Below are 130,616 nucleotides of genomic sequence, written 5' to 3'. Positions count from 1 at the left end.
GGTGGAGACCCCAAGCAATTCACTGGCCCTCGCACCTGTATTTAATTTTCTCTATTCCTGGCTGGTTAGTGTCTGACCTACTTTTAAGAGTCTCATCCCTTCAGTCATGATTTGCACCACTTTTGTCATCATGGATTGTGGAGATTCAATATATTAACAGTGCTGCAGTCGATTTAGCCAAAGTCGGCCACATCAAAATCCCCTCCCTGAGATTTGGCCAAACTCTGAGTCACATTGTCCTGTACAAAAATAAGGCACTTTGAAGGGGACAATGTCCAGCTGTTCAGCTTTGACTTTTGGCTTTAACCTTGGAGAAGGTGAGAAGACAGGACGTTAATTGAATTAAAACGGCGCAGACGTTAGCTCTTCAAGTGCTGAAGCGCCCTCACAGGCATGACATCAATGTATCCTGGTGACAATTCTCCGAGGTAGGTCCTGGGAGCATGCTTCTTTTTGAGATCACTTATTTGTGTACACTTTATAATTTTCAAACTGCAATTTAAATTCTCTGGGCAAATTAGTAATTTTGCTGTTGTCATCACAATTCTTAGTTCCCCGACCAGGGATTGAACCTGGGGCCTCGGCAGTGAAAGCGCGGTGTCCTCACCACTGGACCGCCAGGGAATTCCCTTTCATCACTATTTTAAAATGAGCAAATTATGATGTGATGTCTCAGTGGCTTTCCTAAGTCTGCTGTTGCTCAGCACCTGTCCCCCATGAACCCAGCTCTCAGTCTCAGCTTGTGGGACAACACCAAGGTGTTCTGATTCCACACAGGTCGAGGTCAACTCCAGATCGGCCCCTGAGTCTCAGAACCTCAATTTCACTCGCTACTGTCAATCTGATGCCCTTATCAAAGTGCTTCCTTTATAATATCTTAATTGCTGGCCTGCCAGTCTCTACTCTGTTGGTGAATTTAGGGCAGGAAGTGTCTCTGTTTCTCTGATGCCCAGAATAGTGTCTGACGTATATGGGAACTCGATACATGTCTATCAAGAGACAAACGGAAAATTCCCTGGCGGGCCAGTGGTTAGGACTCTGCGCTCTCACTGCGGAGGGCCCGGGTTCGATTCCTGGTCGGGGAACTAAGATCCCACAAGCGGAGTGCCATGGCCAGGAAAAAAAAAAAAAGGAAACGAATAAACAGCTGAATTCACCTCACTAGGCAGATTTTTTAAACCTTATAAAATATTTTATAGATACCACAATTTTTACTTTTAAATATTTTAGTGTAAATTAGAATTTTGATCACTCCTGATAAGGAGAATTAAGAGGTTTTGTATAGCAAATCATTCAGTTTTCCTTAGACAAATGTTGTCCATTCACTCCAATCTGAGTCTTGGAATCTTATCAATCAACAAATATTTGAGTATCTACCATGTACCAGACACTGTGCTAGGCGCTGTAGGGGATCAAAGAAATACAAGAGACCAGCCCTTCTTGCAAGGAATTTATAACTTTGTGGAAGGATTGGCTTTTCTTTGTCCACTCAAAGGTCTTCCCATGGAGTTTATAGTACAGATAATAGTCATAGGGGTGGGAAGAACCGTGACAGAGTGAACGTGGAGACCTTTCTTCAGAAAGTCATCCAATTGTCGTTTTAGGGTCTTATATATCAAGGCCCTCAGCTATGGCTGGTTAGGGAGATGAGCATATCCTTTAGAAGTTAGTTCTCCAGATAAATAAGAGGGACACTGCAGAAGCCTAACATCCCACAAAATGCAGGAGATGGCGAAGCGTAGAGAATAGTAGTAACCCTTTCATCTTCAAGGCAGGAAAAAATATTGCATGGGTCCAGGACAAACAAGCCATAAATCTCAGGCTTGAGCCCCACCAGAGCTGCCTCCTAAATACGGCCCAAATCAAGGCTGCCAGGACTGAGTCACTCTGGAGCCATACGACATGAAAGAGAAGCTCTTCTCCACGGCTCTCAAGCTCTCAAGCTCTCAAGAGCTGATCCTCGTCTCTTCTGAATCCAGCTTAGACGCTCAAGGGCTCCAGCATCCGAAAGTGACAAAGAAGCAGAAAATCAATGGCGACGGCCAAGAACGTCTTATACACTGGGGGGAACAGGGTCCCCCTGGAGCCAGAACTTGTTAGTTGCAAACCCCTCAGAGCCAGACCGAGAGAAAGAAACAGATTTCTTTGGGGTTCTGTTGTTTATGGCTGTGTTTGGTCTTAGAAGCCCAAAATGGGCCTGTAAAGCTCTGACCCTTAGAGATTACAGAGAGAATTGCTTTGGTGTAGCCAGACACATCATCTGTTTCTCTTCATTTTCTTTTTAACTTCCCACCTTTTCTATGCTGACAGTATCAGAAGTTATGTAAATGGATTTGTAGGTTCAGATCCTACATGTGTGTTTTTTTTTTTTTTCCTACATGTGTTTTAAACAATGAGGGCCAACACTTATTAGGTGCTTTCTCCTGACAAGCACTGTTCTAAATCTGGGTGGTGGGTACTATTATCATTGCTATGCCCATTTCACAGATGAGAAAAATGAGACACAGGAGTTGAGTATAGATGGTAAGTAGTCAAATTGGAATCTGAACTGAGGTTGTGTGTTTCCAGAATCTGCCCACATGACTATTAAGTTGTAGTGATTTTTAACAGTATATAGGCCAGGTTCACATGCATAAGAAAGGAAAAAAATCAAACCACGCAGTAGAAAATTCTTTCTGAAAGTGTCCTTGGAGACTAGAATCTGAGTGCACAAAGCCAAAAGGGATTGACAGATCCCTTCTTATGCTGTCTGTCACAGTCCAAGATGTCAGAGGGTAGAGGGCAGACTGCTCCCCCAGCCTCACATCTCCAGGTGCAACCTGCTAGACGCGTTCATGGAAAAATGGAGCCTGCCTCCAATGGGATTGAAAGTGTGCTGGTGTATTGTGTGTCGTGGTGGGGAGTAGAGGCAACTGAGGTGTTGGGGACAAGGTAAGTCTACACTGCTGGATATAAACTATGGAATTCTGTCCAGCACTGGGAAGTAAGGAATTTGATATCAATACACCAGCATGTATTTAAAAAGCACACTGTTGGTTGAAACAGTAAGATACAGAACAAAGTCTCTAATCCCTCCATAATTAAAATAGATTAAAAATATGTACACAAAACACCACAATGTATTTTTACAAAGACATGTATTCTTAGAGGTTTAAGACAGGGAAAGGATTGGGAATGAGAATCTAAAAAAATAATAATAGGGTATTCCCTGGTGGTCCAGTGGTTATGGTTCCGTGCTCTTACTGTCGAGGCCCGGGGTTCGATCCCTGGTCAGGGAACTAAGCTCCCACAAGCCACAGAACGGGGCCAAAAATTAAAATTAAAATAAATAAATAAACTAAAAAGAGGAGAAAAACACAATTTGGAAGTGACATGGTCCACGCTGGGACTGTGGACGGTAAGTTGTTAAACGTCCTATCGTTCATTCCTTCATTCATTCACTCGATCACCTAACAAACACACTATTCACAGCCAAGGAGATAAGAGGCAGGTGGTGTGGGGAAAGTGCAAAGGCTCTGGGGTCCGGGGGGCTGGGGTGCAAGTCCTGCTTCCATACATATTTGCTGGGTGGCCTTGGTTAACCCCCCTAAGGACTAAATTTCCTAATTTGCAAATTGGAAGTGACATCTAAATAATTTATAGGGTTGGTGTGAATAATGTGTGCAAAGCTCCTTACACGAGCTACTTGGCCCAGAGTGTATACAGCCAGCCCGTAGTAAACAGTAACTTCTAACTCTGCTGTACCTGTGATGGAGACAGAGAAAGTCCCTGCGGTCCAATGGAAGAGAAACCTTAGACAAATCTGTGTACAAAAAAGTTTACTTATCAAAATTAGTGCAACGAAGGTATAGGGTGCTATGAGATCATTTAAAAAGTTCTGGACTTATCCTGGGGGCTCACTGTTAGGACTTTAGAGATTTTTAAGATATTGAATAACTTAGAAGTCAAATTGAGGAGAACGACCATGAACACCTACATAGCAGTGTCCAACACCTGCATGGCCCGTGGAAGTGATGACACCAGGAGCAAGTGAATGTTGAGGGCTGGGCGGGGCAGCCAATGAGGGGTTCAGAGGAGGGTAGGGGCCTCAGAGAGTAGCCTGTGGGCTGGTAGAATGGCTGGAGGGCTGGAGGGAAGCATGGACCGAATAAACGGAACACACACTGGAGGGACGAGAAAGCAGGATCTGACCAGCTCTGGGAATAGACCCCATGGCCAGAGAAAGTGGTCTTGTTCAACCCTGCCCCCTTTGGATAAACAGAAGAATCTCATACCCTCCTCACCTCCCCCACACAACCCCTGAAGGTGCTCATTAACTCGAAATTAGGCTGGTTCCCAGTTATCTTCTGTGGCTCTCCATTAGCCAAGATTTTATCGAGCTTTTCTTTCTGTAAGTATTATTGGGACAGCATAGGCATTTGTTTTCATTCCCCCAGACCCCACCCCTACATAAAATTATCATACAAACTATGCTTTTCAAGTTTCACCCACCCCTCCCTACCACTGTCTACCCCTAGACCATTGATTGCAAAATAAGTAATGTAGGTGGGAGAGAGATAATCTCCCCAGGAAAGTAGGTTAGGGCCAGATAAGAGGGCCTTAGATGTTGCTAATGTCCCTGCTACTGTAACCACTCCCACCGGAGGCACAAATTCTTCCTACAAGAGGTGGGCAAAGGAAGGCCATTTAAGGGCATACAGGAATGGAAGGAGCCCACCTCTGTGGGACCCCCTTCAGCTCTCAGTCCTTGTTGGAATTGGCAGCGGCGGGGGGGGGGGGGGGGGGGAGGGAGCCAGACATATAAAAGAATTTGGCTTGGTCAACCCAGAGGCTGCGGAGTTGGGTAGCTGTTTTCCACAAGATCTGTCTCAGCTCACTAGCTTTTCTTATTCCAGAAAACCAGAAGAATTCTTCCCATTCTGCAAGCTCCAAAAACCTCACTCCTTAAAGAGAACCTCAACTTAATGTCTTCAGTTCTAACTTGGGAACTCTAAATAGTACTGGGTGGGTGGGTATGGGGGGAGAGGGCATTCTCAATTATTTTAATATTACAAATGGCAGAATATAAAAATATAAAGTTATAGAAATTATGCATTACAACATTTGCATAAAAATTAATGCACTGACCCAGGATAAGATGCGTATGACAAACAGGCTCAAGTGCTTTTTGCTTTGGGCTAGACTTCTGTCTACCCAATGTGGTGACATTGGTCAGCTATCCTGATTGCAAAGAAGCATTTCTTAACAAATGCAGTTTGTTTGGTAGACCGGATCTTCAGTACGTGGAGTCCGAGCTGTGACGAAGAGAGAGAGAGGCATGGACATATATACACTACCAAACGTAAGGTAGATAGCTAGTGGGAAGCAGCCGCATAGCACAGGGAGATCAGCTCGGTGCTTTGTGACCCCCTGGAGGGGTGGGATAGGGAGGGTGGGAGGGAGGAAGATGCAAGAGGGAAGAGATATGGGGACATATGTATATGTATAACTGATTCATTTTGTTATAAAGCAGAAACTAACACACCATTGTAAAGCAATTATACCCCAATAAAGATGTTTAAAAAAAAATAGAATCTGAAAAAAAAAACAACAGCAACAACAACAATAATAATAATAATAATAAAGGGCAGTGGGTGAACAAAGATTGGTGAGTAATTGAAAGAGAAGCAAGTTCTGCTAAGCAAGGGGGAATAAGGACATGGGAGAGTGGCATAAGCCCGGCAGAGCACCTTCTAGCCAGGAAAGACCGTGGCACCTGGGAGAGAAGAAAGCAAGGCAGAGGTGTCCTGCAGCTCATTTCTGATTGTCTTTGAGTGGAGGTCACCATTTGTAACCAACCTTAGGAAGAGTTCTGTCTCTATCACGCTTCCTATCCAAATCTGGTGTCAGTTGGTATCTGCCCATCGATGCACGTGTTTGCAAGGACAAGCTAAGCACCCTGGAAACCCCTCGCCGTCCTGTCCCCACCCCGCTCTCAGCCTAGAGCAGCCCCATGCAGGTTAGCTCTGTCCAAGACTTGATATTTATTCTCATTCAATTTTCATGATGAGAAAGACTCTTCATCCACCCGTTTTCTCATCCAGTCATTCAACAAGTGTCTTTGTGCAAGGTATTACGGCGCCTGGGGGCCTCCATCTCTGAGCCCAAGGTCTATGAAGTTGATGATGCCCTAAACATTGCACTCCCAGCTCAATGGCAGGGACAGGGATGATGATTCTGACACCAGGACAACTGCAATGAGGAACTGTAATTAGCCAGAGTGTGGCCCGGTGGCTGGGAGCCTCCTAAGCCTGACTGGCTAGGAGAGGAGGCTGGCTGGGGAGGGCAGGAGCTCTGAGGGGTGACTGTGGGGGGTGGCGGGATAGCTAGCTTTAAGGAAGCGATCTGGGCAAACTCAGCCTGAGCCAGTGGTCTCTCCCAGAGGTGCACCTCCCTACAGCTTCTGCCTACATACCTGGATTTGGGCTCCCTCCCATCCTATTTCAGGAAGTGGACCGAGTATCAGTTGGCAGTGGGTCTTGAGTGCAAACTTCGTGCACGTAATGCTTTTCTGAGCTGTGGGCATCCTAGGGGGTAGTACTCAGGAGCCCAGAGATCCAAGGGTCCTTTGACATCTTGCCTTTGTCCCCTAAAATCCCCCAAGTCTAGGAAATTGAGCTTCTGACAGGTGTTGCCTGCCAACGGAGCAGTTGCCTGTACTGCCGGGAGGGTCAGAGCAGGCTTCCTGGTGTCAGCTGACCCCAGTGCTTCCTGAAGGGCAGTGAGTGAACATCGGTGCACTTGACGGAGGACAAATCCCTGTCTGCTCCCTGTCCAATGAGCCAATGGGCCTGCCGACCGGAGGCTTCCTCATGGGTGAGGAGGAAGGAAAACAGGGGCCCCATTGAGGACCTACCAAGCTAGCTCCCACTTTGGCACCTAAAATGGTCAATTTTAGCTGATCGGTTTCATTTCGCAACTCGGTTATGTGATGCCCGAGCATTACCTCTTATCTCTAAAGAGAGGTGTGAAAACAGAACCGACTTGGCACAGGCTGGCTGCCTACAGGAGGGTCTTTGTGTGAGGCTCAAGGCTGCTAGGGTGGAAAGGGACCCAGGTGGCCACCCCGTATGCTCCCTGCCTCGGCTCTTCCCTTTTTGCTTCCTTTCTTTCAAATCAGATCGGACACAGGTTCGCTTGCATAAAAAAAGTCGACCCTGCAAGTAGGAGAGAGAACGCTCGGGCCACAATGTGGGGCTTTGGCCTCTGCCTGGGGTGAACCTGCAGCCCCAGTGGAACTACTCGAATAGCTCGTGGATACCTCCCAAATGTGCAGCGAGGCTTACGCGCAGATGTGCAGCCCGCGCTGCTCGCCGCCTCTCGGGAGTGCGACGCGGCATGGCGCCGCGCCAGCAGCTTCACAAAGCAGCCTTGTTAACGCTCCTTTACACGCTCCTGTGTGGCTTCGCCGGAGCAGAGGAGGATCTGTTTACGACGCTGGCTCCTACCGATTCTCCTGGGGGATGGGAACGACAATGCTGGCCTCTGTTAGTCTCTGGGGTGTGTTGAGAGCACTTGGCCAAGGCTTGAGGGCGTCCTGTGATCCTTCTTGGTTGGGGTGATACTGAATTACACCCCTGGAGGGTGAGCTCATTCCTGGGTCTCTGAGAACAAGTTTCTGACTAGGTTTGGGGCAGAGGGAAAACTTCAGGCATCGGGTTCATGGAGAAGTCGACCGTCTCCTTGGGATGAGTTGAGGGCAGTGTTCCTCAGAGTTGGGTCCCTGGAAAGCTGGGACTGCAGGAGTTCATCCAGAATATCCCTGACAGCGAGATCTGTGCGGCTGAAACATCTCTCTGCACAGTCACTTTAATCGTAGCAATGGTCTCATGTTGAAAAACTCCAGCAGCTGTTTTGCTGTAGTTTTAGTTTTCCCCCTCCAGAAACGCTGTGGGCATTTCAGGCCCTTTGTCCTGCTAAAGGGATTATAAGCTGAGTAAAAAGAAGCTAGATCAGGAGGTAGAGCCGCAGGTCAGAGAGGACCCCAGGTCAACCTCCTCGAAGGGCTCGACAGCCGAGTCAGTCTTGGATCTCCTCCCACATTCTTCCAGGGACTGTGCTCACCCTGGTCTCTGCCCTAAGGCGTACTCCCTGCGCATTCTTATAGGACTTGCTTTCAGCAGACTGAGGGGTCTAACACAGCTCTCCCCTGATCTTCTGCATCAAGGGCAATTCGCAACATTAGTGAAGTCAGTGTCTTCCGGGGTGACCGAAAAGGTACCCTTTCAAGAAACTCCCATCTTTCCCCCTTGGCCCCTACCCCCCAGCCCAGTGAGGCCCAGCACCACGCTTCCACTTTGCAAGCTCTCCAGTTTGGCCGGGGGTCCCTCACTGGGTCCCTCTGTGCAGAGCTCTGGGACCTCTTAGCCCACCTCCTCATCTCCTGTCAGGTCTCCCTTCACCCAGGCTCCACCCCACGGCCAGAGTGAGTTTCCCCGCAGCGAAAAGCTGCATGTCATTCCCCAGCTTAGAAAGTTCTAATAGTTTCCTATAGTTTTTGCAAAAAGCCCTCACAAGACATTCAGGGTCCTTAAGGATATGGCATTCCCTCCCTCTCTCTTTTCTTACCCCGTGCCACTCACAGGTTGAATTTCTCCAGGTTATTTCTGCTGCACGTCTCTGGCTGTCTTATGTGACTCTGCAGCCCTGCATGACTGTTCCACTGAGACCAGATCTACCTTTTCTCCCAGTTTGAATAAATGAGGACAGGCATGGCTCTTATTTGTCTTTCTTTTAAAAAAATTATTATTACTACTATTACTATTATTATTATTATATTTGTTCTTTTATCCCAGCACCTTACAGAGGTAGCAAAATACAGGTGCTCAGTAATTGTTTTCTCAGTCATTTTAAATAGAAATCTTCCCAATAAGCATTAGATACGCCTTCTTAAAGCATTCTTGACAACATGTAACTATTTTTGGTTGGCTCAGTGGTTTTCCTGAAAAGACTGTGCTGGGTATGGTGGAGAGGGCTCTGGGCCTGGAGTCCTCGTGCTCCAAACCTGCAAAAAGAAAGGATTTTCAGAGAGCATGCTTGTATTAACAGCTTTAAACAACGAGTTTGATCGAAGAATTCTACTTCTAGGGTCCTATCTTAAGTGCGGTTCTCGAGAGCAATGTATCGGAGCTCAGCAATGGTCCAAAGAGCCAGGGAAATTGACAGCACAGAAAATGATGTAACTATTTGTAAGAAGGGTGTACACTTGTATTGCTGACATGGCGGGATGTCCTTGGTGTCGGATGAGAAAGTGAGTTGAAAAACTTGAACAGGATCATCCTCAAATACCTGCAGTTTTCATGCCTATAGGAAGAGGTCTGGAAGGATACACATCAAGTGGAAGACTAGGTTCATTCCTGGGAATGGGATACAGAAAATAGTGGGAGGAATTGTCATTTTTATATGCTATTTCTTGGAGTGGCTTGAGTGCTGAATTACCCCAGCCCAGTGGGGGCAGTGTAGGGTTAGAGTACATGACCTTAAAGCCCTGACGTTATTCGCACTGACACGATGGAGTTTTCTCTGCCTCCTGTCTACTTTGTCTGTCAGCTGTCACTGTCCTGCCTGTATCGTGTTTTAATAGGGAATTCTGGAAAATGGGGAGGGTTTTCCAAGAAGCAAGGTCAGAGCCCGCCAGTGGGCAAGGTGATGGCGGAAGGAGACCCTTGTGGTCAGAGACTTCCCTGACATGAGCCTGAGATAGCTGGTGCGGGTCTGAGGCTCGACAGCTCATGTTTGAAGTGTGGCGGGCTGTTCAGCAGAAGCGCGTTGTTCCTGGCCGTCGTGCTGTCGGGGAGAAAGTCTGGGTTTGGGCTCACGTGCGGCTTGTGCTGAGGGAGGAACCATAGAAACACCAGTCACTGCCGTTCCCAAGCTCTTACTGTGTCAGCACTGGGCAAAGGGCTTTCTATACATGCGGCCACCTAAGCCCGCGATTAATTCTCTCCATGAAGCTAATAGATTAAAAAAAAATCTCTCTCTTTTCTTTCCTCATGACATGAAAGTTCGAGTTTACAGGGGACTTCCCTGGTGGTCCAGTGGTTAAGACTCCATGCTCCCAAGACTCCATGCTCGATCCCTGGTCGGGAAACGAACATCCTGCGTGCCACATGGCATAACCAAAAAGAAAAAAGGAAAAAAAGAAAAGAGAGTTAAAGCTCACAGATAGTAGGGGATAAAAGCAGGTCTGACTGTATCCAAATTTCCTGCACATTACCGCGCCATGGCCTAATCTCACAAACCTCGGGGGGCAGACAGTGAGTGAACAGAGCCAGTTACTGTAGCCACAATCACATGGGAATTCAGGGTTTTGGGGGAGACGTGTGTGTGAAGATGCTGCCATAACCCAAAGAGACAGTGCGGCATGGCCAGTGCGATAGGGCGGAAAGAGCGCAGGCCTCGCAGGCAGACAGACCTGGGTCGAATCCTGTCTCTAACTTGATAACATGCGGGCAAGAGCCTCTCTGAGCCTCGATGTTGTCATCTATAAAGTGGAACAACAGCCCCTATCTCACAGGCTGGTCTACTTACAGCACTCGGCCCTACCTGGCTTGCAGGAAGAGCGCGATTGGCGATGTGGATTTGGACCCCGCTTCGTGATCTAATAATAATAATGAACTACAGAGCAGCAGAGCTACTCGGCCCTTTCACATACATTATCCCATTTGACCCTCTCAAGGAGTCATTAAGCTATCTCTCTCATCGCTCTGCTTCGGGCAAGAGTTTTTTACATTCAAGTCTTTGTGTCCTCACCTCCATTTACACCTCAAACCTCTGGAATCTGGTTTGAACCCACCGTTCACTTAGAACTGCTCCAGTCAGGGTCACCTGAGACCTGCTTGGGGCAACATCGAGCAGATGCCTTTCTGTTGCTGTCTTACCTGACTCCACAGTGACGCTCTACCCTTATGGGTTGGCGCTCTCCCCGGTTTTCTTCCTGCCTCTCTGGCCGCTGCCTCACTGCCCCCTTCACAGGCTTCTCTTCCCCACGGTTCTTTCCATGTGGTTGTTTCTCGGGGTCTGTCCTAGACCCTACCCTGATCACTCCAAGTTCCTTACTAGCTCCAGAACCCGCTGGTTTCTCTTCACCCAGCAGCTGGAGCTCCCTCCAGATCTGACTGGGTCATTCTCTCCTCCATCAAACCCCGCCTTGGCTCTTAGGATACAGACCACAGTCTTCCACTCAACACGGCTACCAGGCTCTTGACTACCTTGCAGGTCTCATCTTGCCTCAAACCAACTTCTAGTCTTAGCTAATGGTCACTCCCTCAGGAAGCCTTTTCTGATACCCCAGGCTGGGTCCTCCTGGTTGTATGTTTTTCTCCACACACCGTACCTCTCCTTCCCAGCATTCATCATAATTGTAGTTAATTACTTGTGTAATCATTTATTTAACATTTTAAAATAATTCCCTCTAAAATGTAGGCTCACTGAAAGTAGTCCCCATGGGTCTTATTCACCTTCCATCCCGCTGAACCGTCACTCGACCCCTGCGGGTCACATGAACGGCTCTGTACCTCATTCTCTTCCCCAACTGTCTGCTTCGTCCCTCCCTCTGGTCCCCATCCCTCCTCCAAACTGCAGTTATCTTTCCAAACACAAACATTGATCGTATCATTTCCCTACTTAAAAACCTCCTCTGGCCTCCCACTGCCCCAGATAAAGTTGAGTCCATTGCGCTTCTCTCTCCAGTCTCATCTTTAAAAAATAAGCTCATCCTTGGAATTCTAAGTTCTGTTGACTTTAACTGAACTCCTAGTTCCTGTAATTGGTCATGCGCTCTGTCTTCTGTCAGGTTTCATATGCCTTAGCTCTTGCTGTCTCCTCTGCCGAGAATGAAGACACACCCACACAGCCATTGCTCTGGCTTCTGAAAAATCCTTCCAGCCAGCACTCATAGATAGTAAGGAGAGAAGTCTCCCTGGCCTGGCTGTGGTGTGTCTCCCTCCCGAGTGCCCCAGTGGAATCCTGTGCTCCCCCAACCATAGGAGCAGCTCAGTGTCTGGGACGCGTCTGTCTCCTCTGCTGGATGGCAAGCTCCCTGGGGGCAGGGCCAAGACTTGCTCAGTACTCTGTTCTCAAGCCCCTAAAACACAGAGCCTGGCACGCAGAGCAGATGCTCAGTAAAGTCTGCTGAATGAAGACTTCCCTGATTTATACAGTCTGTGGCTCACAAGTTAGGCCTGACAGCATTAGAATCGTTCGGGTCCTGTCCCCCCAAATCTGATAAACACGTTGTTTTCTCTAGAATATGGAGGAACAGCCACTTGAAAGAGAGGACACCTGCTCTGTTATGCACTATTTGGTGGTGTCGGGGGTTGGAGGTGGTAAGAGAGGAAAGAGGATGCTGACTCTCTAGCTCTCCTTTAAATGCATGCTATTCCTCCCTTTGCTAACATAAAATGAAGTATCTTTCCGCGTTCTCTCTCTGCTCTCCTTACTATCTATGAGCGCCGGTTGGAAGGATTTGTTAGGAAAAGTGGTGAGACCTGCCACTCAGTTACCAGCTTAGGACTCTCTCTAGGTTTGAGATGTGTAAAACAGCTGCTTCTGTTTTCTGTCCTAGATGACAGGGAAAGGATGTGTCCAAGGAGAAGAATGCTTTCAATACTTGGGAACTGGATCACCACGTCTTGGTCAGTGTGTCCCTGATTCTGCAGGTTCTCCTCCGGCCCACCCCGCTCACCTCCTAAGCTCAACTTCAAACAGTGCAGCTCACGCCTCCCCCCAAAGTTGCGTGCAGCCCCTGCTCTGCAGAAGTAGTTCTCAGCCCAGGCTGTGCCTCAGAAAAACCAGGTGTTTAAGAAATACAGATGCCCGGGGCATTCCCTACATCATTTGAATGAGAATTTCTGGGCTGGGCTTGGGTGTAAATTTTTTTTTAATATTCACTTATTTATTTTGGCTGCACCGGGTCTTAGTTGTGGTATGTGGGATCTTCGTGGCGGCAGGATTAGCTGTGGCATGATTAGTTGCGGCATTGCGTGCAGTATCTTTTAGTTGTGGCATGCGGGATTTAGCTCCCCGACCAGGGATCGAACCCGGGCCCTCTGCATTGGGAGCACAGGGTCTTACCCACTGGAACACAGGAGAAGTCCCCGGGTGTGAGTAATTTTAAGAGCTTCTCAGCTGCTTCTAATGTGCAGCCAGTGCTGAGAACTACCACCAAGGCCTTTGCTGCTCCTCCCGACAGAAGATCCTCTCTGCCGGACCCAGGCTCTTGCCTAAAAGAGGCTACTTACTTCGTAACTTCTTTCCCGAGGCACCCAAATCCAAATGGTCCTTTTGTGTGATCATGGGTGATGCTCCGTTTGGACCACTCTTATGATAGCTCACTATGGTTATTTGGGATGGATGTCTCCTCCAGAATACCAGCTTCTGGACTACCTTTGGTAGCATAGATCAGAATGCTCAGAGTATTGTAGAGTTTTAATAACTTGATTAGGGCTTCCCTGGTGGCGCAGTGGTTGAGAGTCCGCCCGCCGATGTAGGGGACACGGGTTCGTGCCCCGGTCCGGGAAGATCCCACATGCTGCGGGGCGGCTGGGCCCGTGCACCATGGCCGCTGAGCCTGCGCGTCCGGAGCCTGTGCTCCGCAATGGGAGAGGCCACAACAGTGAGAGGCCCGCGTACCGCAAAAAAAAAAAAACTTGATTAGATTGAATGCATTGGAAACCTCAGCTGCTTCTGGTGGGTTGTCAGAGAGTTAGATTCCTTTCTTCATCCATCCTGGGCCGAGAGGCTGCACCATCTTCTCTCTTGCCCTGATAGTTTACGCGTCATGACATGGGCCACACTGACTGCAGGAAGTCCAGGTGGGCACAAACATTAATTAGAGGATTGGTCTGAGGGCCTTAGAATGCACTTGGAATGGTTCAGGCCAACAAATATGAAGATACGAAAGCAGTGAACTGAACACTGGCTTGCAGATAGATTGATCAGTTGATGAACCTCATAGACTTTATCCTAAGAAAAGAAGTCCCCCTAGCCTCAATTACTTTGGCACCTGAAGTTTCCTTTTTCAAACTCAGAGCTGCCTGTCATGCTCCTAACCAGCTTCCACTTTAAATACTCTATCTCAACAGACCTCTAGCCACTCTGTTAGGACCGTGCACATTCTTCCCTGACCTGGGATGGATTTCGAGCCGTCACTGAGAAAATCCTACCTACCATTCAAGGTCAAATTCAAATGTCAGCTCCTGGATGTCCCCCACCAGAAATAATCTCCTTCTCATCTGTGCTTCTAAAGTACTTTCTTACCATCTAATCACCCGTCCATTCTGTAAATATTCATTAAGCACAAAATATGTGTCAGCTTCGCTTATCTGTGGTCTCATTCTATATTATAATTATTTTTGCTTTATCCTCTTGAGGGCAGTGGCTGAATCTTGTCCCTTTTCCTCTCTCTCCTCTGCCCTCCACTCTAAGAACAGGGCTTTTCATAAGGTCACGTGCAATAAGAATGCAGTTGACTGAGTTGGGTCTTGTTAACATTATTCTTAGTGATGTGAACTGGCCATGGGTTTTCTTCTGGATAAAGGTATCTGTTTTGACCAATCAAGGCTCTGGAAGTCACGACATCTATGGAAGGTTGGGGAGCGACTTTAGAATGAAAGGAAGCCCCTGGTTAGGGCTCGTCACATGGCGCCCCTCCAAATTCTTCCAACTGCTTTTGTAATGGGTGGAAAATGACTACTCCGGAGTCTCTTCCTCGGCAGCTAGGACCTGAGTAGTTTGGCAAGTGAGCTGTGATGACTTCGCCGCCATCCAGCTTCCACCGTTTCCACTCACTTCATGTGATCCGCACCCGGCTGTTTCCTGCCACGTGGACGCTCTGCATGGACACTCGTCTGCAGACGTTCTGATCTAAGCGGCTGCTGGGGTTCTCCCTCTCCAAGCAAGTGTACAGTGGAGTGTAAGTGCAGACCTTCACGAACCGAAATTCACCCGAGCGCTCTGACCCAACATCTCCCTTGGATTTCCTCTGCTAGTCTTTCACTTCACCTTTCGCTGGCCATCAAAGGCTTCTCTGGCAAGGTGTTTGCCTTCCTGGTGACCAGGTGAGATCTGCTATTGGGTTTCTTGATAACTAGACTGGGATTTTTCTAATTCTTATGAAGGACTCCCAAACCCATTTTCCTAAAAGAGTAGAAGTAAACCCCACGCTACTGACTGCAGATTTAGAACGTAACAAACCCAAGCCCTGCATCCCTTACAAGGTCTGTCCCAAGTTTACAAGGTCAGGTTCTGCCTTTCTCCTTCCCAGCCTGGAGAGTGCTTTCAGCTCTCAGGGACTTCTCAAGGACAAGAGAAGGAACGAGACAGACACATAGCAAAACTATGACAAAAGCTGGGAGAAATGAAGGTTGCTGTATGGAAGGGTGGCCTTCATGTGACTTTATGCAAAACGTAATTTCTGTGGGAAACAGTTTTTACAAAGTCAAGATGAATTGGTGTGTTAGTACAAAGATTTTTTTCTTCCTTCTACAAATAATCAAGGAAAATGGATTTTTAAAATGTAAACATTCTCTTGTAGTATTTACAGCTTCTCTAATGTTGGGGGACAAAGGTCTCAGAGTTTAAAGTAAAAAGCAGGCACAAGGAGATAAGAGTTCTTTTACAGTTTGATTGTAATCTAAATATAACAGGAAAATCACTCTCTACATAAAGCACCGTGATGGATAAATATCTGGGTGAGATTATTGCGTCTTTTTCTCTTTTTCCTTCCTTTTTTCTTTCCTGTAAGTTTTCTTTGTCTTTGAGAAAGGCCTTTCGTGATGAAGACAAATAGCCGTTGAATGAAAAGCCAGTGTTGGGCTTTGCTGATAGAGGGTTTGGGGAAACGCTTCGTTTGGGCAGAGAAGGTAATAGATTAAATGTGAGACCTCAGAGATCACGCAGTCGAATCCTTCATCTTACACATAAGGCACTGAGTGCAAAACCTCATCTCATGACCTTTCAGAACTCACCTGCGTCAGGAGACATAAGGAATGCACTTATTTTTCCAGCAACCTGGTACTCTAATGAAAATCCCCTTAGGAAAGAAATCCTTCAGTTACCTCATAAGGACCTCTGCTGTCTGCGTTGTCTTTGGTAGCAAAGTCACTTGCGGATGGAAAGCTCGTTGTTGGGGGGAGGTGTTATTTCCCCTAGGCGTCTAGTTTAACATCTAGTGAATTGGGGCTGTGCCGAGTCTCACTCTGGTTGATCCTTCAGAGGTGTCGTATTTTTAGGTTTTGTCGCTGCTCCCTCATCACCCAAAGTCTCACCCCATAGGAAAGCGTTTGGTGAGCCTCGTGGGGGCAGTGCTGAGGCTGCTGTTTCCCCGGGGGCTCAGGGCAGGAGGCTGTGGGCTCACACGCTCAGCGTGACACGCAGACTTCTGCTCCACTTGGCTCTGGGGCTGCTGACAGCACTTGGCTCTGTCCACTGGCCCCAGCTCCCAACCTCAGCCTCTGTTAACCCTGTCTGTCAGGGGTCAGCATTGCGGGGCGGGGAGGATCTTTTGTGAGAAGGGTGAGCCCCCTTCAGCCCAGGAGCACAGTGGTGAGTTTGGCCATGTTTTCCCTCCAGGGAGCGGGGCCCAGCCATCCTCCTGACTCCTTGCCTGGACTTCCTATAGCAATTCTTCCATAGCTGCTTCCCAATCTGCCTGTCCCCATGGAGCCTGGGATGACAGTCACCACGTCTCATTTATCTCGGCATCCCCATGTTTAACCTGGGGTGAGGATTTAAGAGATATCTGTTGCAAGAAGAGATGCTAACTGGCCATTCGAGTCTGTGAAAAATAAAACCAAGCCAAACTATAGCTTTCATTTCGATCACTTATTAGTAAGCAGTATTGAGCCCATCCTCCTGGCGTGCCAAGTAGCGCTGGAAATGCAGTTTCCAGTTAACTAATATGACAAACAGAATGGAGTCACTCAATCCAGATGCTTTCACCAGTGGCCTCGCGGTGGGGACTAGACACTCCTCTTTGCCAGAAAGGCATTGGGAGAAAGTCAATGACCTCAGAGTCATCTTGGATATCGTTGTTGCCGTTGGTAATGTCCAGCTGGCGTTAGGTGATGTGTAGGTGAAAAGCAATGGCTGGTCTAGTCATTCTTGGTTTAACCACCCGTTTGTGTGTACACTCTGTGTATCTCAAAGAATTTCTCCCTGCAGGGGAGAGAAAGACTCCAAGTTTCCAATCAAATCGCCCGGTGTCTCAGATGCTCTTTTCCAAAGTCTTTTCTTGGTTATGAAGACACTGACTTGTCTCCTGTGTCCTTCTCTATTATAAATCTTCAAGCAATTGTCTGGACGAAAGTGTACGTTCTCCTGGAGAAACTACTCTTTACAAGAGATATTGTGTGACACCAGCAACCTAACCCACAAAATGTGTTCGGAGCCCCAAATGTATAACGTTTTACTTAAGAAAATAAGCATCGGATGTAAAATATGTTTTAGAAAATGCACCCTCCTGCCCCTGCCAAATGGTACTGGGTGGAGAGCAAATTCCACCCTTGCCCTCAGGCTTTCAGGCAGGGAGACTCGGGCTGGTGGGAGGGAGGTTTATTTGCTCAGCATCCAACGCCAGACCATGCTTGTGACGGTCCAAAACGCGCCGTGAATAGCAAGTGTATCACAAGGGTTCTCAAATATGAAAGTGGAGTTGGAACAAAGAGCAGGCACCAGACAGACTTCCTCTGTTAAAGATTATCCAACGTGTCCCCTGGGTGCCAACATTCCCATAAATCCCAGCAGCTCTATCTCACCTAGGGTAACTTAACGGCTTTGAAACCCTGCCCGGGACCTAGTAGCATTCCATCCAACGACCTCATCACAGGGGAATGAACTTTATCTCTGAGACTGTAAGTGTGTTTGCTTGAAAGATGATTTACCAGGCTCAACAATTACCAAATTTCCTAAACTGAACCTGATCTCTTGCTATAATTATATATCTCACAGTTTCATCTAGAGGAATAGATCAACTCTGGGAGTGGAAATCCCTCTGGGTTGGCTTTTAAATGAGTCTGCAGGCTGATTCCCAGTTCAGGAGAAGCAAAGAGGGGAAGGTTTTTCATTTGGGAAAGGTGGAAACCAGAACTGGTGCCCGGTCGGAAAGGCAGGTTGGAAGAACCTCCCTCCCAACTACTGTCCCGTCTTCCTCCTTCCAGATCCCAATTCCTCGTCTCTTTTGCTTTTGGAAAGTGAGGATTTCGAGGTCCGTGATTTATGACAGAGAACACTAGTTTCTCTTTTTCCTTTCCTAGGCCAGTTGGAGAAGCCGGTCACTGGCAGAGACTCCTCTGAACTCTTGGGAGGGCCAGACCCCTCACCAGTCACCCTCTTGATTGTTCTGTCCCTTTACTGACAACTCCAATGGCTGCAACCGCATAGCCTGGTTCTGGGAAGAGAATAGCCCATATGCCTTGCTCAACTGTGTTCCCTTTGCTGCACTTGCTGTAAGGCACTTACAATCCTGTGAAAGGATAGGGGCTAATCCGTGAAAATCATTAGAGAACAAATATAAGACAGTAGAATTCGAAATGAGAGTGGGTAGTCCATGGGTGTGGAAATGGCCTGAAAGGCTTTGCGGCGGGAGTTGATCCCTGAGCTGGGCCTTGGAGAGTAAGTAAGGTTTAGACTGACGAGGAGTGGGCGTTCTAGAAGAGGGAAATGGCACGCCGTCAGTAAGTGGCAGGCACACGCTCATTTTATAGACGTAGGTCTTCTGTAGAAACATGACAGAGTTGGGTGTTTTCAAAAGTAAAACCGGGGCTTCCCTGGTGGCGCAATGGTTGCGAGTCCGCCTGCCGACGCAGGCGACGCGGGTTCGTGCCCCGGTCCGGGAAGATCCCACATGCCGCGGAGCGGCTGGGCCCGTGAGCCATGGCCGCTGAGCCTGCGCGTCCGGAGCCTGTGCTCCGCAACGGGAGAGGCCACAACAGTGAGAGGCCCGTGTACCGAGAAAAAAAAAAAAAAGTAAAACCGATATGCTGTGCTTCTGGAATTGGGCAGTGGGTCTTGGGTGAGAGCTGGATTAGAGAACTGTGGAGCTGCTTCCCGGCTCTAAAACATGGTCGCTTCCAGATGCATAGATACGAGTGGGCCCTGGATGTCCGACGGGCATTGTGCCGACCTGAGGTCACGTCTCCTTCTTTAGCTGAGGCCACTTATTACAGGTGGCAGCAAGGACTGCGGGGTCAGACACAGCCAGGAAGCGATTCTGAGTCTATGCTTAAGAGCTTGGATTCATGACTTACGCTCTTTATAGAAGGGGAATAATGATGTCCTCTTTCCAGAGTTAATCTGCAGGAAAATATGAGGTAATGTACAAAGGGCCAGGGGCTCCGTAAATGCTCGTTTCCTTTTCTCCTTCCGGTTTCGCTCCTCTGGTGGGCTCTCTCTCCTCCCGTCTTTTATTTTGCCTGGCTGGAACTTCCTTTCTCACCTCCCCCCACCCACCCCGAATTATCCCTGGGCTCCGTTTGAAGGACCCAAGTGTGTGTACGGAAAGATTAAGCTGTCCTTCTCATAAAGGAGAAACACATTCAAAATGGGGCACATCAAAAGTGAATGTAGGTGACAAATGTTTATATTTGGAAAGTGCTTCTGCTTTGATCCTCGTTTCTATTTTTTGAGAGCTTGACAAATGTGCCCTCTGGGCCTTGGCTTCAAACATCTTCAGTCAGCAGAGCACTTTGGAGGAGGTGAACTCATTTGATCCTCCACTCTCTGTTCCTCCCAGGCCAGGGGATCCGCCGCCACAGAGGAGGCCTCCTCCTGTCTCCCCGGAGCACCAGCCAGAGCCAGTGTGGCCGAGGGGCCGCCTGCTTTCCTCAGGTCTGGCTTTTAGGCCTGCAAAGGCCAGAGGCCTTGGGGGCCCAGCTCCCTTCTCCGGAAGCTCTGGAGGGTTCCTGCCATGGGGAAGGGTTCCCTGACCCTCGGCCTTCCTTCCTCTTCCACGAGGTCACCCCGAACCCTTGCCGAACACCCTCTGACCCATCACTTGGGAAGGTGATTCCCCAAGGGGGGAATTCCTCAAGGGTGGCTGCCCGAGGAACTGAATTCGGGGAGAAGTCTCCCTAGAACCAGCCACAGGACTGACTGTGCCAGGGTTTCCTAGACATCTTGGATGAAAAGTCTCGACAGGACGTAAGGAACATGTTTAGCTGCCGCGTCTCGCCCAGTTCTTGCAGGCAGGTTATGAAACCACTCCACGTGTAAGGTGACGCAGCACAACGGAGGTGCTCGCTGCTGTGCTGGTTTTCAGTGCCCCAGTCCTGCGGAAGCTGTGGCCGGCCGCGAGGAGGATTTTCACGGGAAGGCTTCCTTGCCCAAAACGTGGTTTCTTTCAGTCCAAACCCATTTCTTCCCACTTTTGGACCTTTGAACTGCAAATGGGACAGAAGGCCACGGAGATGGTGTCTGCTGGTCCTGCCAGGGTGAGCGTCCAACCAGTGAGGAGCGGACCCACCCTGAGCGTTTCCAACAGAGGGACTTCAGTGCCAGGAATCAGTTAAAGTCGGTGAAGGAACGGCTGAGAAGCCCAACAGGGGACAGTGAAGCAGCCACGGGGTTAGCTAGAGCAGGAAGCCCAGAGGGACAAAAGAAGGAGGTGGCATTACTTGAGTGTAGGACTGGGTCATCTGGCAGAAGCTAGGATCGCAGTGAGTCCATCTTGCCGGAGCTGGAGCTGGAGGAGACGCCTCCTTTACTGGCCAAGAGGGAGGTGGAGAGAGATGCTCATCTTCTTCCCCATCTCCCACTGGAAGCTCTCATCAGCCATTGCTGAACCCAGACAGAAGCCGGTTAGCACTGATCCTGGGAACCACAGCCTGCAAGCCTCAGACACTCTCCCCTCCCTGAAGACTCATAGCAGAGCAGGGGAGAGTGAGAAGGTGCTCCAGCTCCCAGGGCGCAGAAGCCTGCTTTGGGACTTCCTCCTTGGAAAACCAGAAAGTCACAGGACAAGGGGAGAAGGCCAGGGTCTTGGAAAGAGAGTGGTACGAGATTCTGCCAAGCCTGTGCTCAGTGCAGACAGAACAACGCTCCCGTGGAGGTGCTCGCAAGGCACCAATGTTCTCGCAGAAACACTCATCCCTAAATAACTTCTCTAGCTCCCTCACCGACGACTGTGACCCACAACTCTGTTCTCAGAACGGTTGGCTTTGGCAGGTGACATTTCCAAGAATGCTCTGGCTAGGATTAGCAGGTTATGAATTCCCCCAGGGGGTCACTGAGAAATGTGACTCTTGCATACCTTGATAACTAAGAGGCACGATTGTTTGGCTTCTTATGGTAAATGCTGGGTTGCGGTGACATTTGGGGTATAAGGACACCACGGATTCTGGGAATCTGCAGTCTAGTCCACATCTTTTATTTGATCGCTCTTATGCAGCTCTACAGAAACTGCCTGCTTTCTTATCTACATGCATCCTGTGTGTGATGTGCGAGAATATATTTATTGAGAGGTTGTGGCGGGCTTGGGTTGCTAGGCAACTCTCTGGAAAGGCAGAGTTTACACTTCTGGGTCACCTTGGGAAAGACGTTCTGCTGCTCTGGACCTCGGTTCTCTCTCTTTGGCAAATGGGAGTTATAGACGCTTCCTAATAACCCTGCCACCCTCAGACATGCCCCTCAAATACACAGTTTTTGATGACATTTAGCAGTAACACATTCCCCCCCCTTATTTGTAAATATATGTTCATCATAGAAGATTTGGAAAACAGAAATATTTTACATAGAAATTGCCTATGATTCCATAACCCCCAGATAACCATTGCTAATAGTTTTGTGAATTTACCTGCAGCTTTTCTCCCCCTAATTGAATATATATTTTATTTTATTTTATTTTTGGCGGTGCTGCGCAGCTTACGGGATCTTAGTTCCCTGACCAGGGATTGAACCCAGGCGCTGGCAGTGAAAGCACCGAGTCCTAACCACTGGACTGCCAGGGAACTCCCTTGAGTATATATTTTAAATTGAGGTCATACTGTATATAGAGTGATATACTTTTCCATCTAATATTTGGTGAGGTGTATGAGTATTTTACTTTTATTATGGAACACGATTTTTTATTTATTTATTTATTTTTGGCTGCATTGTGTCTTCGTTGCTGAGTGCTGGCTTTCTCTAGTTGCAGCGAGCAGGGGCTACTCTTCATTGCAGTGCACATGCTTCTCATTGTGGTGACTTCTGTTGTGGAGCACCAGCTCTAGGCGCGCGGGCTTCAGTAGTTGCGGCACGTGGGCTCAGTAGTTGTGGCACACAGGCTTAGTTGCTCCACGGCATGCGGGATCTTCCCAGACCAAGGCTCAAACCCGAGTCCCCTTGCATTGGCAGGCGGATTCTTAACCACTGGGCCACCAGGGAAGTCCCTAAGGAACATGATTTTTTAAAAAATCAATGAATAATATCCTTGTCAAATGGATGCACTGCGTTTCGTTTAGTTACTACATATTATTGGATGTTCATACTGTTTCCAGTTTTTTCTCTCATAATTATACTGTGATCAACATTCTTCCCATAAATTTAGAGCATAGCACAACTAAAAAGATAAATACAATTAAGAGGTGTTGAACTATGAAGAAGAAAATATTTGCAAAAGAATGACAAAGGGTCAATGTTCTCAATATATGAAGAACTCTTTTAAATAATGATGAAAATCACCATTGCCTTTATGGTAAAATAGACATGGAAATGATGTAGATGGATTATCCAGTACCTATAAATACATGAAAATATTTTCAAAATCACTGGTAATCAAGAGACACAAATTAAGACAACAATGTGATCCTGTTTTTGGTGCCTGTAAGGTTGGCAAAGATAAAAGCAAAACAAAAACCAGACAATGTAATGCTGGTGACAGTAATAATGAGGTGAGAGAGAGAGAGCAGGTTATAATATTCCTCATGGAAAGTAAATCGATATGTCCTTTTTGTTTTCAAAGAGATTTTGTTTATTGATTTATTCGTCAACAATTATGAGGTCCCTACCATATCCAAACATGTTTTTCGGTGTTGGGAGTCATATAAAAATATATGGGACTGGGAATTTCCTGGTGGCCTAGTGGGTAGGACTCTGTGCTTTCACTGCTGTGGCCTGGATTCAATCCCTGGTCAGGGAACTAAGATCCTGCAAGCAGTGCAGTGAGGCCAAAAAAAGAAAGAAAGAAGTGGGATATTCCCCCGATCCTTATGGAGGTTATGATCAAGTAAGAGGGATCACAGATGTCCAGATAAACATAATACAAGGTAAAATGGACAGACAGTAAGAGGATTGGATTTGGAATCAGAAGACTTGGTTTCTAACCTTGGCTTTGGCCTCTTACTAGCTGTGTAACTTTGGAAAAGTCACTTTATCATCCTAGGCTTTAATTTCTTTTTTTGCGGGGAGGGGGTGGTTAATTTCCTTACCTGCAAAATAGGTTGTAGGAGAATTAAGTGAAACTAGGAATCTCAAAATATTTTGTAGATTGCTCATGCTTTTGCATGTAAACCTGGTATCTCTGCGATTTCAAAGGAAGAAGTCATCATTTCCTGTTGGGAAGACTCAGAGGACTAGTGGAAGAGCTGAAATTATCCTAAGTGTTGAATGGGGGTGGATTTTGACACTGTGAGATTGTAGAGAAAAGATGGGCCAAGTGGCAGGAACTGAATAAACAGAGTTGGGAAGATGCCAGAGGGTAAGAGGATTTGAGGACCTTGTGAGTATCTGGGTGAGGTATAAGAGACCTGTGGGGAGTTAAGATAAGCCCCAAGGAAGCTGGATTGGGAGCTAATTGTAAGAGAGCCTTGATGCCAGGTAAGTGGGTCTGGACTTCGTTCTGCCGATAATCAGAACTACAGAGACTCTTAAGCAGAGGAGTTACTGAGAGTTAAGGTTGAGGTCCAGGGTAGGGACAAAATGGTAGGTGAACCCAGCACACAGAGCCTGGTTTCTAATACCATTGTCCAGTCAAAGGAACAAGAGCTCCTTGGAAAAAAGGCTGATCTAAGGCTGGAGCAGGGAAATACAAGATAAGGCTGAAGCATCTTGCAGTGCTGGAAAGTAAGGAAGTAAAACGAAATGAAAGGAAACAAAACAAAACAAAACGATGGGGCATGTCAAAGGGACACAAGACCCAACCTGAGAGCTCCCAATGGCTAAAGCTGGAATAATTTGTGCAATAAAATAAACAATGTAGTATTGGATTATAACCCAAAGTATAAAATAAATATGCATGAGTCCATACTGATATAAATAAATGAGGAGAGAAGAGGCAAATCTTTGTAGAATTCCAAATAATTTACATAGAAATTTCTGCCAGGGGGTGGAGCTAAGTTCCCCTCCCAGCCTCTCCCCACCTGGAGTGTGGGCTGTGCTGAGTGACTTGCTTCTGATTTGCTTCCAAAAGGTAGAAGGGGGAGGGGGTGTAACTTCACGGTGGAGGAATCTGGCGAGCACTACCTTGGCTTGGTGATCAAGGTCAATATCTTCAGCGATAAGTCGTGTTGATAGCTTGTACTTCTGATGTGATGTGGTGAGAAGGGTACTTCACTTCCATGGTGGTCTTACCCGTAACCCCATATAACCATAAGAAAATTATCAGATAGACCCAAATTGAGGGACATTCAACAAAATACCTGAGCGGTACGCCTCAAAACTGTCAAGGTCATTAACAAACTAGAAAAGTCTGATAACCTGTCATAGACCAGAAGAAACAAAAGAGACATGACGACGAAATGCAATGTGGTATCCTGGACCAGTGACAGGATATCAGTGGAAAAGCTAATGAAATCAGAATAAAGCATGAAGGGACTTCCCTGGTGGTCCAGTGGTTAAGAATCCGCCTTCCAATGCAGGGGATGCAGGTTCGATACCGGGTCGGGGAACTAAGATCCCACATGCCACGGGGCAACTAAGCCTGTGCTCTCTAGCCCACACACCACAACTAGAGAGAAGACCTCGCCCCGCAATGAAGAGCCCTCGTGATGCAACGAAAGATCCCACACGCCCCAGTGGAGATCCTGCGTGCCGCAACTAAGACCCGATGCAGCCAAATAAATAAATAAATAAATAAGAAAAAGAAAGCTGGGTACCAGCTCATAATTCAAAAAAAAAAAAAAAAGAATAAAGCCTGAAGTTTAGCTGATAGCAATGTACCAAAGTTGGTTTCTTAGCCATGGGGATCTTGTTAAAAGGCAGGTTATGATTCAGGGGATCTGGAGTGGGCCTGGAGAGTCTACATTTCTGATAAGCTCCCAGGTGGAGTCATCACTGCGGGACACAGATGCTGAGCTGCAAAGTGGCAGAGTTTGGAGCTGGCCCTTCATCTTCTAAAGCTCCACCCCCTTCCTGTGAACCACACCTGGAGTGCTCAATACTACCCATCCTCAGTTACTGTTACTTGAATTCCCAGCCGGTCAGTGGTTTTCAGTCAATCCCAGCTACACCTTAGAATCATCTGGGAAGCTTTCAAGAAAGCCTCGTCCCAGAATTATGAAATTAAAATTTCTAGGCTGCTGTCTGGACATTCTTTTAAAATTGAGATGAAATTAAAATTTCTAGGCTGCTGTCTGGACATTCTTTTAAAATTGAGATAAAATTCACAGAATATTCAGTTAACCACGTTAAAACACACAAGCCAGTAACTTCCAGTACATTCACAAGATAAGTGCAACCATCACCACTCTCTAGTTTCTGAACATTTTCATTGCCCCCAAAGAAATTCCCTACCCATTAAGCATTCAGTGCCCATTCCCTCCTGCCCTCGGTCCCCAGCAACCATTAATCTGCTTTCTAAGGTTTGCCTATTCTGGACACTTCATATAAATAAAATCATACAAAATGTGGGGGGAAAGACTTGGTTTCTCAGTCGTGGCCAAAGTACCATGGTTACAGAAGATGTTGACGGTAGGGGAACTGGGTGCAGAGTATACGGGAACTCTCTGTACTACCTCTGCAACTTTTTTGTAAGTCCAGAACCATTTAGTTTTATTTTGTTTAAGTTCATTAAAAAAAAAATCCTTTTATTTATTGATTTTTGGCTGTGCCACGTGGCATGTGACATCTTAGTTCCCCAACCAGGGATCAAACCTATGCCCCCTGCAGTGGAAGCATGAAGTCTTAACCACTGGACCGCCAGGGAAGTCCCTAAAACCATTTTAAAGTAAAAAGTTTATTTTACAAAATTTTTTTTAAAAGATAAGCGCCTACTGCAAAATTCATTGTTGAAGGGGATGAAAAATTCTATGGCAACTTTGATGGAAGGCACTCCCTGGGGACAGATCCAAGGAATGAGCCGACTGGAAAGAATTCCTACTCTGGACGCCCAATAATTTGACTCCCATCTCCCTTTATTTGAAATTAAAGGTTGCGTTTTTTCCCCCATAGTTTAGAGATTTAACCTGGGGAAAAAAAACACAAGGACACCACAATGTCTTAACAAAATCCATTCAGAAATTTCAAGTAGTCTTTCCCTGTAACACTTCAAGACTCCTTTGATAATGGCTAAAGATATAACTAACCAAGTTTTCCTGGACCCTCATCTCTGTAACCATCTTTTCTTTTTCTTATTGGAGCTGAAAGGATAAAATATGACAGGAAGAAACTATAGGCTCAGTTTAGTGCCATAGTACGTTGTATAACTTTCATTCCTTACCTCCTTGAAGCCTGTGATTCTTCCATTGAAATGTCTGTTTACCACTAAATTAAGGGTAAATTTAAAAAAAAATAAGGCAAAATGGTTTTTCCCTTTACCCCACCACTCAACCATCACAACTTAAATTTCTTCATGCTTCCTGCCAACAGACCTCTGTGTCAGACCCACAAAGGGTCACAGGCAGCAAAGAATGTGTCCTCTGGGCTCACCACCTTTCTTCCAAGAAAAGACTCATTTCCCCCAAGTTTCAATTTACAGATACTTCCTGTTTACAAGCTGGCCAATGATGAAAGTTAACTTGGGACCTTTTTGTTTTTCCCCCAAAGACATTATTTGATAAGCACACTTTGATTTCGCCCTTCCATTTTCTCATTGTTAATGCCCTGTGCCTGAGAGACAGGACTGCTACCTAATTTGCAAGGCCCAGGGCCCAATGAAAATGCAGAGCCCCCTGTTCAAGAATTATGAAGAGTTTCAAGAGAGTGAGAGCAGAGCACTGATCCAAGCGTGGGGTCTTTTGAAGCCCTGAAGCCAGCCCTGTCTGGGGTAGTTAGGTTATGGGGCTTCTCATCGTGCCCATTGAACCCTATTTCAGAAGATAAGGGGGGAGAATTTTAGACCCCATTGTCTCTCATGCATTCAGAGAGGCGCATAGGGGCACAGAACCAGGGAGGTGGGCTGCATAGAACCAGGGGTCCTTCCTCCAGTAGCTCAGCCTTCTCCTTGTGATCAGAGAGGCTGCGGGTGTGGATGGGGGGAGGGTTCAGGGAGGGACACAGGATGGCCTGGAGTTAAGTTTCTTTAGGTAGGTGACAGCCCCTTCCTTACAACATCAGTGAGGGGGAAAGGGGGGGGGGATGTGCAGACCTGCTGGGACAATCTGGGCCTCCCAGGAAGTCAACCTCAGTTCCCCAGCTCAATGGATTTTGAGCAGCTACTGAATGCCTGGGACAGAGCTAGAAGTTAGACGTAAAAGGAAATGAAGGAAGGGAGGAAGGAAGTGAGGGAGGGAGGGAGGGAAGAAGGAAGGAAGGAAGGAAGGAAGGAAGGAAGGATCTACTCTCAAGGATCTGGTGGGGGGAGGCATATGTAGATAGATAATATCAGAATAAATGTCAGATGTTTTAAATTTACTTATTTATTTTATTTATTTATTTTTGGCTGCGTTGGGTCTTCCTTGTTGCGCGCGTGCTCTCTCTAGTTGCGGCGAGCGGGGGCCACTCTTTGTTGCGTTGTGAGGGCTTCTCATTGCGGCAGCTTCTCTTGTTGCAGAGCACGGGCTCTAGGCATGTGAGCTCAGTAGTTGTGGCTCGTGGGCTCTAGAGCGCAGTCTCAGTAGTTGTGGCACATGGGCTTAGTTGCTCCGCGGCATGTGGGAACTTCCCGAACCAGGGTTCGAACATGTGTTCCCTGCACTGGCAGGCGGATTTTTAACCACTGCGCCACCAGGGAAGCCCTGTTAGATGTTTTAAAAGCCCTCCTAACCTTGCCTTGGTCTTGGGGACCTGAGACCCCCTGATCTGACCAAAGAAACTGCCCCCTGGCTCTCCACATGCCTGTGTTCAACTTGGATGTGGCAGGTCAGAGGTGCTGCACATCCCCCAACATCAGCCAGGAGAAATACTCTTGTGGGGTGGACAGCAGGCTCCCTGACGCAAAACCCTAGTTTCCATGTTTTACACAAGTTCTGTCTAAATGTCTTTAAGGCGCTAGGTACACATACGACTAAAAACCTAACATATGCCAGAGTTGGCAATGGATTAAATTTATTATTAAATTCACCAGTTGAGATGATTAAAGAGTTTATTGCTTTTTAAAAAAACTAGCAGGGCTTCCCTGGTGGTGCAGTGGTTGAGAATGCAGGGGACACCGGTTCGAGCCCTGGTCTGGGAGGATCCCACATGCCGCGGAGCAACTAGGTCTGTGAGCCACAACTACTGAGCCTGCGCGTCTGGAGCCTGTGCTCCGTAACAAGAGAGGCCGCGATAGTGAGAGGCCCGCGCACCGCGATGAAGAGTGGCCCTCGCTCGCCACAACTGGAGAAAGCCCTCACACAGAAACGAAGACCCAACACAGCAAAAAGAAATAAATAAATTAATAAACTCCTACCCCCAACATCTTCAAAAAAAAAAAGCAAAGAATCCCATTGAATTATGAAAAAAGCATTTTCCATGAGTCTCTATCACAACTTTACAGTGTCTTCTCAAAATCAGGTTCTTCTCTGGAGCAAGTAGTTTGCCATTTCACATCACAGGATAGGTTGGAGCTATAAAAAGGAACTGACAGATGGTTCCACCTCAATTGTCATCAATTCAGTTGGCTTACCAAGGTGACTGGTCCCATAACAGATCAGAACAGTCACCTCTCAGGCTGTAAGGCCCAAGTTTTCCCAATCTAAAATTGATAATGAGGATTTTTATTTGACAATAACAAGCACCTGCATAGAGACAAAGTCACAGGGTTTAAAACCAGGACTGTTGCTCACAGGTCTTCATGACTGGGCTCACGCGAGATGGTCACCTCTCTCCTCCCCTGTAGCTGTTCCCCTGCACTTCTCTGACCTGAGTGAGTCTCATTTGATGGTACAGCAAGACTGTCTAAGGCTCCAGGATCCCTCACATGTACTCATCCTTGTGCCAGGCAACGTGTCTCATACCCATGGTGGCCCACGTGAAACGCTGATTGAACGAGTGAATGAATGATTCCCATCTCTTTCTCGCAAGCAGCTTTGCCAGCACTCTTTTAATCTTGCAATGGCCCTGAGTTGTGGGTAGGCAGGAAGAAAGTCTATTTTGCATGAAGAAATGAAGACCCTGTGGCTAAATGAATTACCCAGAGTGACATAGCAAATTGAGACAGTGCCGGGGCTGCTGACAGCTGCCTGCTTCTTCTCTGTGGCTCTGACCTACAGACTGGAGCCATTGCCTTGTGTGAAAAAACCAAACTACAGTTAAAGTAACAAATGTGGGCTATAAACTCTCCTGATATGATTGGTTAATTATGGAACTTGCTAACTAAGAGTAACATCAGAAGTATTTGACAATTGACCGCTAACCTCCCCTGAGAACGCATTTTTGGAAAAAGATGTTAAACCCTCCATGAGAAGAGCTGACACCCAATCCATGCTTAGGTATTAAACTTCTCTTACTATCTGCTCCTCTCCTTTTCTTTTCTTTTTTTTTTTTGTAAACAACACATAGACACCAGGAACAGTATGTCTAGGATTAGTAACTCAATTTTCTGTGATTTAAGAAGTATTAAAAAAAAAAAAAACCCAGGAAGATAGTTTGAGGAAATAAAAGTGTTAACCCTCATGACGAAGGAGGTCATTGGTGGTTCCAGGTGTCTACAAAGGGGAACTAATACATCCTTGTTACAAAGAAATGCAGAAGGAGAACCACACTGTGGCCATACCCTGGAGGGCAGCAGAAATACCCAGCCTTAAAAAATAAAAGAGTAAACAAAAGCAACCAGTCACCATGGAAAAATGTAAAGTGTACGGGGTGGGGGTGGGGGTGGGGGAGAAAAGAATGAAAATATGATGCTTAAATTTTTTTTCTGAAATGAAGTTTGTAAGTAATACTACTTCATATATATGAAATGTAAGTGGCAATAGAAAAATACATATGAATGACCCAGGCTTTTGGGAAAGAGTCCGGGGACATCCACATCTCTGGTAGATAATGGATAACCCATTGCCTAGAGTGGTTCGGTTGTCCATTTGCCCAGCAGCAGTAGCAGACTGTTCTAGGCCACCCTGGGAGCCAACGGATGATACCATGCCAAGGGGGAAGCAGCAGTTATGTGGCCCTGGGGACTTCATTGTTTATTGTTTTCTTATCAGGTGACAGTACAATTGCCACTCTACAACAGGATTTACTTCTCAGATCTAATAGCTATGCTTTTTTTTTTTTTTTGAAAAATATTTAACATCTTGTTATGGGCAGGGCTGCAAAGTGAACTTTCAGTCAAGGATGGAAATACAGAAAGGCCTATACACTTGGCGGGGTTTTGGAAGGTAAACCTTTCCCTCTGCCCTTCCGTTGGCTCTTTTTTTTGGTCTCATTTAGCAGATCTGGGAGGAACCCAACCCCCTCGTCAGAAAGAAGGGTCGCTTCCCGACCCTCTAGGCAGAACAGTGGCTTTCCAACGGGCTCGTTGCTGGGCTCCTTCGTGGTGGTTTATGGAAAGGAGGCCTGAATGGGAGCCAATGCGGGGAATGTTCAATGTAAAAGGTTTAGAGAAGAAAGTCAGAGCAGTTAGTGAAATGCTGACTCAGCTCAAGACTCAGAGCAAGGCCACTGAGTCGTCCTTCTGCCCTTGGAGCTGTGTCTGGGTAGATGTGAACGCTTTTCTCAGTGGGGTTGGGTTGGGGGGAATTAGAACCCCCCACCCCGAGTTTGCTTAACGGGCATCACCATTCTCATGAGATGAAGTTCTGCCCCAAGCCTGTAGTTTTTTAAATTGAGACGTAATTGCCATATAACATTGTATTCTATTTGGGTACATAATGATTTGATACATGTATACACTGCGAAATGATCACCACAATAAGTCCAGTTAACATCCATCACCGCACAGTTACAAGTTTTTCCCCTTGTGTTGAGAACTTTTAAGATCTACTCTCTTAGAAGCTTTCGAGTACCGTATTGTTACCTACAGTCACCGTACTGTACGTTACATCCCCAGGACTTATTCTTCTCATACTGGAAGTCCAAGCCCCTATTTTACAGCTGAGACCTCTTTCCATTCTAGTTCCATATCCCCTCTTAGTGCAACTAATGACTGACGTCATTGCCTGTGTGTGTGTGTGTGTGTGTGTGTGTTGGAATGTGAACGGGCGCCAGCCATCACTGTGATGGAAGATGGAAGCCTCTTCGGGTTTGAGTCATTCTTGGTTCAGGGGTCTTCATATAATGAGGTGACCATCACTCTGCTTTCTCAGCTGCTCACACAAGCTGGGGAGGCTTCAAAGGAAAGAATTCCTTTCCAATCAGAAGTCTGAGAGTTTTGGTAGGCATGTGCCTCTACAACGTTTCTTTGACTCACAGAGTTTTGAAAAAGTCCCTTTAGATGAAAACACCTGTATCATACTGGGCTGGTACACAGGTAGATGCCACTGATTTTCTCCTGGGCAACTTATGATGTAATCATATGTCCCAGAATTAAAATTTAAAAATGAAGGTTCATCATATTCTTCCTACCAAATGGAGAAAACAGGCTTCTTTTCATGAGTTAGTTTTTATTTTCTTGTATCTTTTTGTTCTTTCTGTTTTGGTCTGGAGGGCGGAAGTGCCTTGTGTGAAATATGCTTCTGATGAAAGGTGTTCTTAATTTAAAAAGTGGAAGATAATGTTAGAAATTCCCCCACTTAAGTCCTTCTGAGCTCTCTAGGCTTCCTGAAAAACCAATCACCACAAGAAGAAAACACCTACAAACCCTTATTTCTTGACATTTAAATCTGCTGTCTCTCTGGGGTAATTCATGTCAGGTTTAACAGTCTGATTCAGAGACCTGGTCTTCCTGGAGATCTCGCAACTCACCAGAAACAGGGCTCTTGGAATACCCACGCCAAAGTGCTGTCAGGACAAGTTGGGTTAGAGACAAGTTATCTTGAGCAGAAAGTCCTGATACAAAATCCTAGAGATTTCAATCCTCTTTACCTAATTGCAGAATGGGTTGGGTGGGGAAGAGGTAAAGCGGTGGGGGGATTGAACAGCAATCTCATGAGTGAGTTTGATTTAAGCTTGAAGCATTTATTAACCTACAATTGGGTTGAAGTTCTAACCTGAGATCTGAGTCTTTCTCAGTCATATGCATGACTTGGGGGTGGGCAGGGTGGCAGGTCCATCAGTCATGGGTTCGGTTATCAACGGAGCTCAGCATCAGGACAGTGGGGCTCTGTATGCAAGTGCCTCCCGCTATCAGCCTGCTTGATGTTCGGACATCGCATTGTTCTCCTTGGAGATTACACCTTCCAACCCGCCACCTGATCCCCTTTCGAGTTTCTGTTCTCAAATTCCTCTGGAAAGAAGGCCCCGGAGGTGGCAGGCAGGCAGCTACCGTGTCTGGACAGCTTCCATGTTCTCTTAGCCAGAAAGTGGTGGGAACAACAGCAGTGGTCGCCCAGCCCTGCGCTGGGGAGCCTACCTGGCTTTGTTGGCTGAAGTGTCCGGCACGAGCAATAGGACAGAGGGGCTGCAGAGGCGAATTAGTTGAGTAGGGGAAGCTCCAGCCAGCAGGACGCTTTGCCGATGACCCAGCATTCCCCTTTCTTCCATTCCAAGGGGCAGAAAGGTCACGTCTTCATGATAGAATTCTCTGGCAGTCCCCGCCCCTGGACTCCCCCACTGCAGCTGCCAAGTCTCAGTAAAGATCCAGAAAGGACTTCAGGAATTCTATGGCTTTTGTGGGGACGGTCCAGCTGCTTCCTTTTTGGCTAGTTGAACACCCATGCTTCGTGGAGGTGAGGGGTAAAGATAACAGGGAGAATGTTCCAGATCCGGGCAGCCAGCACCCGCCAGCTCAGTGAAGGAGGCAGTCACTGGGCAAAGGTGAAGTGAGGGGCCTGGTCAGGATGAAAGATGCCCAGTTGAGAGGGGTTTCATCTTCAAGCAGAAAGCATTTAGCAGCCGTCTGGGCGATCATTTCGGGGAGGGGGAGATATTATGCCAATAAATCAGGCAATCGCATCTTGTTCCCCACGGTAAACCCTGATAAAATTGCCTGCCCAGGGGAAGGAAAGTATTTCATTATTGTACCTTTGAAAAAGGACAATCCTCTCTGCATTTCCTCTCTGGGGGAGCGTGTCCTTTGTTCTTGTGCCTCTGACACTCAGCTCCTCCAAACCTGTAGTTTCAGGGGAAAGGATTTGGTAATTAAAAAAAAAAAAAAAAGAGTGTGGTTAAATGACCGAGCTGTTCTGTTCAACGAGGCAGGACTCATCTCAGGGACTCTCATGCATAACCCAGGGCTGACGCCACGGTGATCTCAGCACAAAGGAGTCTCCTTTTGGGTGGGGGTCGCTCCATCCTCCCAGGGGCTTCCTGGTGGGCCCTGCAGAGCTGACTCCCGAGGGGCAGGCATTCTGAGCGTGGTGGACACACGACCTGCAGGAGACCTTTTAGATTCAGGGGCCACTGGTTACCACTCTGATGACTTCACTCCAGGCCCAAAAGCGTCACAGGGGAAGTCAATGCTTGCACAGAATCCCAGAATTTTGGAGGGGGAAGGGATTGCAAAGCTCATGAGCCCAAGGTCTCCATTTTACAGCGGAGGACAGAGGCCGGGGCTGGTCGAGCAGCCTTCCCAAGCTGGATCTGCACGCGTGCTGCCTGCATACAGGGTGCTTTGCAGCCCACAGGGCTGTGGCCAGAGTCTGCAGGCTCCAGGAGCATTAGAGAGCAACAGGGAAGATCAGAGACCCCACCTAACATAGCTCCCCAAGTCACTTGAGTCTTCAGCACAGTCAGGAAGTTTCAAGCATCCTTTTATCAGCCTTAAATGTTGTTGTAATCACAAAGTGTCTCTCACTGAGGATGAGAGCCTTTCCAAGCACCAGTGAAGAATGTCAATTTTTCAGTGTCCTCCAGGGTGACCGTTTCTTTCAGGTGAAATGCAAAGACTTTACCTTTTCTTAGACTTAGGGTAAATGGCTAAGACCACGTTTTCCAGACTCCGGCCACCGCCTCAGTACGGTCCTAACTCCAAAGGAGTGGTGCCAATCAGGTTTCAGACCAGAAAGCTGGTGCTCCATCCCACTGCAGGGGATACCCTTCCTGGGAACAGACTGCGCGTCCTTTGGGAGACTTGTTAATTGTTACTGTGTTGGAGGCAGTGGCTTCCCGGGGGGGCCTGACCACAGGCATCTGTGCCAGTCTTCACTGTGGGGTGAATATCCAGGAAGGTTGATTTTTGGATGAGCAGGAGGCTGGGGAGGTTTGAGTGTGGAGGGAGTGGGGAGGGAAGGGGGATACTGGCCTGGTCCTGGACTAAATCTTTTGGGAAGAGAATGTACTGGATATGGTAGTGGGATGGGGGCGGGGCTTGCAGAATTAGCATCTAACAGCAGATGTTCTTGGAGCAATAAGACACAGAAAGCTGTTCCCTGGTGGCGCAGTGGTTGCGAGTCCGCCTGCCGATGCAGGGGATACGGGTTCGTGCCCCGGTCCGGGAGGATCCCACATGCCGTGGAGCGGCTGGGCCCGTGAGCCATGGCCGCTGAGCCTGCGCGTCCGGAGCCTGTGCTCCACGCAACGGGAGAGGCCACAGCAGTGAGAGGCCCGCATACCGCAAAAAAAAAAAAAAAAAAAGACACAGAAATCTCCAAGTACCCGGGCTTCCCCACTCAGCCCTCAGTACTTCAGTCATGCCCTGCCTGTTGTTAGAATTTGGAGAATATTTTGGACCCTCCTAGGGCATTTATCCTCGAGCCTCTCTCATCAAAAATCCTACCAAATTGTCTTCCTTAAAAAAAAAAAAAAGTTAAAAAAACAAAGAGGTAGAATATCTGAGATCCCTGTTTTACTTTTATTTGGAGTTAAGAGTAATTTTGATACTTTTGCTATTAAGAGGATAGTGAAGGATAAAAGATGGAGAAACTTCACTGCCTAACAACTCCCCTATCTCCTTTTTAGCTCAGAAGTAGAGCAGAGGGAAGCATGAGAGCATAGTAGCACTCTGGACAGAATCACGGGGCCAGGGAAGACATCCATGAGATCATGCGTCCCTCCTGGATAAGTCCAACGATGCAGAGGTCACTGTCCTAGCCATGACCTCTGTATCGTTGGACTTCTCCAGGATGGAAGACAGCAGTGTTGAGAGGCAAGGGGAGAGGGCAGGGGGGCAGCTGGGGAAGGCTTATGTGAGCCATTTCTCGGCTGCGTAGGCACTGGCAGAGCACCGAACTGCTCTGAATCATGGATAGTGCGGTCACCACTCATGAGAAGCCTAAGTAAGGCTCCAGCAGCCTAACCAGAGTTGATAGCTTCTCCCAGCAGATAGATCCATTCCCATTTTCTGAATCTCACAGAATTCCAGGTTGCCTTAAATCACCAGAAAAAAAAGCTGTTTTAAAACCCCAAAAGGGCAGCTTTCCTGGTGGTGTAGTGGTTAAGAGTCCTCCTGCCAGTGCAGGGGACACGGGTTCGATCCCTGGTCCGGGAAGATCCCACATGCTGTGGAACAACTAGGCCCGTGTGCTGTAACTCCTGAGCCTGTGCTCTGGAGCCCGCGAGCCACAACTACTGAAGCCTGCGAGCCACAACTGCTGAGCCCGCGTGCTGCAACTGCTGAGGCCCGTGTGCCTAGAGCCTGTGGTCCGCAACAAGAGAAGCCACCGCAGTGAGAAGCCTGTGCACCGCAATGAAGGGTAGCCCCTGCTTGCCCCAACCAGAGAAAGCCTGTGTGCAGCGATAAAGACCCAATGCAACCAAAAACAAACAAACAAAACCAAAACCCAACAGGAGGACTTCCTTGGCGGTCCAGTGCTTAAGACTTTGCCTTCCAGTGCAGGGGGTGTAGGTTCAAACCCTGGTCAGGGAGCTAAGATTGTACATGCCTCGCAGCCAAGAAAACAAAACATAAAACAGAAGCAATATCGTAACAAATTCAATAAAAACTTTTAAAATGGTCCACATCAAAAAAAAAAAAAAAAACTTAAAGAAAACAATATCTGTTTCAAAAAAATAAATGAAACAAAACCCCAACAGGGAATTCCCTGGCGGTCCAGTGGTTAGGACTCTGCGCTCTCACTGCTGAGGTCCTGGGTTCCATCCCTGATCAGGGAACTAAAATCCCACAAGCCACGAGGCACAGCCAAAAAAAATTAATTAATTAAAAAATAACCCCCCAACATATCAGTGCAGTGCGTCACCCCCAGAACCATCTTCCACCTTCACGCTCTGGCTCGTGATTAGCCTGCAGGAGGGGAAAGGTCAGCCTTCTATTATTTGTTAAAGCACTCAGCAACCCAGAAATAAACAAGGATGCTGATGCTGATCTGAGAACTAAAGGATATCTTTCAAGTCTAATAAATGTGATAAAAATAAACAAAATCCTTTCATAAATTTAATGGAGCATGGCTCTGTGTTTATCTTGTGTCATGTACTTGAGATTACCCCACTGGAAGAAGAAAACACTTGATTAATGCAGGGAGTCTGCAGCGGTTGGAAAATATTTTTCTACTTCCTGCCATGCCCTTTTTTTCTTCTCTAAGGAAGTTATTAGTGGTATACTTTACAATAATGGAACTGAAGCAATTTCTAGTGAGAAGTCCAACACATTCCTGAGTCACGGCTGCTCTCCCACTTGGTAATTAGGTAAAAAAGGATTCCGTATCCTTTTTCTTCCATCCTGTGGCGGAAGAGTTTTACTTTGGGTGTTTATGACACCTGAGAATAATGATAGCAACAATAATAAATTTATCACTTATTGAAGTCCTGGACAGAATACTCTCTAGGAATTATCTAGCCACACAATCCTATGAGACAGATACTGTTATTATTTCCATTTTACTGATAAGAACCTAAGGTTTTGAGACTAGGTGTCTTGCTCAAGGTCATACAGGTAGTAAATGGTGGACAAGAGGGACAAGACCAGTTCTAACGCCTATTCTCACTTGAATGATTATGCCCGCCACCCACAGGACTTAGGCATTGAAGGAAGGGGTTTTGAGCTTGAGTATGAGCCTGAATATGATGAGAGCATCTCCTGGGTACCAGACATTGCTCCAGACGCTGGAGATATAGAACCAAAGCAGACAAAACCCCTGCCCTTCCGGAGCTTACATTCTAGTGAGGTCAGTGAGATGAGATGCAAAATCAACAAAATAAATGATCAACAACATACTAGTTAAGTGGTGACCTATGATATGGAGAAAAATAAATCAGGACATGAATATATAGGATATGAGAGCAGGGGTTACCATTTAAAATACAGCAGTCAGGAAAGGCTTAGTTAAGACGGTGAGATTTCAGGAAAGAGCTGAAGGAGGTGAGGAAGTAAGCCCTGTTGCGGTCTAGAGAAGGACCATCTAGGCAGATGGAATGTGCAAAGGCCCTGAGGTAGCTGTTCTTGGCATGTTTGAGGAACCCAAAGAAGACTTGTGTGACTGCAGAAGTACCTGAGCGAGGGGGAGGATGGTAGATGAGGTGAGAGAGGTACATGGAGGCTGGGTGGTGTAGGGCCACGTGGGCTATACAGTCGCCCCCCCCCCCCCGTGCTCGGGGGATACGTCCAAGAGCCCCCAGTGGATGCCTGAAACAGTAGACAGTACCCAACCCTATATATGCTATGCTTTTCCTATACATACTTACCTGTGTTTAAAAGGTATGTATGTATTATAAAGTTTAATTTATAAATTAGCCAGAGCAAGAGAATATCCGAATTGCCAGCATCACTACTTTTGTGCTTTGGGGCCATTATTAAGTAAAATAAGTCACTTGAACACAAACACTGTGATACCACGACAGTCATCTGTTAACTAAGTGACTCATCGGTAGGATAAGCCGGATGATTCACATCCTGGGTGGGAGAGAGTGGATTTCGTCACACGACTCAGAACAGCGGGCGATTTAAAATTTATGAGGGAATTCCCTGGCGGTCCAGTGGTTAGGACTCGGTGCTTTCACTGCAGGGGTCTGGATTCAGTCCCTGGTTGGGGAGCTAAAATTTAAGTTCCCGCAAGAACAAAACAAACAAAAAACCCACTTATGAAGTGCTTATTTCTGGAATTTAGTATTTAATATTTTCCGACCGTAGGTAACTGAAGCCAAGGAAAGTGTAGCAGCAGATGAAGGGGGCCAACAGGGCACTTCACCATCTACTCAGAATGCGATGGGGACTCACTGGAGGGTTTTGAGCAGAGAAGTGACGTGCTCTGACTTAAGTTTTAAAAGGACCCCTCTGGCTACCATGTGAGATGAACTCAAGAGGGGCGGGGTGGAGGTGGGGAGCCCAGTTAGGAGCCTCCTGCAGTAAACTGGGTGAAAGATGATGGTGGACAGTCCCAGGGCAGGAACAAAGGAGGGGATGCCCAGCAGATGGGTTCTGAACATAAATGGAGGCGAATTAGAATTTACTGATGAACTGTGGGATATGAGATAAAGATAAATGTTAGGATGCCCCGGAGATGTTCATTTTGGGTGAGTCCCACGTGAGGCGTATGAGAAAGTGACTTAAAATCAAACTAGAGATATATTTTACCATGGCTGAGGTCATAGAGAGGCTTGAGGAAGGAAAAGCTTATTTATAACACAGGCTCCTGGGAATTCCCTGGTGGTCCGGTGGTTAGGGCTCTGCACTTCCACTGCCATGGGCCCTGGTTCAATCCCTGGTTGGCGAACTAAGATCCCACAAGCTGTGCAGCGAAGCCAAATAAAAAAATGAAAAAAATCAAATGGGCTTCTGTGAGTAACTTTTATTCCATGCAGGCAGCTCATTGCCAAGCAGGAGTCACTGGAAGGGGGGCTTCCAAAATTATACTTGGTGGATGCAAATGGACAGGAGGTTATCTAGAAAATTCTGTAAAGATAATTTCTTTTCCTGTCTTTTTTCTTCTAGAGAATATCTTGTCTAACCCAGCCTGAGGGAAGAACATTTGTCACAAACCCTCATCAGGCAGAAACCTACAGTGGTGCCTGAAAGGGGATGGGTCAGTTAGTGGCTCACAGAGGAGAATATTCTGAGGGTGAGGGTGGGCTCTGAGATATGCAAAGCCTGACTGTGAATGGAAATAGGCTTATCAGACCGGAATCTTGCCAGTTCCAGAGGAAGTCGGGAACAAGGAAAGGGGAAGGTTTAGGGGTAGCTGGAGTAGGACAGAAGGACCTTTATCTACATTGGGAGGTCTAATCCAGAAGCCATGGAATACTGGAAAAGCCAAGAAAGCCTGGAGGTCATTTCCATGGATAAAGGTAGTTTGGGGATTGGGAAACGAAATCAGGCTAGAATTTCCGGAAAGGGCTCTTCTTCTGTCCCCACCCCTCCCCTACCAAAGTGCTCTAGACTCGGACATAGATTTTAGAACGAAATCTATTTTTGGAGGGCCTTGGGAGACTTTCTTGACACTTAGTGGGAATAACTGCAGAACTCTGCAGTGTCCCACGATTGGAAAACTCTGGAAAAAAACAGTGGTCTGTGGCACAGTGATAATCATAGCTCACCTTTACAGGACAGTTGCTAAGTGCCAGGCGCTGGGAAGACAAGGAAAGTGTATTTTCTCACCTAATCCTCATTCAATCTGAGGAGGCAAGTGCTATTTTTTTAAAGTAATTTCTTCATTTTTTAAAATGTTAATTATTTTATTCGGCCACGGAGCATACGGGATCTTAGTTCCCTGACCAAGGATCGAAACCATGCCCCCTGCGGTGGAAGTTCAGTCTTAACCACTGGACCGCCAGCAAAGTCCCCACAAGGGCTATTGTTATCCATAGTTTGCAAATAAAGAAAGGGAGGCTTGGAGAACCAGGTAATTTGCCCAATCCCACTGAGCCAGTTAGGGGCAGATCTGAGAGCCTAACCTCCATCCATCACACCCTAAAACCTGTGCTCGCACTCTGAGGCTGGGCAGGGGACCCGCAAAAGGCAGACTGAAGGGCTTTTGTGGAGGAGTAATTTCTTTTCTCTGTGTTCTCAGAAGTGGGCCACAAAAGGCTGAAAGCCAGTTAACCTTGATTTCAAATCGAGTCATTAGTTTTCTCAACATTTGACTCAGAAAGAAACACCTCCCTTCTTCCTTCTTGAAGTAATTTAATTTTCACATTATAGTTGAAGGGAAATCCTCTATTTACCTAATGCTTTCCTGTTCAGTCCTTTCAGGCTATGAATCTTGTATATTTTATATACACAAAGGTGACTTTTCCTTCCTTGAATGACCAACGCTTATCAGCACAAGCAACTGATACCGAGCTCATAAATATGTCACTCGGAGCCAGCCTCAGCCTTTCTCTCCTCTGAGCCTAATTCTCCTGCAGCAGTTTTCCTCCTCCTTTCTTTTCCTGACCCCGTGGAGACTGCCTGCACTCCGGCCCCCCAGCACCCTTGGAGTCTACTTTGGTTTCACTCCCCACGGGCAAATATAAAAATGAGTGACCGCTGCTTCCACGCCTAAGCCATTGCAGCAGGAGCCCGCAGACAATATAAAACAAGGTCCGTGGAGCCAGCGCCTTCCGATTCCAATTAAATATTTCCTGTAAGTCTGTGCCAATTGTACATCTTGGAAGGACATTTGAAAGCAGAAGTTTGAACTCACGGGGACCCCGTTGCCTTAAAAACCTGTTTCCTGTTTGACAAGATTTTACTAGCAGGAGCAAAGTAGCACATTCAGCAATTGTTAGTGGTTCAGATGTGCAAAGGTGGTGGTTTCCTCTCCTGAGGGCCCACCAGCACAGCCTCATTGAGCTGCAGATTTCTCTCTTCCAGATAAATCTCTCTGAACATTAGACCCCTATTCCAAAGGGCCCTAATGACATTTCCAGGATTACAGGAAATATTTGCTTATCTCCCTATCTGTACATCCTCCCCTGTGCTATCTTATAAAGTTTGAAAAGCTCTTCAAGACAACTTCACAGATGTTATTATCTCCATTTTACAGATGAGGAAAGTGAGGCTCAGGGTTCAGATGTTAATAAGTTTTGTATAGAGTATTTCAGATTGCCAGGGACTAGGTGTTCAAGGCGCTCCTTGTGTCATGACTTTGCCCAAGTTCCTAAAACGTTCTTTGTTTCAGTTTCCCAGTTCATAAAATGAGGTAAATGGCAGCAGGAATTTGACATCATAGATTGGAAAGACCTTTAAGTTGGTCCTCAGAAAGGCACCACAGTAATCACAAAGTGTTATTATTACTTTAAAAATTATCATTATTGGCTTCCCTGGTGGCGCAGTGGTTGAGAGTCCGCCTGCCGATGCAGGAGACGCAGGTTCGTGCCCCGGTCCGGGAAGATCCCACATGCCGCAGAGTGGCTGGGCCCGTGAGCCATGGCCACTGAGCCTGTGTGTCCGGAGCCTGTGCTCCACAACGGGAGAGGCCACAACAGTGAGAGGCCCACGTACCACACACACAAAAAAAATTATCATTATCACTAGTAAAAAAATTAGGCCTGAAACTCAAAGCACTCCATGATCTAGCCCTAGTCTACCAGTCCATCAGTCTATTTTCCAGCCACAACTCCCTTTTCCCACTCCGCCATCACACACACACCCCACACAGAGGTTATCCCTTTTGTCAAACTTTATTTACCCTCTGGACCTTTGTCCACATGGTGCCTTGTACCTGGGACACTCCATCCTCCTGACTGTGGTCCCACTACCTTCAAGAGGGCTCCCCATCCTGCTTGGGGATCAGGCTGGTGTCATACAGAGCATTAGTACCACAGTTGGAAGCCCCGTGTATCATCAGCAGGGTTTCGGCAAGTGACTTAGCCTCTCCGAGTCTCCACGCTCGTCTCTAAGATGGGCTAACACCCTTTACCTCACCATATTATAAGGACAAAATGACATACCCATGTAACCCCCAGGCCCAGGACAGGCACAGAATATACCTGAGCCCCTACCTCCCATCCCCTCAGCCAAAACCCACTCCTTCCCTCGTGCTGTGAATGGACTTTGCTTGTACCTGTCTGGCAACAGTCACCAAAGTCTAGCTTGTGTTTTTGTCCTCACGTCTGTCTTTGCTGCCTGTGTGAAACTGTAGGCTCTTTGAGAGCCAGGAAAATGTCGATTTATTTTTGTGTCCACCACTGTCATCACCTCACAGTAAGTCCTCTGCGCTGGTGATAGAACTTCAGGAATATTATCGACAGGCTCTCCTGGACCTGCTTGCCTTGTGGGGTGGGCGAGACTAATACTCCTGGTGAATTTATAGAGCACGGAAGCTGAGACGTAGAGGGGCCAAGTGAGTGAGAATTCCAGGGCTCATTCCAAGGCTCTGCCTCCAAACTGCCTGCTCTTACCGTGTCCGCTTTGCACAAATTTAAACATGAACTTTCTGCATGACCATGTGAGTAAAATTTGATAGAGTGAGATTCAAGCATTCAGTTAACAAACGTATAATACTGATACTTTTAATGGATTCATTCTAGGTAGCTAGACCTCTTATTCGTGATATTAATCTCATGAAAGGCCTGAGAGGTGGCATTCCCCCCCCACCCCTGCATCTTGCAGCACAATGATGTTTAGTACTTGTGATGTCTTGTGCTAGGTTCTAGAAGTATCCATTACTGAACACCAAGTTCCTGTTTGTTAAGATTGCAAAGTAGTGACAGAGACTGGCAAACAGATCATTAAGTGCATATACTAAGTTATAAGTTATATTCTCCACAGAAAGGAGAATAATTTCTCATTTTGGGGAATGAGAAATTATCAGGAACCAGGCAATATTTGAACAGAATCCTGAAGGATGAGAGTTCAGAGGTCAGAAAAAGGAGAAAAGGCAATTCTAGGAATAGGGAACAGTGTGCTCAAGGTCAAGGAGGGAAGAACAGCATGTATTTTAGTTGTGGGGGAAAGAGTAGGTGAAGCTCAGGTTGGGGCAGGACTACGTGTCAAGCCAAAGAGCTTGGCCGTTTTTTCTGTAGGTGATGGGAGCCATCAAGGGTTGAGCACGGGGCTGGTTGGGGGAATTACTCTGGTGTTTTGTGATGATCATTTTGGAGGTCTTGGAGCAGGAGATCATGAAGATGCCCTGGGCGATAAAATTTTATCAACATCGAAAGTTATTCTAATACAAAGATAAATTAGTTATTATGATTATTATCCCTGGATATTATCAAAATTAAGCTTCTTCCATTTTATTTTATTTATTTATTTTAAATATTTATTTATTTATGTTGGCTGCATTGGGTCTTCGTTCCTGCACGCGGGGCTTTCTCTAGTTGCGGCGAGCGGGGGCTACTCTTCGTTGCGTTGTGCAGGCTTCTCATTGCAGTGGCTTCTCTTGTTGCATGCAGAGCACAGGCTCTAGGCACATGGGCTTGAGTAGTTGTGGCTCACAGGCTCAGTAGTTGTGGCCCACGGGCTCTAGAGCACAGTCTCAGTAGTTGTGGCGCACAGGCTTAGTTGTTCCGAGGCATGTGGGATCTTCCCGGACCAGGGCTCGAACCTGTGTCCCCTGCATTGGCAGGCGGATTCTTAACCACTGCGCCACCAGGGAAGCCCAAGCTTCTTCCATTTTAATGCTTACTTCTTCTTTGGATAAAATTGAGAAGAAATATGCTGTGGATCCAAAACACTTCCTTAAAGGGGCAAAAGATCTCCAAGAAATTTCACCTTGTGGTATGTCTTGGCCCACAGTGTGGTAACTGTTCATTAGCGGAAATAAGGCTTGTCTGAGCGTGTCTCTGAGGACAGTGGCCCCGGCATTCTCTTCGTGGAGCCGGCCATCCCCAGCTCTGCTGCAGGCAGGGCACGGTATAAGCATCCACCCGTCTGGCTCAGCCCCACTTGCCCGAAGCGAGTGGAATCTTCAGACACCTACTACACATGCGTGTGTATTCTGTGCCATGTATCTGGATATGTTTAAAATAGGGGTGGAGAAGAATACATAGGGTATGGGGGAAAGAAAATCCAGAAACTTTTTTCACTGAGCCCAAAGTTTCCAAAGTCTTCCACTGACCCACCCAACTCCTGTGCAAGCAGAGTCCTGGCTGCAGGGCCCTGGGTTCCCACCAGCGCAGCCCGGGGCAGGGCCCGGGGCTTCTGCCCCTATCGGTCCCCTGAGGCTGCCTCACCTGACCAAGTCTGCGCAGAAAATGTCCTTGAACAGCTTTTTTTTCCCTTTCTTTCTTTGTTTTTTAAACAACACCTGACTGATCCCAAGTGAAATGTCCTTAACGAAGTGAGCTCACCAACAGATGGTGCTGCTGGGACCCGTCCCTGTGCAAACACCCTCCTCACCCTGGACAGGGCTGGCTCCTCCTGGCTTTCTGTGCCAGGTTTTTAACCTTCCATTTTCAAGGACTGAGTTTCTTGTTCGTTTGCACCTTCTTGCAGTGGCCTATGAGGAAGGCCATCATGTGTAGCAGGGCAGGTGCTTCCTGGGAATATGATCTCCCCAAGGTCACATGGGTGGGCTCACTCTTCCTTTGGGGTCCCCACCTCCAAACCCCACCTTCCCCATGTCTGGCCTGAACAGACCATCATAAAGTTCTAGAGGCTTCTTCCAAGGACATCAGGCATTGGCTTTTGGATCAGTGGAGCTTGCAGAACCTTGGAATTCTGCCCCGAGGCCTGGTGGCATTTCATGGTGGTTGGCAGAGCTGATGCGGGCTTGGTGACGTCTTTACATGGGGAAGAAGGCCTCAGGGTGACTGACCACCAGGCTGGACATTGGCCCAGGTGTGGTACCAGTGGAAGTGGTGAGTCCCAGCCCTGGTCACCGGCCTGCTCCTTTATACGTCTGCCTAAGTCTGGAGGGTCTCACTTCCTCCTGAAATGGAGAGAGAAAGGCCCCAGGGTGCTGGAACACAAGCTGCTTAGGCTCTGTCTAGCTACCACACCTTCCTCAACTCACCTTGCCTTTCACCAATCTCCACCGTTGCTGCCTGGAATCTCCCAGAGAAGGGAGGATGGGAGTTGGGGGGAAGGACGAGTGTGCATCCCAGCGGCCTCTGGGGACTCAGGTAAGTACTGAGACAGTGCAGAGAGCCTGAGGCCGGTTCTTGCTTTGGGTGGGGGCAGCTGGTATGGGAGGGAGAGGCGTTGGAATCCTTTGCTTTTCTACTAACGAGCCTCAGTTTCCACTTCTGTAAAGGGAGAGGGACAGTCCTTTTCTCGCAGATGGCACAGGTATGCTCCTCCTATCATTGGTCCTGGCTCCAAGCCTTCAGGAACGTGCACAAGACTGTCGGGAGAGCTCCCACCACCTCCTGTCTGTACCAGGGCTTTCTGAGGCTGAAAGGACTTCAAGGGCATCTGGTCAGCTTCCTGCACTTGGTAAGCGCTCAGGTTAACCTGTGAAGGAAAGCCAGGGTCGTGATCGAGAGGGGTACCAAAGACGAGTTTAGAGGGCGTGGCCTGAGTAGCCCCGGGTGATGGAGAGCCTTCGGCTTGATGGTGGTGCTCCTGCTGAAGCCCGTCTGCTCTCCACCCTGGGATAACACGTCAGCATGATTACTCTAGTCCTTCAGGCTTCTTTCCCATTCCTCAGAGTCCTTTTCTTCATCCGCAGTGCCTTCTTTTGGATGGCATTTCTTAAGCTTTTATTTATTTATTTATTTATTTATTTATTTATTTATTTATTTATTTATTTATTTTGCGGTACACGGGCCTCTCACTGTTGCGGAGCACAGGCTCCGGACGCGCAGGCTCAGCGGCCATGGCTCACGGGCCCAGCCGCTCCGCGGCATGTGGGATCCTCCCGGACCAGGGCACGAACCCGTGTCCCCTGCATCGGCAGGCGGACTCTCAACCACTGTGCCACCAGGGAAGCCCGCATTTCTTAAGCTTTTAAATATCTAAAAGACTTTTAAATGTCTGGTTCTATTTAAAAGGCAGACATGTATATGTGTGTAAATTCAAATAATTTTTAGCTAGAAAAATGAATTTCAGCTGACAGAATAAGGACAATGTGGATAATTCATCTGATTTCTTGGAAGGCATGTTTGCTCAAGAGCAAAGCCTTAGTGGTTGCTTGTTTAATTTTGATGTTTTTTCAATAAAAGACATTACAATGATAAACCAATGAGCTATATGAGTTTTGAAAATTAAAAATGACAACAATCAAAACCCATTGCAATGCACTGATTATATATAAAGAGGGTGGTTTAACAAACACGTTCAAAATAGGGCACAAAAAGGCTGTGAAAAATAAGATGTGGAACCAGAGTGGCAAAATGAAGAACGTTTTTTTCCAGACAATTTAGATTTGCGGGGAGATATATTTGTGTTAAACATTTCAAGGAGCCTGGAGCAAGGGTATTTTCTGAAGATATTATTAAAATTTTGTCTAAGTATTATAGATTGATTAATCTTATTTTTACTCTCTAGCCCCTCTGCTCATTATTCTGGCGCTGCTTATAGTTGCCTCATGTTTCTGTGAAATTTCGAGCAGAAATCTGGTTCTTGTTTTTTTTTTTAACTTTTTATTTTATACTGGCGTATAGTTGATTAATAATGCTGTATTAGTTTCAGGTGTACAGTAAAGTGGATTCAGTTACACATATACATGTATCTATTCTTTTTCCAATCCTTTTCCCATTTAGGTTGTTACATAATATTGAGCAGGGTTCCCTGTGCTATGCAGTAGGTCCTTGTTGGTTATCCATTTAAAATATAGCCGTGTGTACATGTCAGTCCCAAACTCCCTAACTATCCCTCCCCACCACCCTTCCCCCCTGGTAACCATAAGTTCCTTCTCTAAGTCTGTGAGTTTGTTTCTGTTTTGTAAATAAGTTCAAGAAATCTGGTTTTGGTGATCACCACTCACCTGTCCCAGCTCGAGGTGACTTTTGGGGTCCTTGTTTAACTTTCCATCGGCGGTGCCCCCTTCCGTGAGCCTGGCTTGACGGCCTTTCCCTCACTGGCTCTTGCTCTGTTGAGATCTTTGCTCTCGTTCCAGGTGCTCCCCTGTGTCATGGGAAGAGGTAATGCAGTGGCTCAGGCCCAGCGTGAAGAGTATGCCTCTCATGAAGAGACACGTCCCCAAAGTGAAAGCAGGTACTCCTCATTCTGGTGTTACCCTAAGAACACTCACAGAATAAGCAGCAGTGGGGCCTTCATCCAGGGAGGTGGAAGGAGCAAGCCTTCTCTTGGTTTTGGGGGAGTGGCCGTAGGGAGCAATGACAGAGGGGCATTGCTCTCACCCAGTACCTTCATGGCCAGCACTTGCTGTCAGCACTTGACAGGTTCCCACCTGGATGACAATGGGTTTGAACACTGAGTGTCCTACCCCTCCATGGATGAGGGTGCTCATTGTTGTGTGGGTAAAATACGGCTCAAACTCCCAGTTCCAAGTAATTTTTCAAACACCACATTTCATAATAAGGCGAAGCTTGGTTTCCTTATTTCATTATTTTTTTAAAAAATTTAATTTTACTTATTTATTTTGTACCTGGACAGGGACTGGAACCCTGAGCCCTCAGATTAAAAGTCTGATGCTCGGGCTTCCCCGGTGGCGCAGTGGTTGAGAATCTGCCTGCCAATGCAGGGAACACGGGTTCGATCCCTGGCCCAGGAAGATCCTACATGCTGCGGAGCAACTAAGCTCGTGTGCCACAACTACTGAGCCTGTGCTCTAGAGCCCGTGAGCTACAACTACTGAGCCCGCGTGCCGCAACTACTGAAGCCCGTGCGCCTAGAGCCCGTGTTCCACAATGAGGGAAGCCACCGCAATGAGAAGCCCGCGCACCGCAACGAAGAGTAGCCCCTGCTCGCCGCAACTAGAGAAAGCCCTCGCGCAGCAACAAAGACCCAACGCAGCCAAAAATAAATTAAAAAAAAAGTCTGATGCTCTACCAGCTGAGCTACCCCGGCATTTGTTATTTTTATTAAGATTTCTTAGCATATCAAAAAAGTATTTATGAGGCGTTTAAAAACCATTGAGTAAAAAACCCAAAGAATAAACTAGAGGAAGAAAGTAAGGATCTTGGATTTCTTGAGTACTTACTATCAGCACTGACTACGTGTCAAGCACGTTACATGGTCTTACTTAAGCCTCGTAACAGCCCTGAAACGCAGGCTTTCCCATCTCCATTTTACAGATGAAGGGATCCAAGACTCCAAGTGGTTAGGCGGTTTACACGGCAATGCTGAGCTGTAGAGTGGGATTTTAACTCAGGCCTGAGCAGCTCTGCCCCTCCTTCCTGTCGCCCCCTAATCAGGAAGAGCAGCAAAACCCATGGGCAGCTGAGGCGTATATGGGGACACGGGCACACAGGCATTTCTCTGGTCCTCAGTGTCCTCAAATGGGGTTAAGTTAGATACTCCTTAAACTGTTTTCAAGATATAAAAGTATTGCCTATGTAGGTCCTCGATAAATATATATCGAAAATTATATAATAGAATTAGATGAGATGGGCATGGCCCAGATAGGAAAGGAAATAATATAATGTCGTGACTACACTAACCTGCATTTAACGTGTTCATTCAGGGACTTCCCTGGTGGCGCAGTGGTTAAGAATCCTCCTGCCAGTGCAGGGTACACGGGTTCGAGCCCTGGTCCGGGAAGATCCCACATGCTGCAGAGCAGCTAAGCCCGTGCGCCACTATTACTGAGCCTGTGCTCTAGAGCCCACGAGCCACAATTCCTGAGCCCACGAGCCACAGCTACTAAAGCCTGAGTCCTAGAGCCTGTGCTCCGCAGCAAGAGAAGCAGCCGCAATGAGAAGACCGCGCACCACAACGAAGAGCAGACCCTGCTCGCTGCAACTAACGAAGATCCAACACAGCCAAAATAAATAAATAAATAAATTTTAATAATAAATAAACACGTGTTCATTCATGTGGACCTGAGCCATAGATTAGTTGGCAGTTTTATTATGTATTTGGTCATATTAAAAAGACGTTTTTCTACTGAATAGCATAGGGAACTATATTCAATATCCTATGATAAACCATAATATGAAAAGAATATGAAAAAGAATATATGTATGTATAACTGAGTCACTTTGCTCTACAGCAAAAATTAAACACAACATTGTAAATCAACTATACTTCAATAAAATTTTTTAAAAAAAGAGACATTTTGGGACTTCCCTGGTGGTCCAGTGGTTAAGAATCCGGCTTCGAATGCAGAGGACACCAGTTCAATCCCTGGTCGGGGAACTAAGATCCCACATGCCGCAGGGAAACTAATCCCGCATGAGGCAATTAAGCCTGCACACCGCAACGAAAGATCCCGTGTGCTACAACTAAGACCCAACACAGCCTAAATAAATAAATAAGTAAAAGGAAATTTTTTTAAAAAAATAAAAAAAATTTTAAAAGACATTTTTACAAAAGTAGAGTTTGAGCACTTTTTAAGTAAACGAATATGGTTGGCTCCTTTGTTATACTTCTAAATACACATCTGGGATTGACATTATAAATCAAATTGATTTTTCCTCAGGTGTATATTTTCAATGGTTTCTATTTACAATGAGGATTAAAAGGTCCCAGGCTGGTGTTACCTGATGTTTAGCAGTATTTGCGTGCAGGCACCTGCTTTATACATGTATTGGGCATCTCCCCAGATGTCTGAGATGCACAGTGTTCTGAGGGAGCATTTCCTACACGATGCTATGGCTTACTTTGTATGAACTGTTGCCACACTTGTTTTTTATATTATTATTATTATTTTTTTTTGTGATACGCGGGCCTCTCCCTGTGTGGCCTCTCCCGTTGCGGAGCACAGGCTCTGGACGCGCAGGCTCAGAGGCCATGGCTCATGGGCCCAGCCGCTCCGTGGCATGTGGGATGTTCCCGGACCGGGGCACGAACCCGTGTCCCCTGCATCGGCAGGCGGACTCTCAACCACTGCGCCACCAGGGAAGCCCCACACTTGTTTTATCTAAAGTTATCTGGAACATTTGGGGCCCCTTGATTTACATGAGTGAATGAAAGAAAACCTTTACTGTATCTAAACAATAAAAACATGGCAGGCGAGACAGCCAAACCTGGTAGTGAGGAGACCAGATTCCTGCAGAGTTTCCTGCCTGCCATGGACACACTGGAGATGACTGGCATCACCCCCAGGGTCACCAGTCTAGAGAGCTCTGGGTGTCTGGGGGACCTGCTTTCAGCAGAGAACCATGGAGAGGGCGTGTGGCTTCCTGTGATGGGTGGCTCATTCTCCCTACAAGATAAGTGGTACCTGGCTACCCTGGGGTCTAAAGAAGATCTCAGAGGTAGCTGGACTTTTGTCATTAAGCTCAGGGGAAATACACACACACACACACACACACACACACACACACACACACACACGAACATATTAACATAGTATCAATCCCTTGGAGTGCCAAAGAAAATGGGAAAGAAATTCTGAGGCTTGTTTCCCTGCATTTGAATTTCTATCCACAAGGCAGCCTGGGAAAGGAAAATGATATGGCTCCAATATTTTATTTAATAAATGATAGGGCATCCAATTATTCTGGGATGGGTTCTCTGTATATAGGTTGTAGGTCAGAACCATCCCATAATAATCAGCACCCTGGTCCAGGAGGCAAATGCCCTGTGCCCCTCCGTACCCCTATGGCTTAGGGTTCTTTTGAGGCATCTTTCCTCCATTTGGGCTCCAAGTTCACTTGCAGCAGAGCTCATCTGTAAGAACATGTTCGTAGGAAGGAGGGAGGTGATGGGTGCCCTGTGTCTTGCCAGGGATGGCTGCTTCTCTGACATACTGGTTCTAGGATTGGGAGTAAGTTTCCAGAAAGTACCTATTTGAATACACCCAAAGCATTGTGGACTTCCTTGATGCTCTTTCATCAAATATCTTTCAAAGCCTTATTAATAAGTAGAATGATTAATAAATAGAATGGTAGGTGTGGACCAGTGGTTCTCAACTCTGGCTGCCGGTTAGAATCTTCTGGGGAGCTCAAAAGCTCAAGGATTTTATAGTTCCTTTGATGAATTGAAAACAGAAAATGGTGATCCTAGCAGGATATTTCCTTCTGAAACCACGCTCCAGTGCCTCACTTGCCCTTAATTAATTTTATTGGAGTTGACCCAAATAAAAACCTATCTCATCGCATTCACCTCCCCTACCTGCCACCCACGGACAGTGTTAGGAAACAATCTGGCACCATGCCTGCCGGATGACACACAAGCCAATGCGGGATGGTATGACGAATCAGGAGTAGCCCTTCCCTCAGCTGGAGATTCCTCCCACAGGGTCTGAAGCACTAGCAGTTCTAACCCAGCCCCTCTCCAGATCCGCACACCTGTCAGAAATCACTTCAGTGGGAAGGAAGGTCAAGGGCAGGAAAACAGCCCCTTATATAGCCATCTCGTATAGCCATCTCAGTGATGGAAGTGGGATTGCCTAAATGTCATTTTGTGCTTCGCCACAAAAGAAAAAGAACCCTGGGGTGTTCCAGAGAAGAGGGGTGACTTTCTCTGCCTCCTGGCTGGGAAGGAATCTCCAGGGACGGATGTCTGGAGAATCAGAAGGTAGGGAGAGCTGGGGACTTGTGCTTCTCGATGGCCGATTTTTAAGTCTGTTTGGCTTGTGTTTCTGCAGAGTAAAACATAAGTTAAAAAGAAGGGGAGGGAAAATTAGGTCTTGAGAGAACTAGAGACTCCAGGAATTACTCTTGTTGTTGTTGATGCTACAGTCAGTCCCTAAAAGAAGACAGAGTCGTAAGGGGAATGTAAACCCTCGCGCCACTGGTTTTCTGAGCAGCGCAGTTTGAGTGGAGCTTTAGCTGCCTGGGAAGGTAGAGCAGGTCCCATAGGGAGAAACACTCTTTCAGATGGGTTTGGGGATCCAGTGTGCTTTTTTTTCACTCGAAAACATATTTATTGTCATCCCTCTAGGTAACTGTAGTTTGACAAATGCCTTGGTGATAATGTTGTAAAGGAAAACCTGAGAGACAGACTGCTTAGCTTAATTGCTAACAGCATTCACATCACTTTGAAAGTGTAGGACATTTAGGAATACCTAGTTTAATTCACAAAGAAGACGGTTTCACACCCTGACTGAGCTGGATCATTGACAAGATTAGATACTGTCACAGTTAGAGACAGAGCAAAAAACAAAACTAATTCAAAACAAACAAAAACAAAATAAAGTTCAGCGTGGACTTCAGTAAGGAATATAAAAGGGTGGCAAAGGCACTGTGGTCATGTGACTTCCCAGCTTCCGAAGTCTGTGCTGGTGCTTTGTGAATATTTAGGTAGGAAGGAAGGGTTTGGTCAGGCTGGAGGGGAAAACAGAGGAAAGGGGTGGGGGAGCTGCTCGTTGCCCTGGGAATGTGAGGGGGAGGGTGGCACTTCCTAGGCTGAGTGGGGCACCCAAGACAAGGTCCAGGTGCAGGCGCAGGTTGTGTATCCCTGAAACACCTGTACGGTGCTACTGGGAGGGGTTTCATCCTGTTAATTGAGCCAGACAGGATGCTCGAGGATGTGTGCGACCCCTTTGAGCTGCCCAGAACCCTGCATCTTTCTCAAACACTTTCCAGATTCCAAAATGAATACTTTCAAAGAGGAGTTAACACATTTGGGGGACAAAAATCAAACTTTGCTCTACTCTTTTGAACATGGAAATTTAAAGAAAGGTATTACTGTGATCATAGATGCACAAGGAAGGTAGACTTAAGAATCTTCATCCATCGTCCGATGTTGTCTCTTGCTCCCTGTTTTACAGTTGGAAACTGTAGATTTAGATGGTTGGGAAATATTAAATAAGGAAATCCATGAGCCTCTTTGAGTGTTTAAGGTGCGGGGTGGGGAATAGAACAAAATAGAATTGCTATGTTTCTTAGCAGTCAGTAGCAGTTTCAAAATATTCTATGTTCCAAATATTCCAGTTTCCATGTCATATTTTTAAAAAAAGACTTTCTAGGACAAGTGTATTTCTCAGACTTATGAAGTAATGTAGGAAAGTAATTGTATCCCCATAAAACAACTCCATTCAAAAGAAGAAATAAAAATGCCCTTTAGGAATGGCAAAGGAAGGAAGCTCTGCCTTGTGTCCAAGCACAAATGGGTGAGATTAGCATGATTAAAAACCAGTTCTCAAGGAACACCTTCTCACCACACATCCAAATAGTTCTCATTTCCACTGGTTTCCTCCTCAAAAATTGGATCTTCTAAGGAAAGAAAACTTAGACGTTGCTTTAAATTCTTTCCAACTCATGGTCTCATGTTCAACCAAAAGCTCTAATACATCAAGATAAGTAATAGGTTCATCCAGTGTCCTGATTGGCTGTTTCAAGTTTGACCAGGAGGCCTCTCAGCCACCAACCTGCCCCTCTATCTATCCGCCACTGGCTTTAGTCCTATTGGTCCCAAGAAAGAAACAGTGACTCCTGGGCTTGCTGAAGCATCTGGATGTCGTGGCAGGTGAGTGATGACCCAAGGAAAATGGAGGAAGCTGAGGAGCTTAGACAAGTATTGCTTTGCCTTGGAGACTCTCTCTTCCATTCACAGTGTTATCTCCTGAGGGCTTTCCAGTAGACTTTAGGAATCCTCTATTTAAATTTTTGTTTTCTAATAATAAGAAGAGAAACTCCTTCTTCATTTCAAATGATAAAATCAAATTTGTTTCCTGGATTTTTTTTCTTTCTATTTTATCTTTATCGTCATCATTAGCATTTCACGATTTCATCATTAGAGTCTAATATCATTAGCTTTAAAATAGAAATGTTATTATTTATAATGAGAAATAAAAGTTTAGGAAAATATTAAGAAGTGAAAATAAGAAGAAAAGAGTCACATATATTTCCACCAATCAAAAGATCTAAAATGGTGTTTTGAGGTCATTTGTGTTATCTTTTCTCCATATAATGATTTTCTAAAAATTCAACCTAGACATAATATAGAGAGAGTGAGAAGGTAAGACGCAGACATTCTTGGGAAAAGGTATTTGCAATAAAAGTGTCTGACAAAGGACTTATATCCAGAATATTGAAGAGTTCCTACAAATTAATAGGAAAAAGACAACCCAATAAAAAATGAGCAAAAGACTTGAATGGGTACATGTCTAAAAGATGATATTCAAATGTCCAATGAACATATAAAAAAGTATCCAACATCATTAATCATAAGGGATATACAAATTAAAACCACAGTAATATACTCCTACACACCTACCAGAATGACAAAAGTTAAAGTGACTGATAATATCAAGTGTTGGTGAGGATGTGGAGCAACTGGAACTCTCATATACTTCTCATAAGAGTGTAAATTGGCACAGTTCTTTGTAAATGATAGGATTTCCTATTATATATCCAACTCTTTTATTCATTCATCCACTGATGGGCATTTAGGTTGTTTCCATGTCTTGGCTATTATAAATAACGCTGCAATGAACATGGGGGTACAGATATATTTTCAAGTTGGTATTTTTGTTTCCTTTGGATATATTCCCAAAAGTGGAATTGCTGGATTATATGGTTGTTCTATTTTTAATTTCTTGAGGATCCTCCACACTGTTTTCCATAGTGACTACACCAACTTACAATCCCACCAACAGTGCACAAGTGTTCCCTTTTCTCCACATCCACACCAGCATTTATTATCTTTTGTCCTTTGATGATGGCCATTCTAACAGGTGTGAGGTGATATCTCATTGTGGTTTTAATTTGCATTTTCTTAATGACTAGTGGTGTTGAGCATCTTCTCATGGATCTATTGGCCTTTTGTATATCTTCTTTGGAGAAACGTCTATTCAGGTCCTTTTGCCCATTTTTAAAATTGGGTCGTTCATCTTTTTTTTTTGCTACTGAGTTGTATGAGATTTTGGATACTAGCCTCTTATCTGATAGATGGCTTGCATTTTTTCCCCATTCCACAGGTTTTTGTTTCACTTTGTTGATGGTTTCTTTTGCTGTGCAGAAGCTTTTTAGTTTGATGTAGTACCACTTATTTATTGTTTATTTTGTTGATTGTGCTTTAGGTGTCATATCAAAAAATGATTGCCAACACCCATGTCAAGGAGCTTTATTCCTATGTTTTCTTCTAGGAATTACATGATTTGAAGTCTAACACCTAAGTCTTTAACCTATTTTGAGTTAATTTTTGTGAGTGGTGTAAGATATGGGTTCAGTTTTATTTTTTTACCTGTGAATATTCACTTATCTCAGCACAATTTATTGAAAAAAACTGTCTTCTCTCCATTGAGTATTCTTGACTCCCTTGTCAAATATTAGTTGACTGTGTATGCTTGGGTTTGTTTCTGGGCTCATGATTCTGTTCCATTTGTCTTTGTTTTATGTGAGTACCATACTGTTTTGATGATTATACCTTTATAGTATAGCTTGAAATCAGGAGATATGGTGTTTCCTGCTATGCTCTTCTTTATCAAGATTTCTTTGGCTATTCAGAGTCTTTCATGGTTCCATAGAAAGTTTAGGAGTGTTTTTTCTACCCCTGTAAAAAATGCCTTTGGAATATTAATAGATATTGCATTGAATCTGTAAAGGGCTTTTGGTAGTATTGACATTTTAACCATATTAATTCTTCCAGTTCATGAACAGGGGATAACTTTTCATTTATTTGTCTTTGATTTCTTTCATCAATTTCTTGTAGTTTTTAGAGGTCTTTCACCTCCTTAGTTAAATTTATTCCAAAGTATTTTATTGTTTCTGTATGTTAATTCTAAAGTCATTATTGACATCCCCTCAGACATTCTTATGCCCAGAGCCTTAGAGGAAAACTGTTTTTGTTTGTTTGCTTGTTTTGTGTTTTGGCTGTGCTGTGTGGCATGTGGGATCTTAGTTTCCCGCCGACCAAGGATTGAACCTGGGTGACAGCAGTGAAAGTGAGAAAGCGCCGAGTCCTAACCACTGTACTGCCAGGGAATTCTCTCAACACTTTTAGAACTAAAGTTACTCATTCCACTTCAAAATAAGTTACTTAGGAAAAGACACTTTAGCATAATGCATGAAGGGCACAGATTTTGGAAATAATGACCAGCTTCAAATTCTGGTTCTACGACTTACTGACTTCCTTATGTCTCAGTTTTCTTATGTGTAGGATAGAAATAACACTCACCAGAAAGGATCTATGTTAGAATTCAATGAGAAAATTAAGGTAGCACTAACTGGTCCTTGGCACATAGTAAGTGCTCGATACATATCTAATACTATTATTATTAGTGCTTAGCAGATGTGAGGCTATTAGAGCTCAATAGATGATAGCTAATCATTTCACTAGGAAAGAGTTCTCAGGGAAAGTGTTTTGATTTCTCAAGTGTTCTTCTGTGGCTACTACCGACATCGACCAGAGAGCTCACTATTAGAAGAGGGAGCTATATTCGGAAGGGCTCAGGGATGTTGTGAAGGCCAGGTCACCAGGACAATGTCACCATTTGACATTAAGTAAAAGAGAAGAGGAGATTGAGTTTGGGGCTGAAAATTTCTAAGATGTGAGCAAAGATATACTGTGAATTCTTTTTTTTTTTTTTGATACTGTGAATTCTTAATTTCTCAAGAGATAAACAATACAAGTGCTCCCAGTCTCTGAAGTGGAGAATCAGGGTTGTGGTAGTGGAATGGCCAGATTAAGGCTGTAGGTGACCTTGACTTACTAACATTAGTAGGCACAGCCTGGTAGCTGAGGACTCTGAACCTGAGAAGGTGATCCCTGAGGTGGAGACCTGTGGACCTAGGCGAGTTGGCCACTTCCCAGGGGCGGCTCTTGCTGTACCTGTGGCAGCGTATAGAGAGGTTGGTCCTTGGGATGGAGTGGTTGGAGTCCTGCATCTCAGATTTTTGCTCCATTTACAATGTCCTTATTCAAGCCTTCCTTGGACAGACCCCAGACTGGGGAGGGGCCCCTCCCCTGATGGAAGCTGGGATATTTTACTCCATAATCATGCCCCTGCCCAGTGGCTGCTGCCCATCCCTCTCCCGCCCACTCCAATGCACACTCACACCAGACAGAACCACCTTTGAACGTTTCAGAGGCTTTTAGATCCTGGAAGGACTGCTGCTCTTTAGGAAGAACTAAATTTATCAAACTTAATGTCCTAGGCACCGTGACTCAGAAATTTAGTGACCCCCACCCTCACTCCTTTGAATTCATCTTTTTTCCTCAACCTTTTTTTCTTGAAAAATGTCAAGCCTATATAAAAGTTGAAAGACCAGTACAAGGGACATCATGATATCCTTCACTGATTTGTTCTGTTGGCATTTATTGAGCCTCCACTGTATGCTGGGCACTCTGGTAGCCTTTGTGTAAACAAATATGAATGAGTTCTGTTGCTTCAGCTCAAGCTGCTCGTGGTGTATGGGACAAGGTAGAACATAAGACAAAAACACTATAATATGGCCTGATCACGGTGGTGCTCCAGGGAAGTATATTTCAGGTAAAGAGAGCAGCACGGCTGAAGTCATGGGAATTTGACAAGGCCTGGAAGATTTGGAGAACTGCATCTCAGTGATGGAGTAAGTGATTCTGAGCAGAGAGAAAAGCCCAGGCATCAGTGTGAGATCCATCCACAGAGCAGAGCCAGCTCTGGAAGATACTGAAGCTGACCACTCTCAAAGTTTTAAGCCCAAAATGCTTTCTGAAATTAGTAAAGAGGTTGCCTCTACTTTTTTGGGGAAAGAAAAAGAAAATGGTTCCCAGGGCTGGGGTCTGCCAGGAATCATGCCTGAAGTTTCTTGGGCCTGCTCTGCTGATGAGTCAGCCCTGGTGTTGGTAACGCACAAGGTCGGGGGCCCCTGGCCATAGTGAGATCTTGGGGCCCCGTCCTCTAGAAACAACTTGCTTGCCATTTCCTGGAATCCATCAGAAGTGAGCCTTGTAGTATAATTACCCTAAGTTGTCACAACTAAGTTTTGAATGCAAGGGAATGAACCCTCCTAACTTATTTGAATAGAAGTGAAGGTTGATACTTGAAATGTAAGAAGACTTTTAAAAGGATGCAGGACTCATTTCTCCTTCAAAGGAGAACAGCATCTCCTAGTTTTTCCAAATGACTCTTACATGATTGATGGTACAGGGTAGTCATAGCTGTGATTTCTCATCTCTAGGGAAGATTTAACTGCTTTTCTCATATTGGAATCAAGGGGACTAAGTCCTCCCATGCGTATCCCCATTTGCTTTAACGTTTTCATTTAACACTTGAGAAACGCATAAGAAAACAACGCATAAGGACGAAAATTTGTGACCTCTATCACCTTTCCTCGGATATCTAAATTTTATATTGTACTGTCGCAGAGAGTGGGGCAGAGGTTGCTGGAAGAAACCTTACTCTTTCTGCTTCTGGGGTTATAAAGAAATTCAGTGGCACTGGACTTATTGGATACGACCTCTTCTCTGTATCTGAAATTTGGGTGTGCAACCCAAGTCGGGGGGGTCCCACTTTGGCCCTCAAGCTGTATCACAGTGTTTTGCTGGGCACAGCAGAGTAGATTTACTAGGCAGATGGCAGCTCCACATCCACAGGGAAAGGCTACTTAGCATGAGAATCTCTGCTGAGAGCAGGAGGTTCCTTCTTATACTGCGCAGCTCCAGGCTGGCAGGGTGACAGAGGAAGAGATGGAAAGCTTACCTAACTAAAGACATGCTAACTGATGAAAACACAGCACTATCCCTTGTCTTTTATTCCCTAACTGAGGCACTGCAGTGCAGAAAAAGGAAGTTGTCCTTTATATAAAAAAATGAAGGAAAAAACCCCAAAGTGCCTATTGTTAGCATACTTTCATATCTAATGTTATCTTCAGACAGCACTGGATGATTCCTAGCAAGTTTTGGATCGAAGAATTAAACCACTGACATTCTGGAGGGTCTGTTCTTTTTATTCTATTCTATTTTAATTTTTTCCAGCTTTATTGAGATTAATTTGACATATAGCAGTGTATAAGTTTAAGGTGTTCAACGTGATGATTTGATACACATATGTATTGTGAAATAATTACTGCAATAAGGTTAGTTAACAGCATCATCTCATATAACTGCATTTTTATGTGGCGAGAACACTTAAGATCTGCTCTCTTAGCAACTTTCAAGTATACAATACAGTATTGTTAACTATAGTCCCCGGGCTCTACATTAGATCCCTAGAACTTACTCATTTTAATGAGGGTTGGCCGTTCAGTGGAAAATACAGGTCTTTAATGATACCTTTCTCCAAACAACTTAAAATCTTGCTACCACAAGGCACACAGAAGTTAGAAAAGATGTAGTGGGTGCGGAAGGAGATGAGAGGAAAGTCACAACAGCGACGGCAGGGGAAGTCTGAGAAAGCTTCACGGCTGAGTGGCGATGCGCCAGCAGACTTAAATGCAGCAAGTGCTACAATATATAAAACATGTGAAAAAGGCTCTGGAAGATATACACCAAACTGTTTAGTTCTGAGGAGGATACTAGGATTAAGTATGGGAGATGCTACAGGGGATCATTGATTTTGATTGCACTCAATCAAAACTTACTTGTATTACCTGTATAATCAGTGGTGTGCTGGTAAATGTTAAAGAAGCAACTCCCTCCAAAAAAAAAAAAAAAATTCCTATTGTAGTGTTGTCCTACCACAGGGTTTTCCATGGTGTAAATACTTCCACTATGGCTAATTTCAAGCAACCAAAGTAAAGTCAACTAGCTCACAAATTCTGAGAAATTTAACGATTCAAGCAATTGTTATGTGCCAGGCTCCGGGTCAAGTATGGGGAAGATGGAGAAAAGATTATGATGTAATCCTTGTCTGCCAGACAACAGACATACAGTGGCGGAGCTAAAAGAGGAACTAGAGGAAGAAGAGATTAACTTTGGCAGGGTGTGGGGAAGGAGGAGAATCAGAGAAGGTTCCCTGAATGAGTTTTGAAAGATGGAATCATAGGTAACTAGTGGATGGGAAAAGGCCCCAAAGCATGGAAGCACATGATACATTCAGGGAATTGCAAATTGCTCACTTTGCACAAGATTATTGGCACAAAATGGAGGATGAGGCCAGAAAAGAGGGCTGGGTCCATATTGTCAAAGATGATGAATTTCACTGTGTAGTAGTAATGTGAGCTACTGACAATTTTTGAGAGGCGTCAGGCATTAACTCTGATAGCAGAGTGGACACTAGACTGTAAAGGAGACCAGTGCAATGTTTCCAACGGGACAATACAGTAGAGATAGAAATGTGACAGGTCCAAGAAGCCTTTATGAGGAAGAATGAGCAGGATAATGAATTGGCTGAAGTGAGTGGAAGAGATTGGTTGCTTGAAGGTTATACCTAGGACTTTGAAAAATGATCACTCTGCTTCCTGTGGGAATGAATGACTTTGTCAGCAAAGAAAGGAAGCATTTTTAAGAGACTATAAAAGTTAGGACTTGGGAGCCCAACTGGTTATTTATCTTGTATCTTACGAGTGATGTTTGTAAGTTTGAAGGTCTGAGACTTGGGTGGCAGGCCATGAAGATGGTTTCGTTTTATTGTATTTGGATTTATGGATCTTATTTCTGGGCAGTTATGTTATGAAAATGATGCACTTTTGATTTGGGAGAGAGGACATCTCAAAAAATTGGGAAATAATAATTAAACCAGGAGTTTACTGGATAAATAATCATTTATCCATGGAGCTTGAAAAGAGGATAAGTAAGGGAAGGGAGGAAAACACCCAGGTAAGCCTGTGAATCCAGTTACTCTAAAGAGTAAGAGGCATAATACAGAAAGAATAAGGGAGCAGGGAGGTGCCTGGTGGTTCACATGAGAAACCAATTGGGAAGGAGGCCAGAAACAATACTTAGGGCCTTAGATGTCTATGTATAAACACACAGGGCATAGGTAACAAGCAAAGTAAACTTGAGATTGTAACACCAGGGGTAAACAAGGTGATCTCATTGGAACTTTGTAGACTCAAGACTGACATACATACTTTGCTGTACAGCAGAAATGAACACATTGTAAATCAACTATACTTACATAAAAAATAACTTTAAAAAAAGATTAATTAAAAAAATGAGACAACTCCTTGTATATCTACATAGAACATGAAAACATATTAAATAAACAAAGTAAGTTACAAATAGATGTACATAACATGATCTAATTTTGATAAAATAAAGAAACTTACTGTTTTCAAAAAAAACAAAGACTGACATACAGTGATGAAATCAAATCTCTGCCCATTCAAAAGAAGCATATTTAGGGCTTCCCTGGTGGCGCAGTGGTTGAGAGTCTGCCTGCCGATGCAGGGGACACAGGTTCGTGCCCCGGTCTGGGAAGATCCCACATGCCGCGGAGCGGCTAGGCCCGTGAGCCATGGCCGCTGGGCCTGCGCGTCCAGAGCCTGTGCTCCACAACGGGAGAGGCCACAACAGTGAGAGGTCCACGTACCGCAAAAAAAAAAAAAAAAAAAAAAAAAAAAAGAAGCATATTTATGAGGTGGGGAAGGAGATTGGTGTGTCTTGTAGAGGAACTAAGTGGAAGAGCATAAAGATGAATATTTAGCAGGAGAGGATCAGAGCATTAAAGCAACTACTACACACCATTTGGCCAGAAGGTAATAGGGAAAATATTAAATAGCAAATTTGTATAAAACATTCAGATAAAATTCTTTCAAAAATTTTAATGGAAAATCTGACCCTGATTTCTTTTATTTATTTATTTGCTTGTTTATTTATTAATTAATTTATTTATGGCTGCGTTGGGTCTTTGTTGCTGTGGGTGGGCTTTCTCTGGTTGCGGAGAGCGGGCCTCTCATTGCAGTAGCTTCTCTTGTGGAGCACGGGCTCTAGGTGTGCAGGCTTCAGTAGTTGTGGCTCGTGGGCCCTAGAGTGCAGGCTCAGTAGTTGTGGCTCACGGGCTCAGTAGTTGTGGCACGCACGCGGGCTCTAGAGCGCAGAATCAATAGTTGTGGTGCACAGGCTTAGTTGCTCCATGTCATGTGGGATCTTCCCAGATCAGGGCTCAAACCTGTGTCCCCTGCATTGGCAGGTGGATTCTTAACCACTATGCCACCAGGGAAGCTGCCCCTAAAAATTAAATATTTTTATAAAGATTTAAAATTTTTAAAAATTTTAAAGATTTAAAAGTCTCGGGGCTTCCCTGGTGGCGCAGTGGTTGAGAGTCCGCCTGCTGGTGCAGGGGACGCGGGTTCGTGCCCTGGTCCGGGGTGGGGGGTCCCACCTGCCGCGGAGCAGCTGGGCCTGCGCGTCCAGAGCCTGTGCTCCGCAACGGGAGAGGCCACAGCGGTGAGAGGCCCGCGTACCGCAAAAAAAAAAAAAAAAAAAAAAAAGTCTCAACAACTGAGACTATAGAAAATCAAACAGTACTTCCTTTTTTTTAATTGACAAATATAATGTTAAAATTCATGTGACAAGACAAACAGATTCTTTACAATGGGCAGATGAAACAGGAGGGAAAGGGGCAGAACACAACCTTTAAAACAGTGACATAGCCCGAGGACATGACATAAACTGATTAGAACCAAATAAGTCCAAGATGGCAGACCTCGAGCCTCACTGTTGCTCATTGTAACACATCAGCTAAATGACACACCCACAGGCGCCATGACAGTTCCAAGGCTGACCAGAAAGGTCAAAAAGTGGGTGGTTTGGGGCTTCCCTGGTGGCGCGGTGGTTGAGAGTCTGCCTGCCGATGCAGGGGACACAGGTTCGTGCCCCGGTCCGGGAAAATCCCACATGTCGCGGAGCGGCTGGGCCTGTGAGCCATGGCCGCTGAGCCTGCGCGTCCGGAGCCTGTGCTCCGCAACGGGAGAGGCCACAACAGTGAAAGGCCCGCGTACCGCAAAAAAAAAAAACAAAAAACAAACCTGAGCTTCATTAAGAACCTGAGCTTCCTTAAGTCCTGGGACCAGGTGTGTGATCTCAATTAAAAGACTGTGGGTTCAAGTCCCAATCTGGGTTACATAGTTTCACAGATACACTTGTAGCTCACCCATGGGGAAAACCCGCTAGCCAGGTTAATAACCCCTTGTAGCCAAGGATCATGAGTCTGTTAAAAAGGGGTCTGATAAAAATTTCATTATCAGTGGTGAATTCCCTGGTGGTCCAGTGGTTAGGACAGCTTTCACTGCCAAAGGTGTGGGTTTGGTCCCTGGTTGGGAAACTAAGATCCCACCAGCCTTGCAGCCAAAAAAAAAAAAAAAAATCGCTATCAGAGAGTATCTAGAAAGTGCCAGGCCAGAGGCATGTTGATGCTCTCAGGTGGTCTAATCTCATTTAGAGCCATAGTTCCTCAGTGCCTGGGGATGTTATGGGTTGAACTGTGTCCTCTTCCCCACCCTACCTCAAGTTCTTATGTAGAAGTCCAACGCGGGGCTTCCCTGGGGGCGCAGTGGTTAAGAATCCGCCTGCCAATGCAGGGTTCACGGGTTCGAGCCCTGGTCCGGGAAGATCCCACATGCCGCGGAGCAACTAAGCCCGTGTGCCACAGCTACTGAGCCTGTGCTCTAGAGCCCAAGAGCCACAACTACTGAAGCTCACGTGCCTAGAGCGCGTGCTCCGCAACAAGAGAAGCCACCACAATGGGAAGCCCACACACCACAACGAAGAGTAGCCCCCACTCACTGCAACTAGAGGAAGCCCACACAAAGCAACTAAGACCCAACACAGCCAAAAATAAATAAAATAAAATAATTAAAAAAAAAGAATGTGTTAAAAAAAAAGTCCAACCCTCAGTGAACCTCAGGATGTGACCTTATTTGGAAATAAGGTCTTTGCAGACGTAATCAAGTTCAAATGAGGGCATATTGGATTAGGGCTCACCCTAATCCAAAGACTAGTATCTTTTTAAGAAGAGGGAAATTTGGACACAGAGAAACATATAGAGGGAAGACAATGTGAAGGACAAAAAGAAAAGGTGGAGATTTGGTGCCAGGGAGAGAGGCCTGGACCAGAGCTCTCCATCGCGGCCCTCAGGAGGAACCAACGCTGCCGACACCTTGATCTTGGACCTCCGGCCTCCAGAGCTGTATTTCTGTTGTTTAAGCCACTCAGCCTGTGGTGCTTTATGACAGTGGCGTTAGCAAACCAATACACGGGACTAGAGCTCAGCTCCCAGAGGAGGAGGGGCACTGGCAAGGACCAGGCAGGATGTCAGAGTAACAGCCAAGCCTGCGAGTGAAACTTCAACCCCACAGGGGAATGAAAGTGACAAAGGGGAACCAAGATAAAGCCTAGTGAATTGGGGCAAACTCAGCGATGTTAAAGCTGCACTCACGGGCTTTTCCGGGACTCATCTCCTAAACATACAAGATCTGGCATCAAATCCAGGGCAGTAAGAGCTTAAGAAGTCTGGTTGCCCGCATTGGAATGGCCCAGTGTCTGGGTCAGGTTGGCATGTGTGTGAAAGTCCCCAGTATCTATGGCTGAGTGGGTGTAGGCAAGGCAGTCGTGTGAAAGAAGATTTAGAATTTATCATAGAGGAGGTTAAATTTTGGCTAAAAGTTAGGAGAACTTTCATTATTTCTTCTTTTTGAAATAAATTTATTTTACTTATTTATTTTTGGCTGCATTGGGTCTTTGTTGCTGCATGCGAGCTTTCTCTGGTTGCTGCAAGAGGGGGCTACTCTTTGTTGTGGTGCGCGGGTTTCTCACCGCGGTGGCTTCTCTTGTTGCGGAGCACAGGCTCTAGGCATCCGGGCTCAGTAGTTGTGGCTTGCGGGCTTAGTTGCTCTGCAGCATGTGGGATCTTCCCGGACCAGGGTTCGAACCCGTGTCCCCTGAGTTGGCAGGCAGATTCTTAACCACTGCACCACCAGGGAAGTCCCTGATTTTTCTTTTTAAAAACATTTGATGTTTAAAATATCAAATGGAAATTTGGAAAATAGGAAAAGAAAAAATTCTCCCCACAATCCCACCATCTTAACACAATTCACCACGTATTTCCTTTGCCTTTCTTCATGTATGTATGCTTCAGGTATTGGATTTAGAAAGTGTGCATATAATTTGCATCCTGATTTTTTTTTTTTTTTGCGGTACGCGGGCCTCTCACCGCTGTGGCCTCTCCCGTCGCGGAGCACAGGCTCCGGACGCGCAGGCCCAGCGTCCATGGCCCACGGGCCCAGCCGCTCCGCGGCATGTGGGATCTTCCCGGACCGGGGCACGAACCCACGTCCCCTGCATTGGCAGGCGGACTCTCAACCACTGCGCCACCAGGGAAGCTCTGCATCCTGATTTTTAAAGGAATAAAATTTTAGTTCAAACATGTTCCCATTTTGCTACATGATTTCTCATAAGGATAACTTTTAATGGCTGCAGAAGTCCATGGAGTGTGTGAAGCATAATAAATGATTCCCCTATTGTTGGATGTTAAGGTTGTGGCTAGTTTCTTCCTTATCAATATTCTCCCTAAGGTTCCTTCCAGTACTGAGATTCTATGATTCTATATTTGGCAAAGGGAAAAAGAAAACGACTTCTCAAATTATTTTCTCCCTCTATAATTCTTAAGAGGGGCCTTTTGAGACACCCTGACATGGTATATCAAGTCGTCTTTCTTTTTTCTTTTTTTTGGCCACACAACATGGCATGCGGGATCTTAGTTTCCTGACCAAGGATGGAACCTGTGCCTCCTGCAATGGAAGCCCGGAGTCTTAACCCCTGGACCATCAGGAAAGTCCCCATCAAGTCATATTTCTGTTTATTTCCTCTGAGTATCACTCTCATAAAAACAATTTTAAGAAATTTCTATCTAGTTGCCTATCTTTGACATTTTTTTCCAGATGTACCAAAAAAAAAAAAAGAAGAAAGAAAAGAAAGAAACACCAAATTAGAACAATGAATTCCTGTATCCCTTTCATCCAGATTCCCCCAAAGTTAACATTTTACATAATACAATGATCAAAATTGGAAAATTATCTTTGATGCATCACACTTTTTTTTTTTTTTTTTTTTGTGGTACGCGGGCCTCTCACCGTTGTGGCCTCTCCCGTTGCGGAGCACAGGCTCTGGACGCGCAGGCTCAGCAGCCATGGCTCACGGGCCCAGCCGCTCCGCGGCATGTGGGGTCTTCCCGGACCGGGGCACGAACCCGTGTCCCCTGCATCGGCAGGCGGACTCTCAACCGCTGCGCCACCAGGGAAGCCCTGATGCATGACTCTTATCAAATCTACAGACCTGATTCAACTTTCACCATTTGTTTCTGGTCTCAGATCCAATGAGGGATCACAGGTTGCAGTAGCTGTCTGCATCTCCTAAATCTCCTTTACTCCAGAACATGTTCTCAATCCTTCTTTGTTGTTCACAACTTTGACACTTTTGAAAAGTACTGGTCAACTATTTAATAGAATGACCCGCAATTTGAGTCGTCTTGTATTTCCTCATGAATCTTTGTGTACCACCAGAGCGATGTTGGGTCCTTTTCAGAGCAGCTATGTCGGGAGGCACGTGATGTAGATCTGCCTCATTACAAGAAAGGATAACTTTAATTACCTAGTTAAGGTGGTCTTTGTCAGGTTTTTCCACCATAAAGTTACTGTTTTTTCCTTAGTAAATATTATAGGGATCTACTTTGAGACTATGTAAAAATCTTGTTTCTTATCATACTTTCACTAACTAATTTTAGCTTTCAGTGATGATTCATCCCTGAACCTATTATTGTGGTGTTTTCCAGATGGTGATTTTCTACTTTCATTATTCTTTCTATGAATATTAGCTGTGATTTACCTTGGGCAGGCTTTATATATATATATATATATATATATATATTTACCTATACAGCCTTAGATTATACTTTTGTTCAAGCAAAAAAAAGAGAATATTTACCTACTGCTTATTTTGTTGTTCCTCTTACCCAAACACCTGGGGAGTGCCAAAGGTGGAGGTACCCAGACAAAGGCTTGGAGATGATGGGGCATCTTCATGTATCTGCACTCACTCCTGATTTTCTGAGTTTCAGCTAATTATAGATCATTCTGCGAAGGAATCACAGGCACTTTTTACTACATGGTTTATCCTTAAATAATCGCTGTAAAGTAATAAGAAAGTAGCCATTGCCACTTCTACTCTACAGATGAGAAAAATGAAACCTAAGAGTGTTGATACTCCACCCCAGATCACATAGCCACAGTGCCTGGAGTTTTTTAGTTCCTCTCTGGGACTGTCTAAAAATTACATTACTTCTATTTGTATTTGATAACGTGATATGTCTTCAAGAAAAGATATTGCTTTTGAACAAAATTATTATCAATGAGACTATCATTCTTTTGGCTAATTATTATGTAAATTTTCACCCATTGTAATCCAACCTATTATTTGCAAGCAACAATAGTTATTTAAACAGAAGCTTCTTGCAGACATAAATTACAAAAATTATTTTTATCTCAAGCTGAATTCTTCATGATGACCTGAAATTCTCAATACAAAATCTTCCGTTTATCCAGAATGGTTAAGAGGTTCTAGTTAACTAAACATTTCTATATGTAGCAGGATTCCCACTCTTCAAAGAATCCAAACACAAAGATGTAGGAAAAGTATTCTTTAGAATCAAATACACATTTTAGGCCACTCCTTAGATGTGCAGGATTAGTCAAGTTACTATAAATAAAAAGCGAATAAAATTTGGCTGGAAAAAAAATTAGACAATATCTTACATTAATATGAAAGGCAACTCTTATTGCACAGTCCCATTCATTATAAAGGAGGTAGGAGATGAGCTGATTTTTTAAAAAATATTCACTTCCTATGTTACCTTGTTTTCTTATCTTTTTTTTTTTTTTTTTTTTTTTTGCAGTATGCGGGCCTCTCACTGTTGTGGCCTCTCCCGTTGCAGAGCACAGGCTCCGGACGCGCAGGCTCAGCGGCCATGGTTCACGGGCCCAGCCGCTCCGCGGCATGTGGGATCCTCCCGGACCGGGGTACGAACCCGTGTCCCCTTCATTGGCAGGCGGACTCTCAACCACTGTGCCACCAGGGAAGCCCCTACAGCGAGATCTTGGAGTCTTAACCACTGGACTGCCAGGGAAGTCCTGGTATCTTGCATTTTAAAAAGTTACTAAGACAGCTGTTGTTACACCAGCTTCTTATCCTTAGGGTACCAGTAATTAGAGTTGACCAAGGGGACACCAAGCATCTGCATTTGTTCACATAATCAAGACTCGTGAACTCCGAGTGCCTCAGCCCAGCTACTCCGTCTGATTGGCATCGTTTAATTTCATTTTTGTCATTTTTGTATCCCCAGTATTCATCCCTGTGCCTGGTACAAAGTAGGCGCTGGATAAATATTGCTCCCTGATCCACTGACCCAGTGACAGCCAGACTTCACACCCAGGATGAGGGCCCAGCCTCAGCCTTCCTGAATTCCTGGAATTTTTTTTCTTATTTCAAAAACAAGGCATGCTCATTATAGATACATGTAAAATAGAGAAACTCACGCACGCACGAAAGAGAACATAAAGGCTTCCCTATCTCACTAGCCGCAGAGATGACTAGGCCATAAAGATGAACATTTTCCCATTTACTAAATATTCTTCAAAAACATGTTTTTAATGGCAATAGAATGGTCCATTGTGTGGATGTGCCATGTTTAACCACTTCCTTGTTGTGGGTCATATAAATTCTTTACAGTTTGCCACCATTGGCAGGAGTGTTGCAATGTTGCACAATAAACTCTCTGGCTATTAAAGCTGATTATCATGTTACTTTCCAAAAGATTATGTCCATTTAAGTCCATTTGCGACTGCCCCGTATATTTTAAATGCTGACAGTTGAGAAATGAGGGTTTCGAAACTCCTTTCCATTTAAACAGCCTCCAGTGTGATGAGAGTGAACTAACCTTTTCCTCCAGACTTAACTCTGGGCCCCTGAGAAGGGTAAATCACAGGGGAGTGGATAATTTGGAAAACATTCCTGGAAACCGCGACCCAAATGGAGGAGAGAGAGTTCGCCCTTTTAAAAAAAGCTTGTGCAATAAAGCGAAGGGGCAATGACACCCCAAATTGAGCGATAATAACACAAAACAACCAATATTGTTATACTGATTGTTGTCCTTGTATTCATGACCCCAAATTAAAAGTGATTTTCTCTTTACAGAGGATAAAATCATGCTAGTGAAAAGGTGAAACTATTTGGGAGAGGAATCAGTCAAAAAGAGAGAATACTTAAAAATAAATTTACTTTTACTCTGAGGAATATATTTGTTTCATTCGGAAACAAAACCCTCATTTTCAAAGATGATATATAATAAAAGCCAAATCTTTCAAAAGTTATGTGCCATTATCAGAAAGAAAATTCCATTCTTGTGCTTGTCTTTTTCTGCGACTGCATATTCCGCCTCTGAGACTGCAGAGCAGGTGTCAGCTTTGCTCAGGACCTACGGCAGGTATGGTCAGTTTCTAAATATAGCACGTGCCCGTCTCTTTATTAAGTCAGCATTTCAAATGACCGTGAGCCATTACAAACAGCTAAATTATTATTATCGCAATACAATAGCTTAACTCTTTTCCACTTAACACTTCATGGGACAATTTATTTCCAGCCTTCCACTTCCATTCAAGCAAAGGCCGCATTACTTGGAGCTCTGGGGAAAGCTCTAGAGATACAGGCCTGGGCTCTGAGCCAGTCCTGCAGTGGGAAACCACCATTTTAGAAAGCGGGATTTTTGGAGTACAGTGGGAGTGAGATTGAAATCAATCTTTATGTGGGGCAATTTTGCTGAGAAGCCTGAGTAATTGACCCTTTCTTTATTTTACTTCTGTGTTTTCATTGATTGTCGGGAATTTAATTCCAGCCTATTTTCTAATCACAAGCCTGTTTATTATATTTTATAGCTTCATGGCTCAGGGATGAACACTGTGCCCACTGTTAGTCAAAAAGAGGGTACCCTGCCAAAAGCTGGATATATGTAGTTTTATTAATATGAGGTAGTTGGGAAAGCAGTATTAATCCCACTTTCTTTGTACATTTCTTTAGACAGCCTCATGGTTGAACTTGCAGTGTTTAGTGAGTGATTGACTACAGACAGACGATTAAAGAGTAGATTCAAAGCCACCACAGTTTCGTCTCAAAGTATGCTGGGAAGTCAGCGGGTACCAGAGCCACTTTGTCAGGGGAGAAAGCATGAGTCGAATTCCTAGGGCCCTTGAGTTTCCCTTTGACAAGGAAGTGGAATGAAGAGGAAGATGGAAGACATGTAGCCACTTTTAAATGATGCAGGAAAAGATATATTTTTCTACTGATATTTTCTTTTTTCGTGGTGGTGGTAGGTCCTAAAGTTATAAGGTGGGGTGAAGGTCTAGTAGCAGGGATCTGAGACAGAGTGGGGTTCTATGGGGCTCCTGGAGGTTGGGGGTAGAGGGTACTCTAGGATGGAGTGAACAGAGCAGAACGTGTCCATTTCCTTCCTCTGATCCCCACACTTGTGTGCCTGCCCCTGCTAACCTAGCTTCCTTAGCTCCACCATGCCATATAACACGTTCCTTCAGTGGCAGGGGCTGGGGTCAACAGGGAAAGATGGTTTAGTGGCTATTGTTGGTTATCTATCCATTTCTCCCCTTCCTCCAGCTCAGTGGGCGCACGTTTTCATTTTCGTTTACATCATCACCCGTGTACTTTGAGGGGAGATGATCTCAACCTTAACTCTTGATCGTCTTAACCCAATCAGCCCATTCCATTCCCCAGCTAAGGTCAGTGGTTCAGGGTTGCATATGACTTACAGGGTCCAATCAAAGTGAATTTCAGGACTCCTGCTTAGAATCCTGTGACCAGGGCTTTCTTCCTCTTCTGCTGGATGCCAGAAGAAGTCCTTTTGCCGCCTGAGAGAAGTGACCTCAAGATAAAGTCAACAAATGGGAGAGACATATACAGGGGGAGGGGCAGAGAAATGGGGCAGGAGCTCCTGGATTAAACTGACTCTGAACTTCAGTTACATCAGCACATGACCGTTCTCACTGCTCAATCCAGTTAGAGGAGAGTTTCTGCGTCTTGGGACCTTTACAGAGGGTTGGGGGTGTCTCGTATCTAGGCATCATATGGTCCATCTCTAGGGGCTGTGTCTTCCTTCTGACATGTTATGAATGGCAGCCAATTGCTCATATTAACCAGGAATGTAGATTAAATGGTATATACTTGCAGTGAACAATACTAGAAAACAATGCTCATGTCTACAATACTGTATAATGATGAAGGGAGGGGTGGTATTTTGAGCTCTAACCATCATTTATCACATTATTTCTATAAGAAAATCTGCTCCAACTTCTTGGAAGCAACTTACAAATGAACTTTTGGGAATCATCTGGGTCTCAGGTTTCTCACAAGGGTGAGAAAGTAAGTAAAAGTGAGCTTTTGGGCTTCCCTGGTGGCGGATTGGTTGAGAATCTGCCTGCCAATGCAGGGGATACGGGTTCGAGCCCTGGTCTGGGAAGATCCCACATGTCGTGGAGCAACTGGGCCCATGAGCCACAACGACTGAGTCTGCGCGTCTGGAGCCTGTGCTCCGCAACAAGAGAGGCCGCGACAGTGAGAGGCCCGCGCACCGCGATGAAGAGTGGCCCCTGCTTGCCACAACTAGAGAAAGCCCTCGCACAGAAACGAAGACCCAATACAGCCAAAAATAAATAAATAAATTTATTTTTTTTTAAAAAAAAAGTGACTTCTTGTAACAGGGCAGCATTCTTGAATAATATGACATCTGCCAATTGTTCATTTGCCGTTCAGCAAGCTGTATCTTGTTTGTTTTCACAGCAGTTGAGGATTTGCCGTCATTATTTTAACCAGTTTTGAAATTCTAGCACAGAGCTCATATCTTGCCTCTGAATACTTATAAACCTTATTTCCTACAGTAAACTCATTTTTTGAGCTGTCAGATTTATGGAAACTTGAGAGATCCAAACAGGTTCGTATTTCTAAGCAAAAGCAAATAGTAATTTTCTCCTTCTCTACCCATGGGTTAGTCAAAGCAGGGACTTTTTCTAAGAGCAGAGATATCTGTCATCTTTAGATGGTTTCAACACAAAAATGCAACGGTTCGTAATGCTTTGGGCTCAACACTTAAGTTATAGATTGAAAAACAATTGGTCAAGTAAGCAGAGAGAGTGCCTTGAAGTGAAAGGATCCATGCTTGGAATCGTGATTGGATAAAACTTACTTTGCATATAGGGGTGGCAAGAGACGGCCTACCTGAATTAAAGGTTACCAAGAGACTCGTCCCCCCAAATCTCTCCCACGAGACTGCCAAGGAGTCTGAAATTCCACCAGTCACACCTTTTAGAAACCATACTATACAAAGTCTCCGCTGAAACAAGAGTGTATCACCTCTGATGGCCTGGTTATCCCAGTAGCCTTACTTAGATCAGCCTGGTGTCTACCTGTTTGGGGCGGGCTGTTGGGAAAGGGAAGAATGGAAGGATTGAATGTGAGGTAACTGATGACTGTCCCTGTTGGCGACACAGCACTGGGTAGGGGAACAAGAGACCTTTGAAAGACAATCTGACGTATTTCGTAGCTTTGCCTTGGGCTTTCCCTATCTATCTCGATTTAATAGATCTCATTTTCCTTCTTGAGGTTCAGAGGGTGTGGACTGGAACAGCTCTTCCCTCCACATCAATCCCCATTCTCTGCCCTGTTGTTGCTCATTGTTTGGTCACCTACAAAGAAGTCTCCACAGGACCCCTGTGTGTGCCTGGCAGTTGCTCCGTAGGCAAAAGAGTAGCTGTTTGGATGCTGCTTTTCTTGAATGAGTTCCTTAGGTTTATGTCCAGAACTAATACAGATTCAGTGAACCCCTGGTTTGGTACATGGAGGGAGGAAGAGAGAGACAATTCTTTTCTGGCCTCTTCATCACGGCCAGCCTACAGTCCCTGCATCAGTGCGAGAGATGAAGGAAATATGAGAAAATATGATACTGATGTTTGCTCTTGATGGTTACAGAAGAAGTAGAGTTGATCTGATGTGGGTCCGGGACTGTGCTATGAATCTCACTGGGGGGCTTCTAATTAGGTAGGATATCTTATGGTGACAATTCTTTAAAAAAGGATTCTGTAGGGCAGGAACTTCATCGACGGTATTCTTGTAAGGTGCTCTGTATTTTGTGGTGTTGTGTGAGAATGTTTGAACTGCATGTCCTTAGCATGTCTTGCCCTGTTTGCCATGTATTTGGGTGCTTCCAGGGAGGGAGGACCGTGGTGCAGTTGATGGCTGGTTTTCTCCAGATAGGGCACCCGCTCTCACATCAGGCAAGTCCCCACAGCTGAAAAGCTATCTGCACTGCCCTGACCACACAGTGGAAAATGTAAGTGACAGGAACTTGACATTGTATTCAAATGAATCCTTCAGAAGGGACCTTGTTTCTCTTGTGCTGTTTAACTTTTTTTGGTGTGACCTTATCCTATTGTATTTTTGGTAGGTGCCAGTTATAAATCTGTTCCTTTGTTATACCTACTGGCAAAAGGCAGTTGCTCTCAGGACTGACATCTGTTCCTTAATGTTAGAATGATGGAAACAAAAGAGGAGTATGTGGCCGGGACTCAAAACGGAATTTGCACCTCCGCTTCACGTTCATGGTGCTGGCGATGCTGTTGACTGTTTGCCATTGATTCTTCTTTTTTTTTTTTTTTTTTGCGGTACGCGGGCCTCTCACTGTTGTGGCCTCTCCCGTTGCGGAGCACAGGCTCCGGACGCACAGGCTCAGTGGCCATGGCTCACGGGCCCAGCCGCTCCGCGGCATGTGTGATGTTCCCGGACCGGGGCACGAACCCGTGTCCCCTGCATCGGCAGGTGGACTCTCAACCACTGTGCTACCAGGGAAGCCCTGATTCTTCTTTTAAAGTGCGCTTTCTAATTAGCTTAATAAATTATTGGCCAATATAGAATTCTGAACACAGAAAATATAATGTTCTCAAGTGGCTGAATTAAGAGAGAAAAATGTGGAAAGTATTTTGAAGTCGGAAGTAGTAGAACGTAGTGAAATATAAAGTCCATAAAAACTGAGACAGAGTCTGGGAAGTAAAGGAACACGTCTGCTGCAATAATAGCCTTGCAATAGCTCCTTTAAGGACCAACTAACTATACAGTACTTGGGATTAGCGAATTTCTACAGGCTACAGTCAGGTTTCGTTTGTATTAGGATTATTGGATCAGAAAGTGGCTTATAAAGATATCATTTGATAATCAACACTATTCAATATAGAATCCCGCCAAAAGTCGACGTTCAAACCTTCTGGCTGAGAATTCTATTTGGGAGGATGTAGGAGAAAAGAGTGAATTTTAAAACTTCAAATAAAGAGATAATTATCTCTAGTGTAGAAAAGTCTGATACTAATAATGTTGGAACTCATGTTTGGGCTTGGAGCGTGGTATCTTAAAACTTTCGAAATGATCACACTCAAGAGTCTGGCCAGACACTGCGTGTGTCCATGAGGATACAAAGATGAGCAAGACGTGATCCGAGCCCCCAGGTGTTGAAGACCAGGGGAGCACAGGGACGCAGTAAAGATGACCCACCTATGACCCACCTCATGTCCCAGTGACCACAGTGCTGCCTGAGCATCAGGAAGGCAGCCATAATCGTGAGAACGTGGTGGGGTGAGTGAAGAAAGAAGAGGGCCATTGTGTGGTGGAGAAACACGTGTTAGCCTTCGTTGGTTTTAGGATGGATCTCATGGCCATTAGAGTCATACCAGTTGTGACTGTGGACACTTGGGGAGCTCACGAGGACAGAATTGGTGCTGCAACCCCAGCGCCAAGTTCTAGCCATCACGCGGGGCTTCTTCAAGTGAGAAAATTTACCCATGTGCCAGAAAGAAGAATCTTTACATGTGTGAGGTGTTAAAATATTTGCACCCTGAGAGTTTTATTGCCTCTGCAACCTTCACTTTTGCCTCTGATATAAACACGATATGCTGGGCAAGACCTTATGACTCCATTCACTGATCAAGGTATTGGCACATTTGTCATTGTAAAGACAGCACGTTGGAAGGTTTTATACACAGAAAGGGTGAGTTTATGACCTTAAATAATCCCCAGTAGGAAATATCTGACATTCTAAAAGGCTTCTTCTCATATCTTTTCTTTATGCCTTTGCCTTCCTACCTAACTTTTTTGAGGACTTGGGGCGTCCTCCCTTCCCCCCTCATCTCTCTTCCTCTAGGAAGGCAGCCTGAAATAGAAGTTTGTGTTTTTCCTTGTTTATCAAATGGTTCAAATAGTCTTCATGTTGAGCCAGACACTCTTCTAAGCATTTGATAAATATTAACTCATTGAGACTTCATAAAAACTCTTTGAGGAGGCTACTGTTCTTACCACCCCTTTTTTTTTTACAGATGACGAAAATGACAAGTAGAGGGATTAAATAGCTTGCATAAGGACATAGAGAGTGAGCTGCAGAGCTGGGATTCGAACCCAGACCCCCAGCTCTCAACCTCCATGCAAGAGCTTAATCTAGCCACAGTGCTGAGGTGTGGACGGATTCTGCTGCCGGCCCACCAGCTCAACCACTGGGTAGGCCCTTTTCTATTCACCACAAGCCGAGCTCTCTACAGAAAGGTGCTTTTGAAATGTAAAGGCTGACAGCTTTATTTATGGGTCCATACTGTGGTTTTTGGCTAGAGCTGGCTGGGCACCGGCTATGTGGTAGTCAGTCTTTTAAAAAATGGTGTAATATTCCCACTGTTTTTGTTGGATAATTGCATGTCTTTAATTCGTGGGATTATAAACAGAGTAGTCACCTAGCTCAGGAGGAGCCAGAAAAAGTTATTTGATATCCACTAAGTCAAGTTTCTATTTTTATTCACCTCTGTAGAAGTAAACATTGTTATGGTCAGGAGAAAAAGCAACATCGTAATATACTCCAATCGGTGTTTCCTGATTGGTTAAGTTAAAAATATTCCTTCTGAAGAAGGTAGGCAATAATTCACCTTCTTTCCTAACAGGTGAATACAATTTTCCTCTTAGATATTATGACAGTTTAGCTTTCTAGAATATGAAAAAAAAAGGGGAGGGGGAAATCACATCTTTTTAATTCATGGATTTGGAACAGTGATTTAAAAAAAAAACCTACTTAAATCTCTGCTTACCTTACTCAGAAAATTCTGATAGTTCAACATAAATGAAAATATTAAATCATGTAAAATAATTACTTATGTCATAAATATGAATTCCCCATATAGTCACCATACTGGAAATAAGGATATTCATGGTCACTGATGGCTTTTTGTCACTGTTCTGTGATTTAGTTGACTTATGACATATTTATAGGCAAAGAATAGATTATTTAGATAGCATCTTCCATCATAAGACATTTCAGCGGTTTGAAAACTTGAGCCTAATTTAACTGATCAGTCTTTGGAGATAAATCATTCCTTTTGTTTAGCCCATTGGTACAGTACTTAGATTAACTTCTAGGTTTGTATTTAACCTGGGAGAATCCAAACAACCAGATCAGACAGGTGTTCGTGGTCTTACTGGGGCCCTGACAGAGCTACACACAGAGAGGAGGACTCAAGTCATTGGTTTGTGATTAATGTTTATAGAAAGTAATATTTCTACCATTTTATGGATGGAGCAACTGAGGCACTGAGAGGTTACGTGGCTTGCCCTCGATCACAAGGCTGTTTAGTAGATCCAGGAAAGTCATGTCAGCTGACCAGGATTTTACATCCAATTCTCACCAACTGTAAAATTTGCAAGTTACCGTGCCTGTCCCTGCCCACAGGCAGGTTACAAACTGGAAGTTGGAACTAAAATGAGAGAATGTTGACATCTCTTTTTAGGGGGAGGAAGCTACCAAGGTTCGTTTTGACTAACAGAGTTGACATGGGGGATATCGTTCTCTGGAGATCCAGCCCTCGTGGACCTGCTGGCTTTTTGCTGATCCCCCATGGCTTTTGTCCATGAGGATTCAATCAGCCGGGGGACCACTGGCTGGGGTGGGGGGCAACAGGACTGTAAATCTGGGAAAGCTGCAAGTATTCAGGGTCTTGAACTTTATCAGGTTTGAATGTGTGATTGTGAAAGTAAAGAGCAGAGAAATGACAGCACTCAGTAAATCAAATAGAGAGAAGATCACGACTGTCAGAGAAAGAGAAAAACAGGCTCTGGGCACAAACGTGGCTGGAAACCTGCACAGTGTGGGAGACTTTTATGATCCCTCCAGACTTTGCCTCCTGAAAAACAAAGCTCTTTCCCCATCATTTTATCTAGAGAACAGTATTCTTTGTTATGTCCCATGGATTCTTTTTAAGTTTTCGTTATTGCAGTTTAGATCTTGTTTTAGAAGATGGGATGCTATAAGAAAAAGAAAGAAAGAAAGAAAATCAATTGGAAAAAGTCTGGAATGGTCTAGATTTTCTTCTATCAATATTGGGTCCCCTAGCTTCTCACAGATCTTTATTTATTTATTTTTAAGTTCCTTAACAAAATGTGATTAATGTAGAATAAGTCTCCTGCATAAACAGCAATGCCAAATTGAAAGGCAAAAAGCATGAGAGTAGTGAGATGACCAGGTCAATTTAGTTAATTCTTTTTTCTCCCTTATATCTAACGCCAGTCCTCAAGGTTGCCCGCCTTCATGGCCCCATCTGTTCATTCACTCCTATCTCCTGCCAGAAAGAAGCTTCCAGGGAGGGGGGTGCTTCTGAGGACTGGAGTTCTTTTCTCAGAGCAGAGGACAAACCTTAAGATTGTTATCTTTGTCCTGTAGTCTGCTGCTGGCATTTGCAAAGGGAACAAGGAATTTTTCCTCTTCAAAGGAACCAACAAAAGTAGATCTACGATTGTCTACCCCATCACCCTTTCCTACCATAATGCGATAAATAAAGTCCTCACTGCTGGTACATAGAAAAAGCCCAAGACCTCTGGTGAATGGCAGGTCTCAAAGTTGAATGAGTGCTCAAAGAAGTTCTTTCCTGGGAGTTAATTTAACTCTGGGGGATAGGTGGGTCTCCCAAAAAATTGAAATCTGATGTAGTAGGTGTAAGTCTATTACAATATAGATATTGGTAAAAACAGGTCATGCTTACACAGTGCTTACCGTATGCTGGTTACTCTTAGCCCTTGATACATAAGACATCTTTTAATCCTCTCAATGATCCTGTAAGGGAGGTACTTTTATCAACCCCATTTTAAAGACGAGGAAACTGAAGCAGAGAGGTTAGGCAATTTGTCTTGGTCACTCAGCTAGGAAGGGGAGGGGTCATGATTCAAACCCAGGAAGGCTGGCCCAGAGTCTGGGCTCCTAGGAATTCCCTAGTGTTTGAGCTAGAACACCACCCTCCCGTTTTAATAAGCTCATTGTGAAGCCTAGAGGAAAATCCGAGCATGGGTACTTTTCTAGAGAAAGAAAAAAGACTCAGACATCTCCCTCCATCTTGAAAGTTGTCTGTGGTGCTTTGCCTAACCGGCTCTACAGAACTGCAAACCTTTCAGACTGTAAACACTTCAAAACTAGTAGCTACCTCTTCTAGTTCTTCTTTGTGCAGTGCATACTCAGTACTGTCGCGCAAGTGCAGGAAACTGGAGGACTGCATGTAAGTAGACAGCCTTTTGGTCTTAATTCCCTGCATATTTGCAACACAGCTGGAGAGGTCATATTTCTGGGTGGCAAACGCAGTAAGTTTTTTTTTTTTTAATTTCTTGGGCACTTTTTTTCTTTAATTGATTCAAGGAGGACATTAGTCACTTAGCAAACAGCTAAAGCCTATCATCTCATTTTTTTCTGCTTCCCCAATGCCCCCTGCCCCACTAGGAAACCAGTCACAAAGGTCTCTGAGCTGAGACAGCTCTGGGGCGGTGGCATCTGCACCCTGACCCTGGAATGGGCATTGCCTAAACACTTAGTGATACCTGCAAAGCCCAGAGAAAGCCCAGGTTTTGCCTGTCTAGTGGGATGGAAATTTCTGCATCTCTCTCACCTTATTGAGAGCATAAATGGTCCCTTTCCCTCTGATGCTCTGATTTCTCTCACCTCCAGAGGCTGGGTAAAAGGTTAGGATTAGATAAGGTGAATGATTTGGGACTTCACCTTATTTGGAGGGAGAAGTGAGAAGAAAGACATTTTTAACTTCTGGGGCCCAGCATGAGAGGACAGACAGACGCTGAAGATACTGGATTGCCTTTTGGGATTCAGAGTCCTGTCTCTGATGTTGCCAGAGAAGAACAGATGGGAAAGGCAGAAGATGTGGGCAGAAGCCCCACAGCAGCGAAGCTAAGAGTGCTCTCAACTGTTACCCCCAGTTTCTTATCCTGCCGTATTTCAAAGTGGTAGAAAAGGCTTAAGTGGGCCTGGAGTATGGAGGATGTTCCATCTCTTTAAGGGGAGAAGCAGCAGCTCTGTGCAGGAAACGGAAAACATGGCATCTGACTCCCCAAGCCCACTTCTCAGTCCTGGATCAGGAAACTGGATTATTTTTTGCTTCATCTTTGGTGAGAGGGAAGGGATTACTCCAGGGTCAGGGCCTCAGCCCAGCTGGCAGCCGAGGCTTTATGTAGTGAAGCCCGTAGTAATTAATAGTACTAATAGTAAATACCACACTTCATAACCAAACTCAACCTGAGGATGGCTGAGTATCTGGACTGCTGCCTCCAACCTGGACACTGTTATTCTGCGGGTCCACACCCTCCCCATTAGCCTGTATGATCCCGACACCGGGTTCCTTCCACCCACCACGTTTTGACTGGGGTTCAAAAGGTCTGCTTCGGACGACCAGAGATGGGGAGTAACACTGCCCCTAGCTCGGCAAACCGCGGGGAGCGGGGCACGAGGTTAGGAGTGGTTTGGCTTTGTAGTATTACTCAGTATCAGAAAATAATCCAAATGGGAGGTAATTTGGGTCCCACTGAGTTCGGTTTAGTTTTTCTGCCTAGTGCAGGGGGGCTGTTTGGGGAGTCCAGCTCCGGCCTGAAGTCCCCGGCTCCCGGGACCCCGGGGCTTGGCACTCCCCACTTGGCGGCCATCCGAGATCGGGGCCACCAAGTGGGGTTCTCAGCGTGTCGGGACGCAAGCAGGCCTCGGGGAGGGAGGCCGGCGCCGGTGTGGAATGTCTTATCGGGATCCGAGAGCCACAAGCTTCCCCTTCGCTTCTTTAAGCGATCACGGAAAGACACCTTTCGATCTTTTGTCAGACATCTTGGCCCTTAATAGCTAAATTTATTTGGTTTAAAGCGGCCTTGGGAGAAGCAGGGAGGGAAAATCTTTCGTCGGTCATTGGGTGGCCTAGATAACAAGCTTTAAAAGAGAGAGGGAAGAAGAAAGTAAAAAGGTTAATGGATGAGGGGAGGGCTGGAAGGCGCCCAGCGTGGGGCTTTTACAGCGACCCTCCTCCGGCCGCCCCCTTATCGCGGCCCTAACTTACCCGCAGCGGATGAAGTACATTAAGTCACGTAAACAGCGCGCGGAGAGGAATGCCACCGCGGTGACCTTTCGCGCGCCGCCGCCGCGAGCCCACCTCCGCGCCGCGCTGGCGGCCGCCGGCGGCGCGCGGGGTCGGCGCGGGGATGCGGGGCCGCGGGGCCGCGATCGCGGCCGGCCAGGGTCCGGCGTGGGCGCTGCGCCTTCCTGAGTCCGGGGACCAGCGGCGGGCAGGGGGCGGGGAGCCGGGGCACGCGGTTGGGGCGACCTCTAGGCTGCGCACGTCCCGCGTTTCCGCCGTCACCACCTGACATTTCTAAGGAGTATTTTGGGATTTTCGAGAATTAAAAAACAAAACAACGACAACGCCCCCCCTTCCCTCCAACAACTGTCAGCGCCCTGGGCGATGGCCTGCGTCGGAGTGACAGCCACCGAGTTGAATCGGAGAACCCGCCGCCCCGACCCGGCTAGTGGGCCCGGGCGCTGGCGGGCGTGGAGGACGCCGAGGTGACCCAGTGTCCTTTGGCCAAAGCGTCCCCGGGACGGGAAGAAATATGGTACAAGCGAGAAGGCCCCATAAATCTGGTTAAAAACAACAACAACAAAAAACCCTCTCAAGTTAAAACCTATGCTTTAAAGTCAGAAATCGTATGTATTCTTTTTCTTCCTGAAACGTCGCTGGAGCACCCAGGAGCTTGGTGAAATGATAAGAGGATGAGCTTAAGTTTGCGGGCGTAAAGGCGGATCCTCGGAAGACGCGGGTCCTCGTCGGGGCCTCGCGGCTCGTCCAGAAGCGGCGCACAACTGGGCTCCCAAACACCCTTCCAGTTTGGCTGCCAGGCACCCGCCCCCTGCCCTATTGGCGGCTGGGTTCGGGCTGGATTCGAGTCGCCAAGAGCGGGGTGGCGCGCGCGGCCCAAATAAATCAGCCCTGGGGACAGGCCTCGCCCGGGAGGCACCCCGCCCCCCTCCGAGGGTGAGGAGGGCCGCTCGCGGAGGCAGGATCGCTCCGGAGGGGCTACTCCTTGGGTCTCAACAGTCCCGAGAGAAACAATTTCGTTCCAGATTAGCAAATCCACCAAAAAGAGAGAGGCGTTAGGGAAAGAAATGGAAAAAAAGAAAGGAAAGGAAACACGAAGAAAACTTCTAAGAGCATGACCGTCTACCTGAAGCACTGTGGGGACCATCGCCAGCTCTTGGGGTGCACTTCTTCCTCTGCGCCCCCCTAATCCCTCCGGCCTTCCCGGACCAGCTGGGGCGCTCAGAGGAAGCTCAGAGCGCCGGGCCTCAGGTCCCTGGGGGGTGGCTTTGAAAATGTGCCGCTCCCCGGGGCCCCGGGGGTGTTGTCCCCAAGGCCAAAGGCGATGCGTTGGGAAAACTGCAAACTGGAACAGTCAGGCAACCTGGCATTCTGTCTGAATAAACTCCACGGGTCAGTTTTGTTTTATTTCTCTGTTAACTGACAAGAGAAACAAGACCAGTCTAAAAAACCAGAAAACAACTTGTGACCCTGCAAAAGAGCAAACAATGACTTCCCTGCCCCCACCTTTGTTTTAAGCAATGTTCAAAACTGATTGGGAATCTGGAGGGTAAAATGCCTTGTCCTTTCTCGAGCCTGAGAACTCGCACGTTGTGGAGTTGGTCTGCGTCCCGCCGCTCACCTCTGTCTCAGCCGTGCCGGGGCCAGCGCACCCTCTCCCCGCTGCTGCGGATTGGCGGGAAAAGCCGGTCCCTGGGGGTCAACTATTGTCCAAGGAAATTCACACGGTCACCCACGTAATTGCAAATATAAGAAACACACACACAGCAGGAATCAGGTTCGCGCCAGGGGCTCTTTCTCCTCGGGGCTCAGGCTTGGAGGCCGTTCACAGCCCGGACTCCAACTCAGCCAATGGACTTATTTATTTGTTAACTTGTCTTCGTTAGAAATCACCTCATTGAGATATGAATTTAAAAAAAAAACTTTGCTTTTGAGAGCAAACCTCAGAAATATTTAAGAACAGTTGGACTCAAAGGAAATCAAATGCCCACAACCTTTCTGTAACGGCTTACAAAGGAGCTTCTGCAAAACTCAGTCTACATAAAAATTTGATCGGAACTCACGTAAAAAACAAAAGAAAGGCATTGGAAGCCCTGGTAGGAGTTAAGTGGACGGCGGACGCCGGGTTATCTACTTTGGTAGACGCATTCGATCGAACTCAGGTTAAATTTTAAAGCCCCTGGATCCTGCTCCAGTCGCCAGTCTCCGTTCCAGAGTTTTCTACCTTCAGTCTTTTCGGAATTGCGGCCACGCTGAAACTGGGAGCCGCCGCAGTGATTGGGGGAGGCAAAGAGGAATGTAATAAAAGTGACTAAATTGGATGAGAACGGTTTATGGACCTTTTCGGTAGCAATTTAAAATTCAAAAGTGTTTAGCAGCAATTTACTACGAAGAATGAAAAAAAAAAAAAGAATCGCCGACTTCCTCGATTCCACTCTTTCCTCCCCCGCTCTGCCAGGCCCTGGCCCCTTGTCCCCCAGGATTCACAGGTTCATAGCTCACAGTCACATAGAGAGGAAACATACATTTAGCCAGGAGGTCTCACAATCTCTCGAAACCCTATTTTACTATGGCCCTACCTACCCCGGCTCAACTCTGCTCAGGCTCCTCTCTCTTCCCCAACTGGAAACATACACACACACACACACACACACACACACGCACGCACGCACACACACACACACAGCCCAAACGCTTTCAGGGAGACTGACCTTTAGAAAATCATTTACTTCGATTTACCTTAAAAAAAAAAAGTGTAAAAATCCATTGCCACAAAACAACTGCTCCTGCCCTAGTTAAAATTCTCTCTCGACAGTCTTCTGGGGTCACATCTGTCGGAAGAAATCCTTTTTGTGAGAGAAAGGGAGCGAGACATATATCACGGCTCCTGCCGCGGACGAACCTGCGGCCGCGCGACTCCCCGCTGACAGATCGGCGCTGATAACCCCGCGACGTTCATTTCCAGTCCCTTTGCTGGCTAAGGACCGTATCAGTTTGTACACAGTTGTGATAACCATTTGGAGGGAGCGAAGAAGGGGTGTGTATGTGAGGATGGGGGTGGGGAAACGGTATTTCGCGCTGGGACCTGGGAAGGTGACCCCCTCCTCTTTCCAACGACTTATCTGATACTTACCTGAAGTTCTCCAGGGAAAGCTCAGAGCAAACGGGATACCAAAACTTGGAGAGCACCTCCGGGGGTGACCGGCGTGGAAACCCTTTTCCATTCTGCATACTTCATGGACTAACCTTTACGTACACCATGACCCCCAAAGTTCCCGTAGTTTAGCTGGGGAGGGCTGACGTGAACCTCCCGAAACTTCCCAGGAATTTAGTACATTTCTAAAAAGCAGGGCAGAGATAGGGAGCTGGGCACTCGAGTTCCTTTTTTCCTAGATCACAGGAGACGAGACCCCCAACGGCCACCACGACCTGAGCCTCAGGGTCTCGAGAAGAGGTTGGGAAAGTTTAAGGTCGGTCACACACAACTGCGGAGCTAAAAGCTCATTTAATGCGCAGGGAGGAGCGGGGAAGGCCAGCGGAGGAAAGCACTTTCCCCGCTTATTCTGGGGGGCGCGCTGACCAGGGAGCTGGCGCGTCTCTCCCGCTGCGGTGGCTGCGTGGGGCTGTGCACGGTCAACTCCTCCAGCGCCACCGCCGCCCCCCCCCGCCCCCTTGAGCGCGCGTGTAACTGGGGGAGGAGGAATGGGTGTGGGTCGCCAGCCAGGTCAGGCGTTCTGCCACCTCCGCCCCTCCCCCGGCGCCCCCTGGATGGACTCGCCCCTACTCCCAGGACGGTGCTCGCGGCTTAGCCCACACCCGCAGGCTGCGCGGGGCTCATTGTCTGCCCGGGCAGCGCGCTCCCCTCCCCCCGCCGCCCGCCGTCTCCTCCCCACCCTCTTTTCTCTCCTCCCCTAGCTCCCTCCTCCTCCTCTTCCTCCTCCTCTTCACCTCCAGCGCCCAGCTGCTCGCAGAGCGCAGTTCCGACCCACAGCCTGGCACCCTTCGGCGAGCGCTGTTTGTTTAGGGCTCGGTGAGTCCAATCAGGAGCGCAGGCTGCAGTTTTCCGGCAGAGCTGTAAGAGGCGCCTCCTCTCTCCTTTTTATTCACCAGCAACACCGCGCAGACCCCGGACTCGCGCTCGCCTGCCGGCGCCCTCGGCCTCTCTCAGCGCTCTGGAGCCCCCTCCGCCACGGCTGTTCTCCATGCGCAGCGCCCACCCGAGGTTCGGCTGCTTCCTCTCTTGCACGATCTCTCCTCTTTCCTCCTCTGCACCCCCCACCCGTCGCTGGCCCGTCGGCCTCGGCTCTCCGGCCCTCTGCGGGCCGCGATCGGCTCCGAGGGTTTCTACCTTCTCCACTCCCAGCAGGCACCCAGGTTCCCGGGACACCGCGGACCGACTTATGGTGTCTTTTCCTCTCCCCGAAGCGCTTATCTGCGCGCAGCCTTATCTCCGAGTTATCTTGGCGCAAAGGGGCGGGAGCCGGCAGTCAGGCGGGCAGAGACTTCTTTCCTGCTATCTAGTCCCGGTCTGTGTGTGGGTATTAATTTTAGTATGGTTATCTCCGATGAGCCCAGGCGATTTGGAAAAGCAGCCCCGAGAAGGCCAGTCCGGCTGTATTTCGCCTCCCTCCTCCACCCCCTCCTTGTCTCCCTGTCATTCTTCCTGCTCTCCCCTTTGGGGTGGCCTCGGCTCCGGGGCGGTCTCGCGTCCCCCCTTACATTTCCCCCTCCTTTTCTCTGCGCTCCGCTCCACCCCGCTACGTCCGATTCCGGAACGGTCTGGCCTTTCCGCGGCTGGGGATGACCGCGGGGTGGGCCGGGGTGGTCTGGCCGGCGTGGCGCGGCCGGCGTGAGCGCACGCGCTGGTGGCTGCAGAGGCGAGCGGTGTCTTAAGGTGTGCGGCGCCGCGGGGACGCGGGTTGGGCAGGAGACTCCGGCCCCGCACGCACCCCGAACTGCCTATGTCCCGAAGGTCCGAGACTGCGATCTCCGCCCTGCGGCCCCACCTTCCAGGGCTGGGTTGCATTTCTCTCTGGGGCTCGCGTTCTGTCTCGTCAGCGCAGTCCGGGAAGCTCTGGGAAAGCCAGTATGGGAGAACGCGGCGGTTTCGTTTTCGGGAACAGGTTGCCTTCCCTGTGCTAATGATTTTCACGCGGGCAGCTCTCATATTGAGGCATTCCGGGCGAGCGACCCCCGTACGGAGGAATGATAAGGCAGCGCCGACACGCACGGCTACTTAAAAAGTTCCTTTGTGTGCCATCAGCCAGGAGGGAGCCACTTCGGGGCGGAAGGAAAACCTTGGCCAGCCTCGCAGTCACCCTTGGGGTCTGGCGCTCGCGCTGATGAAGGATGCTGCGGAGGGGGTGGGAAGGGAGCGCGAAGGGACCCGAGCCGTGCGGGTGAGGGAGAGCTTGTATCCGGGTCCTGGGAAGATCCTGTGGCGGCTGCGCAGGCCCCTTGCCCCTCTTCTTACCCACCCCTTGAGCCCGGGGCAGAAACGGGATCTCTGAGGAATCTCATTAGCCAGGGAGGCGAGTGGAGGTAAGATGTCGTGCAGCCTGAGCTTTGGATAACTCCTTTTTTTATCTCTCCTCCCGACCCTGTCTCCCTCCCCATCCGGTCTCAGGAGCTAGAAGTCAGCTAGGAGGGCACCGGACCGTGGATGGCCTTGACTGACGGCGGCTGGTGCCTGCCGAAGCGCTTCGGGGCCGCGCCTGCGGACGCCAGCGACTCCGGAGCCTTTCCAGCGCGGGAGCCCTCTACGCCGCCTTCCCCCATCTCCTCCTCTTCTTCCTCCTGCTGCTCTCGCGGTGGGGAGCGCGGCCCCGGCGGCGCCAGCAACTGCAGGACACCGCAGCTCGACACGGAGGCGGCGGCGGGACCCACGGCCCGCTCGCTGCTGCTTAGCCCCTACGCCTCGCATCCCTTCGGGGCTCCCCACGGACCTTCGGCGCCGGGGATCTCTGGCCCCGGGGGCGCCCTGTCGAGCTGGGAGGACCTATTGCTCTTCACTGACCTCGACCAGGCCGCGACCGCCAGCAAGCTGCTGTGGTCCAGCCGCGGCGCCAAGCTGAGCCCTTTCGCCCCCGAGCAGCCCGAGGAGATGTACCAGACCCTCGCCGCCCTCTCCAGCCAGGGGCCCGCCGCTTACGACGGCGCGCCCGGCGGCTTCGTGCACTCGGCGGCCGCCGCGGCTGCGGCCGCGGCCGCGGCGAGCTCCCCAGTCTACGTTCCCACTACGCGCGTGGGCTCCATGCTGCCCGGCCTGCCGTACCTCCAGGGGGCGGGCGGCGGGCCCGCCAATCACGCGGGCGGCGCGGGCGCGCACCCCGGCTGGCCCCAGGCCTCCGCCGACAGTCCCCCGTACGGCAGCGGAGGCGGCGCGCCAGCCGGCGGGGCGGCGGGGCCCGGCAGCGCCAGCTCCGCCGCGGCGCACGTTTCGGCGCGCTTCCCCTACTCGCCCAGCCCGCCCATGGCCAACGGCGCGGCTCGGGACCCGGGGGGCTACGCGGCGGCCGGCGGCGGGGGCGCGGGCGGCGTGAGCGGTGGAGGCGGCAGTCTGGCGGCCATGGGCGGCCGCGAGCACCAATATGGCTCGCTGTCGGCCGCGCGGCCGCTGAACGGGACGTACCACCACCATCACCACCACCACCCGAGCGCCTACTCGCCCTACGTGGGTGCACCGCTGACGCCCGCCTGGCCCGCCGGACCCTTCGAGACCCCGGTGCTTCACAGCCTGCAGAGCCGCGCCGGAGCCCCGCTCCCTGTGCCGCGGGGCCCCAGCGCAGGTAAGGGTCGCGCCGCGGCATGGGAGTCGGGGCGCGAGGGGGTGTGGAGTAGCTAGTTGACTTGGGCCCTGTTTCCAGGGCATTCCTGTCTGGGTGCCCGGAGTCTGACCGCGTTGTTGTGGTGCTTCTGTTTTGAACGAGAGAGACTAGATGCGCAGATATGCCTCAGGGTCTGGGAGGAGGTCCAGGGACTTGATGGATAGCGACTGGAGTGGGCAGTTGGAAAAAAATGAGCCCAGGAGGAAACGGACAGGGCCTGAACTTGGTCGCAGACTCCAGTTTGCCTGGGTGGAAGCGTGAGAGTCCATTTGGAGGGTAACTTTAGGAGCGTGTTGGGCATACGATTCACCCTCTCCTCCAATAAACACAGTCACACCCAATTCAACTCTCCCAAGGTCGGGAGCTGCGTGTGTTTCCCTCAACGAGAGTGTTTAAAGAGGTCCATGGTGGAAAAGGACCTAGTTGGCATCTCCCTGACCCTCAGTGAGAGGGCAAGAAGAGAGGTCAGCCTTGTGACTGTCCCGAGGGAAGGCTGGTGCCGGGGCCCTTTTGCTTGGCATCAGCAGGCCGGCGGGGTGTCGTGCTGTTGCTCCCGCCTGCGTCCCCCAGGCTGGGACCAGGGATCCAGGAGCACTCACGCCTATTCTTCCTCCGGAACCCAGGCCAACAATTTTTCAGTTTCCAATCCCACTCATGCTTTCCATTCCAGTGTCTGGGGGCAGTTTGGAGTGAACTGGGAAAACACAATTGTCAAAATTCCTGCAAATGCCCCACATCTTGAAGAGTGTTTGTCCTGCTCTTCAAGGACAAGGGAGGGTGTGAACTGTTGTCTGGCCTGACAGAGGCACGTTGGCTTCTTTCCTCAGCTTCTGGGTCCTTTTTCTTGCTTTCAGAGGTCTCTCTTTGTATTTAACCTGTTTGATATAACCTGACAGTCTCCTAAGACAAAAAAAAATGGACTTTTTTTGGCCGTTGTTTCTTTGAGGGGAGCTGTGGGAGTCAAGAAGTGGCAAAGACAAAGGAGGCACATCAGCCTAAGGTACCCTACCTGGTGCTCTCAGGCCCCAGGTCTGGGCTTCGCGGGAGAGCCCTTCACTTAGGGACAGCAAGTCTTTTAGGGACCCTAATTGGTGAGGGTCAAGTGAGGCACTGCTAGCCTTGTGTTCAGAGACAGCCTGGGAATGCTAGTGGCCTGAAGGTGTGAAGGATCTTATTTGAATTGCGCTCTCTCAGTAACATTGGGCTGAAAATCCCCTCTCCTCTCCTTGCAAAGCTGGTCCTGGAGACCATCTTTATGGTCTGTGTGTAGAGTGGGGCGGTGGGGAGGGCCCTGTTGAAGTTTGGAGACTTGAGACCACAGAGCCCTGTCACCCTTCCTGCTGCATTAGGGACCCACATCTGGCTCCCGGGAGCAGAGAGACAGGGAGAAGGATCTTCAAAGGATGGAAGGGGGTGGTGGTTAGGCTGTGAGGTTTCTGTCAGTCAAGAATCCAGCAGGGAATCCGAAAGGTTGTGTGAGCTGGGTAGGGGGCAGCTCTGCCTGCTTGGCGACGCACCTTAGCGTGACCTCCGTTTCCCTTTGCCCTCTTCCAGCATTACACAGGACAGAGAAGCAGTCCAAAAGACATAATCGAAGGCTTTGGATGTTTAAAGTAATTGGTTTTGTGAGAAAAATCCTTTTAGAGGTGGTAGGGTGCAATTACAGACAGGTTGTAAGTTTTTCAATCTAAACTTAGCCTATCCTTTCACTAATTCTTTCCCTTTCTGGGTAGAACACTGCAAAGTTAGAAAAATCTTGTGTAGACTCAGAGCATGTTTCAAAAAAAAAAAAAAAAGGAAAGGGGTTTGGGAACACCCAGCTTTTGCATAAAGAGTCTTTAAAGAAGGCAGGAAGCTGCTGAGAATAAGCCAGTCTGGGGGTGGGGGAGATGAATGACCCTAACTTTGCTTGTCCATTACAGGTGTTCCCATGCTAGAGAGCACCTCTCCTGCCAGCTTCCTAACTGATTCTCTGCTTCTCCACTTTGATTTTTTTTTTAAACAAACCATTTTTGGAGGCACTCTTTTTCGAGCAAATGGGCAGGGCTAAAACCTGAGCACTGAGCTTTCTCAACCTGCACAGTGCGGGGTGGAGTAGGGGGCTGTTCTCTGGGAACCTGCTCCATTCACCTCTCCCTGGTGCTGGTGCTGGTGCTGGTGGGGAGTTTTGGGGTGAGTTCTGTCTCCAGAGGCCAGTGCCCTCACAAGCTGCCGCTGAACTGGGTTCCATTCTCGGTCCCGGGATGACATTCGCTGGCCTTGCCCTTCTCCCCTGAGTCTGTCACTGTCCAGGGCCACCCAAAGCAGCCAGGTTAGGAGACAGAGGATGAATTGGGGGGAAATGGTGAGAGAGCTTCCAGCACAATCAGATTTCGTGATTTATAAAAAGTAGCTTTTTCTTATTTTAGTTATAGGATTGCAGCTGCTGAATGAGGAGTGGGGAAAAGTGTGGACGCAATGGGAGCTGTAGCTTTTACTTAATTAAAAATAAGCAAACTTCCTAAATTTTATTTATCCAAAGTAGACTTTACGTTTTGTCTCTGAGTTTTCAGCTGACTAAAGAGATTTACCTGGGGCGTTCACACTGTCTTCTCCGGGGAGTCTTTATTGTTCCCAGCGCGGGAGAAGGAGGCCAGGCGTAGGGCTGGGTTCTCCAGGGAATGCCCCAATTCTCCACGGAGAGGGGCTCTGATAGGTAACATTTTAAAGTCAACAACAAAGACAAATACCTTGTTTAACTTCAGTGTCCTTGAAGTCCTGAGCATTTTACTGATTACCGTAGTCAATAGTAGCTTTTAGGGCGGAGAAGAATAAATCTTTGTGATGTGTTCTAAGTTGCAGTATCCCCATGACAACTTTGAACTCGAGTTATGTGGGAGGCTAGTTTCTTTTAAACGTATTTCTTGAGGAGGAAGGAGACTTGTTTTGCAGGGTAAATAATATTAATGGAATGAAAGATTTCTGTATGTCCAAATCCCGTTTAAATATCTGTACAAAAGTTGATGGTAGACACAAGCTGGAGACTGCTCGTGAATAGAAAGGCTTGCTAGCATACTCTTCAAATAAACTGTAAAGTGTAATGTTTATTTACTTTAAAAATTGATTCAGAAATGCTCCTTAAAGAAAGCCAAATGGTAACATTTAAATTTTCTATAATATAAGTAACTCTAGACTGGAGATATTTTAAAGTCTATTTAAAAAGTGCTTGATAAGAACCTCATTTTAGATAATTATTCATATTTAACTTATTCAAGGGGAAGTAATAAATGTTAAAACCATTTACTCTAAAGGCTTCTTTAGAGTAAATTAGCAGGTTTAGGTTAATTGTGAACTCCGGAAAACTAACCAAGTAGCCAAATGACACATATAATTTAAATAGATGACATAAGTTGAAATTTTAGTGCAGGAAAATAGGAAAAAATTTATTTAGCATTGGGACAGTCCGAGTAATTTTCTGAATTGGTAAAACATCAACCATTTGTAGACGTTTTGTAGATTGAAGCAATAAGACGCACTTTGAAATCATAATATTTTAGTATTTGGTCTTTGTGGCATGAAAATCGAGCTTAACATTTATCTCTGTGTTTATTAATCTTTTAGTGCTTTCCCCGCCCCCTGAGGAGACCTGAGTAATTTCTAATTAATTGACAAAAGTGCCCAAGAACAGTATTTCTAATTTCACTTGTCTATTTTTTACTGAGGAAAAGGAAGAGTAGTAGATACAGCAAATACCTTCAAAAAGTTAACTTGAGATAGAAGTAAAGAAGACAGCCTCACTTTGTCCGGGGATATTTGTGGGTTAGGGCAGGAGTCAGTGATCATTGTTAATATTGCAAGACTTGCTGGGGTTTGGCAAGTGGTATATTGTAATTATGATGGATTTCAGTTTTAAAAAGCTTGGGAACAGCCGGAAAGAAGGGGTCAGAGGACCCAAACCAACCTCCCCCCGGCTCAACTCTGAGGTCCTTGGAGACAGGAGGCAGATGATTCGGGCCGGGCTTCCAGCTCTGTCTCCGACTGCCCTGGGGTTTGCACTGGGTGCGCCCAGGGGTGCAGAAATATTGGACAAAGTGTTGGTCAACAGGTCGATCGCGATGACATCAACAGCCGGCTCCCGGCCGGGCCGCCGAGCAGAAAGCCCGGTGGGGAAGGCCGGCACTGCGGATCGGGGTGCTGGGGTGTCGGGGAGGCCTGCGGAGACGGACGGACGGACCGGCGGGCGGGCGGGACCTCACCGGCTTCTCGTCCCCGCAGACCTGCTGGAGGACCTGCCTGAGAGCCGCGAGTGCGTGAACTGCGGCTCCATCCAGACGCCACTGTGGCGGCGGGACGGCACCGGCCACTACTTGTGCAACGCCTGCGGCCTCTACAGCAAGATGAACGGCCTCAGCCGGCCCCTCATCAAGCCGCAGAAGCGCGTGGTGAGTGCGAGCGCCGCCCTCCCCTGCAGCCCGGCCCCAAGCGGCGCTCTTCCCCTGGGGCCTGGGTCTCCCCGCCCGGCCCCGCCCGACCGCACCTGTCCCCGCGGGGCCACCCGGGGCGGGCCGAGCGCCGGCCCCAGCGGTACGCCCGGTTCTCCGGTCGTTTGAGCGCCCACGAGCGCAGGTCCTGAAAGGAGAGTGACGTCCTTAAATGGAAAAAAAAAAAAATAATGGTGTAGTGTGCTACCATCTTTTAAAAGTACCCAAACTCCCTATATTTACAAATCTCTAGATGTACTTGTAAATGCAGTGAAATAGTTTTGGAAGGAGATACAAGGAATGAGTAATGTTAGTAACCTTCAGGGAGAAAAACTGAGGCTAAAGCCCCAGGTCAGGTGAAGGAAGGAGATTTTTATTTTCACTGTGGACTCTTTGGTCTGGTTTGGAGTTTATTCTTGAAAAAAAGCATGATTCTTTGTAACATGCCCCCTCAAATGGATATGACAACAGCGAACCCACAGTCCCTTTCTCCCCACAGCCTCATCCTCCTGGACCCCTTTGACTCTGTCCCTTCTACCTCTGGGCCCCTTCCACCTCTTCTCGGAGCCAGACTCGTTTTAGCTCCAAATTCCATCCGTCTTTTGGACTGTCCTTGAGTCGGGTGAAAAATTTATTTACTCTAACCTTTGTTATTTTGAAATGTGGCTGTTCAGAGAACTACATAGAACTTGAGAAGAAAATGCAGTCTGCATGTTTTTTGCAAGTAGAGGATTTTCACCATCCCGACACATATCACTATGTTCTATTAAAGTGTGGGAATTCTGATTTTCTTCAGGGATTAATCTCTTATTGTCTTGCGTGTTGTTAAGAAGGAAAGGGTATTTACTGCTGTAGTGATTGGAGAAAATAAACGAAAGCTTTCACAAGCCCCACCGTAAGGCTAACATTTGTTTAGCCAAGCACTCATACTCTAATACCTTTTAAAGTAAAATATTTTACAGTTAGATGCCAGACATCTTAAGTATCCAAGTAATTTATTTAATTGTTATACTCTAATTAGCAGGAACAAATGCTACACATGTTGTTTGTGTTAAATAGATTAGAGTGAAATTGCATCACAATGTAAGTCTGACACCTTAAAGAGAAGCAATTAGTTTTATGGTTGTTTTGTTTTTAATGCATTTAAAATAAAGTGGCCGAGGTTAATTTAATGAGTGTATGTGCCTTAAACTTGTTACAGTCTCCCACAGCTTAAACTTTTCTTCAAAGGGCATCCTTAACTTCAGTGCCTGACTCCCTGTGGTTTTCATTTTTCTTATATGCATCATATTTAAAAAGAAAAAGTACTGCCGGAAAATATTCCAAGGAAGTTCCTTGTTTTCATGTATTAGCCAATGTATGAACAATGAAACTGATTATTATTTTTTTGGAAAGGCGCATTGAGCTGAGTCCAGAAGGTAACATTTTCTCAAGATTGAGCAAAAAAACTGGCAGAATTTAGGTTCTAGTGGCATTTTAAATTTGATCTAGTAACATCCATATTTAGATGGCGGCATTAGTTTTGTGCACTTACCAGTAAAAATAACTGTTAACAGGAAAAAAAAACCCAGTTTTTAACATCTCTGAATCTATGAGTTTTCCTTCTGTGTAGCAGGTGTCTTGGCAGTGACCAAGGTCAGCCAATGTGCTTGGTAAATGTGTTATAAATGATACCAATTGAAGGGTGTGTCTATCAATTAGTTCTCCTTGTGGGCTTCTTATTTATTGTTTTGCTGGATCTAGTTAGTTCTCAGAATGTTGAACCCAAGTTTGTTTAGCTAGCAGTACAGAACCAATCACTGAATTTGAACTTGTAATACATTGCAAAATAAGAGATTTATGGTGTAACTTGAATTCCTTGTCAGTGATGACTATAGCTGAGATCACTTGTTACAGGAACTTTTATAACCCACTCACCTTCATTTCACATGTTTATGGGGACTGGCTTCACTTATGATCTGCAGTTCACAGTCATAAAGTTCTTTGTTATAATGGCAAATTCTGATAACAAGTTCGCCTCACATTGGCTCCAAATTCCACTGGAAACTGTCATAAATGACCTGTTTATAAAATGAAACTTCCTGTCCCTAGTTTACTGATTTCACATTTATGAAGAGAAAGGAGTGCTCTTCTGGGAAATTATTTTATTTTAACCATAAAGAAAAAAAAAAGCCCTGATGTGTAAGATTTTATGTTTTCATCATTTTAAAAGCAATTTCCCAAACAGTTCTGTTAGCCAAACATATTCATTTCAACCAAAAGTCAAATTGATTCTTTCTTAGCACTGATTTCTTAAAAAGGTGGCAGTACTAAAAGGCTTCCCAGTGTCTCTTTGGTTTTACAACTTGTCTGTAAAGAGTATGCTACAGCAATACAACAGGATGTGAGTTATAAAAGCAAAGTACAATTTTAACTTTTAAATTTGCCAATGAAGATTTTGGAACTCTCTGTCTTTTTAGTCTGAATATTCAGTGAATGCTCAGTCTGTGTTTTTGTTGTCCATTCTTTATAACTTCTTTTCTTAAATTAATCATCGTTACCAACTTCCCTAATTCTGTGTCTTTCAGCTTGCTTTGGTCCCTGGATTTTCCCCATAGCTTTTTTTTTGTTTGTTTAACTGAAATCACAGGAGGGTTTTAGTTGCCTATCTAGGTAATTTAAAAACAAACTTAGATTTTTGTCATTCTAGGCAGGAACTTATACTAGCTTAAATAGTCCCTCTTTATAATTCACACATAATAATTTAGAGGAAATAAATTCCATATAAGGATGTTATGGGTATAAAGGGAACAGAGAAATCAGAGTGACAGACTGTTGCCCTCTTCTGATAAATTTAACCCTTTGTATGAACAAAAGTTGAGTACTATATTGACAGGCTAAATAAAATATAGCAGCATCACCATATATAAGACAATGCCAGCACTAACACAATGTTGTAAAATTTGCTAATCCTTTGTAAAATGGTTAATACAAAAATTCACGCAATAGGCAATCATGATAATTAATGAGATGTATTAAAATATATTTTTTTCCAAAATTTGTGTACATTTTCGAAAATCCATTTCTGTGAATATATATAGGCCCTTCTGCAGTTTCTGGTTTATTCCTCTGCACATATCTGAGAAATAGATCGATATCTCAGTTTTCAGGTGAAGCAGAGACTCCCCAAAGCCACTTAACATGTTGGCAGGTGGTTTGTGACTGCATTTCTTTTTTTTTTTTAAATAAATTTATTTATTTTATTTATTTATTTTTGGCTGCATTGGGTCTTTGTTGCTGCAGTCGGGCTTTCTCTAGTTGTGGTGAGCGGGGGCTACTCTTCGTTGCGGAGCACGGGCTTCTCATTGCAACGGCTTCTCTTGTTGCGGAGCACGGGCTCTAGGCACGCAGGTTTCAGTAGCTGTGGCTCGTGGGCTCTAGAGCGCAGGCTCAGTAGCTGTGGCACACGGGCTTAGTTGCTCCACGGCATGTGAGATCTTCCCGGACCGGGGCTTGAACCCGTGTCCCCTGCACTGGCAGGCGGATTCTTAACCACCGTGCCACCAGGGAAGTCCCCTAGAACATCTTTTAAAAAGAGAAAAAAATCTAGAAGTTTCTCCTCAATGAACAGTTTCCTCATTTGGGACCAGGTCTGCCAGAGCCTCTGACAATACACACAGATAGAAAACATTTCTTGTCCAGGAAGCTTGGTTTCCCTTGTGCGAGCAGAATTCCAGAGGAGTGGGCACAGAAAAACTCATTTCTTTACTCTTGTGTCTCAGCCGTCTGACAACAGTGAGTGCAGGCATTGGCCAGCATTGTGACTGCTTTAATCTATGCTAATGGGCTGGAGCAAATCAGTCTTATGTATTGGATGGAGCACACTTTGGTCCAGGAAGGTCAACCTAATTACACGTCAAGGTTTTTTTCTCAAGGGACCTCTTATTTATAATAACCAGGTACATGCTTGTTGATGGCAGGGACGTGATACATTGATGTATGTAACGTATGCATAAAAATCACATATCTGTACACTTTCATTCTTGTGCTGCTTTTTAGCCTTCCTCCCGCCGGCTTGGATTGTCCTGTGCCAACTGTCACACCACAACCACCACTTTGTGGCGCAGAAACGCCGAGGGTGAACCTGTGTGCAATGCTTGTGGACTCTACATGAAACTCCATGGGGTGCGCCACCTACTCTGCTCATGTGTATACATGTTCAGTGTCTTGTTTGTACATAGTTTCAGTTAAAAAAATCAGCAAAGGAGAGGGCATAAAAGTGAAAAATCTGATTTTCTATATGTACTTCTGTGACTCGAGGGTCCTGTTAATTATAATGGAAACCTTTATCTTACTAGTAAGAAACAAAAAATACTGCCAATTAAACTGTCACACAAATCCATAGTAAGACATCCCAATTTTAGAAATACTAAAAAGTGGGGAAGTGTGTTTTAGAATTGATAAGATGGTAGTAAGCTTTAAAAAAAAAGCTGTAAAGTCAAAGTATAGTTGATTTATAATGTTCTTGTTAGTTTCAGGTGTACAACACAGTGATACATATGTGTGTGTATAGTATATATATTATATATGTATAATATATATGTATTCTTTTTCAGATTCTTTTCCCTCATAGGTTATTACAAAATATTGAGTATAGTTCCCTGTGCTATACAGTAGGTCCTTGTTGGTTATCTATTTTGTATATAGTAGTGTGTATATGTTAAAAAACTGTACACTTAAAAAGAAAAAAAAGCATGGAACCAACTAGAAATTCACACTAACTAGTTTATAGCTTAAAAAATGTGAATGCAATCAAATACATTTATACAAAAGAGAAATAGCTATATTTGATAGCTATAGTTAGATTCTACATTTTAAGGATAGCGCAAGATATGTGTCAATTTTAAAAAGAAAATTTTCCTTGGTATATCTAGGGAGAAGAATACATGATCTCTTTGAAATAAAAATATTTATTTTTCTTGTATGTATTCAGTGTTTTTACACTGAATGTATTCAGTGGTTTTACTCTGTAATTGAAGTTGTTTAAAACAATAAACATTAAGTTGAAGGAGTAAGTTCTCCCTGGCAAATCACCCTCCCTATTTTTTTTTCTGGAGGAATCTCTGCATTTGATGGGGAAAGTGTAGTCTTTATGCAGTTCGAAGTGTATGTAAAAATTGGATTGGCTTTATGCCAAGTTCTTTTAAATGAGGCCTTTCAGTACTGAGGTTGGGTCTTTAGTTAGTTTGGTTTTTCTTCAATATAATATTTATTAAACTCATGGCCTATGTGAACAATTTTTAGGTGCCTCGACCGCTTGCTATGAAAAAAGAGGGAATTCAAACGAGGAAACGAAAACCTAAGAACATAAATAAGTCAAAAGCTTGCTCCGGTAAATATAACAAAATACTATTTGACTGTCAGGTATTTGCCAAACTTAGCAGAGTATATGTATATTTATGAGGTTAATTTTGACTGTTGCAGGTAATAGCAATACTTCTGTTCCCATGACTCCAACTTCCACCTCTTCTAACTCAGATGACTGCAGCAAAAATACTTCCCCTACGACACAACCGACAGCCTCAGGGGTAAGTGTTAAAACAGTATAGACTCCTTCTAAGCTAGTCGGTTGCTCTCCCGGTAAATTATCTCAAATTTTATCTTATCTGGTAGTACAATAATCTAAACCAACAGTTCAGTTTTGTTAGCTGATACCTAAGAATAGTTTTTAGAGGAAATTACATTTAAATGTCAACAAAATGACAAACTTAAGTACTTTACAAACCTCTTAATTAAGATCCACATCATTTTTTTATGGTTAAATTAACCCAAGTAAAGGCAAGAAGTTTTGAAGTGCTTTAAATTGTTTTATTTCCAGGTTTTTATCTGAGTTTATATATATATGTACATGTGTGTACAGTAGAAATGTATATACATGTATTATGTATTTCTAATGTAGATCAGGAAAAGTACCAGCTCAGTGGTTTTATATATCCCAGTGCCCATGGCATTTAAATTGCTTTTGCTTGTCTTATCAACTCCAGCCTTCTTTCTTTTCTTCCTTCTTTACATTAAAAAAAAAAAAATCATCTACCCAGAGCAAAGCTCATCACGATGAGTCATGTGATGTGCTGCTGTATTCGCTGATCTTCACCTAACAGTCCTCTGCTGGGCTGGGCAGCCTCGCCGTCTTCTAATGCACCTTGATTGTACCCAGGCTTATTTCAGCCTGGTGATCAGCCTGTGAGCAGTTCGGTTTGTGTGTGATTTCGCGCCCCTGAGGACAAGGGTGCCTGGGTCTTTGTGAAGATCACAGACTTCGTTTCAGTAAAGCTGTAATTGAAACTCAGTTTTTCTCAAATGAAGAGCACTTTCCCACCCTAGTGTTTCCCAAATTTACCTGGAATGCCCTTTAAAAATGACCGGGCCGCACCCTGGTCCTCAGAGATCCAGGGCCCGACCTGTGCGGCAGCATTTCACAGCCCCGGGTGAGGATTACAGAGACTGGTTTAGGACGAAACATTAGCATTAAAATTCCTACTTAGTAATTCTTTTCTACATTTAATTTTGCTTTATTTGGGGTACTTTGAAATACTACAGATTCCTGGGCTCCACCCTGGATTTTCTGAGTCAGCGTCTCTGGGGGTGGGGCTTGGAAATTTGTGTTTTTGAACAGTCGCCACAGGTGAAATTGAAACTACTGCCCTTGAGTTGTCTTTGAACCAGGAACCACTGAGCTGGTATTTTTACTGGCTTAAACAAACAAAAATTTTAAAAAAGTTGTTAACTGCTTAAAGGTATATTTGATATTTTTCTTTGACTCCTCCAATTCAAACTCTTTTGGACTCTTTTTCGTTAATGAACAAGAAGTTTGTTCAGAGTTTCCAAAGGGAAAAAGCCTTTCTGCTGTTTTTGTTTGTTGCAGACACATATTCTCAAAGAACGTTTCTAGACTTTATAAAGGTGAACTCTGGTGAATGACTTTTTTTTACAGGAGGGTAAGACGTAACTTCAAGGGTCTAAAGTGGTAAATAGAAGTTGTGAGGAAATGAAAAGGTCAATATTATTTTAAAATATCCTTTATTGTGCCCTAAGTCCTCAGAAGCAATTATGCGGCTTAAATCAGGAGAAAAGATGTTCTGGTTTTCTAAAGCGTTGAGGGATCAGCTAGGGTTTCAGCCTCAGTATCTGTCTCTCCTGGCTAAAAAGTGGATTGCTGCCAGCTCCAACTCACTTTTGTTGGTGCTACAGTCCAAGCTTAGCATGGCAAAAGCTAAATTTGAATGATAAATGGCACAGAAATAGAGATTTTTGCCCAACAATGGGCTTTGGAACCTTAGTGGGCGGAGTCTGTTTTGCCCTTGTGGTTTTGTGATGTAAAATTTCAAAATTGGCTATTTGCAAGTCCAATCAATTTTGCCCTCCAGGGGAGGAACAGTGCAAAGGCAGTGACAGGGTCAGGCCCGGACTTGTCTGGAAGAAGGACCTCGGGAGTCCAGCAGCTAGTCCCAGGGCAGCTTTGGTGTCCCTGCATCTGTCTCTCACTTGGGACCCAGCATGCCAGGGGCGGCTCGTCGGCCAGTGCCGTCAGATGGAAGCCTCAGTCTTCTACCAGAGGCCAGGATGCAAAGCAATTTTAGTATTAAAAAAAATATTTTAAAAAGTACTTTAGAGATTGGGGGAGTTGGAGAGCAGTTCCTTACAAGGTCTTTTGCTGCACTCTCCCCATCACTCCCGGAGCCCGGGCAGCCTCTGTGGGAACCAGCGGTGTGAGTTGCAGACCCGGGGGTGGGCAGTTCTCTGAGCCCAGGTGGCCTCAGAAGTGCTTCCTGACAGCTTTTCCCAAAGCTGGTGGGGTGAGGTCAGGGCTTGGCGGGGGAGGGGAGGGTGGGGGGCGTTGGGGGGGAGGATTGCCCATCATCCCCTCCTCCCTCCAGGGACCCGCCCTTCCTGGCCTGGGCTGGCACTGGGCTCGTGGGTTTTCTCCGGATGGCCAGCCCATCACGGAGTCTCCCAGCATCGGTGCCTTCCTGATGTGGGTGTTGACTACCCGGCAAAAGCTACCCGACTGGCTGCCTTGGGAAACTGTCCCCTCCAAGGATAATTGTAGCAGACTCAGTGGTTTCCCCAGGAGTGCCAGTGTGTGTCCGTTGGTCCCTGGACACTTTTCAGACCCTCCTGGGCCGGCTGGTTCTTTGTGCGTGTGGCTAGCGTGGCAGCGGCGGTGCTGTGAAGAGCCTGCTGGAGCCGTTATCTGTGAGCAACTGGCAGAAGCATTTGTGAAAGGCGTCTGTGTTGACAAAGAAGTGACATTTTCCCATTTTGGTCCCAGTTTATCACGTTGGAGGGCAGCTGGCGTTGTGAATGACTGCTTTATAGGATTTTGTGAGCGCTGTAGGTGAGGGGGATGTTATTATATCCACACAGCAAGGTTGGGTCCTTCTTCGGCTTGGCGTTTAAAACCTCCAGTGATGATGGGTCTGCCCCGTGGATCTCCAGCGGCCCCTGTGACTGACGGGGTGGAAATCAGTCCTGCAGGGTTGTCCTCATTTAATAGGGACAGCCAAGCTACAAAACAAAGGACAATCGTAGGCATACTCCCAGTGGAACAAGGAAAGGGGCCACACGCTCTACTTAGAGATACAAGTGGCAACATACCCGCTCCTCCACCTTTCCTTAATGACTGTGATTTAAAGCACAGAGACTGTATCAGACTTGCTGTTTTAATTCCCCTCTGAGAAGTCAGCTGTAGGAGATCACCAGGAGGCATTCCTAGAGGACTTCTTTTTAGTTCTGATGTCCCTGCATGTGGGCATATTCAGTGGTGGTGCTATCGTGACCTGGCACCTGAGCAAGCCTGGCTGGAGCACACGAAAATCATTTTTGCACTGCTCTGAAGCCTCATTTTGTTGACTTTGTGGCATGTCTTACCTTTATGTACGTGTTGCTCCTTTGTGTTTTAACTAGACCTCTGTCTCGTTTCTTCTGATAGTCATCAGGCTGCTGACCTGCTCCCTTATGACTCAGTTTCTCTGTTGCAGGCTGTGCAGGTGTGGTGTGTAAGTTTTGGAGGTGAAGGGAGGGCAGTTTGTCTCCTGTATGAGAACAGGAAGACCCGTTGCTGCTGCCGGGCAGCCTGGTATTAAAAGAGCCCCTGTCTTGTTCCTTTGGAGTTCTTTTTTTAAATTATTGCAATAAATGATTTATTTGCTTTCATTTATATGATATTTACTATTCATTAGACCTTATTATTTTTCATTTTTCTTTTCCTTATTTTCTCTGTATTTAAAATTTTTTTTTAATTATTTATTTTTCGGGGGCCTTGCCATGTGGCATGTGGGATCTTCCCCGACCAGGGGTCGAACCCGTGATCCCCTGCGTTCAGAGTGCAGAGTCCTAACCACTGGACCCACCAGGGAAGTCCTATCAGAATTTTGTAATCAGTTTCTTGTATGGAATTCTTTATGTTTGTTAAGAAATGTGTTGAACTTAATTTTTGATGCAGTTGATTAATTTTGTGAGTTTTGAACTTAAAGATAAATTTCCTCCACATGTTCTGTTTTTCATTCAGTCTGAAATCTTCTTTATCTAAATCTTCTAGATTTACTGAAAAATGTTTATTTAGTGACCTAAACAGACATCAGATTTTCTTTGGCATTTAGAGTCTCTGTGGATTGTAAGAATATTTAAATTTTTCATTGAATTCCATTTATTGACTGAGTTATGTTTTACGTTTGTTGTTATTAGGAGGCAAATATGGTAACATTCTATCTCAGCAATTCCCAAATAAGATTTAATAAGTAGTCTCTATACATTCTATCCCTCTTAGGACTTGTAACTAAAAATTTGTAAAACTGGAGGATACTTTACATATATAAAATGCATATGTATATTGTATATATGTATGTAACTATAATATACAAAAACTTTATAACTCATCCCCCAATTTATAAAGTTATCTCTTAATTTTCTTTGGGACAGGAAGGATTAATTTGATAAAGTGAGTAATAAGACAATGGCTGAGGATAAAAAAATCACTGAATATATTTTGTCTGCCTACAAGTAGTTCTGTAGATAATTATTTAACAAAAATTAAAGCCTACTTAAGTTTATATTAAAACTGCAAATATAATGTTGAAGTCATCATTAAACATATAATGTGGAAATAAATGGAGATGAACTCTATCTGACTAGCCCTTGCCTTACGGTCATTGTTCCATTTAAGAAGCATTGTGCTACGGGACGCCCTGTTTTCAGTGTAGTAAAACAAGGTCCTGGATATCAGATTGTTGGTAACGTGGTGGTCGTGGTGGGGACACGTGTGTATAGACAGATCTTCCTGCTGGTCAGATTTGAAAGTGTTTTAAATGAGCAACACAGTTGGGAGTCGAAAGTAGGGAGCCGTGAATTCTGACCGCAGGGTGGGAAATGGCTTCTCAGAGGAGAGGAAATTTGAATTAGTTGTGTAGGATTTTTGTGGGGGAAAAATCGGGATAGAGGTTTCCAGGAAGAAGAACATGGTAACTATGATGCTTCAGGGACATAGTTTTAGGAATTCAGTGTGGCTGGAGTGTAGGTTAGAAAAAGTCAAAGGCAGGAGCTGAGGTGGATAAATTAGGTGGAAGGCAGATATTTAAAACTGTTTCAAGTCAGTTTTAAGTCAGGGTCCACACTATGTTCATTTCTAAACGATGGACTTTCTCTAACACCCACTGTGGTGTTTCTGTCCAAAAATGTGTTGTTATACTCCAACAATTAAAACATCCTTAACTGGGCGCATTTAGATAATTGATGTAAACAAATGTTAGTATGCCTGTTTGTACATTTTACAAGCAGCTTTTCCTTTCACAGTTAATAAGGAAAACTACCTCCTTGGAGCTGGTGACGTGTCCTGACCTGAGGGACTACTTGGGGCAAGATGGTTTCAGGGTAGCTGCCAGGTGACCCTTCCAAATGGAGATGTGTTAAGGATGGTGTGTCTAAGTGTAATTCATTTCCTCACTTTGTGGTTTGTTGTTGGTGACAGCTTCCACAGAGAGAGAGGCAGGCATCCTTATACTCAGACAAGGACCACATCTCAGATTCCTCTCTGGCTGGTTCTCTGCCTTTGGATGGGCCTTGCCCATGTTTGGTCAGTTTCTCCGTGTTGAATAGGTATCTTCATTCCTGCCTCATTTATCCTTCTGGGATGCACTGTGCCTAGCGGGACCCATTTCCCTACTGCAGTCAGTCCTAGGTAATAGCTTTATTCAATGACCTTGTCAGAAGTAATACCTCTGAGCTGCATGGTGCTAAATCTCATGCTAGAAGTGGTTTGAAAGAGTTAAGTGCTTAAGTGCTCCGTAGCTGAGGGGCAGTGATTTAGGGACTGACATTTGTTGGGATATCTGGATGTCTTTATAAGGCCTTCTGAAGAAAGGTTAGGTACTTGGCAGGTTAATATTTTATATTCTTTTTATAGATTTTATTTTATATGTTAATATTTGCATACTGTGATGAAAATTGGAAAACATTGCTTGAGTCACGTAGCTTATTTCTTTATTAGCAAGTTTATATTCCACTGTCTTTTTCTTTGAGTAGCTGAATCACTTTGGATTTACTTGGCACTATGATTGGTCACAAAATAATAGCTTCTATTGTTATTAACTATTTCTGTAGTAGTTAAATACTTGAAAGGAACGTTCATGAAGGACCTGCATACAGTATGAGTTGCTTTCACGCAGGGTAACTTGAGTGTGAAGAAGAGAAGATTCAAGAGGCTGCTGGAGTGGGGACCAAAGTTCTTGCTTAACTCTTTTTTTTTTTTAAAATACATTTATTTATTTACTTATTTATTTATTTTTGGCTGTATTGGGTCTTCGTTGCTGAATGCGGGTTTTCTCTAGTTGCGGCGAGTGGGGGCTACTCTTCGTTGCGGTGCGCGGGCTTCTCTCGTGGAGCACGGGCTCTAGGTGCATGGGCTTCAGTAGTTGGGGCACGTGGGCTCAGAAGTTGTGGCTCACGGGCTCTAGAGCGCAGGATCAGTAGTTGTGGCGCACGGGGCCCAGTTGCTCCGCGGCATGTGAGATCTTCCCGGACCAGGGCTCAAACCTGTGTCCCCTGCATTGTCAGGCGGATTCCTAACCACTGCGCTACCAGGGAAGTCCCCCTGCTTAACTCTTAACCTTGAATGTTCCACGCTTGCCTTTAGGATACTTGAGAGCCAGGGCTTAGTGGATTAATTACCGTTCGGTTGCTTTGGGGGAGTTTCCTCTCTTGTACTTTCTCATAAGATTGTGGATGTAGGAAGGCAGGAAACTAGCTTCTGTCAAGTACCTTTTAAGTGCCAGATGTTTTATGTACCCTTTCTCTTTTATTCCCAATTATCACTGTACAAATGAAGTGTTTTTATTTACATGTTCCATGTGGGGGAGTGAGACCCAGTAATAGCCCCAAGGTTATGTATCAGGTTAAGAGGCAGGGCTTGGGTTCGGATGCAGGTCTGGCCGAGGCAGAGTCAGTGTTCTTACTCCTGTGGCATGCTGGATTAATATGCAATAGGCTGAAGCCTTTAGAGAGAAGAAATACCATGTTCTTAAAGAAAGCTGACTAATTTTGGTTATAACTTCAGCATCAAGTACAGCTAGGAAAATAGCACTAGAGAAGTGATTTTCTCATGACCAAATACACAAGGCACATTGTATACATTTTCTTGTGAAACATTGTACTTATCAATAAAATGTATTATAATTCTAAGACTTTGTTAGTTGGGTAATAGGAAAAATAATAAGTAGTAAAATTGACTGTTGTTGACGTGCATGTGATGGTAAAAAGTCTCCCTTAAAATATGAAATACTTTAAGAGCGCGGTATTAAAATCCTTCTGATGGTGTGATTTAAACCCATACACAGTGAGTGCCAAGTGAGTTGGAACTTTTAGAATGTCCAAATTGCCTTCAATTTAATTTTTACAAAATCATTAAAAAAGCATTTCTTAAGAGGCAAGTGTCCATTTCCCCCCCAGAGTTTATAGTCCAAGATACTTTTTTCTAAATGAATAAAAAGAGTTAAAAAGGCATTAATCTCCCACGAGGGTCGGCGAGAGAGTTGCACTTAGGTATTATTATTGCCTCATTTATAAACCAGGATCCGGAGTGACTCCGTAAGGTCATAAGACAAGCCCGCGTTGCAGCCGGGGCTGGAGCCGATGTCTCCCACCTCTCCCAGGGAGTTGGCAGTCATCACAGTTATTAATATCCCACTCGCCACTTGCTGCTAGCCATGAACATAAATATTTTGTTGGCATTTTATCTTCACGCTCCTTACGTGCCAGGCTCCCTTTCTTTTCTTCTTTCACAGACCCTTCTAATAATTCACTCACGTTCCTGTCTGACCACATTGGCCTTCGCCGTGAAAGTCACACGTCACCCTGGCAGGGAATGTGAAAGCATGTGGAGTTTGCATACTTTCACTTTGATCTGAAGGCCTTTTCTAGACTTCCCTCTTTTTTTTTTTTTCTTGTGTGCGTGTGCGCGTGCGCGTGTCATGGAGAGGATGGTGATTAGAAATACACTTACTACATTAATATGACAATGTCCCTGTATGTATATTAGGAAACAGTAAAACTGTATTGCTCTTTAAATAGTTTATACCATATATGTCCACCCAATTTATCACAGGACTGTGGTTTGTTTAATAACTGACTCAATATCACAATCTGAAAGCCAGAATACTAGGTAAAGAATAAGTGTGGGCTGCCTTTTCATATGGCCTCAAGTTAGAAGGCTTCATCTCAGAGCACAACTTTTCTTTGCGGATTACAGATGCCTTGTAATTTCTTTTTCCCCCCTGCCTCTATAAGAATATACAAAAATTGTCACAAAACATGAAATAATGTTACGGAAAACACGGCCAAATTTAAGAAAGCTGGCTTAGGATACTCTGAAATGTTATTGCTAAATGAATCTTCGAAGAAAATGAATTCCTTTACTGGAACAAAAAGTAATTTATTATGCATTTCATGGGTGTCTGCCAAAAGAGTTACTAGCAATATGAAGATCTAATGGATATGAATTAAATACAATCTGTTAACTCTGTGTTTAGACCTATTTGTTAATTTTCGCTGAAACTTTAATAATTAAAAAAAGTACCTCCAAAGATAGGTGTTGACATATGTGATCATTCGTGATGCAGCTACCTATCGTATCAGGGCCAGTACTCAGAAGAGTTTGTGAGCCAGAGCAAAAAGAAATTATTTTATTGACCTCAGATTTTAAGAAAGCTTTGAACAAATAACAGGTATTGATTTCAATGTCATGTTGGAGTCTTTTGAGTGAACAATTCCAAGTCATTATCTGATGATATTTATTTATTTATTTTTATTTTTTTGCGGTACACGGGCCCCTCACTGTTGTGGCCTCTCCCGTTGCGGAGCACAGGCTCCGGACGCGCAGGCTCAGCGGCCATGGCTCACGGGCCCAGCCTGTCCACGGCATGTGGGATCTTCCCGGACCGGGGCACGAACCCGTGTCCCCTGCATCCCTGCATCGGCAGGCGGACTCTCAACCACTGCGCCACCAGGGAAGCCCTCTGATGATATTTAAATGATAATTTACTTGGTGTACTGCCCCTTTTGCTGGTTGTTAGCATGGCATGGTTTCACCAGAGCTGGTGCACACGCTCCAGAATCATATTTTTATCCTATTAAACGCGAAATACTTTTAATTTAGAGCTCTCCTTATGTTTAGTCGCTTGATTCATGATGAAGCCTGAATATGGTCTGAAGTTTATCCTGGGGGTTCACGGATTAGCAGCTGGAAGGAAGCAGTCAGGCAACCAAGCGCTAGCTCCAGCTCTGTGTGTGACTATAGCAAACTGCCAAGGTTTTCCTCCTTCTCCTAAAGGGGAAGAGTAATTCCTACCATCTGGTCCTTAGGAGTGTAGTGTAGCATAAGTGGGAGATGCCTGCAGACCACTTTGAAGCTCAAGAAGAATAGCACTATTTAAATATGACCTTGGAAGTTAATAGCGATGTGCTTTATTTGCATGGAATTTTTTCCATCCCAAGACATTAGACATAAATGTCATTCCCTTTCTTCATGGGGTGAATTTAGAGATGTAAAGCTATTGTGTTCACAAAGGAACCATGTTTAAATACTTTTATCTCCCTGATAGCAACAATTTTTCACTCGTTATGATTCTTAGCACTTTCATAATGCCTTCTTGTAAATGCTGCTTGGTGCCCGGACCGTGGTCTGCTTTGTCTAGTAGATATGGCCAGAGGAAGATGCTCATCTGAGCTCCTAAAAAGCCCGTCTTTAATAAGATCCTAATCCATCAGGTTTTAAATCTCACCTCTGGATCTTTCACCACGGAATTTGACTAGAATAAAGCCGTCCATGTTGATTCATTTCCAAAGATAAACTTTTTCTTTAGTAGGCCAGTGACTTCAAGTTGCGGGACAAACCCTTCTTCTTGCAATTTCTATTTGTACATCAGTGTTTTGCTGATAATCCCAGAGTACTTATAAACTTGGGGCCATGCCTTTCTTTATCACAACATGCTTGCTGTGTGTATGTACAGATGCATAAAACAGTTTGCTCCTTTGTCCGGAGTAGAGTGTGTGTAGAATAATTCTTTCCCTCCTTGAAAAGAGAAGCATCCTGGCTATGGATATAACCCTGCCAGCTCAGGCCCAGAAGGGGCACAAGGGGTCAAGGGGACAGCCAGTGAGCTCTCCTCAGTAAGGAATTTGTTTGCTAAATTACAAAAAAATAAACGATTCTGCTAAACACTGAGTTGGGTCATCGGCTGAGGTGACCGTGACTCTCCCCCTTCTTGAGCTTTCTTGAGCCCTTGTGGGAGACTTAGAGGGTTTTGTTGTGATTGATGGTTTTCACGTGTCCTGGTGGAGACAGAACCCATGTGTGTTTGTGTATCTTCCTAGCGTTACCTCCTCAACTATTGGGGCACTTTTGTGTCTGGTCCTGTTCCCTCCATCCAAACTGAAATGACCTTGGTTTTTAGAGTGGAAGTTAAGGTTTATCTGAAAGTGTTTCTCCTTTGTTAGGAACTTAGACAGAGTTTTTAATTTTTCTTTTGAGGAAGGATGCCATCAAACACCACAGAGTCTAACCTAGAGGTGACGAAAGCAGAGAAGAAAGCTTTGGCAGTGAGGGGTGGCTGGCTTCCCCTCACACAAGGAAAAGCTGTAACCACAACTTGCTTAGATGTGTAGGAAGGACAGACCAGAGGCCGTGGAAGCTGACAGCCCGAATCCAAACTGAGGAGGCAGTGTGATCGTCTTCAAAATCCTGTGCTCTGGGAATGATCACGCCCCCCCCAGCCTGCCGGGGGTGCCAAGGTTTGTCTCTCCAGATTGTGAGGCAGCGTTAGGAGAGGTTAAAGCATGGCAGGCAGACAGAGCACACCCCAGCGGACTCCTTTTTGGTTTTCTTCCTCAAAAATGAAATTCCTGTTTATAATTCACAAGCCAGAGAGCCTCTGTAATTCTTCTGTAAAGACTGTGTCCTTTAAGGGTTCCCTCTGCTCTGACGTGTCACTTTCCAGAGCTGCTTCGTGGATATTATGGGAGGCTGTCTCTGGGCCTGCCTGTAATGGGACGTGACAAGGCTCATGGCTGGCGAGCCCACTGTGAGCCAGACACTGCTGGGCATCGGCTAGAGGAGCTCAGCAAGTCAGAAACCCTTGACATCTAGATACGTGTCCGAAAATGAGCGAAGGCTTATTTTCACAGCAAAACCATCTGGGTGATCCAAAGATCACTGTGCTGCCTCACGGGCCAGTGGAGATTTTCCACGTCCAGGTCTGCAGCCGCGACGTGTCCCTGAAGTCATTTATTCCTTTAGGAGGGGGGCGTCCGGCCAGTGGCTGCGGGTCCCCCACCTGACCGGGCCTGCTTGCAGTGCTAAGCCCGGCCTGGGTCGGGGCTGATAACACATTCTTTCAACAGGAAGTGCCCCGATTTTCAGTCGTCAGTGGGAGGGTGGAGGCCGATAAGCTGGGAGTGATAACACAGAACAGATTTCTGCTCCACCCTCGTCTTGCACTTTGATCAGAGAAAGAGGCAGGACCTCGCCCGGCGGAGCTGCCTCCCAAAGAAGGAAGGATGGCTCGGCTGTGGGCGTCCGGCGCACTCTCCTCTACTGTTGTTCAGGAACTTTCGGGGGATTAGGCTGGTTTAGGGTTAGTGACGTGCCTGCTCTGGCCGTGTTGAGATGTCTGCGATCTGATCCTTTCAGGGATTTAAGTAGACGTGGGAAAACCTTAACCAATTGGCATTTATATTGGGGTGTGTGTGTGTGTGTGTGTGTGTGTGTGTGTGTACTGGGTCCAGGGTCCTAATAATTTTTTCCCCCCAGATTGAACTGATTCTTGAGAGGTAGCTCGTGAATATCGCCAGTGAAGGGAAGGCACTTAAGATGACAATGTGACAAGCCAGGTTTCTTAAGGAGAGTTGTGCTAATTCTAGTCGTCTTCTGCTGTTAGAATGCCCATTTCAAGACCTCAGGTTATACTGTTGCACCCATCTGTGTACTGTGTTTGGGGTTTTCACGTACCTGGAACTGTGTTGCACACGTGCATGGCTGGCTGGGTTCCAGCCTATGCCAGGTGGCTCAGAGGTGACCTCAGGGGTGCATGGGGGCCCATCTGATCCTCCCTCCACTCTGATTCCCCCCTGTTTTTCATGCTGCTTTATGACTGTCCAGGCTGGCTCTCAAGTACTGGTGCCTCATGTTTCTGTTCCTCTCCCCCAGAGTTAGACGGCAGTAAGCCACTCAATTAAAATATTCAGAAGGAAGGTATACATGGCTAACTGGTTGGGCCCTCCCAGGTGGTCCCCAGTCTCCCACCCCACTCTGGGTTCTCTTGAAATACATTTGCATGCACATGGGTAAGTTGTAATTATGACCTAGAATTTCTATCCTGCTGTTTTTCACTTAACATTGCATTACAGGATTTTTTCCATTTTGTTACATGATCTTATTATTTTTAATACTTGCATAATAATTCATTAAGCAGGTATCCCTTCGTTCCCAGACCATCCTTATATTATGAGACATTAGATTATTTCCATGGTTTCCACTATTATAAGTAACCCTGCAATGGATGTCTTCCTGTGGGGAGCCTTTCCGTCCCTTTGAATTTTTTCCTTGTAATCCATTTCCAGAAGTGAAATTACAGAGCTAAGTAGGGTATAAAGTTCTTGATGGCTTTGCTAACTACCTTCTAAGGTGTGCGCCAGGGTATAACCCCGCCAGCCAGGGATGAGGGGGCTGGCGTTATCCATCCCATCTGATCTCATCGTGATGATCTCATTATGTATTGTGACATGAAATTTCAAGTTATTTTTTACTGAGGTATGACTGACATAGAAAAAAACGCTGTGCATCACAGCATTCCGTGTTTAAATAGTATATCCCCATTTAAAAATAAGGTTCTCAAACCTTGGGCACAAGTACTTGTATTTTTTTCTGACAAACTCAGATGTTGCTTTTGATTTCCAATGAGCTGATATTTTTTTCAGGAGCTCATCACTCACGTAATTTGGGGTTTGCCTGCCATATAGCTTAACGTTTTTGTCTGAACAAAGAAGACAGTAAATAGGTATTTCAACAGTAGCTTTCGGGACTGTTGTTCAGGTGTAAGACTAATGTTCAGGGTATTAAGGTCTCTTTAATGCGGCTTATTTGAAAAAGGGCCGATGAGCCTTTTGAAGGGCCGCAGGAGCACCTTGCTTTCTCTCTGCGCAGAGCCGTCAGTGATGATTAGAATAAGGTCATGGCTGTGGTGGTTTTCACTTAGCTCTGGCTGAGTTCGTAGGGCTGCTCCCACCCAGTGATGGCGGCACCTTGCCTGGTGAAGGCTGACATTGGGGAGATTGAGTGAGGTCCACGCTCCTTCACTACAGTAACAAAATTCTCATAGTGTCAATAGCACATACGTGTGTAGTCTTGACTATTGTCAGACACTTTCACGAGGGCTTTACATACACTAATTTAATTCTTTTGCAGCAACCTTCTGACATATGTGCCTCTTTATTTCCATTTTCTAGGTGAGGAAACTGAGGCACAGAAAGTTCTAGGTCAGACTCTAGTTTCTCCCTCCCACAGAATCTTTTCTGACTCATTGCTTAGTATCCTTCCCTTTCAGCTGTCTTGTCTTGTGAACAGACCTCTCCACATCCTGCATGCTTCCAATTTTGAGCACCCTTTCTTCACCCACAGCAATAGCTTCCCTTCATGGAATATTTAACATGGCAAGGCATTCTGACGTGCCCGCACACATTAGCTCACTTAATCATCAGAAACATGCTTGAGGTAGGGCCAGTTTCCCAAGGAGGAAGCTCAGGAGGTGGGTGGCTGAACCAGGGTAGAATTTGAAAGTCCATGCTGGTCCTACCGTGCAGGCTGCCTGTGGCTGTCCCCGGGCATCCTTTCCCCTCTGCGATTCCTTCTCTGACCTCTTGTTCTACCTCCCTGTCTCAGACACTCATAAACTCATGATAACTGTTGAGTGGTCTTACTTTCGAGTGCGTGCGTGTCCTAGTTCCCCACACAACCTGGGAGTGACTTGGCCCCGGGGCCGAGGTGCCCTGCTCATGTTTCTTGTTGCGACTTGTGGTGACGGCAGACCCCTCTGCTGTCTCAGCATTTCTGGCCATTTGAGGTGGGCTGCTTCCTGGGTCAGTCCAGGCACCCCCTCCATTTCAGAAAATAGCACTTGCTGTGGTGAAGTCAGATTTAGTCAGATAAATGCAAATGTGCCTTTTTGGGGAATAGGTAGATAATACCAAGCTGGGTATGACATTAGTCATTTATAAGGGAGCTCACTCTTTCTACTAGTTGTATGATAGCTCTTTTCTAAAATGAAGACCCTTTTTGTAATTGAATAGCATCCTTTTGTGTATTTCTTTGGGGGTTAAATCTGGATCTATGTTGAGTTTGCTTATAGCCGAGGTTCTGAGCTAAAAGTAATCACCGTATTTGTGCGTGTAACTAAATCCATAGCTTTAGTTTGTTGGACAGGATTATTTCATCTATTTCACAAGAATCTATTTTAAATTTTAGACATCTCAGTGAGTTTGTGAAATTTGCTTTTTTAGGCACCCAAAGCCCTTGGTTTACATCTTTAAGCTTGTATTATTTAAAAAGAAGTTTGGGGGCAGGGGTAGGGACTGTTGCTGGCTTTGCACAAACATTCATTTTTGCTAGGAAAGGGAAGGATTCGTTACCTGTGGTGGGGCCACACTTGGTCTGTCCAGCTGGGAGGGAATTGGGATGGGTGGACAGGAAGTTCCATGGTCACACTTCCCAAAATCCTACCTCTCAGTCCCATACAGCTATTGTGAGGGTCAGAGAGAAAACCAGATCTTTTCTGGGAGAGGGTAGGACCACGCTGACTGCTAGGCTCCTGAGTGGAGCCACGGAGGGGCTGGGGCCCTTCCGTTCAGTTCGCTCAGTGTCTGGGGCCCTGTATTTCTCTGAAGTGGATGTACCGTCAACTTGGCCAGACAGATGGATGTTTTAGGATTTAATGGGATTGTGAATGTAGAAAAGGAATGCTTTGAAAAGTACAAGATGTTCTACCTGTGTTAAAAAACAAGTGTCCAGTAGTTTATGGAATGGAACCCTGAAAGCTCAGAAGAAATAATGGGCTTCAGAGCTTTGAGAAGGAAAGAAAGCATGATTTACAAGTATGTGATTATGGCTGGATTTAAAAGAAAAAAAAGTCAAATGCAACTGTTTTCTCCAACCATAGTCTAAACGTGATTTTAGTTATTTTGGTTTGATTTTACTAAATTATATCATGTTTGCTATTTGGCTTTTCTTATTTGGATGGAAGGAAGGAAGGAATGAAACAAGAGAAAGGTGACCTTTTGCTTCAAGAAATGATTGCCACGATCATGACAGATATAGGATGTTAGCGTTTTCTTTATCACATGGTCTGCTTCAAACACGGCCTGTGCTTTAGGGAAGAATTAAAGCCTGTGTATGCATGGGTTAATTTTCCATGAAGTCAGGGCTCAAAAATTTCATTTATCAGGTCTTGCTGAACTGTGTATCTTGCCTTCTCAGACTTTGATAGAACTGCTAAGCCTCGTGGTTCCGCTGTGTGTGTGTGTGTGTGTGCGCGCGCGCGCGCGCACGCGTGTGTGTACGCGCCATGCTCTGCCTTTTCTCTTGCAGTGATTAGATTGTGTGGGCATCCTTATGGCCTGTTGACCTACGTGGTGTGGTTTGTTTCACTGTCGGAGATCTGAGTGTTTGGCACTTTTTACAAATAGGCCACCTCCAGTTCCCCTTTCCTCCCTGCGTCCAGCTGCGCATCTTGCCTGGTGGTTCCTGCCACGAGTTAACGACGTGAATAGGACGCTGTTTCTAAGAGCAGAAATCGCCCGAGTTAGGTCAATGGCACCGTACCGCCCAGGGAGCAGCTCTGCCAGCTGTGCTACCGTCTCACTTGTCCCCGAATGTTTACCTAGCAGGGACCAGCTGCCTGACAATTTATTGGTAACTGTCTCTCCCCTTCTCTCTCTCCTCTCCGTCCCCCTGTTCCATCAGGCAGGCGCCTCAGTGATGTCTGGAGCAGGGGAGAGCGCTAATCCCGAGAACAGCGAGCTCAAGTACTCAGGTCAAGATGGGCTGTACATCGGCGTCAGCCTGGCCTCGCCGGCCGAAGTCACGTCGTCGGTGAGACAGGATTCCTGGTGTGCCCTGGCCCTGGCCTGAGCGGCCACGGGTAACAGGAGGAGGACACAGCCGGGGCCCGTGGGACCGCCTTCGTGATCTTCTTGGCAAGCAGTCCGGACTGGGCTGAGGATGCCGACTGGACATCTTCCTCTGACACAGGATTTCCGTGCCTTTATTTGAAAGAGATGTATCTCCCGTGAGGCTTGCTCAGCCTTTAGCACCCTGGCCCTGTCTTGAAGACCCAGGGAGAAGATGGACCGGCTCGGGAGAAGGGCCAGAGCAGCCCACAGCCTCCCCAGCCACGGCCACTTCCGGGGTCGGCCAGGGGATTTGATGTCCAGTGTGCCACTTCCAGAAACCTGGACTAGGAACCGGGGCCTTGCCTGCTAAGGAATATTGAGAGAGATTTTTAAACAAAAGTTTTATGTGTGTTGCCCCAATTCCTGTGCGTCTTCTGATCGGTTTTGGCTATTCCAGAATTTCTTCATACCTTTTCCGCCCCCAGATTTCACATGCGTTCGTGGAGAAGACCATTCGTTTGGTACACGCCTCTGGAGGCTGAGTCGGTTCTTGAGGTCTCCTGTCAAAAATATCACTCGGTTTGCAGGACTGCATCGTAACTGTAACATACACTGTGACTGACGTTTCTCAAAGTTCATATTGTGTGACTGACCTGAAGTCAGTCTGAATTTGTAAACAGGGTAGCAAACAAAAGATATTTTTCTTCCATGTATACAATAATTTTTTTTAAAAGTGCAATTTGCGTTGCAGCAATCAGTGTTAAATCATTTGCATAAGATTTAACAACATTTTTTATAATGAATGTAAACATTTTAACTTAATGGTACTTAAATAATTTAAAAGAAAAAATGTAAACTTAGACATTCTTATGCTTCTTTTACAACTACATCCCATTTCTATATTTCCAATTGTGAAAAGAGAAATATTTCAAGAACAAATCTTCTCTCAGGTAAATTGCCTTATCCATTTGTTAAGAATTTTTGTACAAGAACACCAATATCTCCCCTTTATTTTACTGTGGAATATGTGCTGGAAAAATGGCAACAAAACTTTACTACCTAACAGATAACATTTGTAAATACTCTAGGCATCTGTACACACTATGATGAGGTCTCTGTAGCGTGACTAACCCACAGGCAGGTTGGTTTACGTTAATTTTTTAAAAAATGGGATGTCATATGGAAACCTATTTCACCAGAGTTTTAAAAATAAAAAGGGTATTGTTTTGTCTTCTGTACAGTGAATTCCTTCCCTTATAGTTTCATTTTGATACTGTATGTGGCTATAGCTATTCATATAAAGCAAGTGCATGTGATGTTTGCAAATTGCCTTACGGCCTTCTTTTCAATGAATTGTCCTTTTGGAGCTGTTTTATACCTTGGTTCATTTGAAGTTGGCACATGGAGTCAAGTTATCAACTTTCAACTTGCATTGGGGACAACTTTATAAGTGAAAAGGACCCAGTATTATAAGACATTTCTGCGATTATAAGCATTCTGTTTAGGATCAATCCTTAAAAACATTTTAAAAAGCCAGAGTTTCTTTTCCTCTGAATGAAAAATACTCTGTGGCCCAGAAACAGAATGATTTCCTTTCTAGTTCCTCCCTTTTACAAAGTGCTGTGATATCTCAAAGCTCATCTGAAGTTAAAGTCTTTACATTCAGCCGAAGATATAAAATGATTTGAACAGCCCCTTTGTTTCTTCTATGTTGCTGCATGGATTTCAGGAAATCGGGAGGCTGTTTCACAACACAAAATGATGGCGTTTCATTTTGGCTCCCTAACTGTGGCTCATTTTTCATGTACTGATTACAGCGGTCTATGGCGTCCAGTCTGAATCAGGAGAAGGGACGTCTTCCTTTGTGGTGGGGTGGTGCTGGAAGCCAGACTCAGGCCTGGGATGTGTGTGTGTGCGCGTGTGTGTCTGGGGAAGTCGGTGAAGCTCGCTTGTACCCTGACACCCTATGGTGGGCTGGGACAGTGGTTAAGAAAGCAGGGTCTGGAGTCAGACCACGAGGTTTCAAGTCTGTGCTCTCTGTGACCTTGGGCAAGTTACCCAGCTCTCATTTTCCTCACATAGCCAGCACTAAGTGTTGACTTGACTTTGAAGGAGGGTGGCGTGAGCTCTTAGCACATGGGTGTTTGGATGTCTTACTCCATGTGGAGTATCTGAAGTTTATGGCCTGTGAGAGTCTGATGTCCCTTGGCTTACCTGCACTTTTGAACAAAGTTGGGGAGAATGAAATGAGGGATCCCCACCAGCCCAGGTGGTGGTAGAGATGGTTGCTTCAGAGATATTAGTCTGAGTTTGGCAGATTGTTTTACAGAACAGGGATGGTCAACAGCAGAAGGAAATTACCCCGACTGACTCATTTTTCCCCCCCTTCCTCTTCTTACGGTTCTCATTACTTTGAGTGCTTTCTGGTGGGTTGGGAGATGTTAGAGTTAATATGTTTTGATTGGAAAATGAATTTTTCTTATTGGGTCTTCCAAAGGATCTTTTTTTTTTTTTTTTTCTGGGGATGGTCGCAAACAGTGCTTCTTCTAATCCTAAGATGCCATTAGGTTCTAAAGTGCCTCTTCTTTTTTTTTTTTGAACACAAAGTGGAAGGAATTTGTGAAATAAATTACAAGGGGCAGAAAGAGGGGGAGAGGGCTTCTTGTGGCCTGTCCTAACACAATGAACTCCACTAACCTGGGCCTTTTCAATAACTTGTTTACCTGTAATTGTATAAGGCATAAGTTTGATAATTTTTTCCAAATACACAATTTCAGCACTCCTCCCCCAAAGTATAACATACAAAAAAACAAGTTATTTCTCACTAGGGAGTACATTTTTATTTTATTTATTTTTTTTTTTTGCGGTACGCGGGCCTCTCACTGTTGTGGCCTCTCCCGTTGCGGAGCACAGGCTTCGGATGCGCAGGCTCAACGGCCATGGCTCACGGGCCCAGCCGCTCCGCGGCATGTGGGATCTTCCCGGACCGGGGCATGAACCCGTGTCCCCTGCATCGGCAGGCGGACTCTCAACCACTGCGCCACCAGGCAAGCCCTAGGGAGTACATTTAAATAGAGGTCCAGTCTGGATCTTGGCTTCGAGACTCCTCAGACCCATTACTGTGTGTTGCAGAATTTATGTCCTCTGTCAGCCCTGGTTGATTTTAGGTCATCTTACATAAGTGAGGGCTCTGTCTGGGGTCTCTCCTCAGGGTCACTTCGTGTTGTTTCCCGGTGCCTATGGGAGGGTCAGGAAAGCAGAGGAACCATTCATTTTCCCCTGCAAATAAATTAACTTCTTGCTCATGGGAAATGTTTTCGCCAGTCCTTGGAAATTTGATGTAATTTCAGATTGTAGATAAATTTTGCTGCTGGGAGGGCAATACAGCAAGTCTTTGGCTCTGCCAGGTTCCAGGCTGCTTTCAGTTCGAGGCAGTGTGGTGGCTCCAGTATATATACCGGCATTGTCCACGGGGTCTTCGGATCCCCGTGACTCTGAGAAGGTGTGTGGAGAGAGGGCGGGAGGGCAGAGCAGGGAATCAAACATTTATTCAGAATAAGGCAGCTCAGGCTCATTAAAGTGCGTTTTGTTTCTGGGTTGAAATAGCAGGTCAGTTTGGTGACAAAACGAGTTACCTTCTGTTGTTCGGAAGCTCTGATGGGCCGTCAGATATGTTTGATTATCTAAAAGGAGAAACAAATATTAATAAATTTGCTAAAAAGAAATGAAATTGAGTTATTTGTAGTGAGGTGGATGGACCTAGAGTCTGTCATACAGAGTGAAGTAAGTCAGAAAGAGTAAAACAAATACCATATGCTAACACATATATATGAAATCTAAGGGGAAAAAAAAAAAAGGTCATGAAGAACCTAAGGGTAAGACGGGAATAAAGACACAGACCTACTAGAGCATGGACTTGAGGATATGGGGAGGGGGAAGGGTAAGCTGTGACAAAGTGAGAGAGTGGCATGGACATATATACACTACCAAACGTAAAATAGATAGCTAGTGGGAAGCAGCCGCATAGCACAGGGAGATCAGCTAGGTGGTTTGTGACCACCTAGAGGGGTGGGATAGGGAGGGTGGGAGGGAGGGAGACGCAGGAGGGAAGAGATATGGGAACATATGTATATGTATAACTGATTCACTTTGTTATAAAGCAGAAACTAACACACCATTGTAAAGCAATTATACTCCAATAAAGATGTTAAAAATAAATAAATAAATAAATTTGCTAGGCCAGATCTTTCAAAACACAGTCCATGGACAAAAATTTGGTACCTGCAGCTCTGTCCAGTTGAGACCCCAGGATGGATTCTGTGTGGCTGACTCTTTAGCTGGGGTTGGTTCTGAGCAGACCTCTCTGCGGTGGCCTCTGAGGAAGGGTGTGTCAGGGACAAAGTGATGGCTGTGAGGACCTGCAGAGGAAAGGAATCATGCGGTGTTTTCGGTTGGTTAAGATATTAGGATAAGAGCCTAAGTAAGTTCATAGGAACTTTGGATAAATAAATTATGGTTGGTAGTTCCAAACAGCTTCGAAATGAAAACTAGGTTGATGGAGGTGCAGCTCTGAGATTCAGGTCAGAGTGGACAACACTTCCAAGCACTGTATAGCATCTCCCAAATCTGCCCTGGAGAACTAGGGGGACAGCTGCTACTTCACCGTTTTTCCTGCTCAGCAGCTGTTACAGGGAAGGGATGTTTCCACAGTTGAAGTCACTGTTTTCACGAGATACTTATTTTACGTAGTGGGCTTTTTCTTGTTTTTAAAGAACGAACATTTTAAGAATGGCTAAAATATGGCAATTAAAGATGAAATAATGCATAATTAGTAGAAGGGCTTCTAGTTCAGTTATCAGTGGTCCCTGTGGTAAGGTAATTATCTAGGTATCACTGAACTTTGGGGCAGGTCATTTCCTCTTTCTGCACCTCAGTCCCCACAGCAACCGTAAAATGGAGAAATCAGGCAGTGTGGTCTCAGGGGTCCCTTCCATCTGCATTTGCTGCCCAGAGTCCCAAGTGCAGATTGTATGCAATGAAGTGATGGTGGGTCTGTGGTCTGCTCTGGGCTCCCTGAGTCCATGACCAAGGAAGCTGGTGGGTTTGGGATTCCCTTTGAGCGCTTTCAGTCCCTTCACCACCTCGGGTTTTTCTGTGGAGGCAAAGCCCTTCTGTTGCCTTAGGGGACAGTGAGGGTGACAGTCCTGGTCCTACTTATGAGCACAGGGGCTTGGTAAGAGGTGCTGCCACCCCCAACGCCAAACCTGCTTGGTTTGGGGCTCCTGACATAAAACTTATACAGCGATACAGACCCAGACAGGAAAATGGAAACGTCTGGCTGCCGAGCAGTCCACAGAACTAGGAAAAAACAGCTTTGCTTTGCTTGGCCCATTGCTTCAATATCTTGTAGTTGGTTTTTTATTTCTTGGAAACAACCAACTTTTCATTGTTGTTTGCCTTCTGTGTCTTCTCTTTAGCCATTACAGAGTTTTCCTCCCTGTCTCTCCACCCCTTCCCTGGGTTTACCGTTATTTTTGTGAATTCTTTTCCTTTAGTACGCCAAGACTGGTCTGAAATAATAATAGCAAATATTTATCTAGCACTTACTATGTGCCAGTTTCTATACAAAGTGCTGCACATGTATTGATTTATCTAATCCCCATACCAAGTGAGTGAGGTGGTACCATCCCCATTTTACAGATGTGTCTGTGGAGGCACAGAGAAATTAAGTAACTTGCTCAAGGTTACACAGTGGCAGAGCTGGGATTTGAGCCCAGGCATTCTAGCTCCAGAGCACATGCTCTTAATCACTCCACCATATTGTTTTTTCACCTTGATTTACAGGGGAATAAATTGAAGAACACAGAGGGGGAGCCAGAGCTGTCTGAGACTTGGGGCTATGCCCTTTCTCTCTCCCCTAGCATCTCAGAAATACACAACTGTGATTTGTAACACAAGCCATGCCTAGATTGAAGAAACCTAGTAAATGTATACGTTTCTTCTAGACGTGAGTTTCTTTAGAACACGGAAGCTGGGTTCATAGTTGTTAGCTGGAAAGTAGTGAATTTGGAGGTGAGCTGTTTTTGAACATTTCACTTATCTCTTTTTCCTGTAACTTCAAGTAAGGCTTGTTATGCTCTTACCTATTTCAAAGGATTAGGGTAAAGCATTTTGCAAAGTATAAAAAGCTAGTGAAATGATTAACAGTGGTTGAAGCCAAACACCAGCGAGAACAAGGAATACTTCGTCGTGGTGTAAACTCTTTCTATGCTACGCTGTGCCAGAGCACTTTTTTTCAGGAAAACTTGTGCAAGATTTTGGCAGTCGTGTCTTAGGCTTTATCTTTTTAAATACGTGTTCATTACTGCTTACATCACTGTTGCTATTATTATTTTGATAAGTTGCATTACCCGTTGCATTACCAATGATGCTCTCTGTTGGGGCTTCTCAAACTTCTCTGCATGAGAATCACACACAGTGCTTGTTAGAATTGCAGCCCCTGGCTCCTTCCCCAGAGAATTTGATCCTGCAGGTCCTGTGTAAGGCTGAAGAATCTGCAGTTTGTGGGCCTTTGCGTTAATTGAAATTTCTTGAATAGTACAAAATTTAAAAGTTATAAATGCGAGTACAGTGAAAAACAATTGCCCTTCTCATGCCTGTTTCCTAGCTACTCAGTTCCTGTCCCAGATAAAACTTCTTAGTTTTTGTATTGATTATATGCATTGACTATCCATGCATATACAAGCATATGTAAGTAATATTCAATATTTTTTAAACACACGTGGTAGTGTACAGTACACATTGCTTTGCACTTTGCTTTTTTCACTTAGTATATCTGAGTAGTTCATTATTTAATCAGCGCCCTACTGAAGAACATTTGTTTCCAATCTTTTGCTATTCAAGCAATGCTGCAATTATTATCCCATATCTGTGTCATTTCACTCATATACAAATATACCTATCAGATGAGTTTCTAGAAGTGGCATTATTGAGTCAAGGGGTATCTCTACTTTTTAAATTTTGATAGAAATTGTCAAATTGCTCTTAGAGGATTTTCCTATTTGCACTCTCAGGCAATTTTGAGTGCCTATTTTTCCTTAGTAAAATGAGCCTGTTATCCAACATTCTGGTTTTTGTCAATTCTGTATCTCTGAGAGTTGTGTTGCATTTATCTTATTGTGACTGAGATTGAACATCTTTTCTTATGATAAGAGCCGTGTGTAGTTCCTTTTATGTGAACTCTTTGCCCATTTCTGTTCATATTTTTACTTCCGTTTTCTATTGGGTTATTTATCTCATTGATTTGAGAAGTTCTTTGCATGAAGGAAATTAGCCCTTTGTCCGAAATATACTTTAAAGATATTTATTCCTGGTTTTTCATTTGACTTTGTTTACGTTTTTAAAAAATCATGATGATCTTTTCTTTTTTTAAAGGTAATTCAGTTTATCTTTTCTTTTATGATGTTGGAATTTTGTATAATATTTGGGAAAACCTTCTCCACTGTTAAGATTATTTTTAAAAATCCCATGTTTTCTTCTAGGACTTCTGTGGTTTTGCTTTCAAGGTTTACATTTTGTTTTCACCTGGAATTTTTGTTTTTGGTTGTTTGTAATATGTAGAGTGTACATATATTCAACCTTATGTTTTTCCAAATGGCAACCTGATTGTCCCAGTGTCATTTCCTGAATAATCTATTTACCTCCCACTAATTCAAAATGGGAATTAAAAAAATGTAGATTCTCATATGTCTATGTATTCTTGTATAAATTCTTATGTGGATATATATTTAATATAAATTTTTATATATATTTGGGTTTATTTCTGGATTTTTCTCTTCTGTATCAATAATCTGTTTATTCAAGCTTTGATATCAAATTGCTTTGACTATCATACTTTGCAATGTATTGAGAGGGCTAGCGCCTTCTTATTAATCTTTTTAAAAATAAGAGTTTGATCACTATTTTTGTTTATTTATTTTTCCATACAAAATTTAGAACCATCGTTCAGTTAAAAAAAAGTCCCATTGGTATTTTTATTAGGATAATATTAAAAATTTAAATTAACTTAGGGAGAATTAATATCTTTATTTTGTTAAGTTTTCCTGTCCAAGATGAAGTGTGTGTTTTCATTTGTTTAAATATTTTTCTGTGTCCCTCATTAACATTTTAAACTTTTTTTCATGTAGATCTTGTGCATGTTTCCAGGGAAGTTTATTCCTAGGTGTTTTACACTTTTTGATGTTAGTATAACTCTTCTCATTGGTTGTTAGGTATGCTGAGTATATTAAGCTTGTTTCCCAGAATCATTCTGAATTTTGATATCTTTTTTTCAGTTGATTCTCTTGCATTTTCTGGGGCAATATGCAATTTCTACTTGCACGGCCGGTGTATTGGATGTTGGTGGGAAACCCCTGCTCTTGGTGTTGTCTGATTAAGGAAATACATAAGTGCACTTGTTCACTTAAATCATGGCTTCGTACACCTTTAGAGATAGAAGGGACCTTGCTGAGGTCCTGCTGAGGAAACTGAGTCTTGAGAGGTTAAGTCCTGTGTATCAGTATGGAACCTGGGTTTCCAGAGTCCTTGCTCAATGGTCTTGGCTCTGGGCTAGGCTGAGAGATCACTGAGTGAAACTTGAGAACCAACCACTGTGAGCAAAAGCTTGGCCTTTGGCAGAGCCTGGCAACTTCTTACTACTCTGAGCATTGCTTCATTCATCAGTTTAGGAATTAACAAGCTACTGAGACTTGGGCCAGTCTGGTTTTTCAAAGATTGCGTACATCCCCAAACACCAGCTCTGAGTTATCTCCAGGGAGCAGCACAAATGACCATTGGTCTCCAGTGAATCATCAGGCTGCATCTGCTGGAATAAGTGAAAGCATTGTGAGAGCAGGAAATCGGGACAAACACCTACACTTGCTAACCCAAACAGCTTCCCCTTCTGAGCCCCTGGAGATCAGTTATCACCAAATGGAGAGATAGACTCTGCAAAGTTTTTGCAGGCCTCACAGCTTGTAAATAAGAGACTGCATTCTTCATTCTCCCCTCGTGTTGAATCTGGCAGAGGGGAGATCTCTGGCTCCAATCAGCTGGGCAATGACCAGTAGCTGGGCTGGCTGGGAGAGAGAGATGACTCCAGTTGAATGAACTTTGTAAACCCACTCTACTTAATTCAGAGCACCCTGTATTTTGAGAACAAAAGGCATCTTTTTCATGGAAAATCATGCTGGGAGCACCTCCTGTATATTTCCCATCACTTATAAAGCCAAATACTAACTGGTCCCTGTGGAACACACTGCTTGATTACACGATATTTAACATTTCTATAACTCTTATCCTATTTACTCTTTCTTACACATTTATTATTCTTTGTACTTTTACTAGGACTTCCTTTTTTTTAAAAAAAAAATTCTATTCTTCCATTTACATTTTGTTAATGACTTGAGTCTACAATGAACGTTTCTGACTCTTTGATACCACTAGATTCAGTGATGGACTTTCCAGTTGGGTCCTTCTAAGAGAAATTCCCAAAGGTGCCTCCCCTCATTTACAAATGGGCGAGAGATTCTTTTATTTTGGAACTGACGGTAGGAAGCCTTTGGTTGCTAGTTATATCTTGGATCGGGGCTGTGGAAGGAGCTACTCCCAGTTCAGCCTTCCTTCCTTGACCTCTTTCAAGCATTTGACATTGTGGCCCACTCTGTTCTTCCCGAAGCCTCCCCTTTTGACTTTCATGATGTTATAGATAAATCAGAGGCTTGATGAAATGGGGACACGGTGGACTTTGGAGCCGTGAAAACCTGGGTTAAGATCCTGGCTCTACATACCAGCTCTGTGGCTTGACCTGGTTACTTAACCACTCCAGGCTTCAGTATCCTTATTTCAGGATGAGCAATGTTACCACCTGATGGCAAGGCTGATGGCATCAGCCTTGAAACCTCACTCAACTTCAGCTTTGTGAGGAGAGGAGCAACGTTTGCAACCCCAGGCATGGCGCTAGCGTGATGCCTTCACAAGACAGACACTCATTGCTTTCTGCTTCCTGTGTGCAGCCTAGAACAACATCATTCATTCATTCTCCATCTTTCAGGATTCTCCAGAGAAACAGAACCATATGTGTACGTTTATATATATATATACATATGCGTCTCTTTCTCTGTGTGTGGATATCTATCTCTTTCTTTCTCTCTTTCCTTTCTTCTTATCTAAAGATATTTATTTTAAAAAAATTGGCTCACTCGATTATTTTGGGGGCTGCCGAGTCTGAAGGTTGAGTTGATGTTGGAGCCTTGAGTCTGAATTATTGCTAGAGACTCAGGCAAGATAACTATGTTGCATTCTTTTTTTTTTTATTATTAAAGTATAGTCTATTTACAGTATTGTATTAGTTTCAGGTGTACAGCAAAGTGATTCAGTTATATATATATATAAAACATACATATATATGTATATTTATAACCTATATATATACTTTTTCAGATTCTTTTCCACTATAGGTTATTACAAGATATTGAGGGACTTCCCTGGCGGTCCAGTGGTTAAGATGTTGTGCTTCCAATGCAGGGGGCATGGGTTTGATCCCTGGTCGGGGAACTAAGATCCCACATGCCACACAGCCAGAAAAAAAAAAAAGATCCTTAGGTTGTCTTGTATTTTCTATGGTGACAATTATATTATTTGCAAATAAATGACAATTTTAAAAAAAGATACAGAATACAATTCCCTGTCCTATACAGTAGGTCCTTGTTTATCTATTTTATATATAGTAGTGTGTATCTGTTAATCCCAAACTCTTAATCTCTCCCTCTCCTTTCCCCTTTGGTAACGATAAGTTTGTTTTCTTTTTTTAAGACAATTTTTAAAAATAAATTTACTTATTTTATGTATTTATTTTGGCTGCATTAGGTCTTCGTTGCTGTGCACAGGCTTTCTCTAGTTGTGGCGAGTGGAGGCTACTCTTCGTTGTGGTGCGCAGGCTTCTCATTGCAGTGGCTTTTCTTGTTGCGGAGATGTAGGTACGGGCTCTAGGTACGTGGACTTCAGTAGTTGTGGCACAGGGGCTCGGTAGTTGTGGCTCGCGGGCTCTAGAGCGCAGGCTTAGTAGTTATGGCACACGGGCTTAGTTGCTCCGCGGCATGTGGGATCTTCCTGGACCAGGGCTCGAACCTGTGTCACCTGCATTGACAGGTGGATTCTTAAGCACTGAGCCACCAGGGAAGTCCCCATAGGTATTTTTTCGATTAAAAATATTTTAAAAAGTATGTCTCATTAAAAAGACATGTTCATAGTGGAAGCTCCAGGGTAAGGGATAGGTAGACTCCAGGGTAATTATAGGTAGCCACACCCTTTGCATTCATTTTCTTGAAGTTTAGCAATATGTAAAGTATATTGGAAAGAACCAAGGCTTTGGAAGAAGACTGAACTGGACTTAAACCTAAGTTTTTCCACTTACCACCTGTGTGAACTTGGTCATAGAATTTAACTTCCCTGAGCCTCAGTTTACTCACCTATAAAATGGGAGTAATGGGATGTCACGACAGGGTTGTCATGAAATTAAATGAAATGCTGTGTGTGAACTGCCAAGCATAACACTTGGCATGGGGTAAACTTGAAATAAAAGTGCGTTCCTTTCTCTTCCCTTGGATTTTTTCTGATGTTCTGGAACCCTGCAGTGCCACTAGTAAGTCTGAGGCAAGATGCTCACTTTCAGAGATGTCAATGTTTGCCTTCTCTTAAAAAAAAAAAAAGAACCCCACATCAGGATGTGGTCACCTTCTGCGCTTGTCAAATGTGAAAAAGGAGGGTTAAGTCATGTTGCTTTACTTTTACAACAGACGGTCTGTCTTCTAGGAACTGGCCGTTCTTCCATTCTAGGAAGAAGTGATGAATCATTACAAGAAATACTGTTTTCTTTCTCAAGTACCTTATCAATGTAAGTAATTAAAAATAGAACCTTCAGTTGAGAACAATTTTGGGAGGCATCAGAGTGGAGATTGCCATCCCAGGGTTGGAGTCAACATCTTTGAGTTAGTTAATCCTGGCTTTTAATCACTGTCACTCTCTCCCCAAGGCCTCGAAAGGTGCGTATATTGAAAAAAAATTACTTAAAATACAACTTTATGGGGGAGAGTGGATACATGTATATGTATGGCTGAATCCCTTTGCTGTGCACCTGAAATTATCACAACATTGTTAATCGGCTATACTCCAATATAAAATAAAAAGTTAAAAAGAAAACAAAACTAATCACTGGCAAAAAAATATATATATATACAACTTTACATCAAAAGACTTAGAATACCATCAGTGAAAGAAATAACGGTAAATAGTGTTCTAACTAACTAACTAGAAACAGGACTCTGGGTACGGGAGAAAAGCCCCGACTTGCCTGGAAAGTGCCACGGTGCTGGGGCCCTGAGGCCAGCCCACACCGCCCTCTGGCAGACTGAGCACAAGGGCTGACAACCTTTTTTTTTTTTTTTCTCGGTACGCGGGCCTCTCACTGTTGTGGCCTCTCCCGCTGCGGAGCACAGGCTCCAGACGCACAGGCTCAGCGGCCATGGCTCACGGGCCCAGCCGCTCAGCGGCATGTGGGATCTTCCTGGACCGGGGCACGAACCCGCGTCCCCTGCATCGACAGGCGGACTCCCAACCACTGCGCCACCAGGGAAGCCCCCTTACAACCCTTTTTACAGCATCATTTGTGCTGGACCAGGATGGGCTCACTCTCTCTCTCCACCTGGTTTCATTCAAGCCCTAAATTATTGTTAGTTACCATTAATCACTTTCTTTCAACCTTTCTGCTCTTCAGAGAAGATAGGTTCTCAGTTATTCTTTCCTTTGATTGTGGCTGGGGGTCCCATCACTGCATCCTATATGTAATTGTAATGGGGACTTCCCTGACGGTCTTGTGGTTAGGACCCCGTGCTTCCACTGTAGGAGGCCTGGGTTCGATCCCTGGTTGGGGAACTAAGATCCCACAAGCCGCGCGGCAGGACCAAAAAAAAAAAACAAAACCCAAAACAAAAGTCACCTCATTAAATGTGATTGTAATGGACACTTCACAGATAGCTGCAGTGGGGACTTGGTGTCACGTGTACCCTTAGATGCACATCTTCTTCAGGTTGGTTACTAACCAACACCAGTCTCAAGTCCAATTTTACGTGGAGTAAATGAAGACGTTTCCAACAGAGCTGATTGTAACCAAGGGCTAAGGGTTTTGGGTTCTTTCTCTTCTTTTCCGAAGTGGAAAGGCAAGCTCCTCCTTCACCAGACTCTGGATCTTTCCCTACAGTGGATGGCTGGCATTTATATGGTGAGAAAAGGGAGAAAAAGAGCGCTAAAGAGGCCTTGAGTGGGTGTTTCTGTAGAGCCCTTGCCCCACGTTACCCCCCCATGTAGTTTGTCACCTGTCCGACAGCTTCTTGACTCTCACCTGGGTGGAGGCCACGGTAGGCGGGCCCCCAGGAGGGAGTCCTCCGTTCTGCTCACCTGGTCTGTCTCTCCCTTTGGTCATGGAGGGCAGGGGTCCCGGTGGCCCAGCCTCTGTCCTGAACACACAAAGGCTGGGACTGGCCCAAGTCCTGTTCACAAATTCTTGAAGGTTCACTGCTCACATTCCAGCAGGGTCAGGAAACAGGAAGCCAAACAAAGGAAAGAAGTACAGAGGGAGAGACCTAAAGACACAGAAAAGATACTCTCTCAAATCTGGTCTAGTAATTGGCATTCAGCTAACTTCAGGTAGAGAGGACAATGGAAACAGAGAAGACTGTTCAGATGAAATTTTTTACTTTAATGAAATATACAATCAAAAGAGCATATATGTTGCATATAATCTATTTAAAGAATAATTATAACAATAATGAGATACCCAGGTACCCACCACCCAGCTTAAGAAATAGAGCATTACCAGTAGTTTTGAACCCCTTGTGGGGCAGAGGGGCAGTTTTCAGTTACCTGTGGCTAACTTAACCCACAGCCAGATGTCTGAATCCACCAGACATTTACATTTAAATATGTAAAATTATCACCTCTTTTGACGTTCTCCAGGTAAGAGATGGCTTTAGTTGCTTGAAAGATTCCCTACTTCCCCAAACCTATTCATTAACCTCTCTCTGACCCCTGCCACTATTAAGGATTTCCCCCAATTTCTGTTTGCCAAAAAGTGGGTTGATCATATAGGGAGACCTATTTCCAAGAATAACATCCATTTAGCTACCCGATCCTTCCTGAGTTCTGTGATGCTGGAGCAAGGAACCCTTACAGACTGGAGGAAGCAGCAATACCCCCTTGGCAGCACAGACGAGGGACTTGACCTTTTCAGGCCTTTCAAGGAAGAGGGATGGAAGGGTAAGTGGCAAATACGATTTTCCTTTCTTTAAAATGCAGAATTGAGGCTCTCAACCAAGAATTCTCTTCTTCCTTGTCCGGCATTTTCCAGAGGGATGTTGTAAATGGTTTCATCTATTCTGCATGGGTGACCTTGGGAACTACAAGCTGGGGGTTTGGATGGTGCAGGTAGGTTAGGTCATCTTCAGACAGGTGGCTGAGAGGCCATTCTGAGCAGCATTGATGTCTACCTGCCACTCAAGGTCAAGAAGCATCTTCCATTGCTCATCACTCAAGAGCAGTGATGATGTCACCCACACACATCTCTTTATGAGTGTACCTGGCAATCCCTCATTTCCCATGTCACCAGACACGGTTTCTAGGATTTTTAGGTGCCCCTCACCCGACTCCTACACCCTTGCCTGCCAGGCTGAATCTGGACTGAATTTTAGCTCTCTTACGTTTTGCTGCCTCTTCCATAGGACTTTGAGAATGATCTGGATGTGAGACCCAGATGGACCTAAATCTGTGTTCCTTGATCTTGTTTTGGAGGGACCCTCCCTTTCCCTGGTCTACCTCCCAGATTCCAAAGACCTTAAACTACCAGGTGGAGCTTTTTGGTCCCGGGCTCAGATGAACTTCTGGGCTTGGGGCTTTTCTGGGGAGATCTTTTTGGGTTTGGCAGTATCATTGATGGGCAGGGTCCAGGTAACAGAATAAGAAGCTCCATCTTTGTTATTCCTCTCATCAAAATATGTGCCACTGTGCAGAAGGCTAGTCCTGACAGCCTCAGGGCCTGAGTGTGGGATCTTGTCCTGAGACTACTACAGCTTACAGAGGACCTCAGAGCCATTAGTGATGACCGGAGGATAAAGTCATTAGTGAGTCAGGTAGAGGCTAAATTGTCAGCTAAGAGCAGGTGATGTGAAATTTTATATGAATATAGTTATGTGCATTTTTCTGGGGAAAGGTTCATTAATCAGATTTTCAAAGGCACTTGTGACTCAACGTAGATTAAGAACCAGTGATCACTTCTGATTGCTGGTTTGCAATAAAATGAGAAAAATAAGGAGATACCATTGAGTTTTTCATAAACCTAAAAATTTTAAGGATGCCCTTTATTCTAGGATTATGTCCGTTCTATATATTTTTTTATTTGGCATTAAAATATTCTTTCCTTTTTACGGGATAATGATAATCGTGAATAGTAACTGTAGAAAACAGTTCTTTCTCAATAAAGTATGAAGTCGATAACACCCCAAATTACACTTTCTTTTTTCTTTCTCCCTTCCCTTCCCTTCTCTTCCTCTCCCTTCAGAGCTGAGCTATGATTTTAACCCAAACCCACTTAGCTGGAAAGCTCCCCGCCCTGCAAACACAGCTTGAAGCCAGAGTTTTGCTTCTCAAGGTGTGGTCTGGCAGAATGGGTGTCACCTAGGGACTTGTAGGAGCATCTTGGTGCTCCCCTGAGACCTATTCAAGCAAAATCTGGATTTAATAAGATTCTCAGGGGATACATATTCACATGAAACTGGTTTAAATGACTTAAAAAAAAAAACAAAAAAACTCGTCCCACGTGTTAATAAACATCAAGTGTTTCCTGGCTTGATGCTTGAAGAAGAAATGCATCACACTAAGAATGACAGAAGGGTGTTCTGGTTGTGGAGAGCGGAGTCCTTGCTTACTGACTGGTTTGTGAATTTCCTATCCCCTTCTGCAGGCTTCCTTCCTTGAAAACGGAATCTGTCACAGAATGCACGACACCAGGAGTGAACCTAATGTCAACTTTGGGCTGTGGTGATGAAGGGGTTCAGGGGTTGTTACTGATGTGACACCCGGGTGCAGACGTCTGCAGTGGGGGGCTGTGCGTGTATGGGGACGAGGGTACGTGGGAACTTTCTGTACTTTCCAGTCAATTTTGCCCAAAACTGCTCTAAAGATATATGTTAAAAACAACAACTACAATTGAATATGTGAGCCCTGAGCTTTGCCAAAGATGGGGCAGCCAGTAAGATAAAGCCTGTTAAATTCTTTTTTTATCCATTTGGATAAAAGGTGCTTTTGAAAGAGAGGATTTTGTCAAGTGCCATGATCTCATCATCTGGCAACACCAGTGGGAGAGGATCCAAGGGAAACCCAGGGTGTTGACATGTGGGTGACTCAGGGCCCGCACCGCTGGCGGTGAGCAGCCCAGGCTTGGAGTTGGTGGGAGGGGGCCATGCGGACGGTACTGAGGCCTGGGGCTCTGGCCGTGGGCTCCTGCCCGCCCGCAAGTGCCGGGCGCTGGCCTCGGCTTCTCTCCACTGTTCTGGGCTGCGTTTCCTCTTTGTTCTTCAATGGATGGTTGTGACCCGTGGTAGCTCTTTCAAGGGCTCTGCTAACACCAGGCAGCCCGGACCTTAGTCTATAGACGTTCCAGCCCAGTTCCCACGCTGTGCCCTCACCGTCAATTCCTGGGGCAGTTAGCATGCCTGAAACACGCCCTTTTATGAGTTTTGCTCAGTTTTTTGGTTTATTTAATAATATTACTAACATATGTATAAAACGTTTTATTCCTGTATCTCATTTGATTCTCATGACAGTGTCTGGTAAACGGAGGGGTGAATGATAGCATCGGGGTGGCTGCTGCTGCTTGTCCTGCAAATAATGAAGAAGCAGGCAACCTGCGAGGGAAATGACTAGCCCCAGGGGCATGCCGGTGGGCGACGTGGGTGACGTGGTGACGTGGGCGACGTGGGTGACGTGTGTGACGTGGGCGACGTGCGTGACGTGGTGACGTGGGCGACGTGCGTGA

The 130,616-nt window shown here is 45.5% G+C and overlaps 1 protein-coding gene and 1 long non-coding RNA gene across 7 annotated transcripts; one reads left to right on the top strand and one right to left on the bottom strand.

Annotated features, from left to right (window-relative positions):
• Positions 1 to 8,962: 8,962 nt before the first annotated feature.
• Positions 8,963 to 81,767, bottom strand: LOC138842939 (uncharacterized). Of its 3 annotated transcripts, none has more exons than XR_011377932.1 (3): positions 81,644 to 81,767; positions 80,482 to 80,793; positions 8,963 to 9,043 (listed from the first exon to the last, which is right to left on the bottom strand). It is a non-coding gene; the product is annotated as an uncharacterized lncRNA (long non-coding RNA). The 3 variants fall into 3 exon arrangements; XR_011377930.1 differs by lacking the exon at positions 8,963 to 9,043 and adding an exon at positions 47,125 to 47,230; XR_011377931.1 differs by lacking the exon at positions 8,963 to 9,043 and adding an exon at positions 80,291 to 80,354.
• Positions 81,768 to 84,669: 2,902 nt separating this feature from the next.
• On the top strand, positions 84,670 to 114,798 carry GATA6 (GATA binding protein 6). Of its 4 annotated transcripts, none has more exons than XM_070046989.1 (7): positions 84,670 to 84,739; positions 86,144 to 87,305; positions 91,599 to 91,765; positions 95,843 to 95,968; positions 97,088 to 97,175; positions 97,268 to 97,371; positions 113,346 to 114,798. In XM_070046989.1, the coding sequence occupies exons 2-7, from the start codon at positions 86,180 to 86,182 to the stop codon at positions 113,511 to 113,513; spliced, it is 1,779 nt and encodes a 592-aa protein (XP_069903090.1). In that variant the 5' UTR covers positions 84,670 to 84,739; positions 86,144 to 86,179; the 3' UTR covers positions 113,514 to 114,798. The 4 variants fall into 4 exon arrangements, with proteins under 4 accessions (XP_069903090.1, XP_030698426.1, XP_069903092.1 ...); XM_030842566.3 differs by lacking the exon at positions 84,670 to 84,739 and adding an exon at positions 85,323 to 85,411; XM_070046991.1 differs by lacking the exon at positions 84,670 to 84,739 and adding an exon at positions 85,323 to 85,411 and having other exon boundaries at positions 113,350 to 113,461.
• Positions 114,799 to 130,616: the final 15,818 nt, after the last annotated feature.

The sequence above is a fragment of the Globicephala melas genome, chromosome 13, assembly GCF_963455315.2.
Source record: "Globicephala melas chromosome 13, mGloMel1.2, whole genome shotgun sequence".
Lineage (NCBI taxonomy): Eukaryota > Metazoa > Chordata > Mammalia > Artiodactyla > Delphinidae > Globicephala > Globicephala melas.
The sequence above is the reverse complement of the archived record's forward strand: the minus strand, read 5'-3'. Positions and strand labels throughout refer to the sequence as shown.

What these genes read in the sequence shown, in the direction of transcription:
- GATA6 (XM_070046989.1), top strand. Translation starts at nt 86,180, where the DNA reads ATGGCCTTGACTGACGGCGGCTGGTGCCTGCCGAAGCGCTTCGGGGCC. An exon ending in GCCGCGGGGCCCCAGCGCAG is followed by an intron (nt 87,306 to 91,598) that starts GTAAGGGTCGCG and finishes TCGTCCCCGCAG; the next exon opens with ACCTGCTGGAGGACCTGCCT. An exon ending in TCTACATGAAACTCCATGGG is followed by an intron (nt 95,969 to 97,087) that starts GTGCGCCACCTA and finishes AACAATTTTTAG; the next exon opens with GTGCCTCGACCGCTTGCTAT.